We start from the raw sequence: 144179 nt of genomic DNA, 5'->3' as shown, positions 1-144179 counted from the left end.
TTTTAAGAAGTTTCTCAATGGTTGCATCTGGCTGTAATTAATGACTCCAGGCACCATGCTGTTTAGAGATTATGTCTGTTGTATCACTTAGGAATATATAATCTTCAGAATAATTCTGTTATTCCTGTGTATTCTAATGAGAACATATAGGAATATATATCTCAAAATTATTCATTATTGTTTTAAATGATCCATTTTAATTATTTCAAGTTATTCCTAATATTTTAGAAATAATAATACTTAGTCTTGATTTCCAAGCTAGACTACCTGATAGAAAGTTTTACCTGACTTCTGTGACTTTGGATCAAGTCTTTAGGAAGTGGTATGTCCTACACAGCTTACTTTGATTCCTAAAGCTTGTGTATTTCTTAACTTATAAAATGAACCAAATCCCTTGGCTTTTACAGGAGCTATATAAATTTGTGAAAATATAATTCTGTTTGCCATCTCCCCATTTTTGAAAGCTTCAGTTTTTAAAGTGGAGTCCTCAGTGCTTGATAGGGAAAATGTGCTTTAAAAGGTGAAATAAAGTGGAAGAAACCACTCTCATGCAAGTAGTATCAAAGCAACAAAACTGGGTTGTGTAAAAGTGGAGAGTGGCAGTGCAGCACAATCTCATGCACAGACTTAACCCCTTCATTACTGAAAAGAATAAGGCACTCTCAATCCCCATTTTACCTCTCTGTTGTACCTCTAGCTTTGTGAGCATCTGTCTCAGACATTTTGTATTGTACTGCAAGTTCCCGGAAGGCTCTTTTGTTCTTTATATTGGCTTTAATGGTCCTTCCTTTTTTTTTTTTTTTTTGTTAGTCTTAGAAACAGTGCCTCGAATTGGGTTTTAGGAGGAACCTGAGGTTCCTGCTTCCATATTCCCTCCACAGTTACTCCATATGAAAGAAGTAAAGAGGCTAAGTTCGAAGGCAGCCCCTTGCCAGTAGCAGAAAAGCATTAGAGATCATCTGCTTCATAGAAGTCTGCATTTGAAGTGATGGAAGTCACTTCCACTTTTCACTGTGGAAGTCATGGTAACTGGTTTTAGCTCAGGTGGCCTCTTTGACAGAAGAATCAGAGGTACATTGGTTTGCTTTGCAGGTCTGAGATGAGTAGATCTGAAGTTCACCAGGGGCTGATCCCAGTTCATTTCCATTTAATTTAAATGTAGTAACTAAAAAGCAAAACACCATTTCTCAACCTTTATGCTTTCTCTGGAAAGCCAATCCTTCCCAGCCAATACTTTGTGAAAAAAGCCAGATTAGAAGCAGCAAATATTTAAATCGTCCTTCTCATTTTGCGTAAGTAATTGCAACAAGCGATCTGTACAGTAGTGATAGAGGAGAACTAAATGCCAAATGCGTCTGCCAACTCTGTATTCTGCTGAGAAACATGATTATGAGAAAGAAAAAAAATGAAAACAAGCTGCTTTTTGTACAAAGAAGTAATCACAAACAAATTAACTGGAGTCAGCTGGGTTCTCCTCTTTGTAGTACCACCATGATTCTATTGCTTTGGAGAGGTTGAGATTTAGTAGATGTCATTAAGAACATGAATGAGATGCTTACATGAAGAAAATAATCAAAGAAAATAATCAGTCTCTTTTACTGAAAGGTCTGACTTGGAGCTGCCTACAAGGGTGACATGGCAGTCACGTGCCTGGTGGTCAGGAAGGTGATTCCAGGCCAATGCTTCTGGAGACTTCCACTGCCCCAGCTGCAGGACAGAGGTAAGGATATTCCTCCATATAACAGAGCTACTGTAAGAGCTGGCATCTGTGAAGCGTATCTGAGTCCCCTAGGTCATTTTGTGTTGATCATATGATTCTCTATTTCAGCCATGACATTTATATATTAATTTACAGATTTAGTATTGTTTATTTTCTCTCAGGGCTGATATTTAGTACGTTTGAAATAGAAATAGCAATCCTTCATACAAAGCTGGCACATTTGTAAATCCTATAATTCTCCCTTCAATGTTCACTTTATTGGTTTTGGTTGTTTTTTTTTTTTTTCCTTTGCAGTACTTTTCTGATTTTACAATAGGTTGTTTGCCTTTTGCTGGATCACAGGAAGGTCACACTTTTCTTCTGCAAAAATGCCCAGTCAGCACAAATGCAAATTCAAATTTTCTCAACAGGACTGACAATGCACGTGTCATTTTCCAACTTCATGTATTATGTAGAGCCTGTCATTCCTCAAGCTGTGCTAATGCTAATGTTGATTAACAGTAGTGAATTGTTGCTTCTTATATGGCTCTGAGTAGCTAATCAAATGTCTGTTATAAAGGGCACATCTCTTGGGTTGTCCAGCCTTCAGGATGGATGAAACTTTAGATGCCAATCATCTGCCAGGGACACTTCTGCCATCTGGTGGGTGCCTGTTGCTCAAAGACTGGTCTTCTTTACCCCTCAAGATTCTTTGCATGGTTGCACTCTCATCCATTTACTACATCAAAGACTTTTCTGGGCCTATGAAACATGGAGCACCTATGTGACAGCACACTTCAGAGAATACATAATTCAACTGCTGAATTATCTGGAAGACACTATGTTACTTAACAGCCTCTGCTGCTTTGAAAGCAACTTCTTCCTGCTGTGATTGCAGCTGATAGTGTGGCCTTTAGATAGTAAGAAGCAAGGATAAACGCAAAGTCTCTGCTTCTCTGCAGAGAAGCAGCCAGCAGTGTTTCTTATCTACTTGCTTGTTGATTGCAGTGAAAACTACATGGCAAATGCCTAAATACACAAAAAAATTCCTGGAAAGTTGTGTTGCTCTAGGTAGACAGACATTGTCTTTCATGTCCACAAACATCTATACTGCTGATGATTTAAAAAATGCCGCCAAGAAGATCACAAAGGTTCTGTTAGTTAGAAATGGCACAGCAGCTGAAGTTGTAAGAAGCCACTCTTACTTCCTCATCCCCCTGAGTCATTTCAAAGCGAAAAATCTTCTCACTCTTTGTCACGTCATTTCATGTCAGTGTATTTCAAGAAGCAATCACAAAACAATTGCTTTTTACTGTACTCTTAACCGAAGCATACCACTTCATTAACTGTAAGGCAAAAGTATTAATCTTTTCTAGTTATTCACCTCCGAAACTACATGTACTGTAATTGTTCATTTTTTTTCCCCCAAAACTGGAATCACCACAGCCTTAGAAAGTGTATTAGGATTTTTCTTTTTGGCAGAAATATGCCCTACGCTGTATTTGCTAGTAAGCTCCTATTGGTGCTTTCCTGGGAGATGGGACCTGAAACAAAATTAGATTGTGAGACATTATAGGATTGTACAAAAGTGCTTTTGTGGGGGAAGAAAAAAAGACACAACTTTTCTCTGTGGACAGCAGAAAAACATAACAGCCAGGCTTTGCAATATTTATCATGGTCCTCTAATTTTTTCCTGGTGTGTGTATTGGAAGAAAAAACATTTCTGCATCACTATTTTCAGATGTTTCACATGTTGCTAGCAATGTGGCAGTCAGTATCTCACCAATAAATGCCAATCTGAAACCATTATATGAGCAGGAGCAGATAGAATAGGTACTTTGCTTCAGCTACCTTTCTCCTTGAAGGTTGCTTAATGAATGTAGGTAAAATACTTTTAGCCTTTGCATGATACGGTGAATCAGGATCTTCAGTCCTTCCCCAGGACACTAGGTGGCATCAAGCAAGACTAAATAAGTGCCCTACTTCATGCTATATTTTGGGGGATCAAAGGCTTCTTTTCTCAAAAGAAGTTATAGGCTTCAAAATTGATTATTTAGCTGTTATTTATTTCAGCTCAGCACCTAGGAAACCCTGGTGCTTTGTTGCTGTTCAAATGCTGCATGTTCCTAGACTGAAATCTGAATAGTGACGAGGCAACAGGTAAGAAAAGAAATGAGTTCCTGCTGAGTGAGCTACAGTTAAGCTATATTTTAATACTCAGCATCAAAATTTAAAGGATTTTGGTAAATAAGTCATACACTATAAGACAATACTGTATTGAGAAGAAGAATGAAATCTATTTAGAAAGCATATAATGACTTAGTTTTCCAGTGGTATACACTGCTGAGGAAGAGAAAATTGTCAAAATAGAAAACATTCATGAGAAACACAAATTATAATGTTCTTGTTCAAAACTGTACAATCGGTGTTTCTCTGCTGAACTCTAATCTTGGGAGCAGATCCTTGTTCCTGGGGAAAAAAAAATGTTTTGGCCTTGAATGTAGCAGTAAAGATGTTATTCCTGGAGAAGGATTTCCTTGTTCTTATGGTTTTGGCTCCTAATGAAGGAATGTAAGAATTCATTATCCATTCTAATGCTTTTGGCTAAATAAGTACTCCATTTTTAATTATATTGGTACATTATCCAACCCTCTACAGGCAGGAAATTAGGTTCAGGAGGAAAGATATATGGGAGCATCACTACCATGATTGTGACAGCCAGCATCAGTCTGTGGCTCCAGCATTAAAAACAGATGTTGGTTGAGCCTCACAAGCACTTGGGCTCTTATGTGGCTTGGTCATGGGGTAGGGCATCAAAGGCATTTCATGGCAGTCAGCAGATTGGAGGCACTTGCTGGCTGACTTCAGGGAAACTCAGATGGAAGGAAATAGATACCTCTCTGCAAGCTGGTGGATGGAGTCCACAGAGCCTCTGTCACCTCTGGAGACGAGGCAAAGGTAATCCAGTCATTTAGGGACAGATTATATTTTTCTTAATGTTTTTAGGTGTCTTAATGTAGGAAATTAAGTTCCAAGACCCTCATGATAAACTCACCAGATGCCATTCTGTAACATTGTTTGTGAATTACATTGTAAAATCAGGCTCCTTGTCAGAGACAAAGAAGCCTGGGTTTCTGATCTGGGACGCGAACACTGTGACAGGAGCCAGCAGTGTCAGAAACATGAGCTCCTCTTTGGAACAACACCTCTATCAGCATAAGATGATGTTTGGCCTTACTAAGAAGTGGCCTGGCCTCTCAAATTTCCTTTTATTGTTTGATTCCCAGCAGAAATATGTTGCTAACACAAGACATCTTTGGAGCATGCGTGTCAGCATCATCCTGATGGCAGGGAACTGGCAGAGCAAAGGGCAAAGTGTGCAATGGAGCTGCTGCCCCTGGAGCTGTGAGGAGAAACCTGATGCAGAGGCAATCTCCTGGCTTGTTCCAGTGACAGGGCTGTAGAAACGTGTCACATTCTTTGCCTTGGCAGGCCATGTATATTTGTTCTCATAAAAGTCTATTGTGTAGATAGTAATATCTGCAGCTACCTCTAATTTTGGTAGTAATGATGCACTTTTATTGCATTAGAGTGACCTGAAACTGTGTCATAATCTCTTAGATCCCATTTACACAGCTTGCACTGTAGGTTTAATTTCACAGTTTTTAGTTCCCCAGCTTAAAAATATGAACAATTCATGGAGCAAAATTAACAGTTTATTAGAAATATCAGTCACTGCAAAAGTCCTAAGGGTAATTCACAGCTCTATAAAAGGCTGTGGTATAAATAATTGCTTGATGAATATGGACCATGTCTGTTTGTCATTAAACACCAGCAGAGAGCTAATGCACTTTAATAGTCCTGCTAACTGCTATCTGACAGGCACAGAAATCACAATCAAGTACAGCAGTTAGGTTAGACAATTGGTTCTTTTCCCTTACACAAAAGGTAAAATAATGACATATGTTGTTTTCTTCACACTTCAGTAGTGATCACAACTTGCACGTCCCTATAAGATATTGCCACCAATAGCTTAAGTATTTCAATACTATTCCACCATTTATCAAGCAAAATATTGTACCGATTTCACCATTTTACATGTTTAAAGGCTGCACTCACAGTGTGCAAACCCACAGTATGCAACAGTGGTAAACTGTTATTTCCCTCCCTGTTTGTAGGGAGTGTGTTCAAGGTCCCTGAGGTAATCCATGTGTTTACAAGCTATGCATGGTGCTACCTTGATCCAGTAATACACCAGTAGACTCTTGTAATCCACATACATCTCCATGTACAAGTAGGGTTAGATTATATAGTTTTTAACCACATTCAAAGCAGTATTTTGAGCTTTCTCTAATGAATTCAATGGTTTTTCATTGAGGAGTTGTCATACCCAGATATAACTGAACCTAATCATGGCGCATCCTCTCCTACTGGTAAGGGTGAGGCCACAGCCTATCATGGTTGGGAATTGGTGCAGAACTGATGAAAGACACTGGCAGAAGATGGATTCCCCCTTCCAAAATGTGCAACTCTCAGATCAATTCAGACCAATACCTACTGTGTTTGACCAAAGGAGCTAAAATGAGCCCCTCTCCTGCACTCTCACTCACCCCACAGCATCTCAGATTCCAGGGGTACTTTATGTGCCCCCACCCAGAAGCCCTGGGAGATGTCTCTCTACAAACCACAGCATCCTTTGGGTCTTCTCCAGGCACCCTTGGATTCCTTGTTTGCATCCCAAAGGTTCCTGTCATGTCACTTTCTGCTTTTTTTGACCCTGGTATAAAGTTGGACCTATCATATGGTTGAACTGCTTTATATTAAGAACTTCCCACAGATGACTTGGCTACTTCATCTGCCCTCTGTAACAAAATGAATTAGGAGATAATTTATTTGTGTATGAAATTATTTAGGCCAAGCAGGCTGTGCTGTGGCTCAGCTGACAGGAAATCAGGCTTTAAGATGTGGTAATTTCATCATTCGCAATCAGTTCCTTGGGCTAATTATGGTGGTCTCTGATTTGGGAGGCTGCAGTGTTTTTGAGATGCTGGCAGAGTTTGATCAACATAGTTCCTTGGTTACTAAATGTCAGGTGCTTTAAGTGAATGTTTTAAAGTAGATCAGTTTAATAAAGAAACTATTGATAGGAAATAAGATCAGTAATGGCAAGGAGTTATTTTCAGATCAGAGAGGATTGCATTAGAAAGCTGAAATAAAAGCAGGTGGAATTCTTCCTGTTTTCAGAGGAAAGACAGGACATATGGTGTCTTGATAGACAATTATGCATGTGAAATTATCATCTGGTTGCAAAATATGGCTGTACCGCTAGCTGTTCCTCAAGAAGGACGAGCAGTTTGGGGGAAAGACTCAACAATTTTAGTTTCTTTTGCGTGGAAAGCAACCCTTGTTTAGTCAGAAGTGATCTATTTCAAAGATAAGAGGCAGGTTAAGCTTCTCCAGTGTTAACAAGACTTCTAGCCCTTCTAGTTACCACCCAACTTCTCCTTGATTGTGAGAGCTCAGCAAGGCAGGTCTGCTTTCCAGTTGGTCAGCTCTCAGGTTGTAATGGTGCGTGGAGTTATGCCTCCCCAGATGCAGGACTGTACAGTTGCCCTTGTAGAACTTCACGATGTTCTGTGTCTATCTCTCTAGCCTTCTCTTCTCTGTACTAAACAGCCTCTTTTTCATCTCTCCTTCTCATAACATAGGTCATGCTTCTCAGACTTCTTTCCACACTCACAATTTTCCTCCAGTCTTTCTGCAGTTGGCCAGGACCTTTTATCACTGGTGCTGTCCCAAACTGAATTCTTGTTATTGCCACTTACAGACAGGCCTTTCTTCATCTGACTAAGAAGCAGAACACTTCTTCAGGTACACCAGGATGCTGTTTGCTTATTTTGCAACCATGTGATGTTGTTGACTCATAATCTGTTGGTGATTCACTGAGAAGCTTAGTGCTCTACTGAAGTATTGCTGCCTAGCCAGGCATTTTCCATCCTGCATTTGAAGAAATAAATGTAGAGATTTGCATGCCCTTATTGAATTTTTGCCTATTACTTTCAGCCGTTTTCCTAATTTGTCAAGAATGTTTTAAATTCTTGTTCTGTGCTCCTCCGCGCTTGCAGCCTTTTCAACATTGGTGTTGCTTGAAAATTTAATTAAGTATGCTTTTTAATTCATCATACAAGTCATTAATGAAAATATTGAATAATACTGGATTGAGGACAGACCTCACTTGATGAATTCCTTCCATTTGTGAGCTATTGATAGCTATGGTCTAAGTATGTGTTCCCCAACCACCTATATGCCACTCATACATGTCTGCTAGCACACATTTCATTCACTTTTATGAGTCTGTTGTACCAGGGCAGAAAAGACAGCCTATTGACTGTGAGGGTACTAAAGCTGGGATAGTGCAGTCTTCTCAAAATTGACATGGTTTGCTACCATAGGAAGAATTGAATTTGCTATGCTTAATTCCTGTAAAACCTGCACTGTCTGTCATTTATCTTCTTTCAGTGATTATTAGTTGTTTGATTATTCCCTCCATATTTGGAAAAGGAGCTGACTATTCAATAACTTTCTTGCCCCTCTTTTTCTCCCCCTTTTAAGGGAAAGTAATAGCACCAACACCCCTCTGCTATAAAACCTCTTATATTACTCAAGCTCTGCAGAACAGCCACAGGCAGCTCTGAGGCAGCTCTGGGCTTCATTTGCAGGGCAACTTCCCAGCAGAGCTTTCATCTATCAGTCCCTGCCACATCACCTCTGGACATGACCTGGCTGGGAGCTGGAATGGGAGCTGTGTCTGGGCTGAAAAATGTCCTTTTCTTCATGGGAACATCAGAAAGAGTGCATGGCTTGAGCAATGCTCCCTTGTCTATCAAGTCTGGCCAGAGTCTGGCACACTGCTAGGTGCTTCTGGATGGCCGGGTTTGAGGGCTCCTGGATGCAGGAGCACTGGCAGTCTGCCTGTTCCTGGCTGAAGCCTGAGTCCTTGCTTTCAGCTGCTGATGTTAACTGTGTTGACTGCCTGATCCCAGGTGGCCCTTTTAGTGACAACTGATGATACTTTTTGCGATATAATCAGTAGATTATTTTCCTGCCTTGTTACATGTCTGGACGACCCTTGCCTTAGTCATATTCACTTATTCCAAGCAGTAATACAACCTGCTTACCTCTGTGTGTGGGGAGCTGTATTTTGTTTTGCTCCAGAGGTTTTACAGCTGCATCCCTGTACAGTTATCCTTTATATATGCCCATAACAATGTGAGGCTTAGGAAGCTTCCTTCCTTCCTTCCTTCTCTTGAGAAGATAGAAGAGCCAGTGGTGGTGATGCTGGCCTGTGGCTGTGCCTTACAGCCTTCCTTCCCGAGGAGGAAATTTTACACTTCTATCCTTCACATACTTTCTTCAAGAAAAGAACAAATCCTGGAAACGTATTTTCCTCCAAGATTTCCAGTGGGATTTTTCTTACCTTCAGTAAGTTCTTATTTCTGTGAAACCCATCTCTTTACATTTCTCTTATATGCAGATACATATATACACATTTATACATTTATGTGTTTAATTTTGAACAAACTTTCCCAACTGTCCGAAGCCAAGGCTGGTTTTTGTTGGCTTCTTACTGCTGAAGCCAGGGCTACCGTGTGGCAATAGAAAAAAGCTTTGCTCATGGGGCTAAATGACAGATTTGCAGCTTACAGTAAAACTGCCTACAGGTTTATTACCTTGCTGTCATGCATTTCAAAAGCTACAGTAGAATGAACCTGAATAATCCCTCAGCCACTACTTACATATGTGCTTGATGATAAACGTCAGGTCACTGTTGAGTTCGAGCAGCTGGGAAGATAATGGTTAGCAAAAGAGCTTGGGTAAAACAGCATCAGCAAAAAATCTGCCTGTGTGACACACCACATTTTTTTCATAGCTTGAAAGGATCGTCCATGACATCTGCAACCACTCCTATGAGAAGAGCTATCTTTTTTCTGCTCTTGTGTATTGAGGATCATAAAATCATAGAATCACAGAATCATTTGGTTTGGAAGAGACACTTAAAGGCCTCTGGCACAGGTTGCACAGAGAGGTGGTGGAAGCCCATCCCTGGAGGTATTCAAGGTCAGGCTGGACAGGGGTCTAAGCAACCTGATCCAGCTGTAGATCCCCTCTTCACTGCAGGGGAGTTGGAACAGATGTCTTTCATAAGGTCTCTTCAAATTCAAAAGATTCAAAGATTGTATTCCAGGATTTTCTATTTATTTGTGTTATTTACATGCTCATCACACAAGCATAAATGCATCATCCTGGATTCTTTATCATACAGTTTTTCAGAGTGTCTCCAAAGAATTGGTGGACTTCAATATGCAAAGTAGTTCTCCAGTGTGATGACTCTTGTGAAGTATTAAATCAAGTATTCAGGATTTATATTGCTAAAGCACCCTCTAGTGGGGCAATAACAGAAGAGTTATATTTTACATAGGCATGATGCCTACTGTGCATGTTCGAAAATGGCAATGTAACAGGCTGAACATCATAGGGAACAGACGAATGTGCTGAGAGGTTAGTTAAGGCTTTTGATGTCCATGCAACACAGCATTCACCACAATACCTGGAAGGTGGCTGTATAACTTCATTGCATGTAATCACAGAATAAGAGTGTCGTTTTAGTCAAAGGAGACCCTTGGATGTTATCTCATCTAATCTCCCTTTCAAAGAGGGTTCAGATAGATCAGGTGTCTTGAGGTCCTCTCCAGCTGAGTTTGGAATATTTCCATGACATACATTGCACAACTACTCTGTGCAACATATTCCAGTTTTTGACCATACTCATAGTGAAAAAAAACCTAAATACTTACATGTAAACAGTTTTTCTTGTGAGTTCTGCCTGTTACCTCTGAGCCTGCAGCTGAGCACTGTCAGGCATTCCTGAGCCCCATTGTTCCTCGGGGCCTTTGGAATTTGAATCCTGTGAATCACCTTGAAGCGTTTGGAAAAATGCTGATGGTCTCCTTTGAATATTGTTTGTTCATAAGTGCTTTCCTAACTGTCAGTGAATTACTGGAGATAAGGGAAGATACTCCTGGCATAATGAAACAGATTATTTTCTAGTCTCATGCTGGGACCCTCATTCTGCCAAGTTCATCCCGCCAAGTTATTCCCAATAAGATTAAGGGTAAGCATTAAAATGTCTGAGACATAAGCTTGCGCAGCTGCTTGTTGGGCCTGGACCAAGTACCATAGCTGCAAAATTCTGATGTAGTATTTTACAGCTCTCTGACTAGTTTTGTCATTTATTGAGAGAAAGAGAAGAAAATCCTAAATTAAAATTTAAAATAACCTCAGTATTGCCAAGAATTGGTTAAGCTTTACTGAAGCATGCACCAGCTGTACTAAACATTAAGGAGCCTATGTGCATCTTCATGAAACCAGGTTGTTAAAGCAGGAGATACCACCACCCAATATGTGGCAAGGCATGGCAGTAGAAACGCACCCATATAGCTGGAGGGGGGCTGAAGGCTTCTGTGAGCTAGCGTGGGCAGCAGAGCATTAGCTGAAAGCATGTGTGGCTGTGTGGCAGTGAGACAGCAGCAGGAAGGTGAAAAAGGGCACAAGCCGAGGTGATGTTGGATGCAGCATGGATGACAAGCTGGGGTATATCACTATGAGAATAAGAAAGCACTGAAGGAGAGAGAACATGTAAGGGCCAAGTGCCCACTGAAGGGTGATGGGGTTTTTGGTAAAGAAACTACTCCTCACTTCCATCTCCAGGAAGAGGACATTTTGTCTTGCTCAGTGCGTGGCCCAACATGAATCCTGGCTGTAGCAAGCAGGGGAAGAGTAGGCAGGAGAATCTTCTGAACAGCCAAACTGCAGTAATGTTTTTCGAGAAATTTAGAAGATTTTCCAGTGGCCAAGCTTCAGCTGTTGTCACCATGAAGAGAAAAATGGCAGAGGGTGTTTTCCCCCCTCCCTTAAACAGTGGGTGGCACTCCTCATGGTGTGTGGAGCGGGCTGCACAGCACTGTGCTCAGAGCGTCTCCGCTGAGAAGATAGGCAGGCTGCACCCAACACAGTTTTCAGGGCACAGCCTTGTATATTTTTAGGAAATCAACAGCATCACAGTCTGTGGTTTAGTTTTAGTTCCCCAGGCCTGGGCTTGGAAGCTGATGAGAGCTGTACAGTAGGTGTGGATATTCCAGGTGAATGCTGGTGCATCTCCTGAACCTCCTGAAGGCCTACTTGGGACCACTGTATGTCTCCAGGGATGTGGCACCCAACTCGGCCCTCCGCAGCTCTGTTCTCACACCACACGTGTCTGAAGCATCCCCTGTGCTGACGACAGCCTGCCAGCTCAGAACAGGTTGTCCAGAGCGAGGATTAGGCAAGAGGTAATGATATAGTTCTTTCGAACTGGCTGGATAAAATTAGACACGTATAATCAGTGGTCAGGTGGCTGGAGAAAAGGAGCTTTGTTTGTGAATGGTCAGCAGTGGCTGACGTCCAAACTCTCAACCTGGGTGTAGAAGTGCCTGTCTGTGCCTCAACACTGAAATGCTCACCAGGGCCAGGAGCTAAGGCTGAAGCTCCCCTGGATCTGGCTTTCCTCCTGCTCTTTCCACTTCCACCTGCCACTGCTCGTGTACAGATCTGCGCACCTGCAACCTTACTTACAGGGAGCCCAGCATCTCTGCAGGCAGCCAGCTGCCAGGACCATTCATTTTTTCCAATTAGTGGAAAACAGAGGGTTTTACATGTTTTAAAAACAGTATGCATTAGGGAGGAAAATCCCTGCAGTCATCTGATATTTTGCTTAACCTTTTGCTGCTGGCCAGCAGTGTTTTCCCTTCTACCCCTTCTTCTGAGCTTGTTGGAAGACCCAGTGCTGCTTATAGAAAGCTGGGACAGGGAGCACATTGCACTGATGTGAAGCACCTTTGCAGCTGAATGCATGCTGCCCCAAAAGGTTGCCCAGGGTACCCTAAGAGCCACAGGAACTGTTCTCCAAATGCTTGCAATTTACAGTAAAAGAAGATCTGGGAAAGCCTATACACCTACAACAGATCCCCAAGGCACTGAGAAGACTCTTTTTCTTCTCTGCTGAATTTCAGCAGACCTTCCCTGGATTTTCCTCCCAGTCTAGCTCTCCCCTTTGGCACATTTCTGTTGTGCAATTTGACTTTTCATACATTTCCTTTCAAAGCAGCAGTTTGGAACTAGAATTAAAAAGAGTGACAAAAAGCACTAATCAGAGACCTGCCTTTACAAATTCAACAAGCACTTATTTTATTTTGCTGCATAATAATGTATTTCTTTTCTATTGCTGCAGCACTGAGGAGGCAGAACAGCAGCATTTGGGGCTGTTGTTAATTCTACCTATCACTGTAACTTATTAATCTTGAAATGTGGAGAAATTATATTGAGCCTTACTTTAACATTTATGGCAGCACTTGATCAAAAGTGGTTGAAGCCCATATACTCTTTCTGACACTAGAGGGAGTACATAATTTATTTTGTGACCCACCAAGCCTTGACTTTTAAGTAATAAATACATCAAAAGTGGGAAAAGCAAAAATGTTGAATAACTTTATCCCTCATTTTGTTATATTTCAAAGACAAGCTGAGAAGCTGCCTTATGTGCTGCCCTTATCTGAGTAGGTGGTGCAGGTGGTGCCCATAAAGCCACCGTGGGGCAGATAACCAGACAGCCCACATTTTGTCTGTGTGTGTCTGTGTCTATCAAGTCTGAACATACGGGGTGCACAGCCAGCCCACGGGACAACACACAGACATCTGTACCCACAGCTCTCTATCTACATTTTCCCTCCACCTGTTCCCACAGCTCCCACAGTGCCTGAGTAGCTGCTGTCTCTGCAGCATGCTTATCCTCACAGCATACCTGGGAGGCAGGAAAGAGGCACTATTATGTTTTATGGCTGGAAATAGCAGAGAGAGCACCCACAGCTTCACAGGAGCTCATGGCAGAAAAGTGAAACCCAGGTCTGTGCACCTTGCCCAGGCTCAAAATTCATCTCCTAGCACAGTGGGTTGTTAAGGTGCAAGGTGCCCTTCCTTGGTTATTTTCCCAAGGCACATTTACAAGTATTTCCTAATGTCTTCTGTACTGAGGTGTCGGTGCAGTCAGCTGGGTGTATCACCGTGTCTCTGCAGCTTGTTCTGCAGTCTCAATATGCAGGAGGTGAGCTGGGCTCAGGTGGATGCAAAAACAGTGCCCTTTGCAGGTTGGTGTGGGGAGAAAGTGGCTCCTTCACACCCCTCTACCCCAACAAGGGAGATACTCACACAGATGAGCACAGGTTATACTGTCATCCTATTAAAACTTTCATGAAGTCACATAGAAAATACAAATGCAGTTGTCCGGGATGACCTGGATGCTTTTGCAGCCCAAGCATCTGTAGTTTCATTGCCTGTGTGATGGGTCTCGCTTGCAGCATGTGATTAAGTTTATTACATCCTTATCTCAGTTACAATGTAATTATCTGATACAGAGGTCTCCTAAGTCTCTTTATTGTGGGCAAGGGGATTTCTTTTAGATGACAGAAACAAAGTCTATTCTGGAAATGTTATCATCTTGTTATCCTTGTATGTGACAGGAGCAACTGAGAGTCCCTTCTGAAGCCTTCCACTGAGCCCACGTCCCATCCGTGGCTGCAGTTATTACATCAACAGCTAACTTAAATCATCCTTTTAGGGAATATATTACAATTAAACTGCACTGCTTCTAAAATACATTTTAATGCCTTTAGCAAAGGATTTGGATTATTACACTGTGATTTTGGAGAGAAAAATTTGAGCAAAGTATAAAAATGCTGCAATGTTTGTGGGCAAAGACACTGCATGCTGCAGCCATGACCATGAAAGGCTGTCTGCCTCTCTTTAGTTTGCCCACAAACACACAGGTCCAGGCCAATAAAGCTCAGTGAAAAAAAAAGCATGAAATAAACCTTCTCTCTCCCCGTTGCTTCTTCAGACTAGGCAGCAATTCCCTTCTCAGTAATGGGTGGTTCCTCAGCATCCAGGGCTTCCTGAGGGACAAATCTCAGTGACTTCCCACTCCTGGGAAAGGCTCTACTCGTGTTTGAGATTTATGGAGCCAAGTCACATTCCCAGAACTGTTTTCTAGCACCTGGGCGATGATTTGTTACTGAGAAGTGGGGGCTGCCCCTTGGGGACCACGAAGAATCCATGTAATGCAATGCAGCTGCATTTGGACTTTTTTTTTTTCTTCTCTATTCTTTTCTTTTCATGCACAAAACTTACAGTGGGCTTTGTATGTATGAGAAAAGCAAGACCCAAGCTATATAGGGAGCACCTATTGTTAAGCATCGCAGGATCTTCCTGTCTCTTTCACTCAAATGTGAAATACTTCTCTTCCTTTCAACTGCTACCCATTGAAAAGATATTTTTTTTTTCTCTATCCTGTTTACAGATTCACAAAGTTTAGAAACAACAAAAATCATGAACAGCTGATCAAGCACAGTATTCACTGCCTACCTGAACACTGGAGAACATCAATCCTACCTCCCCACTTATGTCAAAATCTCACCTGGACCAGAAATGAGCAGAGCACTCTTAAAGCTCATGCTCTAAGGCTTGACATCACTTTGCTTTCTATATGCCTCCATCCCCTACTGCAGCACAGCAGGAAGTCTGACATAAATGAGGAGGTGGGCTTGGAGTCCAAACACTTCTGCCTGTGTTAAAGGAGAGTGCGCCCAGTGCATTGGTCTACTTTGTCAAAGTTTTATTTTGGGTGTCTTCTATGTATTACTTCTGAGTAACATAACCTTCTCCAGTGTACCAACCAACGTTTGTGCTCTTCACACTCAGTGCATTCTCTTAAAGGGGAGAAATAAGCTCACAAATATGCATTCCTCTTATTGTAAGTGCATAAAGGAGAACCTCAGTGAAAAAGAAGGGAGTGAGGATGGTAAGAACAACTTTTTTTTTTTTTTTCCAAAAGGAAGAATAAAAGCCTGTGAAAGAGGGAAGGAGATGAGGAAAGGTGAGAGTGGAGGCTGACACCACTGCACATGACTTTGGTCTCCTTATGGTCCCAAGGGAACTGCTGAGATCCAGGACAACAAAAGAATTGAATCAGTGACCTCTGCATTACACTCAGAATTCTCTGCATCTATACACGCAACCCTTGAAGCACCTCAGCCTCTCATCCATCAATTAGGGGAAATACCTCTGCCTACTTTACAAACAGACTTACCAATAGGTTGTGAAACACTTGGCTTGCATAGTGTGGGGTGGGTCACAGAAACAAAACCCCAGTTTTAGTGGATGTAGAGACAATAGAGAGAGGACGGACTAGAAACATCATCAGAGGAGGGAGGATGGAAGACCACAGCTAGTTTTAGAAAGACTGGAAGATTCAGGAAATAAAAGCCTGGGAAGAGCAAAAACCTCAGGGACAAAGTAATAAGTTTCCATGTAAAAGTGCATGTGCATAATATCATAATGAAAAATACAGCACCATTGTCAGGGGACTTCACTGCTTGGGAAGCAGAGGCTGAGCAATCTGGCAGCAAGGAAATAGCCAAAATTAGTCAAAAGCAAAGATGTACCACATAACCAGACTTTTGCATGACTTACATACCTAAATACAGGACTAGGGATATGTGCTGATTTGGTACCCTGTGACTGTGGTCCACCTTTGCTGTGCCCATGCTGGCACACTCATAGACCCTGGCTAGGAATCCTATTTGAGCACACTGCATCTTTCAGCCTCCCCTTGTTTGCAGCAGCTCTCCCCTACAAAGGAATGACACAGCCCAACTCCCACTTGCATAGCTTGCACTGACATTTTCCCTTTAATTGGACTTTGCTATAAGCAAATTCAGCTATTATAGGTATTGATGAACCTGTGTTTCTGGATCTGTCTCCCAGCATTTCTGGTTATGTTTATTTCTTCTTGATTTTTATTTTGTTCTTTTTTATTGTGCTGCTGCAGTTGCTGGTTTGATTGTCTGTATATTGTATTACATGTGTGCGCTGACTTTTGAAAAAAATCAATAACAATTAACTCAAACAGGGAGGTGTAAGCATGCTCTATCTGTAGCAGCCAGCCCAAACAAAGCTGCCAGCCCCACCAGCAACCCGCAGGGTAGTAGCTTGGGACTGCAGGCTATGCAACTGTTATGTGCTTCCAAAGATATCTGATAGGGAAAGGATATCCAATTTCCAAAGATACTCAGTGGGGACTGATTCCAGCTAGCTGTGATTCCTCTTCTCATCATGGAAAATGCAAACATTGACTGCTTTTTGAATTTGCCACTGAATTTAGCACTCAGGCAAGGAAGGAACAGGCAGAACAGCATGGAGTCAGGGCTGTTGGAGGAAGGTGTTGTGCTCATTCCTACTCCGAGACCCTTCTGAAGTGCTGAGTTTGACTAAATCTCACCATGCCTCTCATCCCTGTGGATACCTCTTTGGTAGAAGCATACACGTGAAGTTTTAGTTCTGAGCACACTTAGCATTTAGATTGAAATGAGAGAAAGCAACTTACCTTTCCCTTCTGTTGTCACACGGTAAGATTGCACTGACCCTGACCACATCTCTGGTTTGCCCAGAGTGCTCCGAAATCAAGGGATATTGGGCTGCACAACAAACACACAGTGATCATCACTGCAGTTATAATGAAATACCTCAGTGAAGGAAAAGTGGATTTCTTCACCAGTAACTGGATTCTACGAAGCAGGCTCTCAAGTCAAGCTTGGCATCCTTTCCTTGTGGCTTTGAGATAAATCACCTCAGATGAAAACAAGTCCTCTTGGTCATGGGCTGCTGTTCTTGCAGAGTCCAGGTGGACTTTTTAGTCCGGATGCAAAACTTTTGCAGATCTCTTCCTGATACAAATGCAAAATAACCAATGTATGGAAATCTGTTTTGTAGCAACCTAATTTACAGATAAGAAATTCATTTCCTGTAGTCAGGAACTATTCAAAAGGAAGTGGGGGTGAAAGCAACTGAAAGAATTAAAATAATTTCAAATAATTGCATTTAGCTATTTTCTTCCAGTCCAGATATCCCATTATCTAATCTCTTGCATTTCTAAGAAGCGGTGATCAGGCATTTGGTTTGCCCATAGCTAATATTCTATGGAGAGGTTTCAACTCAAAGACAGTATAGTAAACCTACTATAATAAAGTCTTTAAAAATGTGATTAAGATTTAGTGGTCATAAAGCACATTTCATTTTACAGGAAAAAAGAAGTGATGAAAATGCACATTTCATGTCAGAATTAACCACCTGACAGCTGGGCTTTAAAGGCAAAAATGAACCTATCGCAATTTTCAGCCAAAGACTTCTGCCTGAACCCTAACATTGCACACTGGTAAGAGAAACACAAAAGCCTGAAGTACTGAGGAGCTTCACCATGGAAGAAAAGCAGGAACAAACCTTGAATTTTGGTGGGATCACTTCTGTTTTCTGTCTTCGTTTGGCAGGAGGGGTGCAATAGCCTGAGTACCTGAGGGCTTCTCCAAGGGAAAAAGTAAGAATAGCGCTTGGAACTGCTTTGTAGCAGCAAATGGAGCAGTGAAGGGAAGGATCACTCTTGGTGCTATTTGATTTTTAGGGAAAAAGAAAAATGTGCACACTTTGTTTTCTGAAAGAGCAATTTTCTTCCCAACCTTTTAGAGATATGAATGGAAGCTCTTAAAGTCAGGGAATGAGAGGGGCATTGAATGTAAAGACTGATCAAGGAAAGACATAGCTTTCAGGAGGATGGTTTTGGCAACACAGGACGTGTAACATGCGTTTAAATGTAAAGATGGCTAATGAGAATTTCTTGCTTCTGACTTTATGATATGCAGTCAGAGCAACGTGCAACCTGTTCCTCATCTTTTGAAGGAAAGAAGCAATTTGTTGCTGAAAGACTGATCTGAGAATGTACTTGGTATATGACACAGTTTTATTTTCTATGAGAAATCTTTTCAACCTCCTAAAAAGAAAGAAATATTTTCTGGTTTAGGAATGCTCAGCTTTTAATGAAATATTTAACATTTTCTTGGCAAATGAAAGAATAAAAGAAATCCCTATCCAGAAGACTGTCTTTTGCCCTAAGAACAAGAACTCTTCCCCATAACAAGTTTCTAGACAGAAGTGAGATAAAAAGCCACTTCTGATGCATTGGGCATGCAGGGATAGGAAGCTGCTGTGGGCTCACAGAAGTTAATTCTCCAGTCACAAAGCCTCTTAGCCCATTTCATTACTAATATGGGAAGGGAAGGCTGCAAAACAAAAGAGATCAAGGATACTTAGCTCAGGCGTTGGCTGCCATGGCGGTTATTATTTAGCCTATTGCAGGACGATTTCAGTTGATCACCTGCCCACAAATGTGAGGGAACGTAAATCTGGAATTTGTGAATTCATCTGTTGTGTTTTGACAGGAGAGAGGCTTTTGGCAGCCAGCTAGTGGAAATAAACTCTCTCTCCAGGGCGCAGAGCCATGTTGCAACCGCTAGAGCGTATTTATGCCCTCTCATCCATGCGTTTCTGAGAGGCAGCAGTTCAACCAGCTGCAGGGCTCTACATTGGAAGCACTGTTTTCATAAGAGGGAAAGATCCTTGAGCCTGAGAGATGGAGTCATCACATAATTGTTTCTGAGAAGTTTGCTATCGGCTTTTGTACTAGGCTCTTTTCAGGTAGTTTAGGAAGATGCAGACACAAAACCTCAGTAATTGACTTTAGATAAGGTCTAATCCTTGATGTCATCGGTTTTGCTTCATGCGTGGGAAGATTTCATCCTTCAGGAGAAAAAAGAAACAACACCAATGTATAAAACAAAGTACTTTTCAGTTTAATTAAATCTATGATTACAGAGCTACATCCTTGGTACTGCGGAGCATTTCATTGATGAGCAAACATCAAAGCTTACCGAGCTGAGGACAGTTCAATAAGTACCCCAAGCCTGGCTGCTAATCTGAACCACTTCATATCTAGTTTTAGCCACTTGAGACTGAAAATGAATCTCAGAATTTCATGATAACAGGAGATCCCATGAGAGTTTCAATACTTTTTGCTTCCAGGAAGAATGTGAATCCCAAAGGAAGCAGGCCTGCATATTTCAGTATCTGTTTCCCTTGAAAAAATAATACTTCTTCTATTTTTTATTTTTTTAATATGAGACACTTTGTCTCTATTTAAGTTGAAGTTTTAAATAAAGATCTGTAGGGTGTGGAGCTCTGGTGTCCTCAGGATATGTTACAATAAGGTGTAAGATAGTGCCAATAAAGAACTCCAGGTATTCAAACTGCTCTCTCTGTAAATCCAAAGATGAATAGAGTGGGAAGTATATGGAAAAGGCTAAGCCTGGAACAGATCTGAACTGGCCTTAAAAAAGCAAGGATGCATTAATCTACAGTGAATTTCTACTGTGGAGTTTTGAGTAGTTGGTCAGGGCCCAATAAAGGGTCTTAAGCTTGTACACTAACATTTTCTGTTGCTTTTTTAAATCTTCTTGATGGGATGAGCACCCTGTGGATTGGGCTGTGACTGGTGGGCTGGCTTTCAAGCCTTAATTCTTGCCAGCAGCCTCTGGGTGAGGCCAGTACAGCCTGCAGCGTGGTGAGGAAAGGTTTTTGCACTCGACAACAGCATGTTATTTCTGGGTTTTATTACATGTTTATCCTTTGGGCTCAACAACCTTTGGATGGACTCATCGTGTCCCTGGATGAGTACCGCCCTGCACTCCTACACAGGCTGTTAGCTCCTGGCAGCAGAGAGGGACCCCCCTGGGCAACACCGACCTCAGGGGGAGGAAACCAGGAGGTCATGACTGGGGCAGAGAAATGCTGGGGAAGTACACAGGCTGTCTAGGGGGGGGCCTGTGTGTATGTATTTACAACTCTCAGGCAGCTGATAGCAGAAAAATATGACCAGGTCACCTGCACCTGGTCATGCTAAAGACTTAAGATTGCCCAGTATCCATTCTCTTTAAAAGCAGTGGCTGTAAGTGGTTGCCACATAAAGAATAAAACTAGGGAAAAAATAGATGGTATTTTCCCACAGATATCCAAAGTGGTACTCTTCCCATTTTGAACTACTTTCCATCAAAAGCTTCTTATGACATATATCTCAAGATGACAGATTTTCCCACCCCTGCCCTCCTCCAGTGTCCCCTAAACTTAACATGACGCCTTGTAACTCTGTGTTACCCCTACTCCAAGTCCTTGTATTGGAGAAGACAGTGAGCAATCAATTTCCAAGTCACCATGTCATTCTCTGTGCTGCTGATCCCTTTCAAGTTGTAACTCTTCCAGGATGGAGCATCCCACCCTGGTAAATTCATACTGAAACTTTTCCATAGCTGTTCAGGCATTGAAGCCGTTTATACCTATTGCTCTCCTCTGAACTTTGTCCAGTTTTCCTGCACTCTCTTGGAGAGGAGACGACCAGAGCAGCAGAGTATTCACAATATGGGTCATTTAATAATTTAAAAATAATGTTCTTCTCTCATTAGATCTTTATTCCTATCCCACTGAACCGTGATGTATGTATGTATGTTTTTAGGGTGTTTTTTTTTTTTGTTGTTGTTGATTTTTTTGACTACTACAGAGTGCTGTGATGGTATATTTGTGGAATTGTTAAACAGGCCCCACAATCTTACGCCTGAGTGCTAATGGTCAGCTCACAGTGCATCATTTTTGGTATGGAACTACGACTGTTTTTCTCACCTATGAATTAGTTTGTATCTATCTACACTTCTCATTTCCCATTTTATTGACTAGTCACTACATCTCATAAAACACTACCACAGCTCTTCGTAGCCAGCTCTTGCTCTTAACATCATCAATACTTTGCTGTTGCCAGCAAATTCTCCTCTGTTCACTACTTTTTCTAGATCATTTGTGAATACCCTGAGAGCACAGGTTGGGAGATGCAGCCCTGCAGAATTTCTCTGCTTACCACTGGCTGCAAGACCAAGGCTGCTGGTCCCCTCCTCTGTTTCCTATCATTTAACTGTCTTATTGTCATGCAATGACTTGGTCTCTTGTCACAATGCCGTTTGATTCCCTGAAGAATCTATATTGGACAAATTTACTGAAAGTCTTTGGAAAGCCAAGGAGACTATATCAGCTGAATTGCTCCTATCTATATGTTCCTTGACCTCTTCAGAGAACTCCAATATGTACAAATGGCAGAGGTCGTGCTGACTCCTCCTATGTAAATCTAATTTATTGAAGTGGCAGTGGATTTAGTTCTTCATTGCATTTGCTACTAATTTGCCTCCCCTGGAACCTTTCTAAAATTCTGGCCTGACATTTGATATTTGACAGCCACTCTATAGATATCAAGGGATTTTTGAGCACACAGTTATAATCTGCTGTTAGTCATTTAGTGATTTCATCCTTTAGGTCCTTTGAAATTCCTGAGTGACATCGCCTGTTTTTTGGCACCTGGTTGCTCTTTGTTTTGTTGAGGTGATCCTAGAGCTGGTTTCTGGGCACAGCTATTTCAGGCAGACTTGCTGCCAAGTGTCCTCCCACCCCAAGAAGCTATCACATTTGGGAATCTACAGCATTTCTTCCACAGGGAAAAAAAGTGATATATAGGATTATCTTCACTAATAGCTTTATTTTCTCTGAGTTCTCCCTTCAAATTCTGATCATCTACTGACTTTGCATATTCTCTGGCAGGCTTCCTGCTCCTGATGTGCTGAAGAAAAGATTTATTGCTAGTTTTGATTCCTTTTGCTAGAATCTCATCAAATTCCTTTTTGGCTGTCTAATTGTTTTTGTTCATGCAATCTTCCAGAATGTCTGCTACTTCCTAACTTAATCATTTGGATCCAGATATGCTGTTTGAAGGATTCACAGTTATTCTTCTAATAACTTCCCTTATCTTGCTGTCTTATAAAGCCACCATGTACTGCCCATTCTCAAGCCTACTTGATGAATAATATGCACTGGCCTTGTGCTTCCAGCAGTGTCCTTCAGCAGCCTCCTTGCTGGCAGGAAGGAATTAATTTTCTTTGTTGTCCCACTGAGCTTCTTTTTAACAAAATTTCACATTTATATATGTTTCTACTCCAAACCAAGTATAGAATGGCCTCTTTTCTGACTGTTATCTCTAACATGAAATACTTACAGACTATTCCACCTCTCATTCCTGTGCAATAGCTGGTCAATTTACATGGAAATAATTGACGTCTAGAGTTTTTATTGCATCTCCTACTTCTGTGGTGTCCTGGAATTCTCCCATATCCTACAGTCCATGTCTTCATCAGAGATGGAGAGTCAGTGACACATGCAACAGTACTCCCATGTTATTTTGTTAAAATGATATTCTTCCTATTTGGGCCAGGAATTTTTATACACATGCTCCATACAGAAGTGGTTAATTTATTAACTTGATTGATTCTAGCATATTCTACTCTAACCTTCTTTAATAGCTGGTGTTACACTGTCCCACTTACTGCCTTGCTTCAAGCGTGTTTCTGATATGTCTGTCAGGCTAATACATTCATAAGACCAGACATGCCTGTTCCTCTATCTTATTTCTTATCCATGCATAAATGTTCTGTCTTTCTACCTCTTTCTCCCTGGTAGTGCGTGGGTATGGGGAGCATACCAGAGGCAGTTGCTGTAGAGATCCTGGTTGGCAGCTCCTCAGAGCTTCAGCACCTTGCCTTACCTCTCTCCCACTCTCCCTAGCCTTGCCATTCCTATGGTGTTGCTATGCACATGGACCACAGCCATCTGCTCCTCCTCTGCACTTCCTAGAAGTTGACTGCAGTTCCCCATGAAGTTCTCCTCCTTTTTTATTTTACTATTTTATTTTATTTTATTTTATTTTATTTTATTTTTATTCTATTTCATTTTATTTCATTTCATTTCATTTTTTTGCTGGATGCTGTTTCCAAGCAGAGGCTTTCTTATCCAAATGGTCCCACTGACTTTTTCCACTGCTGTTCCAGAGGGACAGAGAAAGGGCTCTTCCCCTTGTGGAGGTAATACAGAGAGGGAAAAGTGTGTGAAGAAAAGGAGAGATGTGGAAGAAGAGGGTAGAGAGCGGCCGTGTGACAGTGGCTTTTTTGCATGCTGAGTCCCATTTTGCATATCACACCCATCTCTGCTAATCCTGGGGACTTTTCCACACCTCTGCCCTGCTCTCAGCACATCCATGGCATTCCATATGTCCCTGGTGCCTTGGCCAAATGGCACCACCACCCTTGGGGGCTTCAGTTTCCCTCCTAGCATGGTGCATGCCATCCCAGAGCTGCAGGACAGTGGCTGTTCAGCTGAATAAAGTCAAGTGGACGCACAGGAATTCACAGGGTTTGAGTCTGGGCATGTAAATTTATGTCAGGGCCTTGCTTTTCTCTTTTTTGCTAATTAAGTAGGACGATTCCAGCAGCTCAAATAAAATGTGAGATTTTAATAAAATGCACAGTTACAGAGCTGATTATTGGGATGCAAGTAAATGCCGCATAAAGCTCTTAAAATGTGCATTTCCTCTGCCTCAGGATTTTTCCCTCATGCAATTTCCCCAGTCAGATGGACGGGACGTCTGGGCCAGCTGATCATTACAGAAACATTAGTAAGGAAGAGCAAATGCTTTATGCAGATTTCCATAAGCGAGCTCTGGGTAGGCAGGCGGGGGGGATGCAAGGAAACAGTAGGCAGTTCTGTAAACATCTTGTACGTTATCTTCTATGTTGCTGCTCATTCAGTTAACGTTTGAAATCCGTTTCAAACACAAGCTACAAGCAGAGCTGTTGACTCTGGGAGCTGTCGTAATTTGTGTTCATTTAATTAGCTCGCTGTTGACGGTGCTGCTGTGTGCACGTTGCTGACCAGGCTACGTAATCACCTCGATGGCTGCGCCGTAGTGCTGCTAAGCTCTGCGATGAGATCCTGCAGAAAGCATTAACCTTCTTTATCCAACCCCGACCCTTTTATTTGTGCTCCCCCCGGGCTTTCATTCATCTCCTCTGCCAGTTCAATTAAGGAAGAAAAAAAAGCAGACGTTTGTATTTGTCTGACATGAGACATCCTATAAAGAAATGCTTATAATGCAGGGAGAGCGCAAATACTACAGGGTACGTTTTAAAGACAGTGTTCAGAGGTTCAGCAGCCTGATTCCCACTGGCATTAATGGTAGGCATGAGGATAAATCTTTGTGCATCGCTTTCAAAACTGACCCTGGGAGACATTTCCTGATGGGAAGGGGCACAGCCCAAGACATAAAAGTTTACAAAACCAGAGAGCTGAAATAACTGAATAAAAACTAGGAGGCATATATACAAAAGGGAACAAGTTATGGCTCTGCTAAGCTTGTGTGTAAGCTGTAAATCCCTGAGACAAGTGGGGAGAAGATAGAGTTTAATCACTGTTGCAACATTTATGTATTTTTACTCAGTGGAAAACGTTGTGGGCTTGACCTCATTTTTATTTACCAGCTCTCAAGATCCTGATGCCCTGTGACAGCAAACACTGATTGACAGGCTGCAGAGCCGGCGAGCTGCAGGGCACACAACATCCCAGCAGGTGGCTTGGGCTCTGAAAGCGGGCCGGGGCTTTTGGGAAAAAGGACTCAAAATAGCTACAAAAAGTATCAGAGAGCTCATTCAGGGCCTATTGATGCAACAGATCTCGGCTACATTGCAAGGACTGAGGCATAAGGCGAAAGATCTTCCAAACCCTGAGCATTGCATCAGTATTTCACAACTCTTTGGTCTAAAATATTATGTTTTTTATATTTTTTTCCCCATGTCTTTTATGATTTCCAGTCAGCAGAGTGATGCCAGGTTATATACCTGCATATCCAGCCTGCAGAATACAAGAGGTGAATTTGGCCTCTGCTTGGGCGTTGGTGAGAGGCAGCAGATCCTGCAGGGACTGCAGACAGAGGAGGGGGGAACTGTGAGTCAGTGCAATGAAAGGCAACAACTCGCTCCCACTTCAATGGATGGCATGAGCTGACACCCAGGCAGCAGCCAGAGTCATGTGTTCTTTGAGGCTGACAGTAGCATATCCAAATGCTGTGGTAAGTGAGCAGCCCAGCATCTGAAGTTTCTTAGGATTTGCTGCCGAGTTGCCTAGAAGGTTTTTAAATGAGTACGCCCTGGCTTTAAGGAGGCAGAGGCTGGTGGAAGAGCGACAGTAAAATGAGACTGACTTTTTAAAACAAAGCAACCTAAAAGCCTTCCTTCCCTCCATTCATCCCACACACATTTCTGAAATATTAGGCTGTTTTGATAGTACATAATTTACAGCAAGCTGCAAGAAGGGATTGCCAGTGTAAAGCAAGAAAAATCCTAAGATCCAAAATATGAGCAAGTCACCATAAAAGTGATAAAGAGCCAAGGAGAGAAAACTGCTTTTTGGAAAGGGAACAAAAGAGTAATGAAGACCAGACCTAAACTGCTAACATTTGTGATACTGGCTTAAAACAAAAGAAACGTAATCAACCATGCAAAGTAGGAAGCCAACAAGAAGTATGTGGAGAAAAATGTGCAGAAGAATACCTGAAACTGTAGACTCTTTTTTTTTTTTTTTTTTTCCAGCTGGAATGACATATGCAATAGTTCAGCAAAGCGAGAGCAACGCCTTGCACCAGCTATGTGCTGGGAGGAAGGCTGAACAACCCAGAGTGGGGAGAATGCCTGCCAGACCATAAAGCGAACAGTTGTTGCAGCCTTGAGTGGTTTGAGCAGGAAAATGAAGTTGTTTGATATGCTTTGATTTCAGCAAAAACCCATGCTGCTTTTTCCTTCTCTAGTTATGTGATTAGGTGGGAGGGAGCGCAGGATTTATACACAGCTTGGCCTGATGCAACAACTGAACTCTGGGCACTGATCACTCTTAAAGAAAAATATTCCTCATCAACAGTGGGAACATTCAGTAAAATATAAAAATACCCTTTTAAGCTGCAACCGTACAGACATGATCATTATAATTATGGGTAATGAAATGATTCTGGACCCTGCTCTATGTTTAGCAGTCAGAATCAGGGCATTAATGTTTTAGACAAAGATAGGATCTGACTTCCCACAAAAGCTCCTCATTCGTCTAAGTGAGCAACAACAACATCCATATTCATACCATTCTTTTCTCCAGAACATTGCCCTTGGACTTGCTTATTTCAGTGTAAGAGCTGATTGCAGACCTCTAGAAGCCCCACAATATTTCCTATTCTAATTGCAAGTGTGCTCTGGAAAGGAGCTCTGCCATGGCCAATATAAACAGGGTCAAGGCAGAGCTGAAAAACAGCAGTAACGTACCTATGCAAAACTGAGGCATTTCTGGTCATAAACTGCTTTTAAAGTCTCTGTCAAATCTGTGAGCAGCATCTGATCTGCACTCTTATGTGAATAGGCCCTACATTTCCAGCCTTTTTCTGATAGTGCTCTCTGCTACATCTGCTGTAAGTGGTTATCTATTTAAATGAGCATTTTTAACTTGGAGTGGATTGGGTTTAGCTTTTCCAAAAAAAAAAAAAAAAAAAAGCCACTTTAAAAGCAACAAGAAAAAAAGCTCATGATAAAAAAACCCAAAAAACTCTGTGTGGCAGAAGTCTCAAAATTCATCTCTGAAAGCACAGAGATGCACTCCTTTGAAAGCACCAGCTCTGAAATGCATGGCAGCCCTGCGGGGCACCTGGTGCCCTCAGATCTCAGGGTAGTGCTTGTGATTTAAGGGTGCTCAGGAGGCTGCAGGATCAAGCAACTAGCTGCTAAAAGAGATCCCATGTGTCTTGCCTCTACACATACCCAACATGCTACTGCTGAGCCATGAAAGAATTACAGACTTTAACAGAAGGCATGATCCTATATCCTTGTGATTAAATCTAGTGCTCGGCTTTATTTCCCATCCAGAAAACTAAAACACCTCCACAATAAAACAGATTAGTGGAGAAATACAGGGCTGCAAAAACTGGTGGCAAAGTGAAGCCAGAATAAAACAACATGGAGCTCACTGGTGATTTTCTTCCAATTCTAGCTGAAACTGTGGTCTAACAGCTTTTCATTTCACAGTGATACCAACTGAGAAATTGTGTCTGGTGATGACATCTGTGTATTTTTTGGTGGTTATTTATTTCACTGAAGAAAAATTAGGCAGAGAGTCGTTCTGGAAACACACTTTCAAAGAGCATGAAGATGTCGCTTTGCTTTCTAGTGATGAACTCAATTTCGCAGGCGTTGAGCAACCTCCTTCCTCGATGAGCTTACCTGCTGCCAGCTGAGGACACTTAGCACATCACAGAATTGCATTTCACTTCCAAAGAGCAAAATCCTGACTCTTTTGAAGTTAATGGAAGTTTTGCTATCAATCTGACTAGGTTTTCATCCTAGGTCTATAAACTGGATCTGTCTGCTGCCTGCATACAGATTCTACAGATTCTCTGATGCTCTGCTGGCCTAGGCTACTCTAATGGTGTATATGAAACCACAGGTCGTCTTTTGGAGCTCACTGTATTTTATAATGATAAGCAAGGAGCTCTTTGTGTCTAGGGGCTCCTAGGAAATACAAATCTCCTAAAAGTATGAGCCCATCTTCCATTCACAGCCCTCTTTGAAGTGAGGAAAGATGAGGAGGAAAAGGTTTACTGTGATTTCAACATCTGTCAGTCTGCTCTGATGTGCATTGCAGAGGGATTTGCTGGTGGTAGATGGCAACATATTAATCTGAATATGTATGAACACAAACAATTCAGAGAAGCTACTGCCCGATTTCATATCCTGCCCTCACTCCCCCACATTTGAATTAGTGCATTTATAATGGATTCTTTGTTTATTTAATAAATCTAAATTTCAATTAGAGACCACTAACAATTAGTCATACAGACTAGATATGACAGATGGGCTTCATCCACAGCTGATTATACTAAAAAATGTTATGTGAGCCTATTTTTAAAATACTACCATTTCAACATCCTTGCTTGCAAATAGAGGACTGAGAAGTCCATAACATATTAGTGAGAAATTCGTCTTCCTGATAGTTTTGCAATATGCACAGAATGTGGGGTTTATATTATAAAAGAGTTCATTATCATTTCCCATTATCTTGGGTTCATTGCTAAAAATTATGGCAGTGTTTGTGTAAAGAGATGTAGCACAGTATGCCAGTTTGGATAGTCTTATTTCTCTGTGTGGGCTTGGTTTAAAACATCAAACCAGCAAAATGATCCATGACAGACAAATGCTTGTATGGACTGTGGTAAGGGCTTTTGTATTTGCCATTGCATCCCTTGGATTTAAAATATTTTAAGGATCAGCCATGAATGGATAGTTATTTAAAAATATTTCTGGTGATTCAAATGAATGATTCCCCTCTCTCCCAGCATGAAATTCTCTTTGCTGTGTGTGTTGCTGCTTTGATATGCTCATGTAATCTCAAGTAAACACAGCATATATGTTCCATCAAAAGGACTTCTAGATTTCTGGTACTATTCTTACAGCCTTGGACATTTTATAGCCTCTGAAACTCCCATCTAGACCAAAAGAGCTGGGAAAAAATCGTGAAGATGTTACACAGAGTTGTAAGTTTGAATGGCATTAGAATACTGGTTTCTGTTCTCTTGTCCTTTCAAACCCTACTCGCAGATGTTTTCATTGCTTCTTTTTGTGTCTATCTAACACAACTGAATTACAATGCCATGGCTCATGGAACGGTTCTGGCAGAAAGCAGGCTGTCAGAAATTAAGAAGATTTATCTTATTTTCCCGAAACTATTGCAGGGAACAAAAAATAGTCAAAATATCCTGTATTAAAGAAGATGAAAATGCTAGGAGAAAAGCCTTTTGAGATACACCATTGAGAAAATCTGGAAAGGGCATATCAGATAACCCAACCCTGCCCCAGAGGAATACTGACCTTGAAAGATTTGAGCTAAAATCAGAAAATTTAAGGTTAAGGGAGCGTTTTGATCTAAGATGCAAAAATAACATAACTCAATTGCACTCTATGTTTCATACTGATAGCATAAACCTTTGTCCTTTTCATTTATTTGTATCAGTGGCACTAAACCTTTAATGCCTGGAGTGCCGGTTTGTCATCTGATAGAGCCTCCAGAGGCTGTGAAAGATGAAGTATAAAGGGAATACAAATACCAGACCAATGCATTAGTCTTACAATATTATAGCCCTTCTGCAAATCCAATGCAACAGGAAGGGTCATAAAGCAACCTAACGGGTCTCCAGAGGATGTTGTGCACCTCAGCAAGGCCTGGGGTGACGGCTCATGCCACAGGATGCTGGGTGAGGAGAAGACATCATGCTGCAAGTGCTGCTGCAAGCTACCTGCTGTTTAACTGTAATTTGGGCTATTCCTGCGGCCCATGTGTCTTTAACGGTGTCCCTTGAGGACACCAAAACAAAGTGATGAAGAAACAGGACAAAGAGTCCATTTTGTACCTGTGCTGAGGGCAGCACAGCTGCAGCAGTGGTAGCAGGCTGGGATGTGTGTGTGACACTGTTTGGCAAAAAATCATGGTTGGTAATGCTGTTAAATCATGTTAACCTCCAGCAAAGCAAACACAAGAGCAGATTTTGTATTCTTATTTTTACAGTTTGCTTGCTTAGCTGGCAGAATAAGTAAAGTTTGTGTGCCTGCCTGTCCCTCTGAGTCAGTGTGGGTTTTCATGGTTAAGCTGGCTGTTTTCCCTGGAGTAGAAGCCGTGTTGTCATTAATCACAATGTGATGATGTGCACTAAAACCGGTGCCTGTGTATGAGGCAAAAGAAGAGCTGCAGACTGCTCTGAAATCACATGCTGCATTCATTCATTTGCATGGCTTGCAAATACCTCTTTTTTCAGGAGGAAAAAAAGAAATGCAGTATGTGAAGGGAGAAACCAGGAGGGTTCCAGGGATGTGTGTAACTCATGGCTGCTCAGCATCCCTCCGAAGTTCGTCATTCTGCATCAGCAAAAGACTTTGTGACGTTAGGTTACTCATTGTGAATTTTAATATGTTTGAATCTGGGCTCCCTGGGTCAAGGTTAACCTCCTGTATGTTGACACGCTCCAGTTACTCAGAGCACTGCACTGAGCTCCTGGCAAGTGGTTGTTCACTGGGCAGAAACACTGATCTCTCTACAAAGGGGAGAAGTCATCCAGCTCAGGGATCTCCTGCCTGTGGTTCCTCCACACCTCTCAACTGACCCAGCTTTTGGCAAGGGCTCCTTTTTCTGCTCTGAAATGCTTTATTTCCCGTCTGCCCTCAAGAAACATCCATCAGCCAGGACTGCCTTTGATGACAGGTAGCACAGGTTGTGAGGAACTCCAGGAGATTATCAAGGCTGAGCTTCATATGGTGAGGACCTGGACCTTGTTTAGTACAGGTCTGGGCCTTGTGTAGTGTGGGCCTGGGCCTCGTATGGTGCGAGCCTGCATCCTGGGGGCTAAGAAGATGCTGGGAGGCATTAACTGCAAGGGCTCTGCACTGCGCTTGTCTCTCTCATGTCTTGGTACAGAGTTTGGAGCTCTTCCATGGCTTTCTGGATGTAAAATTTCATGCCGTCGTTCTCCACCAGAGAGATTAATAAACCCACAAACCAACAAATTGTGCCTAAAATGGAAGATGATGAAATGATTGAGGGAGAAGTCATTCTCATGCTGCTGACTGGTGTTAAATTGGTTGTAATGGATAAAATAACACCTTCATCTCGCAATCATAAGAGAGAGAAAGCAGTGCTATATGTATGCTTGATGTCTGAAAAGCTGATGAAACAGATTATTTTCTAGTTCATATCCAAACGCACTGGCATGACAGATGATACAGAGCTCCTGCTGCTTTTTTGCTGAAGACCATCGTTATTCCTGGGGGTGAAATATGGGAGATATATGGTATTTATAGAGATCTGAACTCACTCTCAAACTGTACCTTTTGGGGCTGCAATATGGGTCTTTTACGGATTTCCCTTCTCATGCTTCTCTTCCATCTTTCTAGTCCTCCTAGCATCATGCCACCATGGGGAGCATGCATTCCAACTCAGATATTTTTTCCACAGCAGCTCTGCAGAAGCAAAGAAGAGGCCCTGGGAGAATTAATTCTGTGTCAAGCAGCATTAGCCATAGCTCTGATTTCCAGTTGGAAATCCCTAGGGTCAGCTGAGGACAGAGCTACAGACAGCAGTCGCTCCCCTAAGCTGTCCCTGCTGCCTCACAGAGTGCCCCAGGCCCATTGAAGTAACTGGAGGTATCTCAGTTCGCATCTAGCTGATGGACAGACAGGGCTACGAAAGACTCACACTCCCCATCACTGTCCCAGATTACGTCAGATTTTCAGCCCTCTTATTCAAGCCAGAAGGAACAGCCCGATTCTGAAGCTCATACTACTTCAGCAGAGAAAATACAAGTATTTTATTTTCTCCACGTATTTTCCACATATTTTTTTCTAATATTTCTTTTTTTACTTTTCCCATTATTATCCATTGATTCATGAGCCAATTGGAACAGAAGTGTTCTCTGCGTGAAGCTTTATATCTGATACTGTCAGAGCAATCATGTCCCTCCTTCTCCAAGAAGCTGCATGGCTGCATTTAAATTTCTTCTCTGAAGGCAGCTTAGATTTCCCACCATGACTCTCTCATAGAAACGTGACACTTCTGTTAATACAGATGCTGCTGAAGAACTATTCCATCTGCAACCGCCCTATCACTCGCTGCAGAGGCATCCAGGAACACAAAATGTATCCTCCTCTTGCAGTCCTGAGGCTGCAGAGCTCTCTGAGCCCTTCCTCCCACCCAGCCTCCAAGATCTTTGCCACTTCAGGATTCTGAAGCTCTTGAAGCTCTCTCCAGCTGCTGACAAAAGGTGTTCATGTCCACCTGATAACTTTGTCTGTGTATCTGTGTTGCTTTGAGAAGTGACTTGCAGTTTTAGCTCAATACAGAGTTTCTAATAGCAGCCTCTTACAATTCCTCTCACCATCCTCTTAAATCTCAGGCTTTTCTTAAATCCTGGGAGCTGACAACAGTCTAAATACATGAATATTAACCTCATGTCACAAGGGCTTAAGTTTTTGCAAAGCTGCACAGGCCTTGCATTAACATAGCACTAATTTACCACTAAATAGAGAAAAACCTATATCTTATTCTATTTAATTGTGGTTATTACTCTGGTTGGATATGGGATGGAAATAAGAAGCATTGAACCACTACACCACCAGAAATACCAAATCTAACACTTCTAATGTAAGACGCATGCCCCCATCTCCTGAAAGTGCACCACCAGGAGTGTGGTAGGGATTTTTCTCCAAGTAGGTATTTTTGTTCTGAGCAAAATATGGCCATGTTCTCAGTTGGATTCCCTTGGTGGAGTCACGTCATCATGCCGGCATTTCTCCTCTGTATGTTTTATTTCCCATCATAAGGAATACAATTTAAATAATCTGTTCTCTCTGTTGCACTGAGTGGGCAACAGTTTCAAATCCACAGTGACAGACACACGGAATTCATGAGGTCTTCCAAACAAGATTTAAATACTATCTACTTCTCATCCTTCCTATTTCCCCAGAAACATTTTCTGTCCTTTAGGACAGGAACACAAAAAGAGAGAAGTAATTATTGCAGTTACGATTTAAAAATTAAATGAGTTAGGAAACTGATATCTGTCATTACTTCTGAGCTATCTTGTTACACAGGCCTGGAAATTTTTAACAGAGCATTTCAAAGAGATTTTATTTCTTCCTATAGTGAAGAATCTTTCTGAGTAATCTCAGCAAAGACCAATTTTAAGGAAAAGATTTGTGATTTGCATAGGTGCACAAACTGAGCTTTGTAGTGTTCATTTTTTGTTATCTGCTGGAAATAGACAATTAAGTTGCCCTGACAATATCGAGGTGTTTCTTTTCTGGAGCATAAAATCGTAATCTTCCCAGGAATTACCCAGTTTACCTTTCATCAGACAAGAAGGATTTTCACTTTCATTCTCTATTGTAAAATTCACGCAGGATTCATCTTGTAAATGTCAGGTGCCCGATAACAAAAGCACATATTTACTCAGAGGCCAGGAGGAGATGATATTTTACATGAGACCTGGAATCTTGAGGAAACAGCTATTCCTCTTTGACTGAGCTGTAAGTCAGCTGGTTAGTAAGGTTTATGCTTGTAAATGGTTTGATATTTCTGGCAATTTATTTTGATCCCAGCTGGCTGTGCATGGGAAGCACCACTGGAGATATTCAGAGATAAAATGCAGTATTTTCCAGATTTCTCTCTTCAGGGTGATGAGAGGAGCTTGGCTGAATGCTTCTTGAGCAGTGCTTTTAGTTATGCATGGCAGAGTATTTGATGTCATATCCTCCTTGCAGAAGATTGGAGTGCAGATGATTAAATGAGCTAGCGTGCTCATGTAGTTTGGAAAATGTAAAAGATCCTGAATCCTGGACAAAAAAGTAAAGCAAACATATTGAAAAGCAGCCTCTGTCCTTAAAATATGCCATAGACAAATGCAACCCTGATAACATGGGTGTCCACTTGGAGAAGCAGACCCTTGGTCACCAGAGCACAGGCAACTGTGATGTCGCTGCCAACACTCTATCACCTCCATAGGTGCAGCTTGAATTAAACTGTGGCACAGTCCAGTGTGTCCTGCAAATCTTGAAAAGTCATTGTGAGATGAACCACAGCCCCAGCCACTTCCAGTCTCACCCAGTTGTGAATACAGAATCCAGAAGCTCAGTCTCAAGCTGAATAAACACATACATGCACACACCTCCATGCACATACACATCTACTCCCCCACACACACACTTTCTTGTTAATGTAAGCAAGGCAACATATTCAAAATATGTTTATATACTCACTTGTGCATAAGCTGCCATTCAGCAGCTAGTTGGCTCATTGCCTTTGTTTCAAAGTCCCTGCTTTCTCTCTGTTCAGATGCTTGTGCAATTAGACTATCAACAACAAACTCAATGAAAACATCATATATGACATACTTGCACTTTCTTTTCCTCATTAAAATGCTTTCCTTGATAGGAATCTAAAGTTAAAAGAAATTTCAAAGAGATTTATAGGTTCTTGAGGGTTTTATCTTTAGGAACTCCAGCTAATAACTTGCTAGGAATCTCCATTTCTCTGCAGGTAAATCCAATTACTTGAATAAAAAATAACAAATAGAGCATAAATCCACTGCCACCAGAATGAATTGCATTAGCATACTTAATGATTACTAGAAATTTATTTTTTATTATCATAAAACAATAAAAATTGAACTGCTTGATGGTGTTAGGTCCATATTTTTTGAGGTACTGATCACCTTTTTTACGTGCCCATTCAGAAATCACTCAGGTGTGAGAGCACACTGCCCACTGCAGCATGAGTATCACTTAGAAAAAAGCCACTTCTAAATTAAATGAAAAGCCATCCTCAACTTTTTATTTAGAATTTGACTCGGAGCTCTTAATGGGATTGCACATTGCTGCAAATGTAGCCAAATGATTTTATTAATGAATTTAATTATATTTATGATTCTTGTACCAATACACTGTAAATGAAATAGTTTTCACTGTCATACGCTTTCCAGCATAGGGCTGTTTCTCCCAGCTCCCTGAACTATCACAGCAGGGAGTGTTACCAGTTCCAGCCAGCTACGCAGCACCAACAGCAGCCTGGTTGGACTGAGAAGCAGCCCAGTCTGGAGCATGATGTTCAACAGAAAGCTGCATGCTTCCTTCCTATTGGCATCTTCAAAATGTTGTGAGTGGATGGTTAGAGGGCTACGGAGTGTGATTTTATTTAAATAGCCATGTGATTATAAAATAAGCATATCTGAAAATCTTTTAAAGAGTTCCTGAGTACCTTCTGCTCTGCAAATGTGAATCGTGGCATTTCGGTGCAGTTCTGGGAGCTGCTCTGGTTAGCTGAAGCCCTGCATAGTGATATTAGCAATCTTCATACAGATCATAAAATGTCTTCACAAAAGCTCATTTGGTCAGGGACGAAATAGCTTTACAGGTATCTGTGTATTAGACCCTGTATGGGAACTGTTGAATCACGGCCTGAACCACTGATTGATCACCTGAGGTGAGCACTGAGTCAGCTGCAGGAGCACAGGTGAAGGCAATTCACTGTGTGACCAGAAGGGGTGGAGTCTGGCTCCACCTCTCCCAGACCCCATTTAAGGGCTGACCACCACTGGGGAAGGATCTCTTGTTGGAGATCCCTCCCCTGTGGAGTCTTGGGCAAGCTTTGACCATCAGTGGTAGGCGAGCCTTTCCTTATTTGCTGGTTGTCTGTATACCATCTGGATAAGCCATACAAAATATACCATCCACCTTCATTATTTTGTGTGGATACTATTCTTTCAGGGTATTCACCCTACAGACTCTTACTGATAGAGTTGCTTTAACCATAGTGTTTATAGCAGTTAAATGACCAGCAGTGTTTATATTGGAATTATCTGGTGAACGCTAATGATGTTGGCAGTTGCCAGATACATGCAAATAGTAATGTAGGGTGTGTATGATAAATAGGTGAATGCTGCAGTGGTTTAATCAGAAGGAAATAATCTTCAGCTGTATAACTACTGAATCTGCATCGAAGTCAATAGCAAAATTCCCATTGATCTCAACAGCTATAGATAGCATTTTACTGACCCCGCAATACTGTGGCACAGGGATCTTCATTGGGGAATAACACAGAATGTCTGGGTCATCACCCAAAGCAGGCTGATTAAAATCAATCAGGTCTGAATATGTTCTTCCTCTTAAACTAGTCTGATTTTGATCAGTGTTTTTCTGAGGTGCTCTGAGGAACATTTTGAATGTGCATAAGTGCTTTATGGACCTAGGCCTGTATGACTGTAGAACACTGATTTCTTTTACCTCTTTATAAAAAAAAACCAAACAGGCAATACTCCTCCTCCAGTGATCATGGTAGAAGGATAAAACATAATTTATCAAAAAGGCCAAAGCAGACCTAGCAGTTCTGTTGAAAAATGTGACCTGGCAGCAATGGATGTTTTGCAGCTTTATTTTACTGCTTTTTTCAGTGTAAGAATTAAATTTAATGTAAGTCCATAAACTCAAACCGCACAAACACATAATTCATAGAATCATAGAATTATAGATTCCTTAATGTTGGAAAGGACCACTAATACAACAGTGCGTCTTGATAAGACCCTGTTGGTTGAAGTAACAGAAGAGGTGATGGAGGTAGCACATTTTTAGACATGAGTATAGCTACATTCCCCTGCTATAGGGTAGGTGTGGATCTTTCAGAGGGTAAAAACAAGTGCTGGGGAAGGAATTGGTCTGCACATTCAAAATGAAGTGAGCATTGGGATTCTCCACAGGAATGTTTTCTTGCTATCCTTGCTATACAGATAGCATCAAAGACTTCAGCTCGCAAACAGACAGAGCTTTAGAGGGACTTGGATGGCTTAGAGGATTGCTTTTGGGATACAGAGGCTTTCATCCCCACGTCATTGCTCTTGGCATCAGTCCAGAATGGGCAGTGATGAGGAGCTGCTGTGTGATGAGATCTTCTCCACGGCTGAAATCCCTGTGAGCGGTCTCATCCTGAGGCAGTGTCCCCAGGAGCCCCTGGAGCCTGTCCCCACCACCCCCTGCTGTAGGCATGGCAGACTTCAGGGGAGCACACCAATGGGTCCCGAGTCCCCACAGATGGCATCTGCGCCCCCAGGGCTGTTTGCAGCTGGGTCTGGGAGATGATGTGTGCCACGTGCTGCATGGCTGGCAGCTGCAGTGAGGGCAGGAGGAGCAAGACCTAGAAACACATTGGTATGGCTGGCAAAGCACTGCCCTTCCTCTCAGCACGGCAAGCAGTACCGTCGGTTATGCTTCTCATTAGGCAGAAATTGCTAACAGCAGGGGAAGGAGAGGAAACACAAACCTTCTGGCTAACGTTTAGCACTAAGCACTGACCTTCTGACAGGCTTCAGTATGAAGGATGAGAGGTTGGGCTTCAGAGAGTAGGGAATGGTTTTTTAAATCAGAGGTGATACTCCTCTTTTTTTTTTGTTATTGTTGTTGTTATTATCATCATCCATAAAAGCCATTTGGAAGGTGAGACCTACCTGTCAGGGGTTTCAAGCCACACAGAGACAAAGCTTATCTAGGGAAACAGAATTCCAAAGTGGGAATGATGAGGCTGGGCTGGGGAAGGAAACAATGCTCTTTTGACCAAGAGATGAATGTGACTCTTGGCATGGTCACCTAGAAAACTTACTGCCAGCTACTGTGAAATTACTGCCAGGTTAACAGGCATCAGAGACACAGATAGGCTTTTTTTAAAAGCAGCAGCTATTTTAAGTATGAGAAAATCTTTGAGGAAAAGTAAATGAATGTGGTTTGTCTCTGCTTTGCATAGATGAGATTGTTGAGAAACTATTTTACAGATAAACCCCCTTGCAGACAACGAGGAACTGTTTCCAATCGCTTACCTGCAAAGCTGTAAATCATTGTTTATGTGGGTTAAAAAATAGTTCTTGGAATTATGATTTTACAAAATGACAGAAAAATTTGGTATTAATTACCTCACGAAGGAGCTGGAATTTATGCTAATAAGTAATATCTGTCAGCTTTGAATACATTTGTTACAGGCTGTCACCCATTAATATGGATGAACAAGAAGTGGAAGAGAAAAATCACCTGAATTACTGTCACTAAACAGGTTCAAAAGTCCCACGCAAGCCAACGTTTTTTAAGACTCCTATGGAATTCTTATGACTGCTGAAATCGGTGTACTGGGAGCAATTGGCTTCTCAACCAAAAAAAAGGATGAGAGGATGCGCTGCCTCTGGGGATGATGAGGGGCAGGAGAGCAGAGAGCTGGATGGGAGGGAAGCTCAGCCAGCAGGCAGCCATGTGAGACACAGCAGCTTTGAGGTGGCAGCTGCTTTCCTCTCCTTGCTGTGGAAAGGGTTCATATCTAACATGGAACCCAAACCGAGCATCCCTGGGGGCAGGCAGCTGCATGGATCTGGCTCTTTCCTCTTTGGCCTTTGTACTGAGTGGATGCAGCTCATGGCCTCAGTGATGCGCTTGTGTCAAATGGTGCATTTTGCTTCTCTTCCCACAGTATTTCAGCTCTGCTGGAAAGGGCAAAGGGATGGCAAGAACTTGGCTTCACACCTTTGGAAGCTGGTGCATGCTTGTAATTGATTGACTTACTGAGCTGAGACTTTGGGAAAAGCACCAAGTGTTTATATGTCCCAAGATAAAACTGCATGATTTGGCAGCGCTGCTGCTTGCAGTGTCAGTGCTTGGTGGGCAAGGCACACCTAGGCTTTTACTGCCACAGATTCTCGTACTTAAGATGACAAGGCTGATATAGTCCCAAATCTGAACTTCTGAGCTGAAACACCCTCCTGTTCCTTGTCATGCCATGCTGAGGGACGAAGGCACAGAGCCAGCAGCTGTCCCCTGGAAGGCAGGCTGGGGACAGAGCCGACACACAGAGCAAGGTACAGGAGGAAATCAGCCTCATGGATGTTTGTGTTTGCTCTGATATCCACCCTGCCAGATAGAAAGTGCACTGCTCTTCAGACACTGACAGCTTTGGATGCTTGGGTTTAAAATTCTCTCACAAAAAGAGCTGATGGAAGGACTGATTGTCAGCACACAGAATGGCCACAGGTGGGATTGAGCCACTGCAGAGCAGCCTGGGGAAGAAAGAGAAATGCTCTGTGAAGCAGACCCTGGCTGTGCAGGCTTGGGTTGTGGAACAGTTTAGCATCAAAGAACTCTGCTCTGAGTGGAGCTGGATAGCTCTTGAATTATAAATGCATTAAAAATACCAAGCATTTCTTGGAGTCCTATTTCAGGGTTTTTTTTTACTCTATCAGCAGAGTAAAAGAGGCAAAGAAAGATTTTGCAAGGTGCAGGGTAAAACAGACCAGAGAGTAATAAAATACTTCTTGTAAACGAGCCCAGTTGGAATGAGAGCCTCTTTATGACAGCTTGCTGAGGCTGTAGTGTTTTGCAAAACTGTGTGATAAACTCCAAATAGCTTCTCTGCAAATCTCTGGAGGCATAGCGGAGCTAAGGCTGGCTGCTGTGCTGCCACAGCTTTCAATGAATGAGCTCAAAATGGACCCTCTAGTGACAGCTCTGTCAAAGAATAACAATCGGGTACTCTCAGAGACAACAACTTCAACATATGCATTTTTTGAAGTATAAATGAACCCTAATGTGCTGGCTTCCAATGCAACTCGGTGCTCAAAGTTTTTTAAGATGCCTGTTTAGATGATGAAGAAAATAAAACCAAATGGAGCAAGTACTGCATTTCCCCCCTGTTTGGTTTGCAAGGCACGGTTCTCACTAGAATGAGAACAGAATACAAATAAAGGTGGTTTTGGTGGGGAGGGAAGGACTGGTTAAAGGTAGCTCTGACATTAACAGCAGAGGGGAAATGCCAGAGGAGCTGCCACCACCCAGCACTTCAGGTGAATTGATTCCAAGAGGGAGGGACTCTCTCTCTGCAAACTCAGAGCTACGGAATAAGGTCCAAAAAATTACATCTGGGGGAAGGTGCTTTGGACTGCAAAAATCAGTGAGACAGAAATGGGCTTAATCAAAACCTAATCGTTACCTCATGATATTGTTTTCTCAGCAAACAGTTGATTTCATCCCACCAGTAAATTTTGCATTTGGAGACTGCATTGTGCCTTCTCTCTTGAGCATAATCAAGTAGGAGATCCTGCCTATGTTGGGCTCTGGGGGCTTTTGAGCAGTGGTGCATGGTACAGGTTGGGTGCATCTTCAAGGCTGTGGTTACCTTGGTTAAAATAGCAGTTGTATTTCAAGTTACAGCTGTTTCTAGCCAAGTGACTGTCAGGACTACCCTAAAACTGAATTACCTGAGGCTGTTTCCCAGGCACAGTACAAAGGTTAACATTTCTGCAGTGGAAGCGTGGTGTCTGTTTGGATTCTGCTCAGGTGTAGCTGCTTGTGCAGTCCGAAAGAGCTACTACTATTGCCAAAGGAAAATTAAAACAAATCTGGCTTGGCTAATGAAAGGCTATGAGTATTAATGGCTTTTTCTCCAATTGCCAGGAAGTTTCAGCCTCCGATGTGATGAAGATGGAGTATGTACAGGCATAGGTGCTGGCGTGCTGCTTTTACATTTTGGTATGCTAGTGACTGTGTAGACTTTCTGCAAACAAATATGCGGAGAGTGTAAGAGGTACAATGAGAATGTGATTGTTATATCCAGGAGAGGGAAGGACAATTCTTAGCCATGAAGACTCTTAGTTTGGACAGTTATAAAAATAACAGCACTTTATGGAGCCGTGTCTCAGAAGTGCTGAGCGTTTCTGGCTTGGTAAAATCAATAGCCCCTACTCAGGATCACTTGAATCTCAAACACACCAACGCTCAACACAATTTAATACCAGTTACCTATTAGCTTTTAATGACTGTATACATTTTGACAAAACTGCTAAGTTATGTTGTTACAAATGAGATATGAACTGTATTGTACAGTGGAAAATAATCCACCCCTACAAGGAAAATCATATTAACACATGGCACTAAGAGCAAACATATTTACAAACGGAAGCTGAGCAACAGACACATCTACCAGATGTTACTGAGATATAGATAGTCTGAACTGCTCAGCTGAAGGAGCTCAAGTTCTGCAGAGGGATTTTTTCCGAGCATCTATTTCACGATGGATCTCCTTGCTCTTGCAGAAGCTGTCATGAAGTTGGAGCATAGAGTTTTGAAGCCGTGTTTACAGATCTATTGTGAGAAAAATGTTAACAACTTCAGATAGATGTTCTCCTTTTTCTTTCACATTCTTTGGTAAGAAAAGATATTTGACTGCATTGAGGATAGTTGCACTGAGGATTGTTGTGAATGGAAACTTTGGAAAGGGACTCAGCACGCTGTCAAGTATCCACTTCCATTAATGGACAGGATTTTCTGTGAAGGGACAGAGAAAGGCCATCCCTCCTCATTGTTCAGTCTGGAGCCTGGCCCTCACTGTCCCTGTGGATCCATCCAGGCAAAGCCACTTGGCTCTGCAGACTCAGCTCTGAAGTGCCAGAGCCATGCAGGGGTGTTTGCACTGCCTGTATCAGATGACTTCTGCCCTTTTACCACAAATCCTCCTTGTTCAGCTTTCATTCTTGCAGGCTGTTTCTAAGACTAGCTCAGTACATCTTGTTGGAGTTGTTTGTTTCGATTTTCTGATAACCAAAATGAAAAATATCAGCTGAATTTCTAAAAACCAGTCAAACCTAAGAAAGTGAGTCCCCAGACAATTCCTGTGGAGGGTAAGATGGTTTTCCTGAGACACGACATGTTATTTCAGGCCAGCACAAATGCCTGGTGCGTGCTCAGCAGCTGGGAGCTGCACTGATCTGTCCCTTGACACTCTATACCGCACTTCAATGGGCTTGTAAAGCTCCTTCAGCCTTTGTACTTAACAGGCGTACAGTTCAAATTATTTGTAAATTTCTGTGATTCCATTCCGCATGAGTTGGCAGTGAGTCAGCAGCTGCTTTTCTAGATCAGGAATGCATCCAGAGCCATTTTTTTCTGCTCTCTGATAGCTTTTCCCTTGCATCAAATGCTGACTGATCATCAAGAAACCTCACCAATAAAAAAAAAAAAAAGAGTATTTGCCTTACAATGATGGAAAGCTTTCTTGTTACTATGAAGGAAGGCGCAACTTTTTCTCCACAATGGATCTCAGCATTGGTAATTTCTTATCCATGTTAGGATGGAGGACTGATGAAGTACTGATACGGAGAGGAAGCCCTGAAGGAGTTGTTTTCCATCCATTCCCCAGCATTAGCTTCCTCCAGCCTCAGTTGGGAGAGCTTCATTTCCTGGCCTCACCATGCAGAGCAGTGGCATTAAGGGCTCGTGTGCACTCTGCCAGCTGTGTTCACTGAACTGTGAACAATTCTGAGCTGGGCTGAGCTGCCTTCTGGCACATGTGGCAGCTCTCCAGCTTCCTGTGCCCTTTGCATTTCTCATCAGCCTCTGGCGCTTTCAGGTGTGCTGTCCTCCATGCTGCCACTGCTGCTGACGTGTGTGATGGCACAGCAAGGGACCAGAGCACAGCCAATATTGGGGGGAGATTTTCCCAGTGTGATTGTGCCACCACTGGCTGTTAGGGCTCTACAAGGCCCTATCATGTCTGTATGGTTTGTGTTAAAGAGCAACATACTCATATATTACAGCCTCCAGTCCTCTTTGCTCTCAAACATTGCTTCTTTCCAGAATACTCAGTGAACTCCTGCTCTAATTCCTAATTCCTCTTTCAGAGTTAGCAGTTCTCCTGCCATTGTATCCTATGAAGGCAGCTGTCTTCCCTTCCATACTCACCTGCCCAGTACAATATATGCTGGGCTTTGAAGCCCTCTGCATACCCTGTCCTAACCCTTAGAATAGCATTTATCTGTCATGAGGAGCTACTGAGTCATAGAACCACAGAATGGCATGGGATGGAAGGGATCTTAAGTGCAGTTCCAACCCCACCGCCATGGGCAGGACTGCCACCCACCAGGTCAGACTGCCCAGGGCCCATCCAACCTGGCCTTGAACTCCTCCAGGAATGGGGAGTCCACAGCTTCTTTGGGCAGCCTGTGCCAGTGCCACACCACCCTCTGAGTAAAGAATTTCTTCCTAACATCTCACCTGAATTTCCCCTCTTAGTGTTTAAAGCCATTCCTCCTTGCCCTATCAGTGTTATACCAAGTATAAGGTTGGTCTCTCTGCTGTTTATAAGCTCCTTTCCAGTACTGAGAGGCCACAGTGAGGTCCTCCCAGAGCTTTCTATTCTCCAGACTGAACAAGCCCTCACCTCAACGTGTTCACAGGAGAGCTGCTTCAGCTCACTGATCATCTTTGTTGTCCTTGTCTAAACCCATTCCAGCAGCTCCACATCCTTCCTGCACTGTGGACCCAGGCTAGGACATAAAGTCCAAACTGCTCCCTGGCCTTTTTTCTCTGCCCCACTTTCACCCTGGGCCACCCTGCAATGTTTGTACAACATCCCTGGTGCGGGGGATTCCTCAGGGTGTTCACCAGAAGCCCAGGAGAAGCTGATCACACCATACCTCAGCTGCTGGCTGGGACGAATGGTAAGAAAACCTTTAAGAAGAGAGAGAGCACTCAGCTTCAACAAGCTGAATCTATCTTTCCCCCTTGAGAACCAGCTGGCTAGTCTTGGCTTGCAGTATGAACACAACTAATTAGGAAATCTAGAGCCAATAGGTGTGTAGCATGCCAGCACAGAAAGTGACAACACAGACATGGCTGGTGTTGGCTGACTCACTTCTCTCAGGACTCTGGAGAAGACAATGAATCCCTGTGTCTTTGCAAAGTATAGATTAGCCCCTTCTACTCAGGCATTCAGCAAATAAATTTAATTTTTTTTAACCTAATTTAGCACAATATATATTCTCTTTTATAGAGGAGCTTAATTAATAGAATGTGAATAAAATCTCTTCCTCCTGCCCTCCCTGCAGCACACACATACAGAGGGCAGTCCAAAAACTCAAAAACTGTTCATGGAGGTTTCTTGTCTTTCAGCAGATGTTGTTCTGGAAGGAACGTGTGAGGTGGCCTTCCTCTTACTCAGCTATGAGCAACACTGTCTGTCCCTTTGCTCCCTCCATTTTCCTAAGGGCTGATGAGCTTGAAACTCATGGCTGCATTCTTATCCCTGGTTCCTGCCTGAGGTCAGCACATTGTAATTGGCTGGTGATAAATCTGCTGCATTACTTCCACGCGCCCTTCTGCCACAACACTTCTCTGCTGGGATGCTCAGGAACACCGCTGCCCTGAGCTCTGCCAGTGGAGATGGAGAGCCAGGCTGTGCGTGCACGCTGAGGGGCTGGCCAAGAGCACGCTGTGTAATGAACGGCTCTGGGTTCTTTTAGTTTAATGATCGTAATAATATGTTTCATTTATATGGCACCTATTTGCATGGTAATATAAGCAATATGTGTGCTTTGGTGAAATGAGAGATGACAGCAAACGGATTAAAAACTAAGATTCGACTCGAAATGAGGGAAAACAATCAAATGAATCACAGAGCCAAGCAATGGCAAATCATTATTCTTAAAACACCATAATAGCAAAACAAATGGAAAATACACTGTTCAACACTTTTTCCTTTTCTGAAGGCAAATGCTGAGTGACACTGCCAAGCTTATGCAGAAACAGAGCCTGGCTCACTGTCTATGTTTCCTGAAAACCTTGAAAACAGGAAAGTTTTAAGTGTGACTTTAGTTGCCTATTAGTTGTGTGGTAGCTCCAGTTCACATGTGCGTTTGGACACTTGCAAAAAGTCGTGTCTCCTAATCCTTGCATTATTCATCTTGTCACTGGAGTGAGAAAATGTATTTTTCCAAACTTTAAGCCCCTTCAAATTTAATGGATTTAGAATTGGACAATAATGGGGCAGTGCCTATTAATATTCAAACTCAATTTTCTCATGTAATTCATCAGCTTCTTCAGCCCCAATTAGTTTTTGTGAGACTGCCAGTCGCAGGTAATATCAGTGCTCTGTTCATCTCTTCTGCCTTCTCCTCCCATCTCTTCACCCATATTCATTATTTTTATTATACTGATCCTCTCCACCCTGGACTGCCAAGCCTTCCCCATGTTCCTACTTCTCCTAATGACTCACCTTCCTGTATGGCATCATAAAAGTGATACAGTTTACATACAAGTAAAGGAATTGTAATTTTGGGATGTGAAAGAATCTGATTTCATTCCAGCAGGAGGGGTTCTGCTTCCAAAGCCCATTGAGTGCTGACTGGCTTGAACCACTCAGAGCAGTCTCTAGTTTAGTGAGAACTCTTCATTCATATGTATAGTAACTTGACTTCAGCTGCTCTGTAAGAATTGCATTCCTAAGAAATCTAGGCTTTCCCCTTGAAAGTGTATCTCAGGCTTGTATGTTTCCATTATGACGTGTTCTATTTAATGGCAAAGCTCTTCCCTACTTATTATCCTACATAAATATTTCAGATATCCAGTGAAACAGGAAGAACAGATATCCCTCTGGCAGATGACAGGATCTGCTCTGTATTAAACAGTAACACCAAGGGTGGCACTTCTGTCAATTTAGAAAAGACACACTGTAATTCAGATTAGCAAACATGCCCTTTCCCATGCTTGTAAACGTACACATCTGGACATCATGAAAATGTATTAACACATGGGCATATTTTCCTCTTGTTAGCAGCTGGTCAGCTGCAGTTTAATCATGCTCCAATGCAGATGATGGCATAGCTCTCCTTGACTCCACATGTCAAAATGTTTATTCCTGATTTTTATGTATGTCCTCCCATTCCTTAGAGAGAAAATATCAGTGTGATTGAGGATGTTTTAGGGAAACAATGCAAGTGCCTTAAGCCTCTGGGTGCCCTCTGTTCCACATCACTCCACTGCTGGTAAATGCAGCTCTGACACACGGTCAATGAAAAGGGGTGGGAGCCAATAAATAACGTAATGAAACCGTGGCACTGAAATGCTTCTCTCTTCTGGACGCAGCCTGGAGAGCAGGAGGCTGTGCATTGTGGTGAGTGTCCGAGCTCCTACCACAGTGTGGGGGAAGAGGGAATGCTCCCAGAGGCTCTGCAGCTCAGGCAGCACTGGGGCTGTCTGGTGCAGTGTGCTGCTGGGGGCTGTCACAGCTTGCATCCCGTGCTCTGATATCTCCAGCTGCTTTTTGCAGGGATCTGAGCAGCACCCAGTATTTCCCATTCAAACAAGAGGGGTGGCCTGAACTTTCACACAGCTCACAGGAAGACTTGTCTGCATGCTTCCAGCTGAAATTCCCGGGATCTAAATCCACGCTGAGCTTGGGGTGCAGCTCAATACCCAGTCCCTCAGTGGCACAGTATTGCCATACGCATTGCCTACTGCTGTTTATATGGACCAGAGGCCTGTTAAATGCAAATAAAGGCCATTTGCCATGCTGCTGCAAAAACATGATTACAGCTGTTTCACCCCCTCTGTTCCACCCCCACCCCCTATGGGTTCTGGGCTGCTGTCGTCTCATCTAAGAACAACAAACAGCCTGATTTGGTGCAATAACTATTTTTTCCCAGTATTTTGTAAGCCCTGTAGAGCCTTTTACTGACAAGGTTCATCAGACCCCTTGTTTAAAAAACAGAGTTGAAGACTCCTGGCAGAAATCTGAGGTGGCTGGGCTGGGATACCGGTTTAAACATTTTTGTTACATGATTTTTCAAGCACTTTCAAGCACCAAAGCAGTTACCATCTGCCCGCATCCCATGCTGAGCCGCAAAGGAATGTGCTACGAGATATCCCTCAGTAATGAGCTGCCACATCAAGCAGGGGTTGGCTGGTTAAATGATCAGCCTAAGCTTGACACTGTTCAAGCTAACCTAGTGATCATACCCTGGTCAAAACCGCTGTGCGCAGAAGGGCTGAAGAAGCAAAAGAAAGAGTGTGGTGTATGAGGATATTTATAACTCTTCTGGGAGATTGACATAAATTACCTTGCCAGCTGGACAAGCTCACAATGAGCCACCATCCCACAGAACTGCTGTGGTCCGTCCAAATAGGGAATGCACTTTGCTAGCAAGCTGTCACACACATATTTATAAGGCACTGTGATGCTGGAAAGTGGTTTTGCTCCGTGTGACATGGTGTAAATTCGGGCTATGCATCTTATTGTGCTGTGTTGATTTTTTTACTCACTCGATTATTTTTATATAGGTCGCTTTTTACCCTTATATTTGTATTTCATATAGTAGCAAGATACAGAGAAAAACACATTAGGAAAAAATGTCCAACGTCTTGGCACACGTGTTAGTCATTGCTAGACTTAATTTGGTGCTACTGAAATTTACACATGATGAATCCTGTTACTACTCCAATGTGCTGGTTTAAGGTAGAATCCCAGGGAATTAAAAGATAACATTTTTATCACCAAAGACCCTATATTTTCCTATTGAAAAAACTGAAACATTTTGAAAACCTCCAATGCCCTAATTTCAAAATTAGGGAGGGAAATTACTCATTGTGTACTTTGTCCACTTTCTATTACATGCCAAAATCTACCACACACTGCTTTAATGGAACATCTGTCTTAATAGCCTGTATTTTGACTCCTGAAAGAGAAGACTCAATAGTATGTTTTTAAAATTCAGATTATTTTGGAATGAGCAAGATAATTACAGGCCAATCCTGACTTTAGTTTCCTCTCCCAACTTAAAAGTGCTGCTTCTGATTTCCCCATATGGACACAAAGCAGGGCAGGTAGAAAGTATGGGCTACAATAGTTTTCAAAATAGGAAATATTTTCTCTTTTTTTACATGAAATGACATTCCTTATCCTGAGAGAAAATTGAAGTTGAAGCTCCTGCTGAAATCTACGATGCTGGTGTAGCTCAGCCACCGGCAGGATGAGAGGGGGGACAGGAGCTGAGAAGTTTTTGGGTGCACTCTGTTCCACATTCTGCTTTGGACATCACCTGCTTCCAGTGCTTTCAATGCAAGAGATTTTAAAAGCACAGAAGGATTAGATTCCTGTTTTGTCTGCCAAGGTTGTGAAATTTGGTAAAAGAAATTTGTAACTCACTAAATACTATTTGAGGTATATTTTAATTTAAAAAAGAAACAAAAAACCCCCACAAAAAAACGCATATGAGAGAGGACATTACTCATGGGCCATGTTCTTCATGTCTCAAAAGCTGCTAAGTGTTCCTCTCTCCTTCTAGGGAGCTTTCAGCTCTCCAGAGTACAAATGCAGCCTTCTCTTACTGAGAACAACGTACTGTTTTCTCAATTAATAACATCTGTAAATACTCACTTCTAAGGACAACTGCAATTCATTTTCAGCTTTAAAACAGAATTTGTGGTTTTCACTGTGACATCAAGGACAACGATGTTATGAGGTTGAAAAATACAATCCATTTTGCCCATTCATTGCTAATAAATGAAGCATGTATCACAAAAAACTAATTTTAAATCTTTTTTGTCTGTGATCTTAGAGTGTTTAGGTACAAAATCCATCAAGATAATTCGTTAATGTTTAATAGTTAGCACATCAAACTCTGCTCTAAATAAACAGCTCTTTTACTAACTCGATTCTATTTTCTCCAGTGTTTCTTTATACTGTCATCGTTTATTTACTTCACTGTTTTTGAAGCGCTAATGTAGTCTCTTTTGAGTGCACTAGAAAACAGGAGCCTGTTGCACTACTTGTAAGCTATCATAGCATGCCACTTTGGGATTATTTATTATCACTGTCTGTTTATTAAGGCCAGATAAAGTACTAGACACAAATACAAATACTACTCTCTACTGTAAAAGGTTGTACATGAAAAGGCATGGAAGAAAAAAATCTACTGAGACCCTTAAAGCGGGAAGCAAATTTAGACCTGCAGCTTCCAAAATTAATCAGTTCTGGTTTAAGAGGTTTTTTCTCCTCTTTTCCACTATCTGCAGTAGTGGTGGTAACTAATTGGGAGCTCTGCTCTTGCTGTCTGAACTGTGACTGGGAGAAGAGCTACGCAGCCAGCCACAACAATTTAATTGTTCTTGTTAGATATCCACAGGCAGGACACGGATGCTTGAGAAGCTTCATGAGCTATTTGTTCAGTTCTCCTTAGCTCATCTTCTGAGGAAGGGTTAAGAGCTCCTGGAGAAAGCTGAGTGAGAGCTAACCTTTGAGGCAGTAAAAGCTTTGGTCAGAAATGCATAACATCAGTTGAGACCACTGCACTGACACCAGTTCTGTTACCTGCTTCCTACCGCCTCGAGAGAACCAGAATGCCTCAGCAACAAAGCTCTATGGAAAATCTGGAAAACTGTCCTACAGAGAGATACATATCCATCTGTTTATGCATATGTCTGTCCATCCATAGGTCGTGGCTGAAATATCCACATATTGATCTAGCATGTTTGTAATGGGAGCTATAGATTGCAGTGGTGCAATCCAGGTGCTAAAAAAGCAGGTGTTCAGAGTCCTTCAGATGGTATAAGGCACATAAGACATCTTCATAGAAATGACAGTGAGTGCAAAGAGAGATCTACAAGAGACTGGCACCTTCTGGGGAGACAGCTGGACACCATGCAGGCTGCCTGCTGTGTCAAAAACGCCTGAGTTTAGGCAACAGATTCTTACCCAGTATGACTCAAACCTTTCCACAAAGTTCTGTGTCATTGAGGAGAAATGCCACCATTTTCTGGTTCTCCCAACATGTAAGGAGCACAGTGTTCTCATTCGTTTTTCAGGCTACAGGCAGTCAATATGTTCTCAGTGAAATGCAGCCTGTTTAATTCCGTAATGCATTGCTTCAGCAGTAGGATGCAACATGCCATGTTTTAACGGTCTATTAAAATGCACCTTGTGTTCTTCCAGAAGCTCAAGGTGGAGGAACTTAATCTTCCCTTGAACTGTACTAATGGCCAATTAATACTTGCCTTATTGTGTGCTATTCCTATAATAAAGCATTTATCAATAAACAGCCATTTTAATGAAATATATTTCAATGAATTCATATTTTTATTTAGGGGAAAATAGATTGTAGTAAGGAAGTAAAGGGCTCCTACTGCACTCCATAATGATTTTTCAGAGGTGCCAATTTACTCCGGTGCACTGGAAATGTGATAATCACAAAAATACCTTTTGTGCTAAGATTTCTCCTCAATAAAAGCCAACCTCAAATGTTAGGATCATGAATTTTCACTTGGCGATTTATATACTGCTACAAAGATAGGATTTTTTAACAATCCTTTTCCCTTACTCAAGGGAAAAAAGGTCATGACATAGAAGATAGATATACTAAACCATATGTTCCCTTCTGTTTCTGTGAGTGGAAGAGAGCAGACAGCTGCACATCCCAGCAATGGGACAGATCCACAGTAGGGATTGCCAACTCGACATTAGCTTTCAGGGCTACACAGAAGCAATTCTCTAACTCTGGAAGGACCAGCTTATGCCATACTCCTATGATGATTTGGGATCCCTTTCTTTGTATGGTAGGCCTTACTCCAAAAGCTGTTGTCATGAAGAACACAGGTGCTGCTTCCCCTGAAGGACTGCATTTGTTGGAAGTGGCAGAGGTCAGCTTTCACCACTGGGGAAAGAACAGGAACCTTGGGTCGCAACTGATAAGCACACATTTCAACTTATTTAAATAGCTGATGCTGGAATTCAGTGTTTGTCATTTGGAGCCTGATTTTGCAATTGGCTGCTTTGCATTTGGAGGATGTGCTTTTGACCTTGGATAATATGGAAATGATCATGTATGCCTTTGTATTTACATAATTATAAAAGCACCTAGCCTTGCTATAAGTCACTTTGCCTTCAGGAAGTGTTTTCCTTTCTTCAGATATGGATAGAAATCTAAATAAGATACAAAACCTGAAACTGATTCCTGACTGTGACCAGAAGTCACTTGGCCTTGTGATTCGGCTAAATTTGGTGCGCCACCTTCATAAATCCAACCTGCAGCTGAATAGTTTCTTTACGTTGTCTTATGTTCTTTTCCTGAAGCAGCTGTGCACTGTTAAACATCAATGGCATGTCCTCTTTCCTTCTCCCTCCCCCTTCCAGATTCCAGTATTTGACTGGTAGTCTAAATAGTATCTCTGCATAACATGTGTGTGAGTTTATAAAGTAATTTGGTCTCTCCTAGGATAAAGCCCAACCTGCAATGAGGTGGTAGGTAGTTACTGCAGATATCTGGCTTTGCTTTGAGTAGTCTGGGAGACTACTTATGCCTGTTCGCAACTTTGAATTTGGACTGAATAAGTATTTAATTTCTCAACAATTTCTCTAATATAAAATGAAAATCCAGGTAGGAAGGAAGAGATATTAAAAGTCACTGTTACACTGTTCAAAAACATAGAATTATCTTCACTCTTGTCTGATGGCATTAACTCTGCTGCAGATTTCAGACTTCTCAAATCTGCTTCTTCTAACTTCTGCTTTAAAAAAAATTCCCCAGCTTTACACTACTTGTATTTTTTAGGGAAATATTGAAGGTATTGAAGGGAAGCACTGTGGTGCACACAGAAGCACACGGCTTCTAAAAAGGCACAAAAAGGCACTGAAACACCAGAGAGATAGTCTGATAAAATCAGAGTAAAAACAAAACAATGAAAAAAGGGCTATTATGTAGTGCTGCAAAAAACTAAGAAATATAATTAACTATTTTTAGCAGTTTTATTTATAGAAGTGTCTAGGGACCAACAAGAAGTGAAGTTCTAACAGAATAGGTACTGTTCAGTTCAGACACAGAATGAAGATAATCCCTGCCTTGTGGAGACTAAATGTAAAGAAACACAATATAATAAATGTGAAAACAAATGATAAGGAAAAGGATACATGGTTTATAAATACCATAAAAAATGATAGATCCTTCTTAAACTCAGCTTCTTTAAAATATTTAACTATTTTTGTGTAAAAGATCCTGGGTGATACGTTAATAACCCAGTGCAAGGTAGAACATTAAATAAATATAACTTGTTTGGTTTATAAATTATTCTCTATAAAGGACAAAAAACTAGGAATGCAAAGGTTGAGTGAAACAGTGCATGTCCCTGCTTCAAGGCAGGGTAGGCTACACCTATGACACTGTCAGCTCTCAAAGTTGATGGCTGAAATTCTATTACACCTCCAGGGTTATCTGAAAAAAAGTAGTATCCTACATGACAGTATTTAACCAGTAACCAGAAATTCAGCCCTGAAACAATCTTTGTACTGCAAGAAGGAAAACAAACCGGTTTGTACCTTTCCTTTGGCAGGTGATATCCCATGTTCAGTCAGCTTTGTTCTCAGTTGCCTTCTCTGCCAGAAATTCATCTGAAGCAAAAGAAATGAGAGCTTTGCCTGTAATTCCCATGGATGGATTGTACAGCTTGGTACATCTACTTAGTAACCATCTCTGACACAGAAGAAACTGAGCAAATGGGTGCAGAAGGCCCAGCTCTTTCCTGGCCTTCCAAAAGGGGCTTTCATAGCAGAAGTGGTGCTGTAACTGGACGTAAAACACAGAACAAAAGGATACCAGTAGTCCTATGAGCCAACTTTTATGAAATGATAAGTAATTTTGTGAAAGAAATTAACTATGGGAACAGAAAGTACAGTTTTGGGGTTTATTTAAGCCAATGTAGTATAATTAGACTTTAAATGGAAATACTGTATTACATGTGCCTACAATCAATTTTTAAGGTTTTTTTTTTTAGTGCTTGTGCTTTCTCTAGTGGCCATAATTGGATTTCTTTCAAATAGTTTTATAACAAATGGACTCAAATCTTAAGATTACATATTACAGTCTTAAAAATATATGGATATTAGAACAAAAGGAACCAGGGAATACTAGAAGATAAATGTTAGTAGAATAATTTCTTAATTACTCTTCCCATGATCTTGAACTTGTCTAAAATGAGAATTTGATCTGTAAACATGCTGTCAATAAAATTAATTCTCTCTAAAAATTAAAATACCTTATCAGCATTTCTCTTCATCTTTGTTCTTCTTTCCAAACTGTATGCCTTTTATAATCACCTCATATTTTGCCTTCCCTATTTTCTTCTTTCTTTCCTCATCAGGCAGAGAACTGTCGTCCGATGCTGATGTCATCCTTGACAGATTCTGTGAGTTTATTCCAACAACTTTGGCAGGGCAGAATGCAGGGAACAGTCAGTAATGCCTGCTACTGACAGTGATTATATTCTACATGATTTTCACTGGAAACACAGTTGTTGTTTTTTTTTTACGGTATCCCATTGAGCTGGAGATACAAACAGCAGGGTACTTCATCTTGAAAAGATGTGCAGGCAAATAGTTTGGAAAAGATGCTTAGGAAAGAGGTATTTGCAGTACGAAGCTGCCAATACTTCTTTTTCTGCTGTAAGGAATAGTTCTTCTTGACCACAGCTAACCATTAATTGTAACTCAAAGCATGAGGGTACATAGTCTCTCTGACAATAATTTTTATAAAGTAGAGAACACTGTTAAGAAATGAACTCAGTCTACTCATGTAGGCCACGAAGCCATGGTTTTTCTGATAGGCTCAGGTTCAAAAATGATTTGATTCCCTTGAGTTTCTTTGACATTTTTAATTAAAATCTGCTGTGTTGGTACTCTGATTTTATTGAATATGACAAAGATTTCTTGGCACTTTTCTTTTTTTTGTTGTTGTTGTTTTTGTTTTTTAAAACCAGGGCTGCTTTACAGCCATCGTGTACTGTAGAAGAATTCTTAAGGAAGCATAAATAACATCACTTTAACGACGTAAAGGAAACGTTGGGGGCTATGAGAATATCTGCTTTTTTTTTTTTTAATTTCAGCTTTGTGTGTAACTGAAGACAGGATGGCGAGCTAGGGGAATTTCCATAGTTCTTAAAAAGGAACTTCTTTTCAGATATGAGTACTACTGACCTTGTCAAAAGACCTGGCAAGCATTATTTTCTGAATTTTTCCATGGGTTCTCTTTCACTCTGTGGATGTCTTTTTGTAGGAAGGAGAGCAAAACCTAAAAAGCTGGAAGTCCAAGAAACTTGCTGGTGGCCATAAAAGACTTCAATGCATGCAAATGTTCCTCCTGAAGCTGTCTAGCCAAGACTGTAAGGCTGCTGAGGCCAAAATGACAGCAAACAAGAGGGAATACTGAACTACAGCCAGCATATTACAGCACACAGGAGCAGTTTTAACATGGGTTCTCATCCACGCTCTCAGTATGGTTTAATATTTATCAAGTCACTGGATAAACCACATGTGCCAGAACTGTCTTCTGCAGACACAGCTAATTTTCTCCATGGTGGACTTCCTGGGTCATTAAATCACTGAGTAACAAAGGTGTGAAAGGATCCCACAGGGTCTCTGGCCATGCTCAAAGGGACAACTACAAGAGTGCATCAGGTTGTTAAGGGCTTCATCCAGCTGAGTACAAAAATCCTCCCTGAATGGAGACTGATAAACTTCTCTTGGCAACAGCTTCCTCTGGTTCCTAACAACGAAAAAGGTTTTCTATATCTAAAGCCTGAATTTGTCGCGTTTCCATTTCAGTCCTTTGTCTTTCATCCTCCAGACACGGGGCACTGAGGAGCCCTGCTCTGTCTTCCTGAAAAACCTCCTTGCATGTGCAGCCAGGTCACTGCTATGTCCCTCTCAAAGCCAGCCTTTCTTAGGCTGAACAAGCCCACTTTCCTCAAACTCTCTGCACTGGGCAAGAGCTCCAGCCCCCAGTCATCTTGCTGGCCCTCTGCTGAACTATCTACAGCTTATACAATGTCTTTCTGTACTGGGACCCCAAGACAGAAGGCAATGTTTAGCTGTTGTGTAACAAGCGCCAAGAAGAGGGAGGTAATAACCTACAGTCTTCCTCTTGCTAAACTGGCTCATGTTGCTGTAGATCTTCAACCCCCCAGGCTTATGTTCAGCTTGCTGCCTACTTCCTTTCAGCAGAGCTCCTCCTCCATGCTCACATCCATGGACATGTACTGGTGCAAGGCTATGTCAGATTCAGGACTCAGCCTTTGTCCTTGATGACTTCCACAAGGTTCCTGTCGGCCCATGGTAGGAGACAGTGTCAAAAACCTCGCTTTTTAAAGTCTTCTAAAGTCTTGACATTCACTTCCCAAATAATCCTGTTGGCCTTTTTTGAAGACAGGTGCAATATTTGCCTTTCTCCACTTGCTGGGAACCTCCTCTGAACTCTACAGCTTTTCAAAGATGGCAGACAGCAGCATTACAAGGACATGAGCAAGCTCTCAGCTCTCCCAGAGAAACCATCTGATTCCCCGGAACTGTATGAGCTGTGTGCTTGCAAATAATCCTTGTTGTGATCTTCATCCATTTCTAGTACTTCTTGCACAGAGAGCTGGGTGACTTTGTTGGTGAAGAATGAAGGGAAGAATGTATTGAGTACCTCAGATTCAGCAGTGTCTGTTGTAACTAAATCACATACTCTATTCAGCAACACATCTACATTTTTATTCTTCATGTTCTGTGGATTTTTTTTGGTGTTTGATCCCATGCTTGGGATTTTTTAGTCTGTAGGTAGTAGATACTTTACTGGAACTGTTCCTGAGATCCAAAGAGTAAACATAAACTTTATTTACCCATTTCTTTTTATTTATATTTCTTTTAGTTGAGCCTTCTACAGCTCATGGCTATGCAGCCAAGGGAAAGAAAGAGGTTGAATGTTCTTTACCTAAATAAAATCATCACTTTTGCATCCATGAAGAAAGCTTGAAATTATTTGAGTTATTTTTATGTAATTTCCTCTCAGAGTTTTAGACTTTCTAGTAATTTAACCCAAATCTAAGGAGGAGGTGAAGTTTTGTATTCTTTTTTGCTCTGAGTAGTGTGTGGGGCTGAGAGTCAAGAAGGCACATAGGTCATACAGACGGGTGAAAAACAGGTCATCTGTGAACAGCTAATACTTTTAAAATAAATACATTTGAGATAAGGGGTTAAATAAATGTCTACTCATCATGTCTGAGGCATAGCTTGTACAAAGAAAGCTTTCAGTACAGCTTTCCTCTGCCTTGTAAGGAATAAAATAAATTAAAAAAGGAAAACTTGTAAAGAGTATCACATTCACATACAGAATGTAAATTCTGCAGAAAAAAAAAATCAAAATATTTTCAATTGCCACTAATATAAATTCTCTGGTGCGCACACTGAATGAAAATAAAATTCAAGTATACAGACAGAACACCTACAACAATATGTTCAGGCAATTAAAGAAAATTAGTAGAACTTCCAAAACTAAATATTCCAAACACATGTTATTTCAGCTTCTAGCTAAGAGCTGATCATCATTCGGTACTGTGTCTTCCTGCCCAAGCCACTGCTGAGAAGCAAATTCTGTGACAGTAGTGACTTTACCAGGGGGAAACATGCAGTTGCAACCTGCAATGCCTTAAATCAATACCATTGTTGTGTCCATTCAGCACCAGATATTTTTGAACTGGGCTGACAGTGACAGGTGGAAGAGTTTATGACATATTTTAGGCGGTAATGAATTTAGGTAATCATGTTAGGAGAAAACATTATTGGGGTTTTTTTTAGCAAACAAGGTACTGTTAATTCTAAAACAGTGGATCTAACAGCAAAGTGAAGCAGAAGTGGCATAGGAAAATAATGCTATTTTCTCTATCTGCTCAAGTGCAGCCTCTGTTCTCCAGTAATGATTACAGCTTGTTGCTTTAGAAAGCTGTATTTCTGCTCCCCAATAATAACCTTGCTAATTGTATAGTGTTGTATATAGTGGAAAGATTTTTCCTGACCCCGCAGGGAACTAGTGCTGTGGAGCATGAGATTTGATTAGCCTTATTATCTTAGCTTGCCCAGTTACCAATGTTGTAAGCTGCCATGAAATTATCCACCCCTTTTAAAAATAAAGCCATACTATTTGTCTTGATTATCTCCTCCCATGAAGCTGAATTCCACATGCAAACAGACCTCAGTGATGGAAATAGCATAGGAATTGATGCACAGACTTTTAACTCTGAAAGTTGAGTCTCCTTTTATTCTTTCACATCGCCTTTCCATGTAAATCAACACTGTCCTAATTGTTGTGGTTTTGATCACCCCCCTAAAAGAAAATAATTTTTCTTCTACCTTCAATATTTGTAATCACCCATGCGATCATTTAATGAGTTCCTCTGGGATAGCTTGGAAAATTATGCAATTTCTTATGAAGTGTAACTTATAGATTTTGCTGTCTTAGCTGAGTCTTTTAGAATATTTTGAACAACATTTTTTGTACAGATATGAAATTATGCTGTATACCAACCAATGAAGAAACAAAGCACCAAAAAAAAAAAAATTCCCAAAACACAACCCCCAAAAACCAACCACCAAAATCCAAACAAACAAAACCTTAGATAATTTCCTGGACACAAAGAACTTCATAAAAAAAAATCACAGCTTTGATGATGATACACTTGGATGCAATGCTATTGGATGCACAGACAAATCATCATTATGAGATTGGTAATAACAGTGATAAAAACAGGAAAGAATCTGATGCTATACTGTCTACAATTTATGTGGTGATTAAGACAACATATTTTAGGGGTTATCAACTAAAGAAATAGTCTGGAATTCCAGCAGTCTGAAGGCTGATCATAACTGATTATGCCAGTTAGACATAGGTAAACTGAAGGACAAAGAACACTGGACTTGAAGAGTCTGCCAGCAACCAGCTGAAAACATTATTTACAAAATATACCATCTCCAAGCCTTTTGTTAGAAGTACTCAACAACAATTCCCCATAATGGCATAAGAAATTAACTCAAAGAAGAAGCTTTTATATGGTTACATCTGTTCCTTTTGTCATTAAAACAGTCATCAGAACAGTGAGACACTCAGAATTTAGACCCAGAACTGTGCAGACCCTGAGACAAAGCAAAAGCTGGAGAAGCTTACTCCAGCCAGTATACAATTCTTTTAGAAATAAGCAAATGTGGTGCTAGCAAATATATGATATCTGTTTTATTTACGTTCTCCATTATGTTTTCCTCCCAGAACTGTGATGGGACAGAGAACTACACCACACTCATTCCCACATTTTGTACGCTGGAGTGCCTGCTCCTCTACACTCACGCAGCAGCCCTAGCAAAACCATAAGACTGAAGGCACACCTGTACCATGCAACTTGTAGCACAGCAGGGTTACTTGTCACAATATTAGCAAATCCAGTCTATAGAGTTTTACTGAGAAGAGCATCAGGCTTCATAGAAGCCACTTGCTTGAGCAAGATCCATGTCATCAAAGGCAAAGTTCAAAGCTCTGTAAAGTCATAAAACCCATTTCAAGTGAAAACTAAATGATCAGCCCTGAAGCATGAGGGCTGGGGCTGACTGGCATTGCCAAACAGCCTTTTATGCTGCCTCAAGACTGTGGCTAGGCAGAGACTGAGATAATCCATGGCATAAAATAACTCAGCTTTGCCACTGTTTTATAGTGCTTGGCTGCCCATGACCACTAGTCAGAACTTGATGGAGTGTAAGTCAGCCCTGACCAGGGCCACTCCCTCTCTGCCCTAAAAGAGGAACAGAGTGATGCTTGGCTGAAGTTTGGTAACTGCCTGTTGTGTGGGTAAAAGGGATTTAGACTCATTTTGCACCTCAGGAAGGATGTAAAGCAATCAGATTGAACTGCACCACCAAGGTCCTAATGGCCAACCTTGGATAGGAAATTTCTGTTACACACGGTGTGTGTATGATAAGCCCAAAAGATAAAATTCCTACCAGAGGATGAAGTTCTAAATCCACTCGTAAAACAATGCAACTCTGGTGTTTGTTTGTTTTTTCTTGACCCTAATGGATAAATGGATTAAGTGCTGGGCAAGTAGTGGTGTGCACAAGCATTTGGGGCACATTCCCTGAAGGGCTTTAATAACCAAATAACAGCTGTGGAGGCTGGAGTGGAAGACATTCAAAAAGCTCCAGAGCAGTCAAAGTGTTTTGTGTTTAGATGCTTCTGTTACAGCTAGAAACGAGCTACCATGTTTCACAGTTTTGGATTCAAGCTTTGAATTGAACTGCAATAAGGAACTTCAGACTTGTGCAGTAAAGTGATTTTCTTTCATAGGCCATAAAGATAAAGTCAGGATATCATTCACGATGCCAGCATAAATTCCCACAACCCCTTCCCCTTATCAGGAGAACAGTCTCCCCAGTTGGAGGGGCTGAAAGAGAAGTCAACACGACGTTGAGTTGTAAAATCTGGAACAAGACGACATTTCTGCATTATGTGATGCTTGCTCAAAAGTTTTTCCATCAGAATATCACAAGAAAATAATCGAGGGACTTAGAAGAGAGAAAGATGTGGAGTTATTTGGCGGGGGTGGGGTGGCACAAGGATTTTCTACTCCTGTCAGTTTTTCCACTGTGCTGGGATATGAACACCAAAAGAATGGTAGGCCATAGGTAGCTGAGAATCCTTCCAGTCACGTTCAATTCCTCTTCAGTTTAATAAGAAAAAGTCAACTCCTTGTGAAGAATTTTATAAAAAAAAAATACATCCAACTTGGACATTTTTTTTTGAGACACTTCTAGAGGGCTGTCATCTCTTTGGACCCAGGGATAGGTGTGCTTGTGAAGCTCTCAGCACAGTGACTCTCACTGCAGGGCCTTTGGTACCTGCTGTACTTTGAAGAGTGAATAAAAATAATTCCTAGTTACACAAGGACAAGTTCTTACTCGATGTGTTGGTCAGCCTGAGAAAGGTTGCTCACTTTTTTTATTTATACCCATCAAACGCTGCTTCTTCTGACATCTTCGGCTGTGTAGCAATGAGCTTATCTGCTCACTGGTAGGAAAGCACAACCTGAAATGCAATCATCAGCGAGTAGATTTTCTGTTCAAATGCACTCAAACTCCGCCAAGTTCTGGCTTCTCCTTCTCCCCCATGGCTTCCACAGCAAAAGCCAGTATGAACTGCAGCCAGCTAGTACTGAGAGTTGCCATACGCTACAGCAGGCTACCACATACCTTTAAAACAGTGTAATTACCGTGGACCTGCACGCTTGGATTTAAAAATGTTTGGAAAGTTGGTGAGAGAAAGGGAAGCGGAATGGAAGCAGGAATGAGGAATTGGTTTGGATGGGAACAGCTCTGGGGCAAACTGTGCTGGGAGGTGCTTCAGCTACCACGAGAAACGCGCGTGCACAAGCGCTTCGGGATCTGCAACCCACATAGCCCGGGAGTACTGAAAGGTGCAAGTCTTCCCAAAACCAACCAGAAGCAAAAAGTGACAGCCAGCCTACAGCCACAAAAGGAAGGCAACGTCAGAGCGCTCAGCCGCACACCTGCACGCACTCACTCGCACGCACACTCACACCCTCGTGCACACACGCACACGCGCTCCCCCCGCCCTTCTCACACTCCCGCACACCCGCAGGGGCGGGGCCGCTGCACGGACGCGCTCAGTCGTTCGCTCCCGGGGGCGGGCGGTGTTGCCGGGGGGGGGGGGGTGTTGCTCTGAGGGGAGAGGAGGTGCTCGCGCGCGCGCGCGCGCGCCGCGGAGGCGGCAGGGGGCGGGGGAGGAGGAGCGCGAGCGCGTGCTGCTGGCAGGCCGGCGGCGCGCGCAGAGCGACGGGGTCGGAGCGGCGGGGGAAGCGGAGGCGGCAGCTCCGCCTCGCGCCGCATCTCCGCCTCGCGCCGGGCCGCGCACCGCGGCTCTGTCGATGGGGTTGAACGGCGCTCGTTGAGGAGGGGACGGGGAAGCGGGAGCCGGTGCCAGCCGGTGAGTTGCGATAGCGGGCGGTGTGTGTGTGTGTGTGTGTGTGCGCGTGCGGGGGGGGGGGGAAGCCGGCGGGGAAATGGAGCGAGAGGCGGCGTCCCGCGGCCATCCGGCGGCGGGAGCACCGTGTGCGGAGCCGCCCGCAGGTAACGACGTCGGGCCGGCCTAAGGAGCGGTGGGGAAGGCAGGGCTGCGTGCCCCGCAGCGGGCTCAGCTTTGCCGCCGCCCCCGGCCGTGTCCCCGCGAGCCCCGCGCATCATCTCCCGGCCCGGATTACCCCCGCCCGCATTTTCTCTCCTGTGGATTACCGGAGCCCCCGCCCCTCCCTGCCTGGGATCCGCCCCCCTCCCGGGGATTATCCCCTTCCCGGCGGATTATCCCCCACCCCGCGCCCCGCCGTGCCTGGCGGATTATCCACTCTCCCTTCGGGGTGATTCCTCCCTTCTGATCTCTGCCCGTTCCCGGCCGAGGAAGTCGGCCGTGCTCCCCTTCAGTCCGCCCCTGCCCGGGAGCGGGGCCCGGCGGAGCAGGCACAGTTCCCGTAGCGCCGTCGCCTCCCCGTGCTCCGGGCTGGACGTGGTGCTGGGGCGGCATTCACTGTTCGTGGAGGTGTGGCGGAGTTCGTGGCAGAGGTGTGCACCCCTCTACAGCCGTTCTGCTGTCGGGAAGATGCCGGCTGGTGGAGGAGAGCCTGCCCGGAGCAGTGCTCCATGGAGACGTGCGTGGCTGGGTGCTGGAAATCCACCCTAACGTGCAAGCTGCACCGCAGGAAACCCAAGAGCTCCGTGCTCTCTTGGAGTAAGGTACATATATCTGTGACACTGAAGCAGAAGTAGGGAGGTACACAGATGACATTGCTGCTGCACAGGGGTCAGAGTGTGCTTGGACAGCCACTCCTGGGGCAGTTAGCTCTGCCTGGCCGTGGCCGCAGGGAAGGTACCATCAGCTCTGATGCTCGTGTGGTTCACTGCTGTCAGCGTGCTGGCAGACAAAAAACAACTTCGTTCCTAAGGAGCAGAGATGAGGTCGATCCTGTGTCTTTGGCACCTGCGTACGCTAGAGCATTCTCTTATTATTATTCCTAGTCTTATTGCACAGGAGGAGAGTTGCAGAGCTCCTTGCGGCACAAGGCCCAGGATTGCATCCATTAAACTTCCCCGACTTGGCTTGGGGAGGAGGAGAGACTGTGAGAAATTGTAGAGAGGCTGGGTGGCTATAAATAGATGTTGGACTTAAAGGAGGCTTTGAACAAATCTTACGTACTGCTTCTGAACAGATAGTGTCTGTTCAACCCGACAGTAGCGTCATAATGTTTCTTGTTATTTCTGCTGACCTGGTTGGCTTTTAAACACTTGGCCATGAGACCACCGGTCCGCCCAACATTTGTCATAAAATTCTTGAAAATGCTATAAATTTTCATTTCAATAAAGCGCTGAAATTTGATGTCTAGTTTGAGCTAATTGTAATGTGATTTTTAAACAACACTTTGGAGAAATCTTTGATTTCCTCTTTCTTCTCTTGAAATGTTTGGAATTGATGATGTCGCTTTCCTTATTTTGCTCTCGAGCACTGCACTACAGAGATTACTTGAGATCCATACTGTTCCGGAAGACCTGCAGTGCTGAGCACGGTGTCACCGTAAGGCTGCTCCCGTTGTTAGTTTTTCATTTCTTTTCTATATGAGACATGATACTCCTCTCTTCGTTATTAGTTGTTACGGAACCTTCAGCATCTTGCCAAAAGTGTTCAGCTTCTCTGGATTCCGCATGCATTCATTTCAGATCCTGTGGATCACTGCTGTTTTCATTTGTCAAAACTAATAAAGAAATTATTGAGAAATACACAGCAACAGTGCTGTGGAATGATGCCTGTTCTGCTGCTACATTAGTGGGCTAACTGCACATACCCAAAGCCTCCAGAACAATTGAAAAGCTGTTGCAACATATGTGCAATTGGACCTTTCCTCAACTACCTCTTGTTGCTTTTTTTTTTTTTCTGTAAGCAAATAATGGAGGCTGTGCACTTAAACTAGGGTATGATCACATAGGGTTTTTAGGTAAAATTGAAATGATGAAGAAAGTGCTGAAAATATGCCTAGTTAATACCAAGGAATCTTACAGAGGACTGATAGGGAGGGTGAATCTTTCAAAAGAAGAAAAAAACCAACTAATTTTTAGAAAGCTGCTTATTTAAAGCATACCATTTTAGTCTTTTTTTCTTTGCAAGTATATGCAAACCTCAGTGAAATAAGGAAACAGAAATCTGGACAGTCTAACTGCTGGCATTTCCACTTGATGCTCAACCACAGTATAAAGGAGAAATCCAAATACTCCACCAAATAATTTAGCAGGCTTTATTTCAAGCTGTTAAGGATGTGATTGAGCACTGCCCTCAAACAATCAACTTACCCTGTCAGAATCGGGCTCCAGCTCAGTATTAGGTCCTCGTGTTGGGTATTTCTACGTGTAGAAACGTGTTAGGTCAGTGGTGTGGGGGAAACTTCGTAGTACCATAATGATGGGCAAAAGAGCATGGGCATTTGAGTCTGTTCATACAGTGACTCAGTCCCTGAATCACACCATTTTTCTGAATGTGTTTACTTGTGGAACGCAGCTTTAAAAAAGTTTTGTGTCCTTTAAAACCATGTTTGATGTGACCGTCACAGGCTCTCAGGAGTGCCCTTTGATATGCTGTGCAGGACGCTGATCCACAGACAATCGATGCTTTCCTTGTGCCGTAGGAAAGGGGGAATTTCCTTTGCTTTAAGAGACAGAAATGCAGCTGGAATCATGGTAATGTTTATGGTAGTATTTTAGGTGTTGCAGTCTCCATTTAGATGTGGAATGAGTTAAGCTGTCCTAAGATTTGGAAGAATAACAGAGTCACAGAGGCTTAAATTATGTGGTCTCTTGTGTTCCACGTTTAAGGTAAAAATGGACCCACCCCGGTTTATGAAACTGACTGAGCAGTGATTGTGCTACAAGATGAGGAAAAGTATCTGCTGCAGAAGGCATACTGTAGGATGGACAGATGGGTTCTTAACACTGTGTGCACCTGAACTTGCTTTTTGCTGCCTGTTTCTATCGCTTTGACTTGGCCTTGAATGAGATGTTTGTGGTTTTTCTCCTGAGGAATGGAGAGTCAATAAAGGTGGTGAAGCACGAGGAGAAGCCAAACAACTCACTGCAGCAGTATGCAGCCTGTGTTCTGCGAACTCAGTGCCGTGGCAGACTGAAGTGGGTTTGGCCTTGTACAAGTGGTGAAAAATGACTTCTCAGAAATGTCCTGCAACCAGAGCGGCACAGACAGCGTTTGTGTGGAAGGATGAGGTGGAATATGATCACAGGATGAAAAGCGAGTCTGTTAGGGGAAAGTAGTTCTAATGTCCTCCACAACAGAAACACTCATAATGTGGGGAAAAAGTGAGCTTGGTTGAGTCTTGCAGGTGAGAGGCAGGCTGAAATACAAACAGGCCACAGATGCTGTTGGAGGAATGTGATGGTTTGTCTTCATGGACGTGAAGGTATCACTGTGACTTTTTTGTCAGAAGACAAATAATAGTGATTGTTTCAGAGCTTCAAACTGGTGTGCAATTTGAGTTCAGTGTGTATGCTAGCTAGAGGGCAGTGCCACATAGCTGGGCCAGTTGTCGGCTTTGGCTAGCTCAGTACAGTTACGACTAAAATCTTTCTAATCTGAGTTCAACAAAATGTCGGAAGAATGGCTCAGCTTCAGTTTTGGGGAGGAAGTTAAGACCACTTCTAAGTTAGGTTTTTATCCAGTTCCCTGGTCGTCATTACTAACTGTCTGAAGTTTATCTCAGGGTAAACTATGGCATCGTGATGTTAATATGCCGTTTTGTGGCCTAAAATTTTCTTCTTTTACAGAGTAAAGGAAGCCTGAATTATTTAGTTACAGCTGATGTCATTCTTACAAAAATAACTGACGTGGAAAAGTGGTTGAGAGAGGTGGTTTTCCTTATCAAAACATTTACCTTGCTATTTTATGTTGGTTAGTTTCTTTAAAGTAATGTTGAGTAGTATCACAATCCGTGTTAAATAATTAAAATATAAAATTGGAAGTTGAAGATTCTCTACTTCTACCTCATGTTGTTTGGTTCATTTATTTTTAAAAAAGAGTGTTACATATTGACAACACTTTGTATTAACTGCAGTACTGTGTGTTTAACCCATGTCAGTTGTTAACCCAAGGCAGTAAGACAGTGAAAATAGATGACTTTTCATATTAATTAGCCGCAAATGTTACGTAAGAAATCAGCTGAAATGTATTGACTAGCTTTGCATTCTGACAAGCAACTATTTGAGAATAGGGACCGTATAAAGTCCATGCTGACCTTGGGAACAATCAGTAATTTCCATAAACTTTTTTTGGTACTTGGGAGAAGGGAACTGGTTCTTTGTACATTGCACCAGTACGTTGCTGGAGTGGCTTTTGCTTATTCAAATTTTGAAGGATCAAATTAATATTGAAGTTAAATTCACTTTTCCAGTAGGTGGAGACACAGCTGTTGATTCCAAATTAGCTTTAATTTTTATTTATGCCAAACGTTTTTATCAAAATACTTTTTAAATAATGCAAATCAGGAGGTAAGAGAAAAGCTTCGACCTTAAGATCATTGCATTTTAGCTTCCTTGCTGAGGTGCAGTGTTGGCATTTGTGTAGCATTTCTGTTGTAACAGCAGCTACTCAAATAGTTTGTTTTTAGCTTTCTAATTAAAGCTTTGTCTCCACCCACTGCTCAAATGTGCATTAATGAAAAGTTAAAGGGATATCACTTTAAATACCTAAACACAGGATAGAGGAAAGTAGATTGAGGGTAAATAGGTAGGGTAAGTAGACTGAGGGTAAACAGATAGGGTAAAGCTTTTTCTTAGGGCTAATAACGCAGTGGGGGGGGGAGGGAGAACTCGAGTAAATATGTGGGGAATGAAAGGAAAAACATATCAGCTGTTCAAACCTTGTTATTACGTAACTTCCATTTATTTTTTATTCTTTAGGATTTGAGTCCACGTTCATTCCTTTGTTACCAGTGTTATGTTTGGAGATAGGTATGCAACTGTCATGCTTTTGTGTATTTTGTATTTAAAACATCTCAGCAACTTTCCGTGTGGCATTGGTTTATTTTTTGAGCGAGCCAGTGGGCCAATTGGTAAGTCAGCCTTTACACGTCTTCCCTTTAAAATTCCTCACCATGCCTTTCCTCATCCACTGTTGGAAGTTCGCAGAAGTCTTTTGGCGAGGGGAAACTGCTTATCCAGCAGAAGTTCTAAAGCCGGGAGGACAAACGGCAGCCTGCTGAATGGGCGGAATGAAAAGTTCTTCACCTTTCCAAGAAATTCCAGCTTAGCACTGTAGTGAAATGCTGCGCTGTGGCAACGCCGTGTTGCGGGTTAGAAATGACTTGAATGGAGCTAAGTTTTCTGTAGTCATACTGCTTCTCACAGCTTCACTTTCATCTTTTGTGTCAGTAGAAGAGCAGGAGGTGGTGTAATTAACAATTGAAAGTTCAGTTTATGGGTTCATTGGTAAAGAACGTGCTGGCAGGGAGAAACTGCTAAGTGAAACGTATTGTTTATATGACTGGAAGGCAGTCATCTGAATGCAAATCATGCAGATAGTCGCTTTCTCTTTGTGAATCTGCTGAGGCGGTTTTGCTATTTATGTCAGATTTGGTAAACGAGAGCAAACTGGGATGAGCAGTAGCTGACTTGGTCAGCTCTGTGTAGATTTAACTTCCAAAAGCACCTGACATAACTGGCATTTGTCATATGTGATTCTCTCTGAGGATACCGTGTATGCTGCGTACACGGCTCTGTGCGATACTTAAAGCAATATTCAGAGGAAGCTTCATCGTGAAGTGAGATTCTGTGGTATTTGGGCTGGTTCTGTGTTTTTTTGTTCTTTCCTAACTCTCGAGAGTGGCCCACGTGCTGCAGGGACAAAAATTAACCTCTGCGTGAACGTGCTGTGTAAGAAGTTGCCTGTCTTATTTTTTGGATGTTAGTTGGTGGTCATTTTATAGATGCCTTGGCTCATGAGTGGTAAAATGGTCTAAAGTGGACTCAATATTTTTTGGTAGCTGGATTTGCTGGGCTTCAAGCAACGCTTCTCTGGCATTACTTGGTCTTACGGAGAGCCACTGTAGTTGAGTTTCTCCTGCTGCTGCCGTGTGTGGGGATGGCGTCTGTTCCTTGTGCCGTCACAAGGAGAGGGCAGTTACGTCATAAAGGCACAAAGAGAAACGTTAGGAAGGGCGTTAAGAGTGCACTGAGTTGACGGTTGAGTTCTGTCCACCCCCAGCACTCGAGTCACAGGTCTTAGGGTTGAACGCATCGCATCGTTAGAAGCCCTAGCTACTGGAATGGGTGGCCGGAGGAGGCGCGAGATGGCGAGATGTTTGGGTGTTTCTTGCAACGAGTGGGAGGATGGTGGCGAGATGGCGAGATGTTTGGGTGTTTCTTGCAACAAGTGGGAGGATGGTGGCGAGATGGCGAGATGTTTGGGTGTTTCTTGCAACAAGTGGGAGGATGGTGGCGAGATGGCGAGATGTTTGGGTGTTTCTTGCAACGAGTGGGAGGATGGTGGCGAGATGGCGAGGTGTTTGGGTGTTTCTTGCAACGAGTGGGAGTTTGGTGTTGCGTGGACTCTGTCGCAGCTCGGAGCTGAAGGCGGGGAGGGCGGCCTTGAGCGGCCCCGCCGTGTCTCGGTGGAAACGCGGCCCAAGCGCTCCCTCTGGTGGCCGCACCGTGGCAGCGGTGCCGGCTGGCTCCCCGCGCTGCCCGACTGGTAAGTGGCTGAACGCATTGAAGGAGTGCACTGTAGCCAAAATGCGCAACTTTTCAGAATCTTGGGCTAAGTAATTGGAGTCAGCAAGGATTTTTCCGTGTGAGGAGGGTATTTCTTGAGGGAGGTCACTGCATTATCTTTGCTGGAACTTTCTTCTTTTTACTCTTTGCAAGTTTACTGTTTAAGGGAATGTATTGGCTGTGAATTGAAGGATACTCGCTGAAATCATGGCAAGTAGCTCTGGAAACAAAACAGCCTATGTTAACAGCTGCAGAACATACTATTGCAGTCCAGGAAAGCTGTAAGCAGCAACAGTAGGACTGTCTTTGTTCAGAAAGACATATTGCACTGATACTAATGAATGGGGAATGGGAAAGAGAAGGGCTGACCATTCAACAGCTGGACTCTGATGCTAATAAAGTAGATCTCCAGATGCATTGGCCTAAGCCATGTGAAAATTACAAGAGAGGTAAATGCTCCATACCTGATTCAAAGCCTCTAGTGTTGTTTCACCTCATTCTTCCTAGCTATTCAAAACTTGAGCTTCTGGCATCTAGAAGATACCAGAAAATGTAGAGTTTTTGTAGATATGACATAAGGTCAGAACCTTGTTTGACTATGCATCTTTTTCCATAAAGATGCCAAAACTAGTTTGTGGCTGTTTTGTATCACAGTGGGACTGTCAGAATAGTGGCGTTAGGTGTTGCTGTAGATGGTTGTGTTGCCAAAACACTGCTACTTAGCATGGACTGAAAAGTCATAGTGGAACTTTGCATCCATCCATAGGTGTTCTGTGACTATACCCGATGCACATACCTGATTACAGCCACCAAAAAAGACCATTACTCTGAATGCGGACTCTTGTATGCAGTATTCTTTTCTCAGTCTTCGTGGCATCATGAAACTTCAACACGTTTCAAATTAAAAAAAAAATAATAATCCTTTGAGCCTCCCCACCCCAGGCATAAGTGATTTTACTTTACAAATGTAATTACTGTACTTCCAGAAGGTAATCTCTCTGGACAGCCATAGACTAGTTTGAATTAGATTACTGTTTTTTTCTTCAGGGCGAATTAACGCATTGAGTTTTATTTTTCTGTAATTAATTCAAAATTCAGATCACTTTTAATGCTTGCCGCTCTTCCTTCTTACTTGGCTAGGATTGCTAAACATACTTGCATTTTAAAGGTACACTAATTTATAATATCAGTAGTAGAGTTTCTTAATTTGCAAGTATTGAAAATATTTACTTAGTAAGCAGAGTAAGCACACTAAATCAGTTGTGATTTTCAAATAAGTCTAGCTAAAGCAGTGCTTTTGTCAAATCTGGATCTGCAGAACTTTCAAGTATTTTGGTAAGCTGTGTGAACAAAATAAGTTATTTCTTTTTACCACTATTATAAAGTCTAGGAACGTGAAGCTAGTTAGTATGAAAGAAATAGAGGAAGGGGGTAAGTCTTCAGAGAGAACAACCAAGAAAATGTTTTTCCCAAGTTTATGAGCTTCAGCAGGGGGGCAGTTCTCTGGGTTGCTGACCGTGAGTCACGATAGGAAAATAGTTCTGATGTACTTGTGTATACCTTTATATAAATGGCCTATTTATGCTTGATTTTAATTGGTTTCAAAATAGCTGTGCATTTAACTGCTTAACAGGGAGTATATAAGTGAACCTCATTATTGGAGAAAACAGTGCTGTTTTGAAATAGGCAGAAGGAAATCTTTGGTGTTCTAAGGTGTGAAGACATTACTTTGTGTTGAATATAGTCAGAATGTAGGTAGAGGCAGTTCATCTTCATTTTATAGTTGGCATCTGCTATCACAGTGCGGGAGCATTATATGTTCATGCAAGTTATTTTTTGTTAAATGCAATGTTAATGGATAAAACCGGTTCAGCTTACGTTGTTGGTGAAGTCCTGAAGCGTAGCTACGCAGCGCTTGGTTCCATTGCAAACTTGAAAGTATTTGCTCTTTAATAAGGTAAGTTTTCAAATGATAAAAGAGTTTTCATTGGATCAAATCAAAGGTCCATCTAACTCCATATTCTATTTCCGGCATACAGTGCAACTTCTGAAGCCATCGGAATCTACTGGGAGCTCCTCTTAACGTTATTTCTGAGTAGTTTTCCAAGAAGACAGAAGAGAAGCTGCAGCATGTTTATTTTGGATGTCTGTGTCTCTCGATAAGGGAGAGTTGGGGCCAGAACATCTAGTGACTGGAGAGCCTTAAATTCAGTTTCCAGATCAAGCATGTAGTCATTACCAAATATCTCAGTACTGCTAGAAGCAAACTTCTGAAAAATTTCTTTTTGCTAATCTGCACCAGTGACAGAATACAACATTTAGCGTGTTTTTCACAACTAAAATAACACCTTATGTAATTGCCCTGGGCCTACACATGACCGGCTTCCAAAGATACTTGATTTTTTGTTTTTTGTTGGAGGGAACTGGAAACTAAGAAGGGGTAAAGACTGATAGTGCTAAAGGCATGCAATTGAAAATTTCCAGGCAGGAAGTCCACCTAGTGGACAGCAAAGACAACGCATCTGCTGCTTTTTTTTTTTTTTTTTTTTTTAACGTGTCATTGGGCAGCAAATGTAACTCCAAGAGGATAATCTAAAACACTGCATGCAAGTGAGCAGCTGTAGGAGTGGCTGCCTGTGAGGAAAATATTCCGAATTACTAATGTTGCTAAAGATGCTGCAAGAGCTTCCTCCTTTTTTTGCTGAATGTTGTTACTTATCTATCTAAAGAGAATGAGATTGTTATGATTAATAGGTTGGAGGAAGCAGTCAGTCCATTGAATGCTTTTTAAAAATACATATTTGTTAGCATTTGTATTTGTACACATATGCATGCACACATATATACATATATAGGGTTTTTTTTTTTATAACATATTCTATATGCATGTTAAGAATATGTGCAAATATATATGTATATATAAAACAACAGAACACTTGCCTAGGGGAGGGGAGGTTCAGGTTGGGTATTGGAGAAAAAAATTCTTCTCTGACAGAATGCTGATGTACTGGGACAGGCTGCTTGCAGAGGTGATGAAGTCACTAGCCCTGGACATGTTCAAGAGCCAAGGAGATATGGCACTCACTTCCTGGTTGGACTAGATGATCTCAGAGGTCTTTTCCAACCTTAATCATTCTATGGAATATGACCACAAAATAAGCATATAAGTTATTTTCCATAAGTAATCTCCCAGAGTCTAGCTAATGTTTACCTTGAAGATGTTTTAAACTGGATTAGGTTTGTGGGCTGTTTATGTTATCTATATGGTGTACTTGTACTATTCATGATGCTTCCATTCAAAACTTGTCTCAGCTTCTTCCTGGACTAGTATTCATACATAAATTGCTGCTATGCACTGGAGATCTGTTTGACTAAACATGAGAAACTCTTATCCTGGATTACTCTTTAGTTTCTTTAAATAATTGATATGGCTTTTCTTGGCAGCACTTGCTAACTGAGATGTGATATCTGTATGTTTGTAGCCTGCTATGAGGACTGAGCCAGTATTGGTTCATTTTGTTAATAGAGATGGATGTAAGCTTGCAAGAGATTAATGATTACCCATATATGTAACTTAGGAAACGTGTCAGGCTGACCAAAATGTCTCACAGATTCTGTTGTCATTGGCCATTGCTGCCTAATGATGTGTCCAGTTGAAACAGCAGATAGATGCTTAGCCTTCAAACGCAGGAGCCTGTTTACATGTTTACCTGTTCTTCTGAAACTTGTCTGTTGCTATAGGACTATGTTTTTCTCAACACATCTTCCACACAAGCATCCTGTGTATAAAGTGGACCTTTCCTCGGCTGATATCTTGCTGTAGTTTTAAAGGCTCTCCCATTCTCAACTGGCTATCTTCCATTCACTTTAATCATTCTGCAGGCAGCTACCAGTTTGATAAGTTCATTATTATTTGAAAAACACTTCCATGTTTACAGTAACACATAATGACTTTTAAGATGCCAGGAAATACATTTTTTATAAGTTCTTGGTTTAGACCTCTGATGCAAGCGAGGAGGATGGAGGTAGGAATTCTAGACCATCCGATGTTAAAGGTGAACAAGAGATGTACTTTGATCAGTGAAATCAGCCTGATATGAGATCTTAGAACTCAAGCAGTGGTTGCTGTACAGGATAGGCATAGTGTTATAGGAATAGTTTCTCCTACCTGTGGGAATATGATGACAGTGACCCAGAGAGACAGAAAGGCATTTTTTCTCTTTGCTTTTCAGTATTTCATTCTTTTCACGCCTGTTGGCAGAAGTCAAAGTTCTTGTGTTTAATCCCTTTGTCGGTCAGTTGAAGGTGTAAGAAAGAAGCAGCACCCCAATAAATATGTTAAAAATGTTTTTTCAAGGTGACTTACTACTTTTGAACATGAAATGCAGTCACTGGCAAAACTGTACTTTGGAATAAGTATATTACTCTATGTAAGTTTTCAGCCTTGACATAAGTGTATGAAAGTACCAATGGTTCCATTACCAGAGTAAGATCTGACTTCTTGAAGTGCTCTTCTTGGGATAAGATATTTTGATTGTATTGGATAAAACAAATTGTCCTTTTTTTTTTTTTTAAGTTTTTAAATAACCCAACAGCTGAAATTGCACCAGAAGGCCAAGTCTTCCTCCAACTGTTAATTGTTGCTGAGACAAGTGATGATGTTATGTCTAACTCCCATCCTCAAAATGGCTCAATTTGAACTTCTGAAAGTAAGGACCATCTAGAGGTGTCTTTTCATTTGGTGAAGTAACACATCCTTGGAAAGAAAACTGAGGTGAATTGCAACATGCGTATACTACTTGTATAGAAATGGGGTGAGAAGTGAATGGGAAGTAGTACAATTTCTTGCCAGTGATAGATTGAATACCATCTCTTCAAGTGATACCCAGAAACACTATCGTGAATTTGAAGATGTTGGATGCATCATAAATTTCAGCAAATATTCTCTAGAATTACTAGGTTATCTGTGATCGAGACTGAAGTCCTACTAAAGCTTTTATTGCGTTGTTGTTAGAGTTAATTGGCAACTTCTGCCTGAGTTAACTGGATGAAGAAAGGCAAGAGAAGTGAAGAGGACTCAGGTAGAAGTGGAGTCATCAGGACTCTACAAATACTGTCCATTTGATAAGAGAATTTAAACATGTTAGGCACATCTCTAAATGTCTACATCACAGCTTGTTTTTAATCAAAATACTATCCTTCTAATTGCAGCTAAGAAGCCATTTTGATTTAAGCCTCCACACTGTTTCCTAGGCATTTAGGTATACTTTGGAAATAGGAGGAGTGTTTCTTAGGTGAACAGAAATAAGCAATGAGTGGAAGGACAGTTGAAAAGATTTTATTAGGCGTATTTTGGTGTGAATAACCTTTGAGAACCAAGTGGGTTAATCAGGACTTAGACTATGTGACATTTCACAGTTTGAAGTTAAACAAATGTGTGCAAATACCTCATCAGCTTCTTTTGAGGGGATCTGAATAAATACCTCAGAATGAACTTTCCATTCAGTAATTCACTTCCTTCTTTTTGGCCTTTTTTCTGTGGCCTAATTCTCAAAAACAACTGTAGTGAATACCTTAACTTTGAAGTCTTCGAACTACTTACCTGCTTGCAGCTGAACATACACTTAAATCTTTTCAGTGATATTTAGCAAGAACACTTTCCTCATACGTGAATCTCACTTCCCAGTCATATTGTCTAAAGAACTTTCTTCTTTTAAGGCAGTAGTCTGAAATGACAGTACATGAGTGATGAATTGAGCCTTCAGCTTTTGGGAGCCTGTGCGGTCAGCATAACATAATTGTTCAGCTCGAAAGCCAGGCTATATACAAGGAGACAGGTGGAACAGATGGCAGTCCCATTTGAGCACTGCCCTTTCCAGCACAGAGAAAGCACTCTTGTGAGTGGTAGATGGTGCAAAATGATGGGCCAGTTGCATTCCCTGTGTCATCAATTGAAACATGCTTTAGGCTGTGTTACATTCATTTTTTTCCTTTTGAGCCACTCCTGCTGCTGTACCTAGTTTTTCTAACTTCATCATGATGTGTTACTTACTTTCCAGTCTTTTTCTGCCTTTTATTTAATAGAATTCAAAATTATTCACTGCTAAATAGGTGTCCAGGGCTTTTGGGCCTCAAGTGTAATTTTACTCTGTGTTGCAGAGGTGACCAGCTTTTTCCATTTGTACTAGGGTTTAACTTCTGAGTAAATACTGTGAACACTGATGGTGGGTGGTGAGAGTATGTGTATTGTAATAGCTTGTATAACTTGGAAATGCACAAAACAGATGGTGTCAAAAAAGCACCAGAGATTGTCTTACACTCAGACAGTCTTGAATTGCTGCATCTCAGTGATGATCAAACTCACAGAAATGTTTTCCATCCCTCCCAAATGTCTTGTCCAGCAAAAACCGAAGGATTAAAATCAGCCAGCTCTTTTATTAGGGGCTTCTTTGTAGTAGGTATCAAAAATCTCTTTAAGTTTGTTTATGGTGCTTTAATTGTAGTGTGTCTCTTTTCTGGAATCTGATTCTCTTCCTTGAAGAGTATAGGACACTGTGTGGTACATTAGCTCTATTGTTAGCAAGCTGCATTCAACTGTGGGTAATTCAAGTATGCGTTCGTCCTGAGGAAATCTGTGGATTTGCTAATTCTTAATTTTATTTGAACTCTACCTGAAGGAACAGAGAAGACTGTCACCTCTTTAGAAGGCTTACTGCTTCTGTAGAAAGAGGTGTAAAGTCCATTGGTATCAAACTCAATTTAGTGCTGATAGTAAAAGTCTAAATCACTGACTCTGAATCATACTTCACGTGCTCAGACATCCAAAGTCTTGTCTTTGGATGTCTACGTACCCATTTGCTTCCTGCACTTCCTTTTCTTCCTTTAGTCCAGTGCATGCCAATAATACAGGTGAGAGGAGTTATATGATGATTGAGCATGGGTTTACAGATTCTGTCACAGCAAAAAATGTTTACCAGGCACATGGGGCCAAGAACTTGCTGTGCACCTTGATGTACGCTGCCTAAACTTGATCAGTATGCTAGCAATTCATTTATTAAGTGCACACACACTCATAATAACATAAATTTGAGCATGTAAATTTTAAGTAATTGCAGTTTGAATTCCAAGTAATTACAATATTCACAAGACTATTTAATTCTCAATCTTTTTTGCCTTAATTTAATCCTGCGTTGAACCGAAATGATTCATGTTTGATAGTTATCTTTTTCCTTCATAGCCCTTGATGTCCATTTTATTGGACAGGAAGATTGTAATTTGAAAAATGAAATTTTAAATATAGAGATGTAGCTTCTTTTTTTGAACCAGTGCTGCATGAGCTATTTTCAGACCAGTCTCTCTGGTATTAAAAAGAAAGCGTTGATTCCTTCTGTGTGAAAGCTGGCCTATGTGGGTCTGAAAACGTATGCTGAGGAGTGATGTGGTGTTTAAATCATGACACTGTGTTTAGAAAACCAGAAGCTCTGCCAGCACTTCTGCAGCTGAGAAAGCCTCTTTCATGTTTCAACTGCTTCAGTCATTGAACACAAATTCCTTCTTGAGGAATCAAGTGCCATTGCTACTTGCTACCATGACAAGTTTCTGTAGAGAAATCCATGGTGCCATCAGTAAGTTTGATTCTTGGAAATAATATTGTATTAATGGAAAAAAAAAAATCCAAGCAGTGTACTGTGCTCTTATTACTGAGGAATACTCTTCTAAACTGCATGTTATTAAAAGAGTGTCAGCATGACATTTGTGGTCCTTCTAAAGACTCCCTGTGTGCAGGCAAATGCTATGATGTGGACCAGTAATCCGGAGAGTGGCTAGGTGACTGGGCTTGTGCTTTTTTTGCTTTGCCTTTGGATTTGTCCAAGGATGATTTTCTGTCCATCTACCTACACGTAGTTTATTTGTATCCATTTTCTCAAGCTATTTTTTACCTTCCCAGCTTTGCCAAAAAGCAAACTGAGGTCTGACTTTGCACACGCGTGTAGGTTGTGTATGGTATGCTTGTACCTGAGCTGTTGGGATCTGTTAGTGGACAGAAGTGCAAGCTCAGACTGCTTAAAAATTGCAGCCGTTTTTTGGGGAGGGGACTGCTGTCCAGTTTCAGTCTTGAACGTTAGTCTTGTTTTTGCACCCCATGACCAGTGCAATGTGTGAAGGTATGCTGCGGGCTGTTCTGACATGCAGGGTGTTCTAAAAGTTGAAGCAGAATCCAGATTTCTTAGAATCACAGACTATCTCAAGTTGGAAGGGACTCATAAGGATCACTGAGTCCAGCTCCTGGCTCCATACAGGATTACCCAAAAATTAGACCAAATGTCTGGGGATGTTATCTGAGTGCTTCTTTAACTCTGGTAAGCTCAGTACTGAGATGGCTGGCCTGGGGAGTCTGTTCCAGTGCCCGATCACCTTTCTATTTGTGTTTCATTTCTATTTCCTTTACCAGTATGGAGGAAGATCAATTACAAGTAGCAGATTTGGGGGAAATGGAGAAGGGGCAGTGAAACAAACAAACAAAAAAACAACAAAGCCAGTCAAACAGATTGATTTGCTTTTATGAAGAGGGTTTTGCACTTTCTGAAAATGCATTATCTCTTAGACTAGGTTTTGTTTCAGACCTTTCAAAATGATGGGGAAGAATAAGGCCATTTAACTTCAGTGCTGAGTTTGTGCAAGACAGTGACTACACTACTTCATCTATGATTCTTATTTCCTTTATGTTCTTTATGACCTGTTGGCCAATATAGTATTTGTTTCCCATTTCCTGTAGATATGACTGTTTCAAATGGCTTTTGACCTACCCAGAAAGCTTTGAGTATTTTGGCATTATGGAAGAAGACATCATTGCCCTTTTAAGTTCGCTCAGGAACTTGAGGATTACTTTATGTTAAATTATTCCACAATCTTAAAGCTAGTTCTGTCCAAAGAACCAATTTATCCACAGGAGAGTACATTGCTCTCTTTTTATATATCTCTCAGGCCCAATACACTTCTGATAAAGAGGAATTTAATGGTGAGTATAATAAGCAGAAACTACTGTGGATGGGACTGGCTGCTCTGAGAACTCATTTAGTGTGATGAGACAGTCCTCTTAACTGCCATGCTGAAGACAGTTGGCAAAGCAATTACTCTTCTAGGTCAAGACCTTGGCATCATAAAACCTTCTCGTGGAAAAGCCAAAACATGAAATAATTTATCTGTTGCAGTGGGATTCCAAGTTTGGGGATTGAGAAGACTCGTAGTTCCTAACTTGCTGTTTCTGATTTTGCATGGGGGGATTTTAATTGGCTATTTTGAGAGTCCTCTCCACTTCTTTTCTGTTGACTGAGTTATATTCTAACTCATTCTGGCTACTGATACTGAAGTCATCCCCTGGATCTGAAAACTTGAGCGAATCTGAGAGATTCCGTAGCCAAAATACCAAAGGGGCTCATCAGTGTATGTACTGCTTGAACTAACAACTGCCTCTCTTTTCTCTTCACACCCCAACCTTATCTGAGACCTCTTTTACAAGAAAGCATGTTGTGAAAGAGATCATCAATGTAAGTCGTAGTAGTTTTAAACACTTCTATGTTCACATATTAGAGCAATTTTCCTAATTGGGAAAATGACTAAAAGCCTTGATAGATTGTATTCTCTGATTTAGTTCTGCAGTGCTGTGGACTGTCCAAGAAGTAAAGTTTAGCTGTCATTGCATTTACCAGAGATAAATATTATTTATTTATTTATTTATTTGGGGACGGGGGAGGGGGATGTTGAGGGAAAAGATTGAACAGAAGATTTGCAGAATTTGGCTTCTGCTACAGTAATGGAAGGAGGGATTTATGTAATGCAGGTGACTGTACTTGGCTATCAAAGATAAGGAATAAACTGAAGTGAGATGATTGTCTTCTGCTACAGGAGTTTCTAAGTTCTGCTTATTTCATGTCATCTGGTGTAGGCTTGGTACAATAGCAGATTACATCTGGACATATAACATGTTTCTGACTTCTCAGTGCTTAGTTTCGATAGTAGGCTGTACCTCATACTCAGTTAAAGCATGTTCTTTGGGCAGTGAGGATGAAACATTGATAGCTGTTGGAAGCAAGATGTTTGCTTGTATACAAAACTGAATATTATATTTCAGGACATGCAGTTTACTCATTTTTTCTCTTATTTACTGCCACCCTTCCACTACTATGAAGCTCCAGTTATGTTCTAAAGGTTCTGCCAACTAATGTGCTTAAAGGTAGAGTGGCATGGACAGGTGTCTCAAATTCACCGTGCAATTAAAAAACTTTTAACTATTTAGTCACAAGTAATTTACTGTAGAATTACTGAAGAAAAAACTAATTTTTAGAAAGCTGCTTATTTAAAGCATACCATTTTAGTCTTTTTTTCTTTGCAAGTATATGCAAACCTCAGTGAAATAAGGAAACAGAAATCTGGACACTCTAACTGCTGGCATTTCCACTTGATGCTCAACCACAGTATAAAGGAGAAATCCAAATACTCCACCAAATAATTTAGCAGGCTTTATTTCAAGCTGTTAAGGATGTGATTGAGCATTGCCCTCAAACAATCAACTTACCCTGTCAGAATCGGGCTCCAGCTCAGTATTAGGTCCTCGTGTTGGGTATTTCTACGTGTAGAAACGTGTTAGGTCAGTGGTGTGGGGGAAACTTAGTAGTACCATAATGATGGGCAAAAGAGCATGGGCATTTGAGTCTGTTCATACAGTGACTCAGTCCCTGAATCACACCATTTTTCTGAATGTGTTTACTTGTGGAACGCAGCTTTAAAAAAGTTTTGTGTCCTTTAAAACCATGTTTGATGTGACCGTCACAGGCTCTCAGGAGTGCCCTTTGATATGCTGTGCAGGACGCTGATCCACAGACAATCGATGCTTTCCTTGTGCCGTAGGAAAGGGGGAATTTCCTTTGCTTTAAGAGACAGAAATGCAGCTGGAATCATGGTAATGTTTATGGTAGTATTTTAGGTGTTGCAGTCTCCATTTAGATGTGGAATGAGTTAAGCTGTCCTAAGATTTGGAAGAATAACAGAGTCACAGAGGCTTAAATTATGTGGTCTCTTGTGTTCCACGTTTAAGGTAAAAATGGACCCACCCCGGTTTATGAAACTGACTGAGCAGTGATCGTGCTACAAGATGAGGAAAAGTATCTGCTGCAGAAGGCATACTGTAGGATGGACAGATGGGTTCTTAACACTGTGTGCACCTGAACTTGCTTTTTGCTGCCTGTTTCTATCGCTTTGACTTGGCCTTGAATGAGATGTTTGTGGTTTTTCTCCTGAGGAATGGAGAGTCAATAAAGGTGGTGAAGCACGAGGAGAAGCCAAACAACTCACTGCAGCAGTATGCAGCCTGTGTTCTGCGAACTCAGTGCCGTGGCAGACTGAAGTGGGTTTGGCCTTGTACAAGTGGTAAAAAATGACTTCTCAGAAATGTCCTGCAACCAGAGCGGCACAGACAGCGTTTGTGTGGAAGGATGAGGTGGAATATGATCACAGGATGAAAAGCGAGTCTGTTAGGGGAAAGTAGTTCTAATGTCCTCCACAACAGAAACACTCATAATGTGGGGAAAAAGTGAGCTTAGTTGAGTCTTGCAGGTGAGAGGCAGGCTGAAATACAAACAGGCCACAGATGCTGTTGGAGGAATGTGATGGTTTGTCTTCATGGACGTGAAGGTATCACTGTGACTTTTTTGTCAGAAGACAAATAATAGTGATTGTTTCAGAGCTTCAAACTGGTGTGCAATTTCAGTTCAGTGTGTATGCTAGCTAGAGGGCAGTGCCACATAGCTGGGCCAGTTGGCGGCTTTGGCTAGCTCAGTACAGTTACGACTAAAATCTTTCTAATCTGAGTTCAACAAAATGTCGGAAGAATGGCTCAGCTTCAGTTTTGGGGAGGAAGTTAAGACCACTTCTAAGTTAGGTTTTTATCCAGTTCCCTGGTCGTCATTACTAACTGTCTGAAGTTTATCTCAGGGTAAACTATGGCATCGTGATGTTAATATGCCGTTTTGTGGCCTAAAATTTTCTTCTTTTACAGAGTAAAGGAAGCCTGAATTATTTAGTTACAGCTGATGTCATTCTTACAAAAATAACTTGCTGCCCACTTGCTGCAGGGACAAAAATTAACCTCTGCGTGAACCTGCTGTGTAAGAAGTTGCCTGTCTTATTTTTTGGATGTTAGTTGGTGGTCATTTTATAGATGCCTTGGCTCATGAGTGGTAAAATAGTCTAAAGTGGACTCAATATTTTTTGGTAGCTGGATTTGCTGGGCTTCAAGCAACGCTTCTCTGGCATTACTTGGTCTTACGGAGAGCCACTGTAGTTGAGTTTCTCCTGCTGCTGCCGTGTGTGGGGATGGCGTCTGTTTCTTGTGCCGTCACAAGGAGAGGGCAGTTACGTCATAAAGGCACAAAGAGAAACGTTAGGAAGGGCGTTAAGAGTGCACTGAGTTGACGGTTGAGTTCTGTCCACCCCCAGCACTCGAGTCACAGGTCTTAGGGTTGAACGCATCGTTAGAAGCCCTAGCTACTGGAATGGGTGGCTGGAGGAGGCGCACGCGGGCGAGATGGCGAGATGTTCGGGTGTTTCTTGCAAGGAGTGGGAGGATGGTGTTCTGTGGATTCTGTCGCAGCTCGGAGCTGAAGGCGAGAAGGGCGGCCTGGAGCGGCCCCTCCGTGTCTCGGTGGAAACGCGGCCGAAGCGCTCCCTCTGGTGGCCTCACGGTGCCGGCTGGCTCCCCGCGCAGCCCGATTGGTAAGTGGCTGAACGCATTGAAGAAGTGCACTGTAGCCAAAATGCGCAACTTTTCAGAATCTTGGGCTAAGTAATTGGAGTCAGCAAGGATTTTTCCGTGTGAGGAGGGTATTTCTTGAGGGAGGTCACTGCATTATCTTTGCTGGAACTTTCTTCTTTTCACCATACAGTAAAATACTTATTATTATTTAAGCCTTTGCTTAAAATCCCTGTGCTTTGGGTTGTATTCTTGTTTCTTGCTTTGGTTAGAATAATTTAGTACATGACTGAAAATTCAGAAGTCAGTGTGCAAACCTTAATGTAACCAAACTTGGTATTCTGAGGAAATAGGGTGGAAAATTTCAGGCTTGTCAGTATGCATCCCAGGTACAAGTGCAAAGCACTGTTTTGAAGGTAGCCTTTAGAGTTTCAGTGGCTGCATCCACCTTATAACATGCGGAAAATTGTCTTTCAGTGTTCACAACAGTAAGTTGCAAAATGACTTGAAAGTGAAGGCGGTGAACATTTGAAATCATCATTTTCTTAAAAATGCGTGATTCTTAATGCAAATTGTCTGACGGCCACTAGAAATAACATTGCCCCTCACTGCTGTGCCTAGACATTCTTAAATTGAACTTTAATTTCCCATTCTAATCGAATATTTGTGAACCTGAATAAATCACGGCGGCATTCTGTGGGAAAGGAGTCTGGGAAATGAAATACAAAACTAAAGGCAGTGTGACTTTATCCGTGGAATTTTTCAGTTCCTTCACAATTTGAGTGTCAAGGTGATTTCTTTATTCCTTTTGCAGGACTCATGAGCATATGCTTCCTAAGGATAAAGTAAGGTAGCTGCTGAGAATAAGGAGCAGTTGTGCAAAGTGTGACTGTGTTTTAGTTGAAAGAAAAGTTTTAGAGTAGAATCTTGCTGGGAAAATGTTTTTCAAGTGAAAGATGCATTTAGGACAGTAAAGTAATCATTTATCAAACCATCATGTTTTGCCATCTCTCTGGAAGTATGATAAGTTTTATGTGTTCTTCACCATTTCAAAAACAATGAAACAGTGTCATTCTGCAAACAAATTTGGAAGAGCCATTTCTATCCAATACATTTATATAGTAAAACATGCAATAAAAATATTTTATATCCTTTTTTGTCAGACAAGCAGGTGAGAGAAACAAAACAGACTGTATGATTTGCCTGTATCAGTAGAAAGGCAAATATTACTGGTGTTGTGCAAGGAGCTCCTGAGATTCACGTCCAGTTTACTTGGAACAGTTCTGACTGTCCATACTGGAAGAAGGTGCAGATTGGAAGAGACATGGAAGAATTGTTCAAGGTTTACTTCTTTCCCTATATATAGGAGAGGCTCAACTGCATTATTTATGTTAGAAAAATAAAAGCTGAAGCGTTGTCTTCTATAGCTTTGGGTTAAGAAAGCTCTGAATATTGCTCTGTGCCATGATGTTTACATTGTCAATAAAATCCTTGTGAATTCTAGCTTTCTCCTTTGAAAGTAAGTTCAGTGTCTTAGAGGAGCAACTGCCAAAAGCACCTGACATAACTGGCATTTGTCATATGTGATTCTCTCTCTGAGGATACCGTGTATGCTGCGTACACGGCTCTGTGCGATACTTAAAGCAATATTCAGAGGAAGCTTCATTGTGAAGTGAGATTCTGTGGTATTTGGGCTGGTTCTGTGTGTTTTTGTTCTTTCCTAACTCTCGAGGGTGGCCCACTTGCTGCAGGGACAAAAATTAACCTCTGCGTGAACGTGCTGTGTAAGAAGTTGCCTGTCTTATTTTTTGGATGTTAGTTGGTGGTCATTTTATAGATGCCTTGGCTCATGAGTGGTAAAATGGACTAAAGTGGACTCAATATTTTTTGGTAGCTGGATTTGCTGGGCTTCAAGCAACGCTTCTCTGGCATTACTTGGTCTTACGGGGAGCCACTGTAGTTGAGTTTCTCCTGCTGCTGCCGTGTGTGGGGATGGCGTCTGTTTCTTGTGCCGTCACAAGGAGAGGGCAGTTACGTCATAAAGGCACAAAGAGAAACGTTAGGAAGGGCGTTAAGAGTGCACTGAGTTGACGGTTGAGTTCTGTCCACCCCCAGCACTCGAGTCACAGGTCTTAGGGTTGAACGCATCGTTAGAAGCCCTAGCTACTGGAATGAGTGGCCGGAGGAGGCGCACGCGGGCGAGATGGCGAGATGTTCGGGTGTTTCTTGCAACGAGTGGGAGGATGATGGCGAGATGTTTGGGTGTTTCTTGCAAAACGAGTGGGAGGATGGTGGCGAGATGGCGAGATGTTTGGGTGTTTCTTGCAACGAGTGGGAGGATGGTGTTGCGTGGACTCTGTCGCAGCTCGGAGCTGAAGGCGGGGAGGGCGGCCTGGAGCGGCCCCGCCGTGTCTCGGTGGAAACGCGGCCCAAGCGCTCCCTCTGGTGGCCGCACCGTGGCAGCGGTGCCGGCTGGCTCCCCGCGCTGCCCGACTGGTAAGTGGCTGAACGCATTGAAGAAGTGCACTGTAGCCAAAATGCGCAACTTTTCAGAATCTTGGGCTAAGTAATTGGAGTCATCAAGGATTTTTCCGTGTGAGGAGGGTATTTCTTGAGGGAGGTCACTGCATTATCTTTGCTGGAACTTTCTTCTTTTTACTCTTTGCAAGTTTACTGTTTAAGGGAATGTATTGGCTGTGAATTGAAGGATACTCGCTGAAATCATGGCAAGTAGCTCTGGAAACAAAACAGCCTATGTTAACAGCTGCAGAACATACTATTGCAGTCCAGGAAAGCTGTAAGCAGCAACAGTAGGACTGTCTTTGTTCAGAAAGACATATTGCACTGATACTAATGAATGGGGAATGGGAAAGAGAAGGGCTGACCATTCAACAGCTGGACTCTGATGCTAATAAAGTAGATCTCCAGATGCATTGGCCTAAGCCATGTGAAAATTACAAGAGAGGTAAATGCTCCATACCTGATTCAAAGCCTCTAGTGTTGTTTCACCTCATTCTTCCTAGCTATTCAAAACTTGAGCTTCTGGCATCTAGAAGATACCAGAAAATGTAGAGTTTTTGTAGATATGACATAAGGTCAGAACCTTGTTTGACTATGCATCTTACTTTTTCCATAAAGATGCCAAAACTATTTTGTGGCTGTTTTGTATCACAGTGGGAGTCAGAATAGTGGCGTTAGGTGTTGCTGTAGATGGTTGTGTTGCCAAAACACTGCTACTTAGCATGGACTGAAAAGTCATATGGAAAAGTGGAACTTTGCATCCATCCATAGGTGACTTCTGGTGTTCTGTGACTATACCCGATGCACATACCTGATTACGGCCACCAAAAAAGACCATTACTCTGAATGCGGACTCTTGTATGCAGTATTCTTTTCTCAGTCTTCGTGGCATCATGAAACTTCAACACGTTTCAAATTAAAAAAAAAAAAAAAATAATCCTTTGAGCCTCCCCACCCCAGGCATAAGTGATTTTACTTTACAAATGTAATTACTGTACTTCCAGAAGGTAATCTCTCTGGACAGCCATAGACTAGTTTGAATTAGATTACTGTTTTTTTCTTCAGGGCGAATTAACGCATTGAGTTTTATTTTTCTGTAATTAATTCAAAATTCAGATCACTTTTAATGCTTGCCGCGCTTCCTTCTTACTTGGCTAGGATTGATAAACATACTTGCATTTTAAAGGTACACTAATTTATAATATCAGTAGTAGAGTTTCTTAATTTGCAAGTATTGAAAATATTTACTTAGTAAGCAGAGTAAGCACACTAAATCAGCTGTGATTTTCAAATAAGTCTAGCTAAAGCAGTGCTTTTGTCAAATCTGGATCTGCAGAACTTTCAAGTATTTTGGTAAGCTGTGTGAACAAAATAAGTTATTTCTTTTTACCACTATTATAAAGTCTAGGAACGTGAAGCTAGTTAGTATGAAAGAAATAGAGGAAGGGGGTAAGTCTTCAGAGAGAACAACCAAGAAAATGTTTTTCCCAAGTTTATGAGCTTCAGCAGGGGGGCAGTTCTCTGGGTTGCTGACCGTGAGTCACGATAGGAAAATAGTTCTGATGTACTTGTGTATACCTTTATATAAATGGCCTATTTATGTTTGATTTTAATTGGTTTCAAAATAGCTGTGCATTTAACTGCTTAACAGGGAGTATATAAGTGAACCTCATTATTGGAGAAAACAGTGCTGTTTTGAAATAGGCAGAAGGAAATCTTTGGTGTTCTAAGGTGTGAAGACATTACTTTGTGTTGAATATAGTCAGAATGTAGGTAGAGGCAGTTCATCTTCATTTTATAGTTGGCATCTGCTATCACAGTGCGGGAGCATTATATGTTCATGCAAGTTATTTTTTGTTAAATGCAATGTTAATGGATAAAACCGGTTCAGCTTACGTTGTTGGTGAAGTCCTGAAGCGTAGCTACGCAGCGCTTGGTTCCATTGCAAACTTGAAAGTATTTGCTCTTTAATAAGGTAAGTTTTCAAATGATAAAGAGTTTTCATTGGATCAAATCAAAGGTCCATCTAACTCCATATTCTATTTCTGGCATACAGTGCAACTTCTGAAGCCATCGGAATCTACTGGGAGCTCCTCTTAACGTTATTTCTGAGTAGTTTTTTTCCAAGAAGACAGAAGAGAAGCTGCAGCATGTTTATTTTGGATGTCTGTGTCTCTCGATAAGGGAGAGTTGGGGCCAGAACATCTAGTGACTGGAGAGCCTTAAATTCAGTTTCCAGATCAAGCATGTAGTCATTACCAAATATCTCAGTACTGCTAGAAGCAAACTTCTGAAAAATTTATTTTTGCTAATCTGCACCAGTGACAGAACACAACATTTAGTGTGTTTTTCACAACTAAAATAACACCTTATGTAATTGCCCTGGGCCTACACATGACCGGCTTCCAAAGATACTTGATTTTTTGTTTTTTGTTGGAGGGAACTGGAAACTAAGAAGGGGTAAAGACTGATAGTGCTAAAGGCATGCAATTGAAAATTTCCAGGCAGGAAGTCCACCTAGTGGACAGCAAAGACAACGCATCTGCTGCTTTTTTTTTTTTTTTTTTTTAACGTGTCATTGGGCAGCAAATGTAAATCCAAGAGGATAATCTAAAACACTGCATGCAAGTGAGCAGCTGTAGGAGTGGCTGCCTGTGAGGAAAATATTCCGAATTACTAATGTTGCTAAAGATGCTGCAAGAGCTTCCTCCTTTTTTTGCTGAATGTTGTTACTTATCTATCTGAAGAGAATGAGATTGTTATGATTAATAGGTTGGAGGAAGCAGTCAGTCCATTGAATGCTTTTTAAAAATACATATTTGTTAGCATTTGTATTTGTACACATATGCATGCACACATATATACATATATAGTGGGTTTTTTTTATAACATATTCTATATGCATGTTAAGAATATGTGCAAATATATATGTATATATAAAACAACAGAACACTTGTCTAGGGGAGGGGAGGTTCAGGTTGGATCACAATCCTTGTGAATTCTAGCTTTTTCCTTTGAAAGTATGCCAGTGTAGTGTGCCTAGATAAATGCTTCAGTAAGCATGTTTGTAATCAAACTTGAACTGATTGTTGAGTTGTTTCTGAAATGTCTGCTCTTAGAAGTGCAGCAGAAGTTGCATCTCAGAGCTTCAGAGCTTGTGTTGACTTGCTGTGGCACTATGGATTGGAAACCAGTGGCAAGATGGAAGTATGTAACACTCAAAAAGTAGAATTCTCCTTTCCCTTTTGGGAGACTGTTCCCTCTTCTCCTAAATGTAATGTTTGTTTGAAGGAGGAATCTGGTTTAGGAAGAGCTTTTCACTGATTTCCAGTTTGCTGGTACATCAGTGTGATAGACAGTTCTGCACATCTTCAGCAACTTTTCCTTTGAGAAAATTGGTACAATAATCTGAGTAATTTTTTCGAAGTTATTTCTGGGTATATGTAAATAAAAAAGAAGTTTTTACTTATGTTTGTATTTTGTCAGGTTTTTGACAAAATATCAAGATTAAAAAACTCATTTAGGAAGGTCACTCATCAGAGCTGAGAAGTTAAAATAGAAGGGAAAGGCCGCACTTCAGAGGGTGTACTTGCTTTGTTGCATATGTTATGCTGTCATTTTGAGCTTTGTAAATAGCAGCATTAATTGCCTGTGTATGTGACTGCAGAGAAAACGCCTTCATCTATCTGTTTCTTTCCAGATAGTAGGAAAGGTAATTGATTCCGTCTAGTAACTTCAGCCTGCTTTGTCTGTTAGAAGTGGAGTGAAGCATAGACATCCCAAATGTTGAATTCCAAATGGAATGTTGGGTATAAAGTAGTACCTTAGACTGCATATCCTCCTTTTTGCCTTCATTTAAAAGTCTGTAAAAAAAAAATATTCTTTAGAACCTGAAGCATAAGTTGGTCACAGTACTAAGGTGATATATTCTTTGTTCACCAAAATAGAAATTTGTTCTGGGATGTATGCTAGTGTTCATTTTAAGTTCATTTGTCTTTGTGTGGCATCAATACATGCTTTCTAAATTCTATGGCTGAAATGTAGGAACACTTAGAAAAATGAAGTAATTTAATTCATCCTTTTGTTAAAGCTTTTAGTGGACCTGCTTTTATGTGCTGTAGTTTGTGTTGTATGATGGCTGAAGCTTTTACACCAAATTCCTTCAGTATTCTATTTCAGATGCAATTACTGCCTTGCAATTTGAGGCACAATACTAAATTTTTAGGTTACTTCATATTGAAACACATTTTTTCCTGCAGTGCAAGCCTTTACTACATATACTATCCTACTTGTGTAGACTATGGATAGTGACTTTCAGAAGTCTGGAATACCTCTTCTTCCTTCCACTGCCCTCCATAGCCTCCGGCAGATTTAGGTTTCTGGGGTACTTAAATACTTGATACTAATTCATTCCATCTCTGCAATATTTGGTTTTTGTATCTGTGTAGCTTAACAGGTTCAAACAAATGTTTACATTCTGAAGGTTTTTTTAAAGATCTTAGAAAATACTTCATCAAAATAGCAACATTATAGCGAGAGGAAAAGTAGCGGTTTCTTTTAAGCTATGTCTTATATTAACTGTGTAATATAAAATGTAGAGGGGGGAATTGAAATGGTTTGAAAACCTGGCTCCTTTCTTAGTAGTGTCCTTTAGGAAGATTAATGCAGTCATGAAAATGCATCTAGAAAAAAAAAAAGCTGTATATATCTGGGGCACTGTGTAATCTTCTCAGAAATGGTGGGTGTAAATTTATTTGTTGGCAAATGCCAGTGGTGATGTTCAGATATTCAGCAAAGACTTAACTGTAGTCATTGCATTTCTAATGTACAGCATTTAGAAGTTGTAAAATAGCATATTAGCAATTTAGTATCATTTCATAAATAGTTTGAAGGAGAATAGATCTGCTTCTATTTTTTGTGTGTGAAAATTCTTATGTTTAGCTCAAAACCACCAATTGTAGTACTTTCTTTTTTTTTTTTAGTGTCACCTGAGATGCCCTAGAGAGTTGCAGGCATCTGTAAATGAGCTGATAGTGTTTGAGGTTTAAACTGGGGCCTTTTACATCACAGAAAGAGTGGAGATTTCTATCTTTCAGTATAGTTATCAGTGTGAGTTACTGGTATTTATTTGAAGGTAATATCTCCAGGGGTGGTGACTCCATTGCTTTTGAGAGCCAACTGTTCCAGTGTTTGACCACCCTCACAGTAAAATAAAGGATTTTCTTGTGTTCAGGTGGGATTTTTTGTTTTGCTTGTTTGTTTTTTATGTCTACCCATTGCCTTCTGCCTTCTCAGTATGCACTGCTGAGAAGACTCTGGTTCAGTGTTCTTCATTCCCATGAACTGTGTGCGTGCATACACACACACATATATATATTCTTTGATAAGATCCTCCTTGAGTATTCTCTGTGTTGAATAGTCCCAGCTATCATCTTTTCCTTGTAGGAGAGGTGCTACAGTCCCTTTGTGGACCTTAACTGGACTCCCACCAGTGTGTCCATGTCTGTCTTGCACAGGGCAGTCCAAAACTGAACTCAGCATCCAGGTAGTATGGCTTCAGCAGTTCAAAGCAGAAGGGAAGGCTCACCTCCCTCAGGCTGACAGCACTCTTAATAATAAGCGGCTGAGAGTACTGTTAAACCTTTGCTGCAATAGCACATTGTTGGCTCATGTTCTACTTGGTGTCTACCTGGACCTGCAGGTCCTTCCTGGCAGAGCTGTTCTTCAGATAGTCTTCTCTGGAGTGTACCTTTGCCTGCTACTAAACAGGACCTCTTGTCTTGGGACCCCAGTACAGAAAGACACTGATTAAGCTGGAGAAAGATCAGCAGGGGGCCAGCAAGATGGCTGGAAGCAGAGGCTGAAGGAAATGGGCTTGTTCAGCCCAAGAAAGACTGACTTTGAAGGGGATATGTGAGGAAGATGGAGCAGGGCCCCTCTGTAGCTCTGGAGGAAGAGCGACAGAGGACCTAAATGGAAGCAAGAAACTGAAGCTGTAGATATAGGAAACCTTCCTGATTGTTAGGAAGCAGAGGAAGCAGTTACCAGGAGGAGTTGTGCTGTCTCCATTCTGGGAGTTTTTTCATACTCATTTGGATAAAGCCCTGAACAACCTGGGGCACTCTCAAAGCTGTACTCTTTGAGCATGAGGTTAGGCTAGAAACATACTGCGGTCCTTTCACACTTCAGTTAAGCTTTCATAACTTGGTCCAGTTATTTTCCTGAATGTACCTTGGGAAGAAAAGGTTTACTTTTTAGTGGTCATTTGTTTTAACATTTTTTCCCCAAACATTTGTATATGCTTTAATTCATTAGAAAATGCTGCTACTTTTGGTGGCGATTGGGAGCTATTTAAGCAGAAAAACAGAAAAGTGACTTCTCTGTTTAAATATTTGCACCTCCTGAACCTTTCAGAAGGTATCTTAGGCCCTCCTACCTCTTTCAGTGGCAAAAATGCCATAATGAAGAAGCAAATGCATTGGGTTGTTCAGGCTGTAAAAAAGAAATCACTGTGCAGTTTCTGATTTCCTTCTAGGGTTTTTTTTGTTTTGTTTTTTTTTTCTGCAGAGGGCTTTCAGCTGTGGGCTTAGACTTGTTCAGTATAAACCATCACATAAAATGCATTTATCTGTTGGAAAAGACATTCAGCATATTTGTGTGTGTGCTTATCAGTTCATCGTTATCTGTCTGAATCTTGCATCAGTCTTTCTCAAATTGATATTACCGAGTTTTCTGATGTTACTATAATATAAACAGCTGTATAGGCTTATCATCAAAATATCAGCCTTAGTGAGCTTCATGTTAAGCCAACTGCCTTTGTGCTTTATGTCTGAGATGATTTCTTTACAGTTCTTCATGAGGAGTCCATCACAACTTCCTCAGTACTGAATTTCATTGTAGCTATTGGTAGTTTCTTATTTTTGGTCATGATATTTCTCTGCAGATGAAACACAGCCTTTTAATTCAGCTAGTTTTGGAGGTGTGGTGCTGTGTGTGTTCCCTTTTTATCTTTAATGAAATTATTCTAAAATACTGCTCTTCTGTCCAGAAGATGCAGCTGTGAGTTCCATCTGTTCATCAGAAAATCCATGCTTCTTCATTCTGTATCTAAGCTGAGTAGCCTGAAAAGTGGGGCTGTAGTACTCTTGGATGCACAAGTGTGTTTTGCTTTTCCCCCATGATTTGTGACTGTAAGAGCCATGACAGCAAATGGGCAAGGAAGACATACTTGAGCTGGATTTGTTAAGGCTATGGGCTGCTTGAGCTTCTATTTGTAGTTATGCTAAAATAGCTCAGTCTCTGCTTGTCAGGGGATGCGGAGAAAATGAATTAAAAAAAAAAAAAGAAAAAAATATCTCTAGTCATTTGTTACTTCTTTTCAACATGCAAAAAATCAGTGAGTAGAATGTAAGTTTCCAGGGAGCATTCAATCTTATCAATTAGATTGTTCCTTCTTTCCTAATTCACTGCCAGTTATGCTATTCATTTCTCTGATTCTGCAGTCAATGAGGTATGCATACTGCAGACAGCAGCTTCCTTAATTAAACAATCTGGCTGTGTTTCTAGAGGAGGTCCACTCTTAATGAGGAAGGGGTCCTGCTTTGAAAATGTGCCTAGATGATGTTACGGTGCAGTGCTGCCCAGCGAAGTTTAAGTAGTTATCAGTAGGTTACAGCCACATCGGCCCAGTGCTACCTGCCTGGGGAGCACCTCACGCTCCTGTAGGTGCACGGATCTTAGATGCTTAGAGGACAAGAGTCATTGTACCCTACAACAGTAACAGCATAGGCATTCTTTGCGTGGGATTATGTAGCTGATTTGTAACGTGGCTGAGAGACCAAGCTACAGTTGTATGTTCTTTGTGTAGCTCTTGTCTGGTTTCTAAATCTGATCTCTGCTTGGTGTATTCAGCTGCTGAGTGTGGCAATGTGAGCATGATGCCCTGTGTGCTCATTGCACACTGCTTTCCCAGACTTTCTCATCTTACTTTGATTTCTGAACATTACTTTGACAAAACCCTCTGTTTCTGGTTAATATTTCATATATTCTTAATGAATGGTCTGTTAGTGAATAGTTTGTGCTAGTTCAAAATGTTGGCATGTTCATAGGTATCTCTCTGGGGAGAGAAGTGGACAATTCAGAATAACCAAATAACCCGCAGTATAAATCCTCTATTTTTTTTTTCCTGGTGCATATTTGGGTGTCTTACGAGGCTTTTCTTTTGGATATATCCCTCTTGAAAGGATTTGCATTCGCATGAGAAATCTCTCCCTAACTTGTGTATGTGACGAGATTTAAATCTAACTTTCTAGATTTCATGTGAATCACAACTCTCACTAGTAGTCCCTAAGGTATTTATCATACCTCCCTATCTGACTAAGTGGAGCATGGGAAAATAATTATGCATACATTTATTTAAGTATACTACACAATTTTCTTTTAATTCCCTGTTCATTTTTTAGCTTGGAGAATAATAAAATGAAATTAAGCTAAAAAATCTGTGCAGGGTATTCATTCTGCAAAGCTTTCATTTTCCCCAGTGAATGACACATTTGTCTTCTGTCTGCAAATCTGGAAAATTTATTTAAATGTATGCTTCCTTTTTCCTTTACATAGAATTAATCTAGTCAAGAATTAGGCATTGAAAGAAAAAGTAAAAATCATATTTGATGGAAGAGTCACAGTTGAGAGCTTGTTGAAAATCTGTCTTTTTTTTTTCTTACAAATACAGGAAGAGTTTTGTCATAGTAACTTTTACTTCTGTTTGATCTGAATTTACTATTGTAAGGTACAGCATGTTTCAGATTAAGCCTTTGAAGCATCTGCTTTGGTTATCTGAAGAGCCATACATGAATTTAGGATGAGTTAATTCTGGTTAGTAAATCTGTATTCTTAGACCTCAGGATGCATAGGATCTACTGCAAGGATCAGTTAGTGTTCCTTCCCCCTGCATCTCCCTTTCCCTTTTTGATTTGGGGTTCAAGTGACATACTAGTTGCTTTGAGTATTGAGTCATATGCTCAGTAGGAGTAAATTGTTCGGTGCATGTACACAACAGAACAGTGCACTCCTGCTGAGTCTTGCTTCAGGCTTTAAATTCCCAATGTTTATAAAGATGTTCTTTGAAAGTTTATTGTGGGAATTAGTTGTGTGTGTGTTTTCCTTGTCTCTAAGCCAGGGGTTGTAGTGGAGGGTGCCCCGTTGTAATCTCATTTTCTCTTAGGAGTCCTATCTCAAGCTCTGTTCTGTTGGTACTTTTTCCTGAGAGTCCTTTACTTCAACACCTTGTCTCAGCCGGAAGCCTCTTTCTGCTGCTCAGTTCCTATGCTCTGTCTGGAGGCTATTGTCAAGGCATGTTTCTTGTAGTGTCTGTATTCCTAGCTCGTTTCTTCAACCATGCTTATTACCTGTTATCCTCACAAAAGCAAACGCTTTGTTGTGATGAAAATTGGAAGTTTTACTCAGGTGGCTCTTTGAATATACAAAAAGGCTGCTGTTTGGAGGGAGAAGGAATTAAATAGTACAGCTCTTGAAGTTAGTGTGTTCTTACCATTACCAGTTTCCTCTAAGAGATGGAATGAGAGAGACAAGAGATACAGTTAATATTTTCTCCAGAGGAAAAAAGCAAACACTTCTTTTTTTACTGGACACCAAAATATTCAACAACACGGAGCACTCCTGAGAACTTGGCTTATGCAATTGATGGCTTATCAGGCTTTGTCCTTGTTCACCTTGGTTCTTGGGTGCCCAACTTTACATTTAAGTTCTACTCATCTTTTTTCCCTCTCTCTCCCACATTTCCCTCAGCAAGTAACCTGTATCAGCATTTCAAGGGCAGATCTTCTAGTCCATCACAAAAAGCTTTTCTGTAGTCTCCATGTACTGTTGCCTTTATATATATATATGTATATATATCAACTAACCTAATTCCTGCTGGGAGGTGCTCCTGATGACTTTTGGAAAAACATCATTTGGTCTTTTTTTTTTTTTTTAACCAGGTGAATATAAATCAGTGAAGAGGTAACCATATAAAGACTGGTCTCTTGTTACCACATAGTAGATAAGAGGTGCAAAATCTGTGTTGAGGCCTCTTAAATCTTTCACATTCAATTTTTGCTTGGCCTTATAGCTGACTTTTTTTTTAAAGGGGGTTCTTGCAGTATTTTTTTATTCAACTACCTAGATCTTTCAACCTAATGAACCTATGAATCTTTCCTTTAAGATGGGGAATTAGTTACATCAAAGCAATGTGTAGTACTGTGTTTTGTTCAGACTTGAGTAGCAATCCAGGATGCTTTGTCCCAAGTTAGATACGTCTTCTTTTTCTTTGTTTTCTTCCTAAGACTGAAGAAGTGCTGTTGTAGCTGAGAGAACTCTCACCATTAGAGAGCATGAGGATGAGAGAAGGTGACCATCAGGTGCAGCTTTCCAAGACCACTTAAGGATGCTTTGGCAGCTTTGATCATAGAATTTGTGAAACCTTTATTAAATGTACTATTCATTTGAAAATGTCCCTCACAAAGCCTGAAAGTCATTCTTGTGAAGCTTAAATGATGCTCTCAACAGCTTATCTTTGATGATAATGTTTTAATAGAGATTTTCATTTTAAATTTGATCATGTCAGGTAGGCTGAATTCTGAAAGTGTTACACTGGAAACAGTTTATTAACATGGAGATATCTAAGGAATATAAGGAATATAATAATAAGAACATAAGGAATGCCCTATGCATCCTTCTCAAGATACAGGACATACTGAGTCTGAGGAAGACAGAGGCTGTTTCCAGGTTGGTTTGGTGACTTTATCCAACATGTTATCATTAACGGCACTTTGTCTATTGAAAACATAGAAATAGTATTGCTTCAAAATCTGAAAGCATAGTTAAAGTGTCACTTTTCTTCCTACTCATGGTTTCACAGAAGATTCATGTTTTGGAAGAGAGAAGCGTGGTTAAAGCATTAAAAAAAAAAAAAAAAAGTCTCTTGACATTCACTGCTGTAGTTAAAATGTACCGTACAAGATCATTTGATTGCTGAAAAAGTCAGCTCCACATGAGAGAAAGTACAGCCAGAAAGTATTTTCTTGGAATGGAATTGTCTATGAAACATTCAAATTAGAAAGTAGGTGTTGAGAAATGCTGTTGTTCTCTTACTTTGCTGTTTCATAATAACTTTCATTATAAAGCAGTGAAGAAAGTTAAGGGTAAATTTTTGTGTGGGAGTGTGGGCATATAGGCTTTCTGATTATCTGATGTATGCTGCTGTGCAGCATGCATAGTATTGCAGTACACAGTATTTTTTTTCTAATACTTTTGCTGGGGAGCTCGACAGAAGAGTTTTTAGTAGGCCTGTGTATGTGTCTGTATGAATGAATATGCAAACTTAACTCTGTGAGAGTTTGACAACATATTGTTAAAAAAATAAACAACATAGGTTTTTCACTGCTAAGATAATACTTACAAGATGAGTATATTTAATTGTGTGTTGGAAGAAAAATGAAAAGAATCATTTACCTTGTGAAGGACATCATAACTTCCTTCAGTGGTGTCCCCTTTTGTGCTGAGCCTGAGCTTGCGTATGCTCATCTCTGCAGGCTTGAAATTGGCCTAGGAAGTGCCTGCAAAGGGCTACTGTACACATGCCCAAATGCACGAGAATTCTGCAGTACATGAATGTGCTGGCCCTGCTGTCAAACATAAAAGATCTGTTTTGTTCAATTCTATCTTAAATGAAAGGGTTGAAGGTTATACAATAAATTCTCGTCACCTCATAAATGACACTGTGAATGAGACAGCAGGAATGGTAGGATTTATGGAGTTTTTCTTGTGCGCCGTTCTTCCCTTTCAACCCAGACTACTGTAGTTCTCTCTGTGGAATTGTTGATAGCCAAGAATATCTCCACTGAGGAAACCATGCAAATACATTATGGTTTCAAGTTCTAACATACACTTCCCAGTACAGCCCAGTGCTTACTCTTAGTGCCAGAGTGCAGTAGGTCAGATCTGGGGGCTGTAAATGACTGCTGGGAGTGCAGACAAGTTTTTTTTTGTTTTTTTTAAAGTCCTTGAAGTTGTATTCATTTCAGAAGCAGTCACATCTGCCTATAGAAGCACTCTAGAACTCGTAGTTTGGTGTATGTATGAGGGCTGAAAACTTTTATCTGGAGGAGAGGTGAAACAAAGCAGTCATGAGTTGGTTGCTTCGATTGTATTTGGATATTATGCATATCCATTAATGTAGTTAATACTTGAGATTTTTCTCAGTCTTTAAGTAGTAGTTCATGTTTAATCCAGGCCCAGAGCATTCCTTTTCGTTGATTGTAATGCTAAGGATTTGAGTAGATAACCTATTTCCATCTTCCAAATAAATGAATAGTAGTTTATCAGTTCTGCCCACTTGCACTCACTAGTTAGCTGTTTAAGATCTCTGATTCAAATACTGTGGTGTGTTCTTGAGTTTTTGCTATTTATCCAAGGCTATGTTGCTCAATACTTTTTTTCTGTTTGTTTTTTGTCGCTTTGTTCTCTTGTCATCAGTCATGCAGCAGGTACTGGATAACCTTACTGATCTGCCGACATCGACAGGCGCTGAAGAAATAGACCTGATTTTTCTCAAAGGAATTATGGAAAACCCTATTGTAAGATCGCTTGCTAAGGTATTTCAACTTCCTGCTCTGAGTATAAACTGAAAATGTTATAGCTGGTACTACTGAAAGAACATTGAGTATGGATTGAGGTGTCAGCTGTGGCTTTGATATATGGTATGTCTTGTTAGAAGGCTCGAATGTGTTCTTGAAAACAGCATATTTGGTATAATTTCTATGTACAACGATTTATTGATACATGGAAGATCTAGAAGAAGGAGTAAAATTCAGACACTCCGGTAGTAATGTGTGAAAATTATTTATGAAGATGAAGATAATGTCAAAATACTTGAATTCAGAGGTATTTGGTTTTAATAGTCTTGTGGCCCCTATTGTGTGCAAAAGCCATATCCCTTCTAGCATTTTCTTCAAAGATGAAAAGTGAGAGCAATAACCTTCTTTCCCCCATGGCATAAACAAGTCGTCTTTTTGGCTGAGAATGACTTTCTGATCAACCCAGTAAAGTATTCTCTCCAAGCCCTTTCCTAGATCTCAGAGTAATAGTTGGGCCTTTGATTGGCAGCAGACAAACAGTTGTGGTCTAACACTATGTGACTACTTTATTCGTAGGTGGCAGTATTCATTTATAATTACCTAAGTGATGTTGACAAAAATTATTTAGACCCTGAATTTAAAATGTAACTTATTTTATCATAAGAAAATGCAGTCAGTGTCGTACAGCACTTGCATTCCTTCTTATTCTTCATAAAAATAAGTTTCTTGCATGAGAAAAAACAGTTAACTCAAGTATAGCTGTCATTTTAATATGAATAAACATCTGAAGCGATGCCCTGTGGGCAGCCAGGAAATAGTCTGTAAAGTTAAAGGATCACCGTGTACAGATTTTGCTCTATAAAAATCTGGAAAGTAAGACATAAGAATTTGTGTAAGAATTCACTTTTGTTCGACTATCAGTTACAAATAGAACACAACTCAGAAGAGAGAGGCAGCAATGTATGTATTGATATAAAGTAGGGATTTAAATAATATGGAGGCTTAACAAGGTTTGAGATTTCAGGGTACACTTGATCATTTACTTACCTAAGAGGACTTTCCATTGATTTACAAAGTTCAGAGTGGATCCACTGTTTCCTAAACACCTTGAACCATGGAGGTAAGGAACCTAAGTGTGGCTGAATTCACTTCTAGCCCCAGACTTGATCAGTGGTTTATATGTGCACAATCAATCTATAATACAATCTTAGCAAGCTTACAAAGCTTAGCAAGCTATTAGTCGCTTACTGAGGGTTTGTAGCAGTGAGGAATCTCTCGATGTTGAAGTATGAGGGGTCTCTGCAGAATTTGTACCCTCAAGAAGTGTCCTACTTGAGGGCAGATCTTGTCATGCAGCCAGCTGCCTTGCAGGAGAACTCAACAGACTCTTGGGCTGTTCAGTATTTATGGAGTAAGATCACTGATTCATTCATATTTGCATACTGACTACAGATGTTAGTTTCTTCCAAATTAGGCTTGAGTCAAACATAGACTAGCACAGCTGTTAGGTGGGCAGATAGCTCAAATTAGCCCTAGGCCATTGTGTTTTATTTCCCATCGATCTGTGCTCAGCTGGATGCAGCCTTCATAACCGGTTACACCCATCATGATTGCCACTGATGGTTATCTACTGAAGTCAGATGCAGTCATCACAACCACCCGTGGCATTTATTGCTCGAGCAGGGGCAGGGGAAATAAAGGTTAAGTTGGACAAGGCAAGAAGAGCACACCATTGCACTTTTCAAGATCATTGTTTACAAGTTGAAGAAATTGCATAGGAGTAAAAATGGAAACTGGAAGTCTTTCATCTGTTGGTGAGAGAACTCCAAAGGGGAAAATTTGTGTGCTAAAGTTACTGGAGTTAAGTTAAAAACTTTATTGATTAGAGTTGTTTCCAACTGTAGTATCTGTTACATGCTTCATTGCAAAGCATGAAATGTTCATTGCAAAGAATTTATTATTATGAGAATTTGTTATCCAATAATTTCCAGGAATTTGTAGTTGTACAGTTAACGTTTAACTAGCAGATGTGGAATTTAAAAAAAATGCCTGTAATGGAAACAGACATGTTCTTAACTATAAACAGCTATTACTATTACGTAGACAGACTTTCTTTTAGAATTTGCCATTCAAATGTATTTGACTAGGAGAAGCCTCAGATAAAACATTTCTCAGATGCAGCCTGTATTTTTCCAAGCCAATTGCATAGTTCCCTTTTTGTTATTCTGGAAGGTCTCCTTGTCCTGGGTTCTGAAGCAGAGAAAGTCTGAGGTGTGATACCGTTCAGAGAGGGCTGTTTGATGAATGTAGCATGGAGGCTGTAGGAATATGGACATGCAGGTGTATCTGACAGGTGGTGCTTATAAGGTTTGTCATGTCATGTTGAAGGACACAAAATCCGTCAGCAGTTACAAAGACAAAATGTGCAGATTAGACTATATATGATTGTTCCTATTTTCCCACTGAAGGGTGCACCAAGAAATTAATAAAAAGGTATATAATTTAGAAGTATCGTTTACTTGAAACTTAAATTATGTTACAGTCTTATATAATTATTTTATCTTACAGGCTCATGAGAGACTAGAAGATTCTAAACTTGAGGCTGTCAGTGACAACAACCTGGAGCTGGTGAATGAAATTCTTGAAGACATCAGTCCCTTAATTAATAAAGATGAAAACGTCACAGAATTGGTTGGAATACTCAAGGACCCTCATTTTCAGGTGCCTCCTTTTTACTCCTTTTCACTGTATACAACTCACCGTAATACTGTGCACATGGATCTTAGTTTAATAATGAAACAGGAACTGAACTATAGCCAACATTAATGTAGGATTTTACTCTGAATGCAGGGTAAAGAAGTAGTCATGTGGAGCTAAGAATGACCATGATTTTAGTCTTTAATGCTTCAAATACATCTTCATTCATGGCATTGTTTCTATTGTAAGTCTAATGAATACTGGAGGTTAATTGAAGGCTTTATTCTTAGCTTTTCCAGGTGGTCTTAGTTCCTGATACAGTCTGCATTTCCGTTCAGTTCTTTGCATTCATACTCATGTAAGATGTGCGGTTTGCAGAGTGAATGAACTTGATTTTCTTGTGCCATGTGATCTATACTGAGCTTAAGTTGCAACTTTACATCCTTCTCGCTTAATGTTCTGTGAAACATAAATGAAATTTTGACATGTTCTTGTTTTCCCCTTGCTGCTACTCTGTTACCAGTTTCCATACTGGCCCTTAAAGATGAGGTTTTGTAAATCCTCACTGGATTCTGGACTTTCTAGGCCGGCTTCAACTTGTTTTGGTACTTTGCAGTAGGTGTCCTAAATGAAAAAAATTAACAAATCTTTTGCCACACCATAAACACATCTTCTGGCAGACAGGTATAGAGCCATATAAACATTATTTAAGTTTAATCATGTTGGGTTGATTTTTGCTTTCTAAATTTTCAGTTGTATGTTATACAAACACAGCAACGATGTAACTGTTATGAATGCTGTTCTGAAGAGCAGTCTGTTGTCTGCTCTTATTTGTGTGTCATTACTAAGGGGACCAAAGGCTTTGATTTAGAAAATTATTGGGGAATGACCCTTCAAATCAGTCTTTGATCCATTAGCAAAAATTGGGACTGGAAAAGGAGAGGATGGTTTTTGGAGGAATTGGTAATTATGATGCAAAAATATTCTGCTTTTGTGTTTTCCTTTAGAAACTTCCAGTTTATTTTGTGTCACTGTCAGACTCACAGTTATACTGTTTGATTCTTTTTTTGGAAACTTGTTTTAAAAATGCAGTTGTGTTCATGGCGTGCTCTGAAGAAGATTGCATGTTCCTTCTTACAGTACTCCATTGAGTGAGTCATGGGTATGTAAGAGAAGTAAGGTATTTTTAGGGCACCCTGCTTCATTTGGTGCAAAAATTGGATGGTACACAAAGAATCAGGTGGGAAGCTAAAGAAAGGAAAATACTACTTAATGGATAAGGTAGTTAAATACTGCCTTTTGAGAACTAAGCTATCATTCACTTAGAGTTCAGGAGTTCGGAATTACTGAGTTCACTTAAAAAAAAAGAATGTGAAAGCAGCTTAAGCTTGTGTTTTTCATTTTTCAAGTGCTGTTGTGAGGCACTTGGTCTCATTTGCAGAAAAATAAGAGTACAGACAAAAACAGCAAGCTACTTAGATCTGATGTGATTCAGCTTGGAAGCCTAAAATTAATGTTACACTTCTTGGTCCTTAATTTAGTGCTTCTGTTTCCCATCTGGAGGCAGGCACAAAAAGCAAAACAGAACAAAAACCAACAACTTATCAACAACAACAAAAAAACCAAACAAACAAATAAAACCCAACAAACCCTGAGGACAAAGTTGCATTATTTCAAGTAAGTGTTTTTATTTAACTGATATCATAGTTACAGCTGCTCCAGGAGAACTTCTAGGAAAAACTGCAGACCAGAATGTGGACGCAGTATTCTTTTAAGGCTAAAGGAGAGGCTCTAGATCTCTTTCTCTGAAAGTCAGCACTTACTTTCAGAGTCATTATTTATCCTTTCTACCCCTTTTTTTTCCAGGAAGACATATTCTAAATTCTTCAAGGAATTAAATATGAAAAAATTCAGTGTATTCTGTAATAACAGAAAAATGAATTTTCGTTCTGTCTCCAATTTGGTAAAGTTGTGCAGTGAGCCACCAGGAAGAACATCACTCTCTGAGGTTTCACAGATTCTACTGTATAACTGTTTTAGAAACTGGTTATCTATATTTTGCCAGTGGGTGCTACTGCTTTACCACAGTATCACCTTACAATTGTATCCTACCTTGGCACGCAAGTCTCAAAGGTGATGTACAAGTGTTTGGTGCAATAGCTTATTAAGATGCATAGTGCTGAAGTTTACTAAACTATAGAACTTTTTTTTTCCCACTTTTACAGTTGATACATTGGGTAGGAACTGGCTTCTGGAGCATACATGCACTTATGGTTATACTTCTGTGTTTGACTGTTTGTTTCTCTTTTCTCATTTCATTCTGATTTTTCCTCCCTTCCACTTTGTACTCTTTTGATTAATACGTTTTTCAGGTGTCAAAGTGTGGAAAATACTAAGCTCTTATGAGCTCCTCACCACTGATGGTTTGCCATCAGGACAGTATTTATCAAAGGGCCATACACTACATGGTAAAAGTTATAGCAAGTCTTGACAGTAGCTGGAGAGCAGAAGTGGTGAGAGAGTTTGCCTCAAGGAAAGAGCAAGGAGTTGGAAGCATTGCACTGTTGGAGAGGTTAAACATGCATTCACCTTTCTAAGAATTATGCAAACTGCATATAGTAGTAAATTCTGTTGCCAGTAAAATACTTCATCTTGAAAGCAGGTAATATTTTCTCCTAATAGTTAACTTTATGGTGGCTAATCATACCTTAAAAAATGTTTTATTTAGAAAAGTGATCTCAAGTTGTCTACTAGGCAGATAATTTGTAGGATATCTGTTTTTCTTAATACTCATGTCTCCTTAGCAGTCTTGCTGATTTCTCTAAGGCTCTAAACTATTTCCTTACCATACCAGGGCAGTCCTTAAAATTCTCTTTTCTTCTTCACATGTATATTAGCAGCCAGAACTTCACTGATTATCTTGTAATTTACAAAGTGTGTTATCAGAGAAAATGAACTCCTTTTTAGTACATAGAAGAAGGGAAAGGTTTTAATTGATTCTTTTTTTGGAAACTTGTTTTAAAAATGCAGTTGCGTTCATGGCGTGCTATGAAGAAGATTGCTTCATCTGAGATTTGATTTGTTAGGAAAGCAGTCCTGAATTTGAGGCTTGTACCTCTCCCCCAGGCCCATTTGAAATGTGCTCGTTCTATTGGACATCACTGGGGAAATAGTTATCGTGTGGGTCAGGCAGTGCTTCGTAACCTACATAGGTCATGCTGAAAGGTTTTTGGTTGTGGGTTTCTTGTTTATTTGTTCCGTTTTGCTTGGAAAACCAAGATTTGAATTTTGCTTCAGTGCTGAAGAGAGCCCTGGATGCTTAATGTTACTTTGTTTACAAATTTTAGAAATGTGTTATTCTTTTTTGCCTGGCAAATGAAGACAACAGTAGAAAAGTAAAGAATATGTTCTAAGTTTATGGATTACTTTTTGACTGTATCTTGCAGAAAGGAGCCATTCTGTCTGCCGCAGTTCTGTGTTTCCAGTGTGCTGTGTCTCTTGTGAAGTGCTGAGAACTCTTCTAAATGCCATATTCAGGCACTGTTGCTATTGTTTCCATAAGAACCTTTCCACAATTACCCAGTGTTGGCTAGTTACTGATGCTTTTTATCTATAATATACTTAGGAAAATTTGAATCATCTATGGAGGCAGACTGCTGAGTCCACGTTGTTTTGCAGACTTTTCCTGTGGTTTTGTAAGCGTTCTATCACCAGCATGGGAAAGGTCAGATTTCAGGGGAGCTTTGGAGTTGCAGCAGCAGAAGATAACAGCTTTTTCAGATACCATAGGAAGGAAAAAAGTGAAATCCATGTAACTTTTTCTCCAGTCATTCAACTATATTACTGAAATACGAGACTAACTGTGATCAACATAACATGTTGGAGAGCGATCCAAGGAATATATTTACTTGGCCTCTCTCACCATGTCACTTTAAGTGCTCCTTAGCAGTACACACCGTGGCCCATTTTGACGGAAACGGTCCTTTAAACCTGGTATAGAATCACTGAGGTTGGAAAAGACCTCCAAGATCACCTAGTCCCACTGTCCATTATTTCCCCATGAAACCATGTCCCTTAGCACAAGATCTAAACATTTATTGGACGCCTCCAGAGACAGTGACTCAACCACCTCTGTGGGCAGCCCATTCCAGCACCTGACCACTCTTTTGGAGAAGAAATTTTTCCTTACATCCAAACTGAGCCTCCCTTGGCACAACTTGAGGCCGTTCCTTCTCGTCCTATTGCTGGTTATGTGGCAGAAGAGTCTGATCTCCACCTCTCCACAGCCTCCTTTCAGGTAGCTGTAGAGAGCCATAAAGTCTCCCCTCAGCCTTCTCTTCTCCTGATTATCAATTCTTGTGTGAGAGTTAATTACGGGAATGTAGTAAATGAACTATGTGGGATTGTGTTTTGGTTTTGTTTTGAAAACCAATACATTTCCTGTCTCAAATAAATCATTTTGCACAAAATTATGGGAAGCAATTTACAGTCCCTGATAGTCCTTCTGTGACTCAGCCATCATGGAAATGGCAGGAAAAAGATTTTGTGACTGACAGATGGTTAAGTAGCAGTTGAAAGAACTCATGCTTGTCCATGGAATGGAGTGAATAAATAGGATGAGAATGTGAACGATGAGATGAGTTTTTAAGAACTGAAGAGTGTTACGGAGCATGTTAATTTGAAAAGAATGGCACTGTTTGCTTAATAGTCATTATTTGGCTGAGGATCCGATCGTAATCCATAAATTAGATAACTGTTAAGGGCAGTGAGGTGTACAACATGCTTCTGTGTGAGCTCCATGAGAAATCGAGTGGTTTGTGGCCAGAACTTTTGGCAACAATTGTTTTCTTGTGTGTGACCAAAAGAGAAAACTAAAATTATCACACGGGTCCATCTGCTTTGTTTTATCTGTGGTAATGTGTCAAAAAACATAGCTGATACCAGTTGGTTTCATTTTGGAAATGTAAAAAAGGTAAAACGTTGCTTAACACGCATGGGCAAATGGAGATCTGTTCTCTGGTTTCTGGATTGAATGTATCTTGGGTGATGAAGAATTAGAAATTGCTACCATCTAACTACTGTTTGATTTAAATAAATTGCAGCTTTTCCTATTTAATTTCATTTGCTTTGTGTCCAGAATATGAGAGCAGCCACAAGTCTTCACAGTCTTAAAGACGGGGGCAAAATCGATGAACTAGCAGCTCCTTCAATCTCAAGTTAAAACACCACCAGGGTCATTCTGTAGTGGGTGGTTTAAAATGGCTGTTCAGAAATGGCACTTGGAGGATTTTCGCGTTGAGCTTAGGACTGCATTAATGTGATTGCACAGTTTTTGAGTTATTTGAGGTTACTTGCAGAAGAATGGAACAGGCTGCAAAGCAAAATTGTTAAATTCAAAGGCCTGTCGGCCTGCTCCATTTCCTAGTGCTGTTTGCTGATTTCCTCTGGCATATGTGTGTCACTACCACTCATGCTCCCTATGATGTCCTGTTCTCCTTGACTTCTCTTTACTTATTTGACACCAGTCAGTAATCTAACTTACGACCATATCTTATCAGGTCAGTGTTTGAAACAAAGCTGTTTATGTTGCTTATGGTAAGATAGGCCTAACAGCCATCTCTCCTGCTTGCTTGTTTTCCTTCTGTGATATGTGTCAGAGAGACTGTCCATCACAGGGCACTTTTTTTTTTTTTGGACTACATTATGTGGTGGTTATAGTGTGTCTGTTTTCTTCTTTAACACAGAAAGCCTCTGCCATCCAATTCACAAATTTGATCTTGTTTTACCTGTACATATTGTTTTAACAGATCTTTTGTTTAAATCTTAAAGCATTTTTTTATAAGAAAATAAAATCTGTATTTAATATTCTTCCGAAGATGATTGCATTTGTTTGAATCTCCTCCTTTTCATCTGTACTTACATACGTGAACTGGTGAAAATACCATTAATTGTAAGATCTAAGCTTTACAAAAAGTGAATTCTGTCAACTTGGATTCATTTTCTGCTAGCATTCTGCATTGGTTTTATGCAAGCAGAAAGTACTCATTCTGCAGATTGCTAGAAATTCTTACATACCTGCAATTATCTTTAATGTACCGTTACTTCCAAATTAATGTGGAGGAAATCTTTCTTATATTAAACACAAGTATGTAATGATGACTTACGTTCATCTTTTTGCAGCTGCTTGTTTGTTTACTTTAACCATTTGCTTGGATACTGTTTCATTAGGTGAAGCTCTGTTTCCTGTAAGTTCATACACACCATGCAAATAAACAATGTTTTTTCTATGTTTCCTTAAGAAGAATCACTTGTATTTGCATAAGAGAACATATTTGCCAAACCAGTATGGTTAGTAGGACATGTGAGTGCTTCTGTTTCGTACAAATATAAGAACTGATTTTTGCCATGTGAAATATGTTTCAATATCAGATCCTAGAACAGCAGTTTCAGTGGTTGTTAAGCGGAAAATCCTCTTAAAATGATTATTTCATGATTTTTAATAATGTCTTTTTCTGTTCCCTTGTAGTCACTCTTGGAAGCACATGATATTGTGGCTTCAAAATGTTACGATTCCCCTCCTTCTAGTCCAGAAGTCAGTAATTCTTCAGCGAACAACCAGATTGTTCCAGTAGATGCCATTCGTATTCTTGGAATTCACAAAAGAGAGGGAGAACCTCTGGTAAGTGATGGAAGATGAATAAGTCTTTAAATTAAAGTTTAAGTGAAAGCATTTGCACATGCCTTATTTCTTGCTTTAAGTTTTAATTCTTACTCTTATCATATTGTATAATTTAATGGGTCATTACTGAGAGGTAGAAATAGGAAGATTTGTGTGTTCTCTACCCTGTTCTCTTTAGGAAATTATGGCCTAACAAACAGGCAGTCACTAGGCAGATTTACCTGCTCGCATAACTGACTAACACAGCATCTGTTTCATCTTTGTACAAAATGACAGGACTGTATGCCACCAAGAACAATTAAATTCAAACAGTGGTAAACTAGGGTCACGTTCCTCTTTCAGGGTGTTACGTTCAGAGTTGAGAACAACGACCTGGTAATAGCACGAATTCTCCATGGTGGAATGATAGATCGACAAGGTCTTCTGCATGTAGGTGACATTATTAAAGAGGTGAATGGCCACGAGGTTGGAAACAATCCAAAAGAATTGCAGGAACTGCTGAAAAATATTAGTGGCAGCATCACTCTGAAGATTCTTCCCAGCTACAGAGATGCGGTTATTCCTCAACAGGTCAGTAGCTCTTTTCTAACAATTCTGTCAAAAGAACTTCTGCTTGGTACTTCAGTGGATAGGAGCAGACAGATTTTGAGATTTTTTTTTCTGAGTATTTAATATTAGCAGAAGAGATATGACCTTTATTTGCTTTAAAATACGTGTTAGAAATGGGATTATTTGGTATATTAAGATGATAAGTCTGTTTAAAAAATTATTAGTTGATAAGCATTTGGATTCCTGCAAATCTGTTTCTTTGACCTCTGATGAGTCAGCTGCAATCACTCTAAACTTCAGTGAAGTGTGTATGTTTTTAACATGATCCGTGTCCAGGTAAAGTTTCATGGAATTCAGACACACATGCTGTTCAACAGATGAGCTTGAATTCATTGCCTTTGGGAAGGAACTTGGGTAGTGGCTATTCCATATCCTTTCATTGTTGCTGTAGACGGTCAGTTTCTCCAATGCAGAAGTGATTTGTTGTTCAAAAGGAGTAGGTTTGAAACATCTTATAGGACTTCTTTAGGTAGTGGATGTTAATGCCCACTAATGTAATAGGTTATGCGTACATTCAGCATACTTTGTCTTAAAACATTGAGTCAATAGTACACGTAATTCTTGGGATCAAACAAACCTTGAGAACAGTGTTTGCATTCTGAGAAATGTTTGTGTTTTTAAGAAAGATAAAGTTAGATTACTAATTAAGTTGCATATATTGAAGTGCAGACGTGAATATGTTGTCCAGTAGAGCAACTGCCTTTTTATTTTTGTCTGGAAGCTCCCTCAGCTAAGGTTTGCGCTGCAGATTATTCCAGCTCTCTCAGCTGGTGTGCTCTTTGTCAGTTTTTTTCCTGTAACTTGCATCTTACTTGCAAAATGCAAATTCAGTCATGTCAAACTTGTTATGCTGTAGGTAAAGACACTAGTCAGTCTGACAGATGAATTAGTAAGAATGTATTTTATAATGCTTAAGCACTGTGAATTTTTCTACATTTCAGGTTTTTGTGAAATGTCATTTTGATTATAATCCATATAATGACAACCTCATCCCGTGCAAAGAAGCAGGGTTGAAATTTTCTAAAGGAGAAATTCTTCAGATTGTAAACCGGGAAGATCCAAATTGGTGGCAGGTTGGTAAAGAAATTAATTGTAAAAAAAAAAAAAATCATTAATTTCCTTGATAATAAACCCTTTAAATAATGTAAACTACTTCTGCTTAGCAGTAGGTAGAAGAGATATATTTACATTGTAATCCAGCTTCAAGCTCTTAGTATTCTAAGTGAAAATATAAGCAATTGCAGTACTAGTGGACATTGAATGGTATAAACTATGTGTGTAACACTGTGTTTTTGCTGTTACTACTATTTATTTGTCTTTGTATACCATAAGCCTTGGCATTCAAAAATCAGTTAGCAGCAAACAACTTCTAGCGTCAAGTTGTCTATCTTAGTTGAGGTAAGCCTTCTCTGACAGTGACTGTGGAAGGAGTGGATCCCTTCCTGAGTGCTCAGAGCTGAGGGGAGAGAGAGGGAAATGAACCCTGTGGATTTGAAGAGGGGGTGAGAAGAGATACAGAAGCTGTATCTTTTATTTTCACCGTAGAGGACAGTGTTTCTGAGCTATAACATGCATGTTTGTAGCTCAAGTGCTCAACACTATTTCAAATATAAACAGTTCATCGTGTGAGGGAATGCCGAACATTGATTACTGCCAAGGTAGCTAATTTCCAAAGTTGAACAATCTGAAACTTCAGAGCAATTTGATGTTTAGCTTACAAGCTGTCTTCTAAATAATTTTTTCAAAATTCTTCAGCATGTAACTTGCGGGTATCTAGGAGAAATAAATCCAATGTGCTTCTGAACACCCTTGATGAGTGGCAAAATGACTGTTTTGCATTCTGCCTATATGAGAGTACTATTGCAGGTTTTGCTGCTGGGAAGGAAAGTTAGGTTTTTCCTTGTCTGTTCTAGAAATGGTAGACTGTTATTGAGAACTCAGGAACTGTGAAAAATCAGCAAATCACTAATAGGTAAAAGCACACATCTTGAAAAGCAGACAGGTCTTGTTAGGAAGTGACAGGCCAGCTAGTTATGGAGAAGTAACATCTCATAACTGTATGCATTAATCTTGCAGAGAATTGGGCCTGCCACTAAATGACTTTTTAGAAAATCTTAGCCAAGCTTTCATTTCCAGGAATACTTAAGTTACTCAGATTTAAATCTCCAGTTATATAGACAAAAACTTGAAGGCGTTTATTAGATGTGTATATAGCATTCCCAGTTTGTAAAATGACAGTTATTAAGCTGTGCTGGAACCTATTTGGAGTTGCTCAAGAAGACAAAATGTACTGTGTACTACAAAGTCTTGGCTTTTGTCACTTGAGAGCTGTAGCCATTGAATTCCATTTAGGATTTTTGTGCTAAAAGTATGTGGCTGGCTAGAGGAGGTTAACAGAATGGGAACCAGATACTTCAGAGCCTTCACCGTTGAGTTCAGTCAGCATAAGAGTCAGTCATCATCAAGATGTCATGAGAAAAATGCTTCTTATGTGTTACCTCTGATTTTTTTATTTTTTCATTTCCAGGCTAGTCATGTCAAAGAAGGAGGAAGTGCAGGGCTTATTCCCAGCCAGTTCCTGGAAGAGAAGAGAAAGGCTTTTGTTAGAAGGGACTGGGACAACTCAGGTGAGATTTAAGAGATTTCAGGGATATGTTTTGCTATTACTCTGTTTGTTTTGCTTTTACTATCTTCTCAGATACTTGAAAATTGTTGTATAAGAATATTGCTGAATGCCAGTGGTTATGTTTGTATCGTTTGGGCTTTTAGTGAAGGACAGAGGCTAAAGTACATGCGTAGCCTTCATAGATACATGAATCAGGTTCACTGCCTGTTGATAAAAACTAAGTGAGGTGGGAAGATATTTTTATAATATCCATTGAAAGTTAATAAATGTTTTTGAAGGATTTTTCTAGGATTTTTCCAGTTTTCTTGGAAAACTACTTTCTTTCCTCTGTGTTCTACTCTTACTACACTCTGTAATGTATCTGAAGGCAGATATAATGTCCTTCCCTAGAATGTATGAATTTGAAAAAAAAGGAAGGTAATAATTTCTTGAAAATAGTCTATTTAAGTGCAATTAATGTAAACTTTCACGTATTCACGGAAATCAGATATGTAAATTCTTTCAGGAAAAATGTTGAGCAAAAATGATGATTTTGTCTCAATTTTTATTTTTAGGGCCTTTCTGTGGAACAATTAGCAAAAAAAAGAAAAAGATGATGTATCTCACTACAAGAAATGCAGGTAGCTTTTAAGTTTACTTATGAATCAAAGCTCTCTATGCTTTTAAACTCAAATAGCCTGGTGTATCCAAAGCTGAAAGATTTGTCATGATTTTTTTGGCTATATATTTAATATGTCAGGAAGGTTTGTTGTTTAAAAGCAGTTTTGACCAGTGGAGATAAATTGATGCCAAGTACACATTTCAGTAGGTGGAAGTCATTGAAGAACTGTGTTAAAAGAGAAAAAAAAATTGTAACTTGCCAGTGAACTGAGGGAGGTGGTCCTTCTCTGCTCAGCAGTGGTGAGGCCACAGCTAGAGTCCTGTGTCCAGTTCTGGGCTGCCCAGAACAAGAGACAGAGGGAGTTAGTGGAGAGAGTTCAGTGAAAGGCTACTAAGATGTCAGAATGGAGCATCTCTCCTATGAGGAGAGAGAGAGAGCTGGGAATGTTTACACTGAAGAAGAAAAGGCCGCAGGCAGAGGTTTTATCAATGCATAGAAATACCTGAAGGGCAAAGATGACAGAGCCAGGCTCTTCTCAGTGGTGCTCAGTGAAAGGACAAGAGGCAATGGGCTCAAAATGAAACTCAGAGAGCTCTGAACATCAGGAAACACTTTTTTACACTGTGGGTGATTGAGTGCTGGCACAGGCTGAATGTTGGCACAGAATGGTTGTGGAAGTTTCCTTGGAGATACTCAGAAGCCATCTGGATCTGAGTGGCTGTTAGTGGCCCTGCTTGAGCCAAGGGGGTTGGACCAGATGATCTCCAGAGGGTCCTTTCCAAATTCAACCATTCAGTGATTCTCTGGCAGCTCACTAATTAACTACAGTTTTCCCATTCTGATCACCCTAGTAATTTCTCCTTGGAAGTAAAGGCAATAATCTGACCTTACGGTTTTCACGAATATGTTCTATTTCCATATGAATTTAAAGCAAGAAAGCCTATATCAGACTTAGTTATTCGGCTACTATTTATAGAGCCATTTTGGTCTGTTCAGATACAGTAGAACTCGTTGTTTTTTCTTACTGTCCAGGTATTAGCTATTTTTTGTATTCTTTTCAATATAGAATTTGATCGTCACGAAATCCAGATCTATGAAGAAGTAGCTAAAATGCCTCCTTTTCAGAGGAAAACACTGGTCTTAATTGGGGCCCAAGGAGTGGGACGAAGAAGCTTGAAGAACCGGTTTATAGTACTGAATCCTACTAGGTTTGGAACTACAGTTCCATGTAAGTTGTTAGCACGCCTGTTGTAATAATACCATGTTTTGAATGTCTTATCTGGAAAACATACAGAGCCTATCCCATGGATTTGTGATAGAAGTAATTTCTCAAAGTATATAAATTGTTTATTGTGGGAAAACAAAAGAAAAAAACATCCTTCATCTTCTCGGACAACTGAACTAGCATACGACTACAGTCAAAATATTTGCAACTACCAATTAACCATAACTGCTGCTGCAGAAGACAGCTTTGTATGTGTACCTGCCACTATTTAAGTATCTACCCACCTGCTGGGTTCATTCAGTGCCAGTTGCCATCACTTGAGGGGATTGTAGAAGTTGCAAGCAGCAGTCTTCTGTAATGATCAGCCAGTGGCGTTTCTCAGGTCTGCTGTTTAGTTTTTTCATCTGTAGAAGCATTGTAGGCTTTATAAATTGTTACTGTAGTCTTGGAAATGTAGGGAAAGGAAACATTTAGACTTCCAGCAAAATGGGAGCATTTGTGATCTTTCAGGTCCATATGATTTATCTGATGTTTTATTCCTTCTAGCCTTAAACCTGTCATCTATCTTTTCAACTCCCCATCAGCTTCAGAAAAAGAACTTGCTCCCCTCCTCCATTACTGAAATATTCGTTTTCTTGCCTATTACAGTCGATTGCTTTTCCTCATTTACAGGGTCTGTGGTGGTGTTTGCTTTAAAAAAAACAAAACACCAGTCTTCTGTTTGAACACTGATGCAAGAACCTTAGCTACATTACCATTCTCCTCCTGCCCTTCAGAATTTCCAAGTCAATCTGTTTCTTCTGTTTCTAGATGGAAAAAAAAAATGGGCTGCTAACAGGAGAGGAGGCACAGGTCTTAAAGATGAATTGTGCTGTGTGAAGAGAGATCTGTCTCTTTCCTCATTTGCTGACTCTCTAACAATTAAAACTGGCCAGTGCACTAACCATCTGTGTAACTAATAAAAAGGCCGAGGGCACAGCATCATTTTTTTTAAATGAAATCTTCCTTTGGAAATCCCATTATTTATTGTTGTCAAAGCATGTCCTTAGTGTTGGACTTAGATCCAGCAAAAGTTGCTGGTTTGTTTGTTTTTTTTCCTGAACTCTCAAGTCATCTTCTGCCTGTGAGCTATCACATCTCACTCTCCAAAGCTTATTTCAAACTGCTCTATTTTTATTGCTTTTTTTTTAATATAAAGTATTATAGCAATCATTAGACTTCCAGTCTGCCTGTAGAATCTCGTCTAAGATTAGGTACTGTACTAATACTTCTGTTACTAACGGCTTCAGAAGATCCTTGCTCCCAAGACTTGAGTTTTTGGTAATAATGAAGTTGATAGAAATGAGGGGAGAATGCTTTCTGCTTGTATCACAGTCTTGCCAATGGGATCCATTCACTGTTATTGTTGATAAGTTCCACAGTTCAACTCTAACAAACTGCAAATAGTGGGCAGTAATGCAGTGATAGGGAAGCAAAGTAGGTAATAATCTGGTATTTTCTTTTATAATGTATTATTTAAGCACTTTCTTGCTTAAATAATGTCTGTGCTGTATATAGTGGGCCAATATGCAACCTAGATGCTATTGTTTTACTTAAGTGTGGGCTTTAATTTCTCTGCAGTGAAACTTCTTCTCTGTAAAGGGTAAGTTGTCCTGGAAAGGTTCTCATTGCTGTGGTTGGGCTTGTTCTGGTATTTGAACTAACTTTTCTTACAGCAACTTCAGGTAATTCTGCCTTGAATAACACTAGGTGACGAATGTGATAATATTTGGGGGGGGAGGTAGAATGGAGTGGATTTTGATGTGTGATGGGTTGATTTTCAGAAGTCAGTTTCATTTCATAGAAGTTCCATTTCATTTCCAACTCATTTAAATAATTATTGTCAGTGAATAATTAAGAAAGTGATTTAAATGCATACTGTGTATGGTTTCAAGGAGTAATGCAAAGGAAAAAGAAATGACTATGGGTAAGCAACATATAGGAAAGACAGTAATAAAGAGAATGGGAAGGGCTATACTCAGTTCTGGAAACTGAGAGTAATGGATGAATCTGTATCTGGAACAGTGATAATTACACTTTATGTCTTATTATAATCTCCATAATTTAAAGGCAGCCCAGTCACGTGCGTGTATTCCAAGTACAAAAAGATTAACATTCAGTTCGTATTTTAAATCTTTTCAGTTACTTCACGAAAGCCAAGGGATGATGAAAAGGATGGACAAGCATACAGATTTGTGTCACGAGCTGAAATGGAGATGGATATTAAAGCTGGCAGATACTTAGAGCATGGAGAATACGAAGGAAATCTTTATGGCACTAAAATTGATTCTATCCTTGAAGTTGTTCAGACAGGAAGGACTTGCATCTTGGATGTGAATCCACAGGTATATCATTCATAATATTACACTCAAAAAGTTGGAGGATAATGTTGATGAGGCGTGCCTTTAACTCTGAAGGCTTCTTAGCTGGCTGAAAGATAGTGCTGCCAACTGGATTTGTGTGTTTATGGGGCTTAGATGGAATACGTTATAAAGATGGTGGAAAAAAACCAAACTCTGCTTACAGAATAGCAGTTGTTCTTTTTAGCCAAGAAAAAAAAAGATACTAAACATTTCAAAAGGCAGTGTAGGAGTTTGTGAAATAGAATTAAAAATCTTCACCTATCCTGTATTTCTACTCATAACATAATAGTTTTGTGGTGCTCCTTAAGCAATGGGGATGTTTGAGCCATTCTTTTTTTTTCTTTATTCCCCCCCCCCTCTCTTTTTTATTGCTTCCAGGCCCTGAAAATGCTGAGGACTTCAGAATTCATGCCCTACGTAGTGTTCATTGCTGCTCCAGAGTTGGAGACTTTGCGTGCTATGCACAAGGCTGTGGTAGATGCTGGAATTACAACCAAACTTCTCACTGTAAGCAGATTATTTCATATTCAGATTGCTTTGAACAGGATGTTCTTAATTTATTTTTAATTTTAGACAGATATTTTTTTTTTCTAAAATTAAAGTCTTCAAGAAGAGTAAGGCAAGATTTTTGCTGATTGCTTAGTAGGAGTTAATCAAACACTATATATAAGGCAGAGTGCTTCTTCCTTAAAAGTAGTCCTCTTACAGACAATGTTGATTGCGAGTACTTGGATTGTACTCTTTGGGAAGTGCCACCTTTGATTATTTACAGTATGTTACAGATACCTTGATGGTAGGAGATGTGAAGAAAAGGTACTTACATAATAAGAACTTCACCACCTCACCCCCAGAAGAGTTGTTCTTTTCAGCTTTGCCTTTACGTTATAGCTGTGCCTTAAAAACACAATCTGTAATCCTTAGGAAAGACATTAGGGACAGTTAAAAACCATCCAAACAAAAAAATCCAAAGGAAGCAACCAGAATTCAACTGGATCTCATTTCCACTGCTGCAAGCAGCACACGCTGCACCAGAATGGCTGAGAGCTGCCAGAAACAGGCATTGAAAAGCTTCTCATCCAGTGACATTCCTTGGGTTTGTCATGTAAAGGAAAGTGGTACATTTTATTCCTCAGATCCTGTCTCCTTTCCTGGGAGCCAGCAGAGGCAAGTGAGAGGCATAGCAAACGGGCACAAAAAATAAAAAAACTGAGGCTGAGCAGTTAATGAAATCATTCTCTACGCTCAGCAGTGCATCTTCCCCCTCTGAGGAAAGCCCTGGCACGCTGACAACTCAGCTGTAGTTGTGGAGCTTAGGCAGTAGTGATAGCTTGTGTGATGCCGATGGGCCATTCCGAGCTATAAAAAGGGAAGTGATTTAGTTTATGCTGAACGGACATGTGATTTTTTTGACTTTTTTTTTCTCTTGAAATGTGTGAGATTCCATTCTGTTAACGACATGAGAAACTGTCCAGGCTGAGAAACCTGGACTCGGGTTGCTATGGATTCTAGTATGTCCGTGGGTGCTTTGTGTTTCCTCCTTCCCCCACATGCTGACTTTTGCCTTGTGTAATCAAGAGGCAAGATTCAAACTGTTCAGACAAGTATAAAAGTAATTTCCTGTACTTCCAAAAGTTTGACTCCCTAAGGGGCATCCTTGCTTTAGTTTTACTTCCTCTGTGAATGAGGATAGTTACACTGAAAATATGTACGGATTCTGCATCATAACGTTGGACATCTTCAGCTTCCTGAACAAACAAAGAAGAAATGTGCATTTCAGGTGTTGCATATATCATTTGCTTGTGGGCCTGTCTGAACTCCTCCTGGCTTCCCACACTGCTGGAAGAGCTCTGGCTCCTGTGCTGCTGCATTTGCTTCCCTCCTTCGTTTACTGTGAAGGAAATGCTGTTCACATAGTTGTTGATTTTTGGCTTTTCTGTTTACAACTGTAGTGGCACTTTGAGGATCTGAGATTCATCTGTAAATACAGCTTTCATGATCTTTCATTTCAGGCAAATTTAAACTCTTAGGGTTTTGGTGCTTTCTGTAGGGAAGCAAAAAGAGGCATATGTACATAACTGATCCAATTATTCCCAAAGCATTAACTATTCCGATTGAGTTGTCAGTTGCATACACAAAGTGATTAATTGGCTGTTTTGCATACAGGGCCCCTTCCATGCAAGTTATCAGCTTGCTTAAAAATGGCAGGACGTGTGACATTTGGTATTGGGCATTTGCATATTTAACACCGTTGACACCAAGTATAAGGTTTTCAGTCCCATCAGTGCATTTTAGCTGGAAAGTTTTGTGGATTTATTATAAATATATATATGTATATTAATTGATAGCAGTACAAAGCTTTAAATTAAGTCATTCATACTACGAGCTGGTCACGAGCTGGTACTTCTGATTCAGTAAGGGTTTGGCAAGTCTTAACGTTCCTAGTAACTTGAGTAATGCTCTCACCAGGACACTGATCTGAAAAAAACAGTGGATGAAAGTGCCCGGATCCAGAGAGCCTACAACCACTACTTCGACCTGACCATTGTAAACGACAACCTGGACAAAGCCTTTGAGAAGCTGCAGACTGCCGTCGAGAAACTGAGGCTGGAGCCGCAGTGGGTCCCCATCAGCTGGGTATACTGAGGTTCCTGACCATGAGCTTAAGTAACAAATAAAATCTACTGCAGCAAACAAACTCACGTGACAGGATGTGGTGTAGATACCGATGATAACTGCGGCGCCTGTGCATTTTTACTCTGTGTATATTCAGAAGTACACTGTTCTGACTTTTTATAATAATGCTGAAGGGAAAGTGTACTTAGATATGTAATTTATTTTAATTTTTCTAACTTTTTACAGATAACCTTTCTATTCATATCACATGAAGGAAATGCGTTTAAGCATTTTATACGTTTTGATTTAGTACCTTTGCCTTTTTCATCTGAGGAACTTTCAGTCATTCACTTTGACATTTACGTCTTGGTCTTACATTTTCACTGTGACTAAAAAGAGGATACTTGAAACAATTTTTGTAAACCTTGTTAATGTCAGTGTTTAACCGGTCAAAAGTCTATAGCTCTTATTAGGAAAGAACACTAATGTTTTTTTTTCTTTATTTTCCCTTAAAAAGTGATGATTTGACAGGAGCAGAATTATAAATGCTAAAAGCAACAAGCAACACACAGCTCCATTGCTCCAGCTTCTTTCTGCCAAGTGTTGAAGCAGTCTTGATGTTTCACAAATTCCTGGTGTCTCTTGGTTTAGACAGCTGTTCTGTAGGTTCCCTTATGTGTCCCTTGAAACCACACGAAGCAATACCTTGCAAGCTGCTCGTCGGCTGTTCTTGGGAGCCAGCCCTTCAGAAGCCTCTCGTGGTGGAAGCACCCATAGCAGGGAGCGTGTGTGCAAGGTCGTGCAGTACAGAGGTGATACAGCCAGAGAGAGAACCTGATAGCAGAGCCTTGTAGAGTAGAGCTTAATATTTACGACTGCTGTATTCATTCCTGTGAGAACATGTTGATTTAAAACAAAAAACAAACCAACAAAAAAAACCCAAACCAGCATTTTCTTTTCTTAGGACATCATTTGGTATTTATGTAGTGATCTGTGGCTTAATTTCCTGAGATATCTAGCTGAGTTTTGTATTCTCTTTTGGAAAATTTGTGTGATCAACTGTTGTATTTTTGAGTGTGATGTAATGGAATTTCTGTGCTCTTTGTTGCGTTGTGTTTTTAATTGAATTTATTTTTTCATTAGATAGCTTGTGAATTGGAAGCTTCCTGCTAAAAAGCAACGTTGTTCATAACTTTAGTGTCGTACAACATATTTCTTTTTGTGTTTGGTGACAGTTCTCCCCTTTGTAGGCTCATAGACATAAGTCACGTTAGGTTCGTCGATCAAAGCTTATGCTAGTATACGTTTCTGCTTGACAAGAACAAAACAAAAATAGAGCATGTCACCAAGACTTGCTCTTTTTGTGATCACACTTTATATTTCTGTGCTAGCTGTTGTATATAGCAACGTTCACCATTGCTTACAGGCTAATCAGAAGTCATCTGTGCGCTTAATTTCTCTTCCATCTGGTGACAGGCACCTTTGCTTCTGAATTCTTTTTCAACACCAAAGTGTGATACAGGACGCTATCAGAAAGGCAACTTCCTCACAACTGCATCTGAAGGAAGAGGCTTGTGCACTGTCATGCAGTACTGGTTCTTGGGGCTCCTGAGGACTTCTGTGTGCACGTGAGAAACGGTTATATAATGTAAGAAAAGCACACATCTCAGAAAGCAAAACCACCCCACCTGTTTTTAAAGCTGGTGAAGTTGGTTGTTTGGCAGGGGGTGCAGCTCAGGATGGCAGTGTACTTAGGGAATGTTTGTCAGAACTGTGTGTAAGCACGGGGCATCGTCACGGCTCCAGCACTGAGATTTCAGTCTTTTGGAGGGAATCTGAAAGTCTGTAAGGAAAATTCGTGCCACTACTTTGCTCTATTGGTTTTGTTTGCTCTGGTTTTATTTAAGCTGGGTAGAGTTTTTAAGTGTGGCAGTAGCAGCACCAGACCTTTATTTGCCTTTCCCACAGATGTGTTCTGTGATCCTGTCACTCAGAGACCGCCCTGAGAAATAGATGGAGTGTTTTATGTAGCAGCAAAGACAGCAGAGCTGTTGCTTAACTTTTGCTTTGGCACTGTAAGCTGAACGTGACTGAATTGTGTTTGTATACTGTGTAATAGGAGACCTACATATGCTGTAAATAAGATGTGCTACCTGGACAGATGCGATGCCTTTTCATTACGAGTCAGAAAATACCCTGTTTGTGATGCCAAAAGTGGGCTGAGCTCACTCTTAAAGAACGGAATGAGATGATTCCTCAGTTTCCACCCCACAGCAGTTGATATTGCAAACCTCTCTTCATCGTTCTGCAGACATATACTCAGCCAAACGAATCGCATGAGAGCGGACACCAAGGTTCAGTCACAGAAACCTCGCCACTCCTATTTCCATCTCAGAGATCTTACTGAGGAAAGAGCCTACGTAGTAAGCAGTAAGTTTGCTGAAGCCAGAAGCTTTAGCTCTTGCTGAAGCTCCACACAGTGCGTAACAGCCAAGCACATCTAAGTCAGCACAGTGGAGCCCAGCAGCTGACCCTTTGCTGCTGTTAATATAGATGCTAATGAGAAGTACAGTCTGAAGCAATAAGCAATGGGTTGCTAAGGATGCATTCAACGACCACTCACCATCAGAGCACGTGCAGGTTTTAATTGGATGGTCACAGTTTAAAGGAAAAAAAAATACATTCCTTGCATCTGTTTGCTACATCATGCAAATTGAGAGTCCGTGTTGGCAGGTGTATAGTGTTTTGGGATTATGTTTTTCTGCTTAGTTTATTGCTGCCTGGTAGGGTGACTGGAATGAAAATAAGTTACTTTTATTAAACCAAAGCATTCCTGGAGAGTCTTAGAACGAGGATGCCACGTTGGTCATGTACGCAGTGGTGACAGACTCCACTGTTGCAGCGTGCTAGGTCAGAAGTTGGACAGGGACCTGCACATTGCTGGAAGGGAAAAGATGCTGTGAAAGGCGAGTTCTGAGCAAGGGAAGCCATTTCATACAAGAGCTGTTTGAAGTATTCCCGGGGGATAAATAGCTGGGATGTCATGCATCTCATCTGTACTGAGCATTCATTTTGCAGACAACAGGAAGACGTCTTACATTGACTGTTACTAACAGTAGGTGTGTCTGAGCGAGGTGAAGATGCTGCTAAATGTTTAAGATACGTGGTATGTATCACAAGATAAATATTTAAGTAGATTAGAAAAATGAATTATCAAATAGCTGTCTGTGTATATGTGTGTATGTGGCTGGTGAAACAAAAATGCTCATGTCTGCTACCACATTGCTACCTACCATGACTTAATCCAGAAATGTACCTGCATGTGTGACTTTAGAACTGGTACACTTCTCTACCTGGTTTATTGTGTTTACTAATGTATATTTTTCTAAATATACAGATATTTCAGTCTAAAAATTCTATATTTATCTGTAATTTCTATGTTTTAAACAGTGCATGGAGGTGCTGTAAAATTCTGTACATATAGAGAGACTTACTTATAGAAGAAACACTGTAGTTGCCCTCTGTATGAGAAGCTATACATAAAAACACAGTCAATATGCCAAGACCCGTAAGTTATTTCCTTAAATGCACCAACACTTCCCCTAACTCTACACCAATCTCAACCTTAATGTAAATACTTAGGTGCATTCATACCCACGTGATTAGCAGGTCTCTTTTAGGTTCTACATCATGTGACAACGTGCAGTCAGGTAAAGTTTGGTGTAATATGTCATCTTGCGTAGACTCACCAAGGGCTTTAATGATCTGCAAGCAAAAAAAATGAAGGCAAAATGGGAGCAGTGTCACATACTGACACGGGCCAGGGAAATAAGCCTGTACCCAATGTGGTATTGTGAGCCTGCAGTTCTCAGCTCAGTGCAGCTCCGTGTCCTCGGTCATACAAAAGCTGCAGGATAGCAGACTGGCTCTTTCTGAATCTGTCTATGTAGGCTGCCACAACCTTAGGAGGCTCAAAATGCAACTTTTTTTTCCCCCTATCTTCTGTCCTAACTCATTGTGTCCTCTAAAATCCCACCTGAGTGATTTGCTGTACAAATTGCTGGCAGCTCAGTGTTCAGGAAGTGTTTTGTGGGTTTTTTTTTTTTTTTTTTTTTTAAGGGTGATTCAGATAATAAATAGGAAACTTTCTTTTCTCCTTTGAAGACAGACGGTTCCTGGCTAGGGACTCTTTGAAGCCAAGTTTGCCTCTCTGCTGTGCTTAGGGACCGGTGGAGAATGACAAGTAGAGCACGGCTCCAGAAATCAGGCGAGCTGGGTTACCTGTTTGTAAACAGGCTATTCCTGTGTACACGATCCAACCCGAACTTCTCTCCCTGTCCCTCAGCTTCCCATCCAGTCCTCATCTTCATCATTCAGACTGAACTTGGAGGCAGATGCCAATTCTCAGAACATCCATAGTGCCTGCTGCAGTAGCTTCCCAGTCACAGTTGGTGCCTGTAGGTACAGCTCTGTCACTAATTGCAGGTGGAAGTCTGTCACATCTGTCACGCTAATCCCTGTGGAGCATTTGCTTCCTGCAGGGTTTCCTGCCTCCCCCGGATTCTGAAGGTTTATAGCATCGCGTTGTTATTGCCAAACTTAACGATACTACTTCTGCAGAAGTGTTTGGGGATGGATCCATCCACGCTGAGGCAGCAGTTAGCTCATACAACGACTTCCAGTCTGCCAGACCTCTTGCCTTAAATATCCCTCTAGCTGTCTGTTAATGGGACTTCTTCAGTGAAAGGTGCTTCGGTTTCTCTGGTGGGCTGTCATTCTTGAAGATGGTGAGGTTCTGGCCCTGCTCTGTTTGCTTTTTCCCCACCCTTTTTGATTTCCACATTTCTAACAATCTCTGACAGGAGCTGTCTGGGTTTCTCACGTTGCCTCCTTTAGAGGACACCGTGGTCAACATAAGCTCTGGTATTTACGAGCTGTTGGCAAGCCTGGACTGGAGGCAAAAGAAAAAACTGGATTGCATTCAAAACAATTGTAAAATTAACACATTTTTCAGAGGCAGCTTTGGCTTCCAAATAGTAGAAGTGTACTCGCACACAATTTATAGATATATGTAGATAGAGAAATAGAACTTACTTAGGGTTAATATACTGCAAGTAAATTGAACAGTGCTAACTTACTTGAATTCTCCATTTTGGACCACAGTGGGGTACTGTTCCACAAACTGCTGAATTCCCAGTCCCTTTACTGGTGCTGGAGCCAAAACTTACCTGTGCAGCTCTGGGAGCAGCAGCGAAATCATTGGCTGCAGAAGTTGTTTTGTTGGGTTTTTTTTTTCTGACTGCCTTGTGCAGTTCTGTACGGGCAGAGCTGCAGAAAGGCATTCTTCCCGCTCTGAAAATGCATGCTGAGCTTTCCCTGCCCCTGGCGCATGCGGTCATCTCCTGTACATAATACCTGAGCACTCCGATAGAAGGGGGAACCTCCTCCTTAGGTCCTACCACAAACCTTGGCACCCTGCCACCCCAAGGTGTAAGATCTCGTTGAAGTGTTTTGATTTAAATGCGTGTTCAGAGTGTCAGTGTGCGTTTCTTCCCTTCGCTGACCCTCACACCTGTTGTTCCCTCACAGAAGCTTTGCATGATTTGGTTGTTTTTTTTTCCTTCTACAGAATATTAAACTAAACTGGATTTGAAACTCGTAAATGGCAAACAACTGCTCTCCTGTAAGGAAATACTTTCTATTAGCTGAGAATATCCTACAAACAAAATCTGAACTATTAAATGCATTTTCTAATATGAAACTGAATTTGATTTAGTAGCTAACTCATTGTTGTTTGAATACAGTGCTCTAGAGCAGGCCAAGGAGGTGGGACTTGATAGCACTGCTGACTTTGTGTCGATGGGGTCAGCTCCTACACGGGACATTTTTAAATGGTAACTTGTTTTCTAAAACCCCCATTGTCTTTTTCACAGCTGATATTTTCACAACAAACACAGCCAAGCGTAACAATATTAATGTACAAATTGTGAAATTCTGTTAATTCCCAACAAAATATTTTTGTACATAATAAAGATTTAATATGGAAAAACTACACTTTTGTTGTTGTTGGATTTGTTTTGGTCTTTATGGGAGCTGCAGCTGAGTGAAAGATGCCATCAGGAGGCCGTGAAGCCTCACCTCACCAGGAAGGGCAGTGTTCTGCCCTCCTGTTCCTGATCCAGTGCAGAGCACTCAGGGCCTCTTCAGCCACTGCTACTGCTGAAGCAGAGCTGCTTCCTTTCACTACCCCAGGAAGGGCTCGGTCTCCTGGGTTCACGCTGTAATTCAGCAGTGTGCATGAAAGCTCTGGCAGCAAAGCTGAGGCTGCTGGAGAGAACTGCTGACCTCACCTTCCCCCATCCTGATCTGATTTTGAATTGCAGAGGTGTGGGGTCTTCCCCATTCTGTAGAAGGCTATCAAGAAGGGTATCAAGGAAGCGACACAGGAGAGAAGGCTGAGAGCAAAATGAAGCTCCAGTCTGTCCTGGAGGACCCTAGTGCCCTTTTACCACCTCTGTTTTCTTGGGAAGACCCCATCTAACCTTGGAGCCAGCCTGTCACGAGCAATCAGTGCTCCAGCTAGGATGGACCGAGTGGAATCTGAATTCATTTGGATCAGTGCAGTGCAGCTGGGGTCACAAGAAGCTCTCCTCATTTAGCTTAGGGAAGCGTGGGACAAAGTTATACAGAGAGAGACTCATTGCTTCTGCTGCCTCTTTGGATCTGTGTATCCCCACCCTGAGCTATTTTCAATGTTCACGTGCTTAAAATGCTGCTTTCAGAAGCACAGAGAGCACATAAAGGGCCGGACCTGAGCCTGGGGGCTGCCATGCTCAAACAATGCCTCTTTTTTTTTAAACTCGGTTTCTGTAGAACACCTGGGGGGCTTTTTCCTATGTAAACAAATCCCAGTGATAGTGATCTCCAGAGGTCCCTTCCAACCCCTACAGTTCTGTGACTGTATCCAAGGCTCACAACAAGACTCAAATCAGGACACACAGACAGCAGCACTACAAGGATTCACGTGCCTTCTTGCTGCCTGCGTGCACCCATTTTCAAAGCCCAGAGAATGACTGGAATCAGAAAAAGGACAAATGGAAATCACACAAATGGATTTCGAGGACAATTCTACTGTTCTGACATAGCATTAAATACAACATTTTGGTAAAATAGTTACAGAGGCAACAGACTTACAAGCAGTGGTTGGCGAAAGAAAACCTTCCCATGTACAGACACACACAGACTCTGCCATCAGTGAAAGGCACAACCGAACACTGAGAGCATCACACAGGTACACTGACTGCTTTGTGGTGCAGCAGGGACTCTTGGTATTGACTTGAGTGGAAGGCAGCACTGTACCTCAAAGAGAAAGTTCAAAACACAACGTAAGCAGCTGAAACTTGCTAAGCTTGGTAAAAACTCACTGGAAAACAAGAGGCAGAAATCCCTAAGGTGGTCTCAGTTTTGGAAAAAAAGAAAAGAGTACATTATTTCCTGCAGTGTGCAGCCAAACTACACTTAGTGAAGGGAAACCTAACGAGGTACCTCTTTCACAGCCCTCCACTTCTCCTCCTCCACAGTGAAGGCACTGTGCACGTCAGGTCTTAAATGAGCAAAGCACATCTGCACTGCACAACCCTACATTTCCACAGCCTTTCTGCTCACAAAAAGCAGTTCGTCCTCGGCAGTCTGCCGTGCATAGTAATGCAAGCAATCAGGCTTCCACTGCTCTGCAGATGTGACAACCATCAGAACAGCTACGTCCAGTTTCTCTTCCAGGCTTGCCTTTTTTCTCTTCTTCCCCTGCATCCCCTGTTTACTTATTTATGTATTTTCCACTGCAGACAAACGTTAGTGGAGCTGCAGAGTGGCACTGAGCTGCACTCCCATGTCTGCACTGCCCTGAGTGCTCCACCCCGGGCACCAACGCTGCACTGCAGAGGGAGGGACTGCTCAGAAAAGCTCCTCTGCAGTCCCACCCAAACTGTGAAGTCCACACAAAGCAACATAAAGAACAAGTGGGAAGAATCCAGGCTCTCTCGTAGTTACAGCTTTTACAGAAGACTCTGTCTTTTCCAAATTAATGTTTGATGAAGCAAAAAGCCTTTGCACGGCATCAAATCTTCTTCTGTCAGTGAGAGTTGCCACTGAAGGACTGCTCAGTGCCAAGGTGCCATCAGCTGAAGCGATGTAAGGCTGTATTTATGAGAGAGAAAAAGACAGAAACAAAGAGATTAAAAAGGCCTTTCAAGCAGTGCTGCTCGGCGCCGCACAGCTCAGTTCTTTCTTACAAAGCCACTGGAGAGCTTACAAGGCAGCGCAAAAGGGAACAGTTCCCTGTTCCATCAGCCTCAACAAGTACAACGTACTCATCCCCAACCAAAGCTCACCTCCCACAGCCACATTTCAATGCTCTGTTGGTTTGGGACAGCCCCCACCCTGTTACCACTGACTCCCTCTGCTGGCCCTCGGCATGCCGGGGATACTGGTGCCCTCACGCCAGACCTGGAACTTACCAAGGAAATATCCTGACAGCAGGCACCAAAAACTGAAGCTCTTATAAGTCATTCCCAAATGCTTCTCCAGATTCCAACCATAATGAAGTAGGTGACCCACTACTGCTGAGAAAGACAGCTGTGACTTGCTGTGGCAAAAAGCTGCTCCACGGATCACACTTAACACTCTTATTCCGAATGAACAGCAGCATTCATCTTCTCCCCACACATCTGAAGGTTTTTACTGCCATTTTTTGTCACTGACCTTTAGAAATTCAGAGCAAATTGCCTTCTTCAAGCAGTTTTAATGAATGGCCTCTGAGATTTGGAACTTGAGAACTGGCCAAGCACCACAGGTATCAAAGTGGAGTTTCTGTTCCCCGAGGGCAGGTGATTACTGTTACTGAGATTTCTAAATGGGCCACGGAGACCACTAAAATTCAAGTTAAAATTCCTTTTATTTTTCTTTTTGCTCACAGTGTCACCAAAACGCAGAAATGCTTCAGAAGCAAGGTACCCGCGTACACTAAACTACCCACAGTTTGCCACTGTCAGGCTCTGACCTCGCCTCAGCAACGCTTAAAGCTGAAATTCACACTGGAGACTGACATCTGCTTTACTGGGTGGGAACACAACCAGCCAGGGAACGCAGCCATTCTGCTGCTGGGCACGGTGCTACACGGGCACGCTTTGATTACTCACCAAGCAACACAATGCTGGAACAACCTGTAGATCAGAGCAGGCACGCAGCAGGACAAGAGTGTAATCAGACAGCTCTGTGAAGGAGACATTAATAGGGAAAGATTGTTTCCAGTGAGCACGGCACAGAGCTGGCTGCTGGAGCTTTGCTACGGGGCTCTCCTGCTGAGCAGCAACAGCAGGCTGCATTTCTGAGGCCCACACGCAGGTACAGAGCCCTGGGAAATGGAAACAAAGAGATTCTACACTGAGGAGAGCTGTGACAAGTGCTCTGCTGGACACCAGGAAAAGGCTGATCCACACCTTTTCTGTCTGCTTCCCAGACTGCAGAATCAAGGGGGATGGGCAATGGGTGCAAGCACACCCCGCACTGCCTGTGCTTGCCCTTGACAGAAAGGTAGCTGTAGGATGCCTCCTCTGTGGCATTTCCTCCTTCTCCCCAGGTATCTCCCAGTGTTTCTGCCTAAGCCTACAGGTGGGCATATGATTTAGCCCTTGAATGAAACAAGAACCTCCGTTCTCAAAACCTGCAGGTGATGCTGACCTCTGCAAAAACATGATTTGAGAGGAATGACATATCTGACCCTGCCTAGGGGCAGGGAGAGGGACTGAATGGTCCCTGTGGTGCCCTTCAGCTCTGTAACTGAAACTTCTAAGAGAAGCAATGGGCATTAAACAGCTCTTGGCTCTTGATCCTGCTACAGATATGCCTGGACATGAGCAGTAGACACCATGTCCAAAGCCAGGTGATAATGCAGCATGCTCAATTAATTGCTCTCTGCTGTTAATAGCATCTGACAAGCATTACCACATCAGTGGCTGTCTGCTTTCTATTTCTGTTCCCTGTCTACAAATTAGTTAAGATTTCCTACCTGCGTACGGTTCATAAATGGATGCAAACTGATATTCTGCTGCACAGTGCCACATCTAGTGAATGCTGCACCGTGCCAAATCTAGCTAATACTGCACTGGACTCCTTCATCACCTTAATGTCAGGCAACTCTTTGTATATGACAGAGAGGAGAAAAAGCCAGGAAAGAGTCTATCTTGGATCCTGCAGGTGACTTTTAATTAACACTGGTGTGTCAAACAAATGCCATCCTCACCACCTATTTGGCATTTATGTTTAATCTCCTTTTTCAGTGGCTGCAGAGCAACTGTCTAATTGCAGTGTCTCCATGTTAAATTCATTTTTGCTAAATATAGTTTGCCCCTCAACTATATGTGCTGTTACAGAGAAGACACTGCCTCATTTGTAATTCTCAGCATTTGGGCAGGAAGAACTCTGGCATGCAGCAAGAGCAGAAATTAGCTTGTCAAATGGGAAATGCCCACATTCAGCAGAAACTAGAGTAGAGTAATCTTGAGGGACTGTGCATTTTACAAGCAAAACCTGCCAGAGATCAAGGGCTGAATTTAATTTACAGCTAGGAATGCCTAGAGTCGCACAGATCTTGGAAAAAGGAACAGAACAAATGACATTGGCTAAGCTCACCAACCACTCAAAAAGAGCCATAAATGTTTTAGGCAGAGGGACTTTCCACAAGGGCTGGAACAAAAAGGCTCCCTTCTGCGTCCACAACATACCAGAGATGGCACTGATGAGGAGGTGAGCAGCTGAGAGCAGGTCCTCATCCTGAAGCTGATAGTTCTGCAACAGCTCATCCTGTGTGCTGCACCCTACGAGCTGCAGGAAGCCCACCAGGTCCCACTGCTGTGCAGGTTTTAACTCCTTGAGGTCTGGTTTGTCTCCTGTGCAGACAGCATCTAACTGGAAGCCAAAGAAAAAGCACAGCTTCTTGAAAGGAGAGATGTCTGAGCGACAGATAACGTTAGCTCTATTCTGAAATTACTTTTAGGAAGCAAGGAAAAGTTTATTTATCTTACCACATCTTCCAGGGCAGTTAACATTTCTTCATGCAGCAGGAGTTCACACAGACTTTTATATAATGCTCTTTGCTTGTCTTCTGGCAGCTTCACAAAGGGCTGGAACTGAGCCTTCAGCCGTGACAGATCTTTCCCAAGAAAGCAGTAAAAAGTAAAACTAAGTACTGCTACGCCAGCGCCAGTAAAAACAGTTAATGTTTTTGCCATGCATTTCATAAGCTAGTTTATCAGCACATCTTGTCATCCTGATTTCCACCAGCACAAGTTATAATGAAAGGCTGGAGCACATCTGAATGCATTTCCCTCATCATTCAGTCCATGAAAATGCTGAGGAAAAAAGTACTGCTATGGTGGACCAACATTCCACACAGTCCATATTTCAGAAGTCAGTATGTTAATGCTAACTTAATTAACCCCATACAAAGTGTATGGACTGAACATTCACCTCCAGACAATGTTCATTTTAAGGCAGAATGAAATGCTCTGCTCATTACCTTACTTTTTGGACTGTGGAACTAACTAATAGCAGTTATCAATCAATGCTATGAGTCTGCACACAGCACTGAAAGTTTCTGCTGTGATGCTGAATTGTAAGCATCCTATTTCAACAGAGGGATCCCAGCATTACACACCTTCAGCTCTGACCCAGAATGACCTATTATGCTTCATGACTAAAACATTTTCTTGATTAAAATATCAAATTCATTACAGTACATAAAACAGAGACACAAGAGAGTTCAGCACGTTTCATTTTCCACCATTCAATTACGACTCCACAACAAAATATCCTATGACATCAAAATTACCACTTAGGTAAAATAAAATAAGTTTTCAAGTCAACAGTGTCAACAGGAAGGCTGCAGTGTGTTTTTGCACATTCCAAAGCATACGGGCATGAAAGCATTCTTAACCTCGTTTAAAAGAAGCAACGAGACTTTGCCTTCTGTCACTCCAGTAAGAAATGTACTCTCTTTAAAGATGCCTTTTATATCTGAAAATTACTTTATTAAAAAAAGAAAAAAGCTCACCCACAGGCAGATGCTTCTCTGTATCTGATGCAATGCGATGTATTTGGATATAACTGTCTACCCAAATAACAGGGTAAGAAACCTGCTTTAAATTGCACTGGTAGAAACATTCTCTTTTCAATTTTTTCTCTAGTTCAGGTTTATTAATTAAAGGAAACCTCCAAGTCTTCAAAAAAAATTAAGGCAAGAAGATACGTGAAGCTAAAACAAAATCAGAACAGTGGCATACTAATTTTTTCACAAAATGTTTTGTTTTTTTCCCAAAACACACAGAGTTATTCCTTTCAGACAAGTCCATACCAGATAATAAGAGAACTTCTTTCAGGACAACAGATTTCTATTGTGGTAGAAGTCAGTTTATAGAACAGTCATGAACAAAGGCTGAAATTCAGAGATAACAAAAGCAATGTTCAGCACTGGGAACAGCTGTGAGAACTCTACCCAGACCTGATGAAAAGCAAAGAGTGTCTGCAGGCCTGGATTTGTTTCCTCCTTTTTCCATTCCTTGTGTGCTAACCTCACCCTTCCTGCATCCCTGCAAAAAGCATGCTGTGCCTGGCACACTGCATCCACTTGCAAAATTCCACTTGTATCACATTTTAATTTCATCAGCCTTAGTTGTTAGGAAATGTACCTATCGAGCTTGTCAGAAAATAATGAGCATAACTGAAGGAGGAGGAGTGGATGCCTTGGTAATTTTTGAGACTTTAACTGAGGAATTTACTGAGAGTGCTTTCCAAAGCATGAAAAAAAATTCTCAGTGACCTTTTATGTATGAAAGTGCAAATCATCGCTGATTTCATAGAAGAACTGACATAAATACTACCTCAAAATACAGGGTTTTATGGCAGAGGGCTTCTGTCTGCTCCTAGGGAGCAGTTCCTTCCATGTTCCCCTTACATCTTTCTGTTCCTTCAGTGCATTCTCCCAGGACGTCCTGATAAGGGCTACAAAAATGAACTGACTGATTATTTCCTTCTGTGTAATGTAATGTAATCACACGAAGCATTTCTGGTCATACCTTCTTTCAACACACTTAAAGAAGCGTGGCTGGGAATGGGGTTTTCAGCCTCAGAGTCCATCCCGTTATCAACAGCATCTGGGTTATAGAGGAACGAAGCATCTCTGAACAGCACTGGATGGGGTGACACTGAACCTTCCGAGCTTTCAAAGCCCCCTTGCTGTTCATGCAGCAGACAGAATTCTGAAATCAGAAACACAATTCAAAAAAAGTCACAAAACACACGTGCAATAACTGAGTGAGATGCTAGCTTACATCATCCAGCGCTCTCACACTTAATTTCTCCACACCCCATCTCTTCTGAATGGAAACAGTGCCAGCAGTTGCTTGCTGCACGCTGTTACTGTGGCCCTTACGCCCCAGAAATGGCCCTGTGCTGCAGATATCAGCTGCAAAATACGACATCAGCTTCTGTGAATGGAAGTACTGCAGCCAGCAGGCAACAGGAAAACTTCTCATAGACACTGTGAACTCAAATGCTGCATGCAAGAGATGCAGACAGGATTTTTTGGGGGGGATTTCTATCAATAAGAGATGCACTGGAACACTGTCTACAGAATCCACTCACAATGGAGGCACATGAAAGCACTTTCTGGGATTCATAAGAAACTCTCAGCTCGTCCCTCACAGAGCTTCTTCTGGTCACAGCACTGACAGACACTTCTTTCTGAGTCAGGACAGCTCTGCACTCAACATCTCCAGACAAGTGAAAGTTCATGGGCTCTTCTGAGTTCTGAAGGACTTCTCCTAGCCACGTTCACCAACCCTTCAATACATGGTCTCCTTTGCAAGAATGTGATGGAGAAAATAACATAGTCTTGCTGGATTCCCCTTTCTGATGCATCCTCATAACATTCTCTTGGAGTTACGAGCACTGGCCTAGCTTACCCAAGCAGGACTGCCTGTGTCTTGCCACTGGGCTGCTCCCCATTGCCCCAGCTTTGTGAAGCTCTGCAGGGCAGGGAGCCTTTGTAAAAGTTCTGCTGAGAATTTTGCAAAATCAGCTTCTGTGCTCATGTGCCCAACTCTCTGAGACGTTGGGCCACGACATAATCAAAGCCCTGTGCATGATTTTGATAATCTTTTAGCAGCTTAAATGCACTCTGAAGCAGGTCTAAGGAGGACACGGGCAGGTAGCGAGAGAAAGTCAATTCTGAAGTAATACCTGACAGCAAAGGGAAAAATGTAACTAATCAAGCACAGTGCTCACATGTACCAGGCACAGAACCTAAATATAACCTTCCTGCAGTTGTAACAGTCTGTCTCACCAAATTAAGGACATTCAAAGCAGATGAGAAAGCACAGAGAGCACTCCATCAGCAAAAAGCCTTTTCAAAGGGAGAGCAGACAAAGAAATCTCTGCCACGGAAAATGAAAGAGACCTTTATGGCTGCATAACCCTTCACAGAGAAGAGCAAGCTACAGAGGAGCAGAAAGTGATTAACCCAAATTAAACAACTTCCCAAAGCAACAAGACTTGGGACAGCAGCAAAGGCACCACAAGACCAACGTGCTCGTGTAACTTCCATTGATAACAACAAGGCTTTCACATGAACCCTGAAGAAGGAAGATAGGGCTAATAACCTACCTGCCTGCCAAGGGAGGAACATGGTAAGGGACATCCACACACAGCATTGTGCAAAGCATGTACTTGCTGGTAAATCTTGTAGCAGGACTGTTTGGTTTTGTATTAATAGGACTGTTAGTTAATTTTATAACTCATTAATTTAATCAGACTCTTAGAAGGAAGAAGATGTGACTGAAAGAATACATCTAACACTGTGATATTTTTTCTGTTGAATTCTATTGCAGACACCACTGAAAATCTCCACTGGTACAGTTTTTTTTTCCCTTTCTTTTTATGTTCAAGAATGTCCAGTCACATTAGCCAGGACATTTTTAAGAAAGTTTACATACCATTCTTCTGTACCAAATAACTCCAGCACTGCCTGTCAGTGGCAAAGATAAAGGAACAAGGAAACGTGTGCATCTTATTCCACAATTACCTGTGAAGAGAATCCCATTATGCTCCACCTGCTGTTGGCAACTTCAATCCCACAAGAAAGGACTACATCATCTCTAGCTTTAACCTGAAAGGCTACTGTTGTTTCCATAAACAGACACTGACCACTGCTCAGACATTAAGAAGCTGAAGGCTGCGCTCTGCCAGATTTACTCTTGCTACTAACTCCTCCTTTTGATGTTAGCTCCTCCACTTAACCTCAGTGATGCTGAGGCAATGGAAGATGATACTAATTGAAGAAAGTAAGACAGACATTGTTTGAGAGAAAACATGAAACAAGCTGTGATGTTTCTGAAGCTTGAGATATAACATTAAATATGAGAAGAAATGGGGGAAAAAAAAAAGAAGAAAAAAAGCAAAGAAATACCAATCATTAACAACACTCCTGTATTAATTATAAGTTACTTGGATTTTCCATCTAGAAATGATGTAAGCAGGCTATCAGCTATAACTTCATGGTTGTGTATCAACTGTCAGCCATACAAGCACATTATCTTACAATTGCTTTAACTGCACCTGATTTCTCTGAATTAGAGCTCTGTTATGACCATGAAGTCAATGCCCTCTAGTGTATCTCTGTGTTCACTGTATAGCAGTGCAATCCACATTTTATAATTTTTTTAAAGGTTATGTGGTATTTACACATATTCCTGAACCTACATGTTTTCTTAATATCAGAATTCATCTGAAGGAGAATGATGGAGATTATCCGCATTTCTTATCCTAATAAAGTGCACCCTGGATTCAAATCCCTCAACTGCAGCTCATGTTTCTTCCTACACAACTCCTTTCTAACTTCCAGCCCTACACAGTCCACCCAACTCCTCCCCTCCTTGCATAACGTCCCCTGAAAGCTCCTTTAAGTCAGGGAGTTTAACTGAGGACTGTCAAGAAAGAAAAATCCAAGTGACACCGCAGAGCAGTTACCGACAAAAAAGTCAAGAGTTCTACTGGATTTTATGAGTAATTCTTCTCTTATCAGTACTGCTGTCTCAACATTCCTGGTCAACTCCACATTTAGATCAAATCTGAGAGGATCTCTAGGTCCCCTTGCAGCTCCTGAGGCTGCTGGGATGTACTAGCAGGAGCGTGGCAACTTCATTTAGAATGCTGTGTCCAGTACAAGAAAGACATTTGTATGTAAACAGGAGCATGTCTAGCAGTGAGCCACCAAGACTGCTGGGAGCTGGAGAACATCATGGATAAGAAGATGAGAGACTGGGTTTGTCCAGCCTCAAGAAAATACAGCTAAGGGATGACCTTACTGCTACCTACAGCAGATGATGACAGGACAAACATGCAAGAGGGAGAAGTCAAAGAAAGGAAAATTCTTGCTAGACAATAAGGGAAAAAAGAAAGTTGATCCTGATGGTGGTCAGAGAGGAGAACAGGATGCCCAGGGGGGCAACGGATCAACACTGAACTTGGATCAAACCTCAGAAGTTGGCCCTGCCTTGGGATTGGGTTACACGACTGCCTGCGGTTCCCTGAAACCTACATTATTTAATGAGCCTGCAATTTAGGTAAACACATGAAAAAGCATTAGTAAATCAGAAGTTGCATTTCAAAACTGAAGTAACCACCAAGGCAGCGGAGACTGCAACATCATCACCTTTGATTACAGAGGAATGCAAAAACCAGTGCCCGACAGCTCCTTTCCCACAGCTGAATAGTGTGTGACAGAAAACGAGCTTTTGCTTACCAAACTGGCCATCACACTTTATGAACAGCTCAATTACACCATAGGCAATAGTGGTTGCAGGAGGAATCTCGAGAATCACGTTGGAGTCCTTCATCATACTTCCACTGTCACTCACGGAAACCTAGATGACATTAATGCACTGATTATTTCATTCAGCTGTTGTGCAGCTTAAACACAAAACTGAGTGAGGACAAAAGATACAGAGAAAGACATGCATTACTCTTCATGATGTCTGACCCACAGCACATGTGTGTGACATCTGAAAAAAAGAACAAAATGAGCAGCAAGGTAGGAGCATCAAAGTGCCAAGTGCAGGTCTCAAACTTAGCTACTCTGGTCAAAGTTGAGTCCTGGGTGCAGCTTTTGCCATGTGAAGCTCTGGCACTGAATCTGGCACGCCTTTTGGTATCCTGCCCTACCCTCTCCTACCCTGACTTCCCTTTGCCCAACTGGTGACTGCTGCCAGGAAGATGGCACTTGCACAGAGGGATGCTGAGCTGCATTTCCCAGGTGTCTGCCACTGGAGACTCCTCTATGCAGAAGTGATTCCTCTGCACCTTTGAAAACACTTCAAAGAACAAGCACATCTTCTGACTAGGGCAACTTCTCAATTCACACCCAGTATGCAGTTCATCTCTACTCCCACGATCAAAAACACAGTAGCTTCCCAATATTAGTAAACTCGCTAACACTGCAAACATTTTTGATCAGTCATTCCTTTGCTGTTCACATGAATCTGCTTCAGTAATGCTTTCTGCTCTTCTTCAAACTGTTGGTTTATGTTTTGCTGTCGACACGATTCTAACAGAAACTGAATCATAATGCTGTAACATTGATGGAAATCACATTTCCACACTGAGAGATGACATCTTTTTGCCAGCGAGGCAATGAGAAATACATTTCACATTTGTAAAGTTTCACAACTAAGTAATGTGGTGAGTTCCTGCAATTGACAGAGTTTAAAACATTAAACACTCTGAAATCTATTTGGCATAGGGAAATCAATTCCTACTCAGATAATCTGCAGATTTAACGCAGACGAATGTTCTCTGCCTCACAGATATAACACACTTTACCTTTACTATCTTTGTAGTGCATCCCAGCAGACCGCTGACTCTTTCCTCTGTCTGGATGTGTTCAGATATTGTACACCTTTGTGTTGTTATTATCTTTTCTCTCAAGATGCACAGCACTTCACGTTTTCTTTCTATTACTTGTTGTAGTAAACTACTATTTACATTTATCATTCTGAAACAGCAAAAAAAGACACCATTAACAACAAATACCAGAATGGAGAAAACGCATGTTCTTTTGTTTGGAGAAGCTTTCATGAAGATAGAACAATAGTTTCTGTATGAGAGGTCTCCACAAAATAATTATGTCCTCTTTTGTTATTTGGTAGCAGCAAGACTGTAAATGTCAGCACCGTGTGGAAAGCCCTAATGTATATATTGAATTCTTGACTTCTTCCTCTGAAGCAAAATGTCATCTGCCTACTTTCTAAGCAATGATTTGATTAAACTACGTCCGTTATATTATACTTTTGCAAAATAGCCACCAGATACCCATCAAAATACCCATCCTCACGTGGGATGAAGTATTTTCTACGAGCAGAGAACTCTGGCAAGACATCTAGAGGATTAGAAGATTGCTATCCATGGCTGAAGTCTTTTTTCCTCCGTTGTACTAAGTGTCTGTTCACAGGGTGAAATGGCAATTCCCCAAAAATATGACAGAAAGACTCCACTTTATTTAAATCAAGATATCTCCACTTTTAATTAAAAAGTTTTAGATTTATTAGATTCTGGAGTTTTGGATTTATGTGGTCTGTAAAAGCCTGAAGTCAGCTTGGCTCTTTATTAAATTAAAAATATCCTGAGGCAATTTTTGATCTTCGGAGAGTTACATGCTTATATGAAAGTTCAATCAGTTGGAATGAACTGTCTGGAAACCTTAAAGTTGATTGTTTAAACACAGGAAAGAAAATACCTCTGAAGCAATGCAGCAGCCACTAGAGAAGTACCCCCAAACATTCCTGAGATTATTACCAGACCTTGCTTTCTTTTGGTGAAAAGCCATGCTTTGTGCACGGAGTGCAATGAATCTTTGGATTAAGAGAAACTGAAGAAATGTCACGCAATCACAAACACTGCTGCCAAACTGCAGCTATTAATTACACTGTATCTTGCAGAAGACCATCAAGCCTATCATATACTTCACAATAATTATTTATGACTCTGAAGAGGTGTGCTAGGCATCCTGAAAACATAAATTAAGGCAGAGCGCGCTTGCAATTTTAATGTATGACTTAAGAAGCCACAAATGAAGAAATATAATGAAGAAACAAGCACAAAGGCAATCTGTCACTTGCTTTCATATGATGTATTTTTGCCCGCTTTAGAGCATGATAAGCCAAATAAATGGAGCAAAAGAAACAAAATACTCAAAGGCAGAAAACTGAGGTTTGCAGTTTCTGAATAAACATGAAAGAGTGGTGAGGCATTGGAACAGGCCTCCCAGAAAGGTGGTGGAGACATTGCCCCTGGAGGCGTTCAAGCACCGTGTGGATGAGGCACTGAGGGATGTAGTCAGAGGGCAGAGTGGGGATGGGTGGACAAGATGATCTCAGAGGTCTTTTCCAACCTTAACAACTCTATGAACCTAAGAGGAATTATCCATGCCTGACCTAATCATATCCAAATGAACAACCGACGTAATTTGGAGACTTTTTCTTCCATTTATTTCTACAGCATTCTTTACTATATAGATCTGCCTCAGACCTTCTCACACTCCTGGCTCTGAAGTTCAGCTGAAAAACAGTAGAGCAGCAATGTGAGCACCTCGTATGAGATGGCTCAATTCACAGTGTGGTTCAGTGAAGGAGTTTCTGGGCTGCTGCTGGATAAGCCACAACAACAGTGCCAGGCACAGGCCTGCTTCAGTCCCCAGGGCAGCACATCTGCAGGGACACTGCCTCAGAGCTGATTCTGGGTCCCTCACGTGGAGTTGCATCGCATGTCAAAAGCATGGCCACTGTCTCAGGTCCGAGTGGCTTTAGTGGGATGTGTTCAGCTGTAAAGCTGGCAGAAATGCCTCTTCCCATTGCATTTGGAGAGTAGAGGACGGAGAATTAAAAAATGCATATGCTTACAGTCACACCTTTTCTTTCAGTATTCTTCCCATGACTTCTGGCTCAAAGCTTTCTTCCCCAGAAACCCTGAGGTCACAGAGGGCACATCACGGGTATCACAGCACGGCCTGGGAAAGGCAGAACACTCCGTCCTCCTCACAGGAAGGCACAGGACAGTGACTCAAACAGGAGACAACATGAGGTAAATAAGAAACTGGCTTATCTAAATTAGCGTTGAAAATAGTCACTGAGGGCAAAACTGCAACAGGGTTAAAGTTTGACCATAAAGGCAAGGCTGAAAGTACTGCAGGGCAACGGCCACTCCATCTGAATGTATTTTTGCAAGGGCTAAACTCAATTCCTAGCACAACCCTCCGAATATCCAGAACAGCAAGATGGTTGGGTTAAATCCCTGAGAACACAGGCATGCAGGGCATGGAAGTGCTGGCTTTCTTTTATTTTGCAGGTCATATTTTAGAGCTCTTATTTCTGATCTGCATGGCTTCTCCCATCTCTTTGACCATCCACTGCATAGCAATCCTGTGTGACTTGCACTGCTGCTGCACTCCTTCCTCCCTCGAGAAAGTGAGCTGAGGTACATGAAAGGAAAAGCTATGAAATAAAACAAGATGTTGCTTTCCTATTATCAACACACAGTATAAGTAGGTACAAAAAAAGACCAATCCAAAAGATCAGGATTATGAAGCTTTTGTTTCATTATTTGTTTTTCTTAAATAACCTTCCTGAGGTCAATGATTGAATGCCTGTCAAGTGTGAGCAGAAAATTTAAGTTCTGGTCTCACTTTGTATCTAATTGGATTTAACACTTCCACTGTCCTATAATGCCAAAGCTTCCTTCACTTTTATTCAGCTTTTTTTCCCTTCTTGGATGAGGAAAGGAGTGGAGAATGAACTGGCACAAAGGTAATTTGCTGCAAGTGATAAACAGGAAAGGAAGAAGAATGGCAGAAACCAACATAAAATCAGAGAAAGCAGACAACACCTAGCACCACAGCAGCCTCTCTCTGTTTAAGCCTCACATTTCTCAAACTCAGAGCTGAGACCACATTCTTCCCTTGGGGCATGCATCCCTGACTGGACTAGGCACAAAGAATGTGTGCTAGACGCTTTCTCCATCAGAACCAATCCAGTTTTCTGAGTAACCTCTCCCACAAATCTTCTAAGCATGGCATTTACCAGCTTGCCCAAACACCCCTTCTTCCCTGACATCCACAGCACATGGATGTTTTCTATTCAAAACCTCTATCAACTACTTTGCCAGAACTCCTCCACTTGTTTGGTCTTCTCCACTTCATCAGCAGTCTGATTTCTTCCACCCAAATGCTGCTTGTTGCAATGTCAGCCTTCACTATGCTTTGTTCCTTTTCAGGTAAAGACCTCTAGATCAGTGCCAGAGAGTAAAATGCACCAACGCTTCACCCTGTGCTTTACACCAAACAGAGACAGGTATATGTTTTGTTAATCTGTTTCAGACATCACCTCTCTGACCTACTTTGCTCATACCAGAACTCAGTATCTGCTGTAGTCAGCTTATTGATGGCATTTCACAGTTTTTCCTACAGAATAACCTGACAATTACTTTATAGAACAAGTTACCCAAGAATACCAAATACTTCAGAGAGTACAAGTGACAGATGGTTCCTCCGTTTCCTATTCAGCATCTTCCTTCCATTTTAAATCACAGACACACACCTGATTGTATTCAAAGCTCTCTCATAACATACAGTGACTTTGTACAACTCATGCAGCACACTGAAGAACACTGATGAATGGCTGTCTCATCGCACTCATAAATGCTCATGGAGTTAAAATGAATAAATAACAAAAGGTCTGCACCAGAATGCACTGCATGAATGCTTGGACAGGTCAAGCCAGTGTAAACTGGGTGAGAGCGTGGCTAGTTGATGGGCTGAATTTTTACCATACTCAGATTAGGAACAGGAACCTATTTCTGTCTCAGTGTGAGCAGCAACAGATTGAGTCAATGAAAGGGCAAAATAAAAGGCAATCTGTGAAAGTACAAAAATAATAAAATATGGCACGATTGAAAATGATTACTATTTATCCTGTTTTTCTAATAAGCTAATGAGCATTAGCAATCATTCATAGGAGGTGATGAAAGTGTGAAAGGCAAAAAAAGCCTTCTGCATCTGATGTGCACTGAATGCCTGCCATTTGCTGCTACTTCACAGCCTACTTCTCTTCTGTCACCATTCTCCCAAAGCTTGTTTCAATCACCTAACACAACTTCATGAGATGATAAAAGCAAATGGACAGACACTCAGCTAGAGCTACCTGCCCAGTGCTGTCACCCACACAGCTACAGTGTGTGCCCTGACATTCAGACTCTGCTCCAGTTTGTGCCCACTGTTTCTTGTCCTGTCACTGGGCACCGCTTTACACTCTCCCTTCAGGTATTTGTTTGCACTGATGAGAATTCATCCTCAATTGAGCCTTCTCTTCATCAAGATGAACAGACCCAGGTGTCCCAGCCTATTTCAAAGGAGACACACTTCTGTCCCTTCAACATCTTTGTGGCAGTTTGTTGGACCCCCTCCAGTACACCCACATCTCTTTACTGGGCAGACAGGAATGGGACCCATTACTTCAGGTGTGACCTTACGCAGCCTCCAGCACGGACTGGTGCATATGGGGTTAATCTTCCCCAGACATAGAACTCTGCACTTCTTATTGAACTTAACGAGGCTTCTGTCATCCCAATTCTCTATCTTGTCAAGGTCCTCCTAGATGGCATCACAACCCTCTGCTCTATCAGCCACTCCTCCCAACTGTGTGGTGTCAGCAAATTGGCTGACCTTGTATCACTGATCATCTTCTTCCTGCACCAACTGTTCAACCTCTTATCAACATACCTGCCTGCTCATCTACCCATACCTCACCAGCCTCACTGTGAGGATCTTATGGGAGATGGTACTAACAGTCTGTTCAACCTCTTATCAACATACCTGCCTGCTCATCTACCCATACCTCACCAGCCTCACTGTGAGGATCTTATGGGAGATGGTACTAACAGTCTTACACAAGATAAAATATAGTCAAAAATCCACAGCAACCTCACTGAGCTGAAAGCATAAGACTGCCCTAAACCCAGTATGTTTTGGTACTTTGAACTACCAACAACAAGGTAATACAAATGGCAAGAACAGTGTATCACAAAACACGTCAAGATCATGTTCCTAAAAGAACCCGCTATTTCTGTACGGCACACTATGACAACAAGCACGTTGAATGTCACTGCTTTTGCAAATCAGGAGGGATCTCATCCCACACCCTTCAGCTGTCAGTCCCATTCTGAAAAGGAGAGCCAATGCAGCATCTGGAATCTAATTAAAGAGCAGCAGGTTTCTCCTTTATAAGGTTCACCTGAGAAGCGACAGGAAACCGATGTGCTGCCACTCAGCACTTCAGCTTTCTGAATCTTGAAGGCTCCCAATGACGTGGTAGAGAAGCTGCATCAGCATTAACATTTTTTAATGTGTGTTTTCTGCTATTTATATGCAACCTTGACTTAAATAGCCTAATACAAGAACAACAATTTCTACTGCATTTTAATTAGGTTATAGAAATAATAAGGAAAATAATAATTGCTCTAAAAAGCACAAGCTACGTACGTCATCATATGAAATCAAGAACACTTAGCTGCCTCTCATCCCACAAGGACTGACTAGTAAACATCCCCTTAGTACCGTAATGCTTTGCATCCGAAATCACTTGCTTCTAGGCACCACTATTCCCAAATACTGAATTCCTCAGCAGGCTCCACAGAGACAAATGCTAGAATCCATGGACAAGATCTCTCATAAATCACAGAATATTAACAAATCAGTAACTAGACTTGTTATTTTTAAGGAAATGACACAGTGTGCAGTGGGCCTCAATGTGATGTGGAAGCTGGGCTTAATGGATATTGATGTATATGGTTCACATTGTAAATTTTAAATAAGCCACGAGCATCTTTTCTATCAACTAAGGAACTAACTCTTTGTATAAAGGTGCATACACAGTGGACTGGATTGTTTCATTTGGCCACTGCAATGCCCACATTTAAAACGTACCTGTCCTTGACATCTTTCATAAGCTGCTGCAAGTCAACCTCCTGTTTCCTCAGGTTCCCAAAGGAGGACTGACTTTCCACACAGCCCTTCGCTCCGGCTCCCAGGCTGATCTTTCCAAACGTAGTTTCAATACTTCCTTGGACTAAATCTTCAAATTTTCCCATATATTTAACGAAGTCGGATTCCACAATTACTAGGAAAACAATAAAAGTAATTGCTGACCACAAAGACCAGTGTTAAAACATTCCTGATGTCATCAGATAAACAAAAACTTAAGAGAAAACACAAAGATTTAAAGTCAGTGAAGGCAAGAACAGCAATGAGCAGGTAAAGATACATTTACAGCTCTGCAACTTCTGTTTCTTCTGTGTTTTCTTCATCCTTGATCAGCTACCTTCTATGTTTTGCCATTTTAGGAAAACATCTGAGGAGTGAAATGCTGAACTCAAACGCTAAAGAAGTCTTCAGAAGAAGTATTCTTCTGTCTTCAGACAGAAATTTACTTCAGCTACAAGGAAAAACTGAAGTAGACCTGCTTGTGTAACAGACTTAATATTCTGCCATTATCTTTATATATCTTGTAACAAGCCTGTCCCAAAGCTCACTGAAAAACAATGGAAACTTCAAATTAGCTTAAATCAAACTCTTGAGCTTCAAGAGCCTAAAAGTCATAGGACAGAATCAGAATCAGCTATTTTTCCCAGTTAGTTACAATTAACATCTATGCTTGAGGACCTGTATATTTATCTATGTTCAGAATTATGACATGCCCAGAAATATGGGATTCTAGATCATTACTCCTACTAGCTGGGTAGGTCTGGTGCAGCTAGATGAAATGAGTACAAGGATCATTTCTAACAGTCTCTGCAAGAAGAAAGGAAGCCATGATAAAACTTGTAAGCATTCTCTGGGCTACCATCACCAGCAGAAAGAACAGCTTGTCCAGTGCTTTTTCACCTGGGGCACAGTACAGTTTCATGCCATTATCACGTACTAGAAACTCCCAAAAATATTCCAGGAGAGCTCCTGTGGCTGCAGAGAGCACTGTTACAAATACCAGCACTGCATGACATGACAATCTTCAGCGCTCAGTTGCAGCAGTCTCCATCTAGATTCTTTGAAATTAAATATTTAATAGTACTCTTCTTAGCTAATCGAATAGCCAAGTGTGAAAAAGACCCAGTCACCTCACTTCTAAAGGTGGAGAATATTTCAGAGCAAAGAAGCCCTCTAGTAACAGGATCGAGAATAACAATGAAAAAAGTTAGGCTTTCTATTCTTTTCATCTGCAATAATAGTGCTGCCTGAGTATGGCTTTACCTGGTTTTATAGGTTTGTCTTCAGTAAGCACATCACTCAGCGAGACTGCCAAGAAGTGATACTTGGGCTTCTGCCAGCACCAGAATTTCTTCCTCTTTGTAACTAAGCTCAGAAGCTGCAGCTTGTCTGAGGCATTCAAGTGGGAGACAGGGATCAAGTCACCTCCGCCATCCGTTTCTCTCACAAAATTCCTTGTTGCTTTTGCAAACATCTTGGAGAATCATTTACAGCCTGAAAGAATAAACCCACTTTTCAAAACTACAGGCAGAAAATACAAATATTTGCATTCTCACTTTAAGGAGTTCTTCACAGTATTGGTATTAATACAGGAAAAGTGTTTTCACTCCACCTTCTCCACTCCAAACTGGGAATTGTGACAGTTGCTACTATTCCCCAAAAGGTTTTTACAGTAACAGATGATGGAATTTTGGCTGAAGATTTAAATAAGCAACAGTGAATAAGTAAAGAACAAGCAAGCAAGCATGATAAAGAAGTCTTAAACACTGCAGTAATCATGAAATTCATGAGCACGCAAATAACGAATAAAGAAATGTACGAGAAAAGAAGCAACCCAATTTAGAGCAGAAAAAATCCTTGAAAGAACACCCACGGGTAATTAATCTGCTAGGAAGGAAAAAACCTACACAACTTACCTGAAGTTCTAAGAAAAAACATCTCCTAATGAGCACCCTGCAGAGACTCACTGGGCTCACAAGAGCACAGGCGCAATGGCAGAGCACTCCTGCCTCCCCACAGGCTCCTTCCTTCTTTTATGACCTACCATAAAATCACCTTACTCCATAGAAGGTATCTGCGTATTATTCACACAAATTATCTTGTTTCAACAGTGCGTAAACACATATAGGGATAATAGGAATTATTCTATAAAAAGCGACTAACATTTCTACCAGAGGCAGTGTGATTAAGTTTTCTTTCTGAACCTCACCCATAGAAAGTTCCAATTCATTTTTTCCCCTCTAAACCTTTTTTTTTAATACATTCAGTGCTTTCCAATTTTCTATTTCCTGTTAGCAGAACTACAGCTAAACAGAACATACATTGCTTGCAATATCTACTAAGCAGCTACTTACATTATCTTATTGTAGCTTTTCAATTTGTCTTACAGTTAAAAATACTGCCATCTGTTATCGTGTAAGGTTCCCTTTATCCCACACAACACAGCGTGCTGTTTATCAGAAAGTTTCTCAGTATGTGGAACTGGCTAAGTGCATGGGAGAAATGATAAAAGTGATACTCAGAACTGCTGAGCATCCAGTGCTAAAAGCCTCAGTTTTCAACCTTACAATATTTTTTTCCTCAGTTGTTTTATTTGATCAAGCAGCATTTCCTATTTTTTTTCAGTTGTCAGCATTCCTTTGCACCCTCCAGATGACACTGGAAAGTCCAACTTCAGGTGTAAGCTGCCCCAGATGCCCATTTCTCTCCTTTGAAATAGGGCACCCACACACTCTCCACTAATTACCTGTCCTGCTCAAATAGATGCTGGATTTGTCCATCACAAACACAGGCCAGAATAAGCTAAGGCAGACTTCAAATGAACAAACAGGAGAAGATATTGTAGTTGACACTTACAACTGTGGAAAAATGGAAAAGTAAGTAAAGATATTAGTGCCTGGACTACAGGGCTCATGTTTCACTATGAGCTGGGGAAAAGAAGAAAACCACTCTTAGTAGACAGAAACTCAGCTTTCCATTAGCTTTTCCCAAATCCCATTTTGGATAATATTTCATGCAGTATTTACCGACTCACACTGAGATATGGACCTTCTTCTGTAACCTCTGGGGCCTACTCTCAGTTCTTGCCATAAACAAGCAAAGGGCACCTCCCAACAGCACCTGCAAGTGAAAGGATTTGAACAATGTCATTCTGTACGTTTGGTTGAAGCCTTCTCAGGCTTTCAGTGTAAACCGGGGCTGCAACAAACTTGCAGCTACACTGGGACTATTTCCACTGACTTCCTCATTTTCCAGCTTTCTCGCAGGCTCTAAGCAGAGACTGATTTTTTGCATTCTTTAGTTTCTCCTCCTCAAATTTCCGCAGTTTCAATCTGGATGAATAACAATGCAGCTCCACTGCAGCAGGAAAAAAATAATACAATAAACAATAGGCTAGAAGATGTAGGGAGTTCTTTAGTGCAACAGTACATTTCATCAGATGCCTGGTATCTCATGGAGGGCACTAACACTACAGTCATTCCCTGCCTTAGCTGCTGTCTGCCAGCATAACCTCCTTCAAACATTTCTGTGCTTTATGTGATTGCTCACTCATTCGGACCCCATTCCCACACAGTGGACTCACATTTGTACTCTCTTAAATGAAAAAGGCCTACTGATTTCTAAGGAGCTCGCGAGAAATACATTGCAAGAAAAAGTTCTTGCAATCCGTCTTACTCTTACACTCTCACTAAATCTCATGAGAAGAACCAGTGACACCATTCTGCAAAACTCCGTTCTGATTCATGGTGGTTTGAGTTTGCTCCCAGTTATGAGGCTACAAATGGGCAAAAAGAAAGACGGAAAGACCACAGGGAGCTTATGAAATCTGCTGACTCCCAGGCCGGGAGAGGTATTCAGCCTTCAGCCACAGGATGACAACATTAACATCTATGCTTCACTGTGCTGGGCACATCTTTGCAAGGAGCTTATTTCCAGGTGCAGAAGTACAAGTGAAGCATTAATATTCTATCCAAATTTTCTCTTTGAGCATAGTGCCTTTAACATAAACTCTCAAATGCACTCCAGAATCTTGTTTCACTAGTTCATGAAAGGGCAGAGAGCAGGTGGAAATTCCCCACGGTCAGCATCAAGATGATAATACAACCACATTGACGGCATCCTGACCTCACGGTCATGGATGCAGCACTAAGAAAACTCTCCTTCTGGAGTTTCTCGCTGTGAAAAGTCGTGTTGAACCACGGCCGATTTGGCAGAACTGGAAGGAAAGGTATCAGAGCTGTTAGGAAAGGCCTGGCAGACCGAATTCACCCCTGCAGCCTGACAGCTATGCAAGGAAAGGAAGGAGCAGGCTCATTGTCCACCGAGAAGCTGAAAATCAGCCTGAATCCGGGCTACAGGCGGACCACACAACGAAGAGGATGAGATCAAGCGAACGTATTTACAGCAACTTCACTTCTCAGTTTTGTGCGCGGTTTTTGTTGTTGTTGTTGTCGTGGTTCCCCCCCTCCACCACAGAAGCCGCAGAGCACGCAGTGACGGCGCGGACCACGCGCGCCCCGCCCTCCCGCCCCACCGCGCTCCGCTCCCGTACTCACGGCCCGAGGACGTAGTGCGCCGCGCCCCGGGGCCGAGCTCCGCCCGGGGACCGGGGAGCGCCGGCAGGAGGGGGCTTCGGGCCGGCACTGAGGCGCGGCGGAGCGGGGCGGGGGGGAGCGAGGCCCCGCCCGCAGCACGCCGCGTGTGGAGGGGGAGCGGGGCTTGGCGCCGCCATGTTGTCGGGCGGCGTGTGGCGGTGCGTTGTGTACGGAGCTGAGGTTGTACCCATTTCATCCATTGTTATCCGAAACTTCCAGTTAGTTGCAGTGGAATTTAACCTATCAACCAATTCTGATTCCCTTAAGTGACATCTTACCCTACCCAGACGATAACTCTTTGCCCCATAATATTTTCATCATCAGATACTCCGTTCTTCCCTTCCAGGGAAGGATTCCCTTAATTGACATCCTACCCTACCCAGACTCTTTATCCCACAATATTTTCACCAGC

The 144179-nt window shown here is 41.3% G+C and overlaps 2 protein-coding genes across 5 annotated transcripts; one reads left to right on the top strand and one right to left on the bottom strand.

Moving 5' to 3' along the window:
• Positions 1-60643: 60643 nt before the first annotated feature.
• Positions 60644-118690, top strand: PALS2 (protein associated with LIN7 2, MAGUK p55 family member). 3 transcript variants are annotated; one of them, XM_065751777.1, is made up of 12 exons: positions 60644-60854; positions 95481-95599; positions 98150-98302; positions 104805-104957; positions 105300-105527; positions 106508-106639; positions 108094-108193; positions 108747-108812; positions 109860-110021; positions 112200-112402; positions 112799-112833; positions 118193-118690. In XM_065751777.1, the coding sequence occupies exons 2-12, from the start codon at positions 95483-95485 to the stop codon at positions 118215-118217; spliced, it is 1374 nt and encodes a 457-aa protein (XP_065607849.1). In that variant the 5' UTR covers positions 60644-60854; positions 95481-95482; the 3' UTR covers positions 118218-118690. The 3 variants fall into 3 exon arrangements, with proteins under 3 accessions (XP_065607849.1, XP_065607848.1, XP_065607847.1); XM_065751776.1 differs by lacking the exon at positions 118193-118690 and adding an exon at positions 114887-115115 and having other exon boundaries at positions 60646-60854; positions 95481-95581; positions 112799-112927; XM_065751775.1 differs by lacking the exon at positions 118193-118690 and adding an exon at positions 114887-115115 and having other exon boundaries at positions 60646-60854; positions 112799-112927.
• Positions 118691-122980: 4290 nt separating this feature from the next.
• GSDME (gasdermin E) lies at positions 122981-143823 on the bottom strand. 2 transcript variants are annotated; one of them, XM_065752911.1, is made up of 11 exons: positions 143729-143823; positions 142199-142292; positions 140436-140666; positions 139116-139308; positions 132965-133136; positions 131889-132009; positions 128164-128346; positions 126115-126242; positions 125815-125998; positions 124231-124304; positions 122981-123229 (listed from the first exon to the last, which is right to left on the bottom strand). In XM_065752911.1, exons 3-11 carry the CDS (start codon positions 140644-140646, stop codon positions 122987-122989), a joined length of 1509 nt encoding a protein of 502 aa, XP_065608983.1. In that variant the 5' UTR covers positions 140647-140666; positions 142199-142292; positions 143729-143823; the 3' UTR covers positions 122981-122986. The 2 variants fall into 2 exon arrangements, with proteins under 2 accessions (XP_065608983.1, XP_065608985.1); XM_065752913.1 differs by lacking the exons at positions 142199-142292; positions 143729-143823 and adding an exon at positions 141089-141140.
• Between the last annotated feature and the right edge of the window lie 356 nt (positions 143824-144179).

This window comes from Cyrtonyx montezumae, unplaced genomic scaffold, assembly GCF_038088225.1.
Source record: "Cyrtonyx montezumae isolate F1298 unplaced genomic scaffold, pur_monq_1.0 scaffold_8, whole genome shotgun sequence".
Classification (NCBI taxonomy): Eukaryota; Metazoa; Chordata; class Aves; order Galliformes; family Odontophoridae; genus Cyrtonyx; species Cyrtonyx montezumae.
Note: the sequence above shows the minus strand (reverse complement) of the source record. Positions and strands in the feature narration are given on the sequence as shown.

Coding starts and splice junctions, on each gene's coding strand:
- PALS2 (XM_065751775.1), top strand. CDS start 95,483: ATGCAGCAGGTACTGGATAACCTTACTGATCTGCCGACATCGACAGGC. Junction 98,303..104,804: donor TCAAGGACCCTCATTTTCAG/GTGCCTCCTTTT, acceptor GTTCCCTTGTAG/TCACTCTTGGAAGCACATGA. Junction 112,928..114,886: donor TTACAACCAAACTTCTCACT/GTAAGCAGATTA, acceptor TGCTCTCACCAG/GACACTGATCTGAAAAAAAC.
- GSDME (XM_065752911.1), bottom strand. CDS start 140,646: ATGTTTGCAAAAGCAACAAGGAATTTTGTGAGAGAAACGGATGGCGGA. Junction 133,137..139,115: donor ATGAAAGATGTCAAGGACAG/GTACGTTTTAAA, acceptor TTGCTGTTTCAG/AATGATAAATGTAAATAGTA. Junction 132,010..132,964: donor GCACTACAAAGATAGTAAAG/GTAAAGTGTGTT, acceptor AATGTCATCTAG/GTTTCCGTGAGTGACAGTGG.